The following is a 136,120-nucleotide window of genomic DNA, read 5'->3' on the forward strand; positions in this document are numbered from 1 at the left end:
TGCTCAGGACACACAAGAGTTTCGGTTTAAGTGCTGAGTGCACCTTAACCCAGGGCCAGAGTGTTTTTTGTTGATTTAGTTCACTCGCACCATGAATCTGCATGCTTGGGGAACACGGTGTGGCTCCTCAAAGGGTAAGTGCTCCCTAAAACATAGAGATTAATAAAAATCTGACAGGTTTAACACTTTTCCATTTCCTTGTGTGAGCATTAATCCTATCTGATTAATAGTTTTATTTCAGAAGAGAACCTTGCAGTTTTTAGAGCCTTGCCTGTGATGGTGGTAGAGTTAACTGTGATGGGGATAAAGAGGCTCCTGCTTACGCTTAAACTGGCTGAGCAGTTCCAAAGGAAATCAATGGCAGACAGGGAGTGCGGACGTGCCCCTGCCATGAGTGAGGAGACAGCCTTTGCGTCCCTGCCTCTGGTCCCTGTCTGAAAGGGGGGGACAAGACAAGCACAAGTCTAAGTGCAGCGGTGTTGGTGAGGTTTTCCCAGCACCACTGCTGTGATCTGCCTTTGTGTGTGTGTCTCTGAGCATCATTGGCCCCCTATACCACATGGGGCAAAGGAGGCTCCAAGTGTGAACGCCTGTTGCAATTCCTACAACCTGTGTGCAAAATCATTCTTAAGAATGGGGTTTGGGTACTTGTCTGTTCTTTGGTAATGTAAATGAGAAGTCTTGTGGGGATTAAGTCAAGCTTCTGTGTTAAAACAGTTTCTGTTGCATTTCTGTGGGGTTTTAGCTAATATTCTGGTCTGGAATTATAGCAGAGTTTTGCTATCATGTCACAGTTCAAAGAACAGTGACTGCTTAGAAAAGGTAAAGAAGAGTAAATGTGGTGCAGCCATTTTATAATGTGTATTGGACGACGAGACAGAACACTTCTTAGAACTTGTGTTTCTAGCTGCCTGTCTGAAGTTGTTACTGCAGATGATAACAAACTGCTGATATGAATATGGTGTGCACTGAGGATCCTTTTGGACTCTTGTTTCACATCAAGCTCTGGAGAATGGAGGACAATATGGAGTGGGGGACAATGGAAGGAAGTGGATACAAAGTAGGCTGGGTGGGCCTGGCCATAGAGAAGGGCTGTGGGGACTGGAAGGCTTTTAACTCTCCCATGCACTTTCATTATGAATTTGTTTCTTTCTCTGTTATTGCAAAATCTTCCCAAGTAGTAAAATCAAGCAATTGCCTAATAATCATTGTATGGAAACTTGGGTTCTACGTGTGTTTGCAGATTGATGGCTCAGTGGCATTATTCAAGTCCAGGCAGAGTGTCTCAGTAGTATTTTTTCAATTAGGTATGTTACTGAGTTAACTGGATTGCATGTCTTTAAATTACTTCTTTTCAACAGAGTTTAATTTCCACTGGTGGACTTGCTGTGAAAGTCACCTTCAACTGCATGTTGGGAAAAAAAGGAAGAAAGAAATTGTTTATCTTGTTCTTGCCACTGGGCTATGGTTGAATTTGTGGTTGTAAACAAAGCCTTCAGAGATAGGGGGGCAAAGTCAACTTTTTTCTAGCACAAACTGCAAGTCTTGCAGTGACTGCTTCTTTAGAAGGGTTCACAGACGTGGTTTTGGTGGCTAATTTAGGAGCCTAATCTTCTGGAAGCTCCTCATCCTTGAAGGGTAAGGAACTAATGCACTGAAGAGCAGTGTTTAGTATTAAGTAAGGTGGCTTTACCAGGTTATTTTTGCAGTGGATAGGGAATAATTCAGACCTAGGTCTCTGGTAGCATGTTTTAAAGGTCTGTGTTTCTGAGAACCTGTTCTTTCAACTGTTGTGCTGGTGAAAAGGTGGGAATTGGACCTGCTTCTCATTTGTGTTTAAAGCAGCTGTTTACACTTCCTCATGTGCAAACCGGTTGCCAATTAACCTGAGGCAAGTACCAGCTGAAGCTCATCCTGTTTCTTTATCCTCATTCCTTTAAGGAAGGATCAACACAGTGGGGATTGTACTCACATCTTTGCCATGACTGATGTTGCATATGTGCAGCTTTCCACTGCAAGCATCACATGATGCATTACAGTTCTGTGAATGTTGCCTGTATTTTTATGAAAACCAGGCTTCTTTAAAAACATCATACCTCAGGTAAACTGTTGGGAAAGGTTTGTATTGTTTATTGGTGCCCATTTTCTTTATGGCTGCCATCAAAGACCAACCATCTCAAGTTTTTGGATAGAGTTTATCTTTACTAAATCTCAAAGAAGAAAGTAACCGGTTCCATCAGCTCAGACACCCTCAGGCTGACTGACACGGAGTGATCTGGGGTAACTCCTATGGCCAGTGTTTGTGAGTCAGGTTAGTTGCCCAAACCAGCACACTACATTCAGACCAAAGTGTTTCTCCTCACACACCTTAGTCTAAACACTCTTAAGATGTCATTAGAGGTTGCTGTGTAGATGTTTTTTCATCAATGAGAGTAGAATGTGAACTGCGTTGCAGTCCTGGCATTGTCATCAATTTTCCTGACAGTTCTTGACTGGACATTGCAAACCATGTTTTCCAATTGCCATGACTGTAAAATGCAATGAAATCTGGGAGCTGCTTTAGCTTGAGTGAATGCTACAACCATATTGCCCATCTTTTATTTGTTGTTTGAAGTTAAACCAGCTCTTTCCAGTGAGGTGAAAGCCTGGTGGGATGGCAGCTGAAGGGATACGCTTATCTTGCATGTCCATATGGAGTTATGTGAGGTGGTAGTGTTGAATGACCCACCCTAACTTCCTCCTACACTGAGTTTATAAACACTTTTAATTGGTGTCCCTGGCCTCTGTCATGCTGTGAAGCTTAAGACTGTCAGTTCAGCTGTTTTTTGGGCACTTCATGCTATGAAAACTAAGGGGGACAAGATCCAGTTGGTTCATGTTGAGGTATGTTTAAGGAAAAAAATCCTTTTAAAAGAATATTAAGGAAACATGAAACTTGCAGGCAAAGCAGTCAGCTTCTAACAGACCCTTTGTTTCCTCAGTGCAGGTCTGTTCCTTAAGAGCGTTGCCTATTAGTTGTATGAATCACTCCTACTCAGAAGAGGGCTGCAGAATGAATTAGTCGTGTACTACTGTAAGTCAGTGCTTCTGTGCCATTTAGTGCCTCTGCATAAGGAGCATGAGGCTGCTGAGGTGAGCTTATTTCAGAGCTGGCTCATGTAACTTTGAGCAAGAGGAGTATGTTGTGAGTCGTTCAATGAGCTTGAGCCACTTGATGAGCGAGTTGGCAAAATCTAACCATAGTAATTTGAACTGGGCAGGTACAAACACTGCTCCAGAGCCTGCCAAAGCCCAGTCTGATTGCAGCTAATTTGTCATCCCCAGTGATGCATGGAGATACGTGATTGGTGACTATTGCTGATGAAACATGACAGATCAATTCTAATCTCTTACTGGTGAAGACAGTTATTCATGGGGACGTGCATCTGTCTCTTATGATTTTATTCACAGTAAGAGTGCTGTAAAGCAGCAGCAAGTCTGCTGTTTGAGAATGAATGCTGGTATAGCTAGATTTTTCAGGAGCCCTTTGCTAAACTCACTTAAAAAATACATCTAAAACCAAATGCTGTGCATGAGAAACAGGGCACAGGCTTGTCCCTTTATGAAAAATCTACTTAGTCAAGTTTGGTCTTTCCTGACTCGAGAGATTTATTTTCCCCTTGGATTTCTCACTTGCTTTGCAGGGGTGTAATCTTTCTGACAGCACTCTGCATAAGGCCAAGGGATGGAAGTCAATTTTTAATCACCAAGTTCTATTTCTTTGATGCTCCTCAGCAGTGTTTTAACCCTAAAATTCTCTATAGAAGATTGTATCATATTGTACAGTATCAAATGTTATGGACGAGTTCCAGACATAGGATTTGTGGGTTTTTTCTTGTGCCACAAGAACTACCTGTGAGAACAGGACGCTGAATATTAGAATAAGTCTTTTGTTTTCATGGCTGAATATTGTGCATAAATGTCCTTCAGCCCTTAGGCATGTAGGGGGGTTGTGAGCCTTTAATGCAGAAAAAGTAACATTAAGTGGAACAAAGCATAATAAAACGCCTGTGCAGATTTGCCCCTGATCCGCACAAGGAGTACTCAAAGCTGCACTATTGATGATGTATCATGTGGGTGTTGGACAAGCCCACATGTACCTTGATATGCAACTGCAGATAGTCCTTGCTATTCTGTAGCACCCTGGTAATATTTATTTGTAAACCCTAATGCTGAAGCCCGTAAAGTGTCATAAACACAGTGTTAATGCCTGTGAATTTGAGGGGGCTTGGTTAGTCAGATAAATACCATGCTCCAAATAAACAGAATAAACGTTAATGTGCACAAAGTATCACGGGATTTAAATTCCTGTTGGTGTATATTAGTCCTTTCCTTTGCAAAGAATAATTTCCCAATTTCAAAACCTTTTCTCTACAAAACTGGAAGAGAATAAATTATTCGTACAATGCAGTGACGAGCAAGGGGAGAGAGTAGTTTGTTTTAACTTTGGTTGTGTATAATGGTTTGTGTCTTAAAGTTGGCGAGGGGGAAATCAAGCAGTGAAGACCAGGGGATGACCCAGCAGAGCCTTTTACTCTGTCAAAAGGCACAATGACCAAGATGAGTTCTTAAAGCAGTGGTGTGGGAACGTGGCCGCTGCTTTGAAGTGCCACTAAAATGATGGAATGACTCTTTCTTGAGTAGAGCTGCGGTGATACGACTGAGACACGGGGCAGGGGACAACTGGTGTAAGTGACAGATGGTGTCATCTAAGATCATGTGTGTCTCTGATGCTGGAGATTGGACTCTACAGGCGCTTATGTTGCTTCACTGGCCTGTCAGCCCTGGTTGTGCCTCTCGTGGTGTAGTTTTTGTGGTGGTCATGTCTCAGTTGACAGCTTTGCCCCAAGTTTCTTTGCTATACTGAGCATACAGATGTGGAGATCATGATTCGCACTGGGGCTTGAATTCATCCCAAAGATGATCACCTCTGAAACACTGAACTCCATTGCCTGTAGTGCTTTCTAGCCAAGTGTTTTCTCTGGATTTTTCTGAAGGAGCTGCTGAATTCTTTACTCACTGCAGAGGTGAAGCATGAGCTTGGCTTTAACTGCAAGTGTTCAGGTGCTTAAAGCTGGTTTATACTAATTTGCAATTTAAAGACTTCAGCCTGATTGTTTAGTTCTTTGTGTCTCATTTTCCTTCTTGCTGCTAAACACCAGTTGCAGGAGGTAGGGGGGGTCTTTATCCCCTGTGGCTTTTTGGGGAAAGTGACAGTTCTGCAGCTCTCTCTGTTCTACATTCCTTTGCACCAGAAATGACCCTGCTGCTCTTTGTCACCAGTGCTTCCTTTTATCCCTCTCCTGGCAGCTGCTCTTGCTCCATTTTGATGTTGGAACAGCAAATGAACTCCCTCTGAAGTAAATGTCATGCCAGTAAAGACGTTGAAGCAGCAAGAAAATCATCTCTGTCTCTGAAGATTAAATTTGAGACCTTTGTGAATGAGATGTTCTTAAAATAGCTCCACAGCATGTTATCTTCTCTAGAAGGTGGAGCATTGAAAAGCCCACCACAAGCCACTTGGCTTTGTGTGAGAAGGATCCCTAATAATGTTTTTTTTGGAGTGGGGGGAGGAGCACATAACTTCCTCTGCCTCTAAATTAAAATAGGTACAATAATATCTGAGCACTTTGTTTCTGCTGTATCTTTCATTCAGTGCTGGGGGAGGGAGGAAGGAGGCTAAGACACCAGTACTTATGTTGCATCTTCTGGATTGTAGATTTAATTGGAATAGAAAATACTGTTGCTGTGGTGATATTTTTGGAAACAGCATCTTTCAGAGACCTGGCTTCCTGGTTGTCCCACTGTTGGCTTTTTGTTCTCATTGATTTCAGTGGCAACAAATTGAACACAACAGTTGAGTTGATCTGAATTGATTGTGTGCTTCTCTGATTGTATGCCCCTTGCTAAGAGTTTTGCTTGCAACATCATGGCTAATGGTCATGATGATTTCTTGTCCTGCATTCAATTACATTGAAACAAAGTGCTTGCAATGATTTGCTCTGTCAAGTTAGCTGTATCTGACTCAGTATTTTATAGGTATGACTCGGTGAAGTCCTGGGCAGGAGATTAAACCTTCAGGTTGTTGAGCTTTTACAGATGATGATATATCTGTACATACAAGTTAGTTTTGTTTGCTCTAGCTTTATGACAATAATACAAAGTCCACCCTGATTCAGATTCCCATTCCCCCTTTATTTGTATAGCTGCTCAGTGCCTTTTCATCTAATGACAGATTTTGTTGAGCATAATAGCTTATAAATCCTCTCCTGAGTGTTGTAATAGACCATGTGCATTTAGTATCAAAAAAAAACAATGTGCTGTGGAAACACTTAAACAACAATTTTTAAATCATGGTCTTCGCAGCAGCACATCTCTCCGTTACAGCATCCATGTTTTCCATGTTTTTCCTAATCCTGTTTTTTGACACAATAATATCCCTTCAAGGGCTTTCTTTGCCAGATCAATTCATTTCCTACTCAGAGAGCTAAAGCTTTTCAGCTGTCCATCCAAGTTATCCTTCTGGACTAAATTTCTCATCTCAAGATAACCAGCAGCAATGCTCCCCTCAGGAGGTTTGTATCAATTAGTTACACATCACTAATTCCTGTGGTGTTGGTGGACCAGTGAGTTGTGAGATGGCTGTTGTAAACAGTTGTGGCTCTTGGGGGTTTCTTTACCTCTTTTGGTGAGGATTGTTGTTTGGTTTGACAGCTTTTACATGGCAGCCATTGAAAGCCTGCGGGTTTACGCATGGGCATGAAGGATAGCTTCAGCTCCTTTTAGGATATTAATTGCCTGTGGATTCCACATTGTCCTAATGAGGGGCCATGTTATACACAGCTGAGAAAATTTATTTGGAAAATACTTCTGATGGAGAATGGCATCCAAGAGATACAGGGAGCTCAAAGCCCAACAGCCATTTGTAGCTGTTGTATGTGCGTGTGCTGCCACTGTGATGGCACACTCTTAATGTATCGGTCTGAATTCCAGGTGTCCTAAAGGCTGCTGGTAACTCTTCTTTTGCCCCATGGTCCTAATGATATTCAATGTAATTGACTGTAAAGGAAAGTGGGATGGAAATATTCTGTACATGAGACTCTGGGGTGGTGTACTAGCAGCCTGGCGTTAAAGAGAAGGGGGTGCAGTCTAAAGAGAAACTGTATCTGAGATCAGTCACAATTCAGAAGCTGCTGTTGCAGGTTTCTGTGCCAATGTACATGGTGAAGGATGGCTCTCCTATTCCAACATGCACTAAGCCTTATTTTTGCAGTGTGATGCTGTGCTGCTCAGCAGATCCTAGAAGATCCACACAGCATCGTAGGCTTCACATCTACCTCATGGAGGCTGTTCTGATAAGTAGCTGGACATTACTTAGGTTCCTGTTGTTTAGTAGAGGACTTGGATGTTATTAGTCAAGTGCTTGCAGTTGTGTTTTCTACTCTAGCCACAGCACTGGCACTACTCAATCCCTGGTGTGTCTCCAGCTCTTCAACATCACTGTCCAAGTTTAAGAAAGTGGAAAGAAACTGTGGTGCAGTATTGATAATGTGAGTGGCAGATGCAATCTAGCAGGAAAGTGGGCTACTCCCCAGCTGGAATGCAGATCAGGCTTCACTTGATCCCTCCCTTAGCCAGAGAAAGGTGGTTTTAATCTATTTATTATGCATTTGCTTGTTTTATCAGCACTGATATATCTGCAAATACCATAGCACTGTTATAGTCTTTTACTACCCGTTTGCTATAAGCAGATATATTGGGACATGAAGCTGTTTTCAGTCATGCAGGTCTAATCCCAAGTAGTGCCCCAGGCTCTCGTGAACTGTTTCGGGCTTACACAGAAGTAAAGGACACTGTGACATGTCGTTTTTAAGAACCTGCTACCAGCTGTCTTAGGATTGGTTTTTTTAGGCAGCTGAATTTCTTTTCACTGATATTTAAGACAAAGCTATTTTGATGTGGTTATTGGAGAAGGAAAATTGAAAGGACGGATTCACAGAGAAGCTCATTAAAATGGAAACATTGGAATACGAGGGTAATTGGGCATTGATTCTGGCCTCACCCCCTCACTCACTTTACAAGCAATTTTGTATTAAAAGTAACATGTCTGCACGATGATGCTCCAACATCTGTTATTGCTGAAACAAAATGATTTGCTTGGGTTTTTTTTCCTCTTTCCACATTCTTCTAACATCTGCATGTGTAGATCTGTCCTGTATGTTAATCACAGCTAACACTCCTCCTTTCCAGGGAAAAGGCATCCAAGGGTATGGGATCCTATCTTCAGCAGGAGGGGAAGGCTTCTGTGTGGACGTTGTGTTGCTATCAGCTTCTGTTAGACATTGGGGTGGCTGGCTGTGACATGGAGTAACATGGGTGAGGACTCTGAGGGCTGCCAGCAGGAAGCCCTGCACAGCTGCATGTGCTCTGTGAAACAAAGAAGTTCACAAGCTCTGGCCTGTCTGTCCTCCAAAACCTTAGTGTCACCTCATGTGCTTCAAACTATGCAAATTTTCCTTATTTCAACTGCAGAAAGATTCTTGGGAAGAAGAAAAGGCTGACCAGTAGGTTTGAAATAGTGTTTGGAAGTCTTTTCTGGTCTCCAGTTACCATAATGATAATTGTCTTTCAGTCTTCAAACTGCACTCTAGTTGGGAAGACACATGCTGAAATCCATTCCTACCCAGGGAAATGCTTGAGCTTACTTTTAACCATGTGCCTAAGTTATATTAGTTAAATGACTCATTAGTGTTTGCTTAAACCCTGTCCAGTGTTTGACTAAATATATTTGAGCTGCAGTGTAAATACTGCAGTAAATAAGGGTGTCAGTTTTGGAATGAACTTATCGCTGGTTTTGACTTTTACAGTCATTTTTGTGATACACAGTTGGAATCAGAAAAGAATGGAAATTCTGACTAATTTTTGTAATATGCTGAAATGTATTAAGTTACACAAAGAATCCATATTGCGGTAATCCTGCGCGTACACAGGCAGAGAGCACCGGCGTGCGTGGCAGATGGCTTCGGAGGAAATCCTCGAGAGCTGGGATTAAAAAGCAATTTTCAGCAAGTTGAAAATGGGTCTCCATATTTGGGTCACGGATGTTAACTCTTGTTGCTCACAAATGAGGGACCAGTCTTGTTGGATTATTATGGGAATGTTGCTCTCCATAAAAGCTGACCAGCGTGTGCTGTGAAAGAGAAATGAGAATGTCGGTTGGTTCTGATCCTTTTCTAACATCAGTAGGAAGCAGAGTTGTGATGTGCAAGCACTGGTGTGTTGGGAGTAAATGGGATTCGTCACTTGGCCAGCAAACATTGGCAACCCTTTAAAAATAATGTGTATATGGCTTCAGGTTTTGTCTGCCCACTGCAGCAAAGCACCAGGAAAACAAACTTTCTGACAAGTAATCTCTGCTGTGTTAGCAGATTGATACCTGCTTACATCTAGTACGGTATAGTTAATTGCTGTTTATTAAAGTGTCAAGACTTCACATATAGCATTTTTATGTTCCTTCTGGATACAGTGTGTCTGATACACAATAAATAAGATACTGAATGACAATACTTTTATTCAGTCCTAGGCAGGAATGAACATCATCTCCAAGTTCTGCTTGGAAGTGTGTCTGCTCTTGGCACTGCAAAGCAGACCTGTGTTTCCTCGAACATTTTTTTAGGGGCACACTAGAACTTGATTTTTTAAGTACTACGCAGACATTGTTCCAGGCTGCAGCTCTTTGGTGGTGGTTTTCCAACATCCAGGAATATTGCCATCAATACAATGCATACAAGTGATGGAGTGCAGATCAGCTTTGTATTCTAAGAGCAAGAGAAGGTACTGAGCTTTTAGGTGGTAAAAATAGCACAGTAAGTTGGAGATTATTTGTTTTAACTAACCTACACCAGCTAGTAAACATTTTAGGAATGTAACTCACATTTACATCCTTTATACACTGCCAGAAATGTACCAACCAGAAGTTTGACATGAACTAGCTTTTCTTTAAAGACTGTTCTACCTCCAAAGTAGAAATTCAAGTTAGACCTTAGGCAGTATTTATCACTAAACAATGATGTATAGCAGTGATACTGTTTTATTGTGTTCTCAAAACTCAGCTGGGTGTATTTTGAGTAGGTTTGGAAAGCTTTCTGAGCGAAGGTGCCTGATGCTTTGATAAGTGAATTACAGAAGTAATTGCTGGTTTGAATTTCAGCCTATGGAGAAGTTAATTGCATTGCTCTTTGGCTATTATACTGGCTACGTGTTAACAGCAAAGCACAAAGTACCTCTGAAAAGACATTGTAATGGCATAACTAACTGCAGGTACTTCTACTAAATGTTAATTAACAATGCTGAATAAGAGGTGTTTTCTGCAGGAGTGATCCAAGGCAGGTATTGGAGGTCCTATCTGCTATACAGAATATTCATATCATGGATGAAAATAATGTCATGCAGCTTCTGGTGTGCAGTTCTTGTACCAGTGCTTCAAAACTTCAGTAAATGCAGGACTGGCTTATAGTTAAAGTTGAATCTGCCCTTCTAGGTCCTTGTTTTACATCACCTCCTATGGGAAGTTCACCTGTGTTGCAGATGGCTATTCCTCCACTCACTGAGCATTTGAAAAAGCTGGAGTTTCTCATATGGAGTCAGTTATCTGGAGCATTTTGGGATGAGATTGCACCACTGTGGCAGTGGGAATGGAAAGCCAAGTAACCATCCAGGCCTGTGACTTCTGAATTCTACTGAGTTACTAGATGCCCTGATGTCCTGGGTTCAGCAGTAGCAGTCATGTCAATAAACACTTTTTCCAAAGCAGTATTCTGCTCTGACAGATACATAAATCTCTGAATTTGTCACTGCACAGAGCTCTGAACACTAGGAACTGTGGGTCTCCTTAAATGCTTCATTATCTTCAGAAACTCAGGACAGGAAACACTGAAGGCTCAGTTCCACTGAGTGCTTTGGAATATCTCTCTACTTGTATCTTCTTATAGTGTAGAGTTATTAATGTTTTTGCTGAGTAGATTACTAAAAGCAGTGACCTGTTCATATCAAGGCCATGAATTCAAGTTTAATATAACCAGCTAGACAAAAGTGCAAGTTTACAGACTGATAAATTGTGCTCTAGATGGGCTTCTCTGCACTTCTTTATTGATGGTACTTTAAGTAGTGAGTTGAGGAGAAACAGATAATGAAAATTGATTCTTCTCTGCAGGTCTCTTGCTTACTGTTGGACTTGGACAGACGTAATCTGTGAAGATAATTGAAGTTCCTTTGCTGCGAATGCTGTAAGTGATTTCTTGTTTGTTTTCATGATAATCATTAGGAGCCCATTTGCCTCACACAGGGAAAAAAGGTGAAATGCCCCCCCCCCATCCCAAACAAATGTTGTATGATGTCCATGTTTGCAGGAGAGATTTCTAGCCAGCACTTTGTATTCAGGAACACCCGTCTCTCTTCCAGCCATGCTGATAAATGCAGTAGCAGAAACCTAATTGCAAACTGCCAGTAAAGATACCAGAGGAAACAACATTTCCATACTTCTGTCAGGACAGCAGTTAGATTAGGAATCTTAGCATGATGGAGGGAATCTGCTCTTGCTGCGTGTATTGTATTTGGTTGAGAATAAACACCTGAAGTGTCAGTATAGTATCTTAACCAGGGTATCATGTAGAGGAGTTGGAGGGGCCATAGAACTTGGAAGGAAACATTTTCCCGTTGGTAATGACAAAGGGTGGTGGCCTTGGCTGTTGTTTAGCATAACAGTTGTTTGAATTTCAGGTGCCATGATAACATAGCAAGAGGCTTAGAATATGTCTTTAATGTTTGATAGATTTCTCACGGAGCAGACTTGCATGCTTTAAACCCTGTGAATATAGGAGCATGGATGCTGGAGCATCTGGAATTATACCCCCTGTGGATCGTGGAATCCAGCAATTGTATCTGGTAGGCTACTGCAGGGAGGCAGGAACAGAATGCCAGGCGTGTTACCTTGGTTCAGCATCCCTTTAGTATCCATAGGACACCATGCTCTGCTGAAGCTATGATTAATAGTTATGTGTATTGCTAACAACACATTTCTTATTTCTACGGGAGTGTCTTTAAAACAGTTGATATCCTTGCAGTAATGAAAACACACAAAGAGCTCTTCATACCTCCATTTTCCCCCCAAAGCTGTGGGAAGAGTTTTCTGGCTTGTAGAACAAAGAAGTTAGAGGAGATTACACAGCCAACATCTGCACCTGGCTCACTCACCAAGTGAGTCTTTGGCATAGCAGCTAAAGTACCTTCTGCCAAGAGAGCCTTGCCCATGCAGTTGTTCAGGGATGAAGATGTGATAATGTCTTTCCCTTTTTGGTTCACCAGAGCTATTTTGCTTGATTTGTCAAAGTCAAAATTTGGTTGGAAAGAAAAATATCTTTTTACTTTTAATTATCAGAGGTTGATTAATGTTTAATGAAACTTTTTCTAACCAGCCATGTTAAGATTATGATGGTGTATCACTTCGGTTCCAATGGCAGACACATCACATATGGGTTACCATTTTGATGGCTTTCAGTGGTAATCTGACCCATAAAAAACTGAGGCATAATATGCAAACTGATTTTTTTCTGGCCTGCCCAATTCTTGATGCCATCTGTGTGAGGATGGAAATGAGCCTGCTCAGAATGTGGTCTGCCAGCTTTAAGCAGAGTGGTAGTGCCAATCACAGATGGATTTGAAAGAATAGCCTCGTGAACAAGAAGAGGAGGAAGATTCTTCTGAGAGCAGGAAGTATCACTTGAAAGCATATGTGTGTTAAATCCTGTGGCCTATGGAACATTCATCAGACTTCTCTGTGGGTGCTTCACACAGATTAAGTAAACTAAACTTACTTTCTAAAAATCAAGAAAACACCCTCAACTTCCAAACATTGCTCTCCCTCCCACCACTGCCTTCCACTGCTGTCATCCATCATGGGATACAGTGCAGGAAGCTGACAATGTCTGATCCTGTGAAGTATCTGCAGAGTGGATCCATTCAGCAAAGCCAAGCACAGTAAATTGTTTCATAAGTTTTGTAGATCTGTGGGGTTTTATCTGCTGTATGAATCCTGTTGCACTCAGAGCCCTGGTCTGCCATTTCTGAGTTCCTGCCTCCCACAGTTAACAAAACCCCATGCTGTAGGTGAAGGTGAGTGCTATTTGCTGCTGCTCAGCTCATAATGAAGATACTTAAGCACCTCATTTTCACTGTAGTCAATGAGATCTCAGTTCTCTGCTACTCAATTTGAGAGTCTGCGCTCTGAAGTTAGAGATTGAATGACCTTGTCTTTTGTGTAACCACAAGTGTCTTGGTACTATTTATAATCCAAAGAAACACATTAAATGATTTTCACTGGTTAGGAATATGGTCTGCAGAAATAACTGGGTTTTTTTAATCTCTTTAAATCGATTGCATTGTTTGAACAACCATTTGCTTTGCAGTAAGGAGCATGTGAAAGAAAGGTACCCATCGATGAATTTCATGTTTGTGACACTTGAACATCTTTCTCAAGTCCTCTTCAAGCCTTTTATTTTCAGGCTAAATAAACACCAATTTCAGCAATGTCTCATCTACTCCCTTTAATTACTGCTGTTGAGAGAAAGTTTCTGCCAATGCAAATGTGCTATTTTGTCATGTCACATCAAATGGCATCAGCCTTATATTTAGGAACAAAAAGAGGGGGAGGCTGAGACAGGATGTGGCTACAAATGGAGCTAAAGGGTTTTCTTAAATATAGGCTGAAAATAGACAATTGAGGCAGTGATGCTTTTTCCAGCAAAAATCCATGAAAGGGAAAATCAAGTCTGTGACGACAGAAGTGAAAAGCAGAGCTGGGGTGTGAAAGAGGGAGCTCTGGATGGAGGCGTGGGCTGGTGGCAGGAAGCAGCTGATGAACTCCTCATTTACACAGGCACCCTTTGCATTGTCAGGCTGGTGTGAAGTGGTTTTAGAGACCACATGCATCTCCTCTTGTTCCTTTGGTGCTGGCTAAAATGTTACTAGCTGGGTTTTCCTCCAGCTTGTGGCAGGACGTGCTGCTGCCCTCTCCTTTGTGGTCATCTCCCCTTCAGGTGGATTGCTTCCTGAGTGGAATTACTTTGATCGAAGAAAGAATTAATGCCTAGTCTTTGTTAATTTGGATCTCAGCTTAGCCCAGTCACTTGCAGGAGTTGTCTGAAACCCCATATAGCTTTATTCAGCCATCCAGGTTGCTGGAAAACAAGTTTCTGTGGTGTAATAGAAATGTGCTGATTTACACAAGGCATGAATTTGGACTAGAGACTGGAACATTGCCTCAGTGGCATTGCCTGGAGCAACTTCCTCCAAATGGAGTCTCAGTACAGGTACAATACCAGTACTGCAGATCCTTATGTTGGACATAAATTCATCTATGGCAATATTTACCATTTCAGTTTATTTCTTTTAACTACTTCCAGCAATAACTGTCAGCTCCTAAACTAAAGCTAGTTTCTGATAAATATGCATAGAGAAAACTTGCAGTAGCTGTCCAAATAAATGTAGGAGACTTCAAACAATCCATCACACTAAATTAACTTCAAAATGTGTCTCTTCACAAATCATATTTTAAACAAGTTGTTCTTGAGGAAAGTCAGTTTGGTTCTTTAGGAAATGTTACCAGCTTCCCTATGGAAAACACTTTTTGCCCTCTCTGAACTGGGCAGAAAAAGATCTATTGAAATCAAATGCATAAATTATGCATGTAATATGGCCTGCTTTGAAATAATGAGTCTGATCAGAGCCTGATGGCAATTAAAACGAGTTCTGAAAGATCAGCTGCATTTGAGAGTCATCAGAACTCATGCGGATGTGAGCTGTGGGCATGGCAGCAGCACCTACTTAGCAAATTAGAGAAATACGGTTCATTTCTTACAGCTTTTCTCACAGCTACATGTCTCTGCTCACACGGCATGGGTGATGTTAGAAGTAATATTTTTATTCTTGTCACAAGGATGATGACAAATGCAGTGGAAGCTCAGAAGCTTGTGTATTTACAGCATTATGACAAATGTAAGTCAAGTAGCATCTCAGACTGAAGCTAGGCAGGCAAAGGCACCCAGCCCTTCAGGGCTAGATACTATCGGTCCTCCAGGACTGTAAAATGTTAAATATAGTGATGCTGTAATCTAACTCTTAAGTTTTGAATTGTTTACAACAGGAAAATAACAACCCGTGGTGCTAAATCCATGTACATGATGAAGCTTGATGGAAACAAGGTAATGGAAGATTTATTATAAATGGGAGTGTAAGAGTCTTGGTGTGCTTCCTCCAAGTGGAGGGAGGAGCTGCGAGTGTCCTGTAGCAACTCTGGTGATACTTAAGGCGTTAATTTACGTAGAATTTACTTTTCTTTTTCGGTTTAATCCACTTCCCAAGACTTGAGACAATCACAACTGATTCTTTCCTCCAGTGACTTTATTTAGTGCATGAGAATTAAAAATACCTCAGTAAAATGTGTGATTTCATAGCAAGGAGTTCATTTGTTACACCACTTCAAAGCAAATCACAGAAGTATTAAATGGGGAAGGAGAAAGATAGGTGTTTGTTTTTATAGATGGGATTTGTTTGTTTTGAACTGAATAAGTCTGAAAATACTGGATAAAAACTGCAGATCAAATGAAAAGCCTCCATAAGTGCTCTGCAGCTTGTTCATCAAAAACCCACCCAACTGACAACACCACAACAAGAAAATGTTCTTAATTAATGTCTTCAGTTAAAGGAGAAGCATTGTGGAGCTCTTAAATATATTATTAAATCTGTATTGTTTAGATAATAGGATGGGGAAAGACACTTATGCTGAGTGCTGTGTCAAATCCGTCAGGGCATGTTTTAATTCTAGTTCACTTGCTGGATTTCACAGCTATTTGTCTGGGTGTGGGGGTAATTTGGTGGGTTGAGTGAAGCCAGATGACTGTAATGAACTCATTCTGTGTCTTTGACTCAAGCTGGCAAAAAAAAGATGCTATTTAGGGGTATTTTGTATTGTTCAGACTTCTGTTCCTCCTGTCTCTCAAACTTTCTCTAGGCCGCTGTCTTTGCGCCATCACCAATAATTACATCAAATTAATTCAGCATAATTGAGTTAATTATTAGCACTGAGGTTAACAACATGCCTTCAACTGAACCAGAGCTTTTCATCCCCCCTTTCCTGAGGTTCACAAAATGTAAACAGATCTGAATCATGGGTGAAAGCTGAGGCAGCTCCACTTCCATCAAGTGCTTTTGCCAGTCAGAACTGTCGTGCCACATTCGCTCGCTCAGATGAGTGTTGATAAATGTGCTGTCTGCTGCGAAGGGAGAAGAATGCTGTGGCATTGTGTGCCAACACCCAAGTACTTGAGAAAGGAGGAAATGGAGCCACTCAGTCAAAACCAGAAAGCTAGAAGAACCATTAATAAGAATTCAGATGTATTGAGGATCTTGAGCCTGGTGTAGCTGACATACATCAAAAAGAATGAGGACATAAGTTCCAGAGATTCAGAGGATGGCTTTTTGAATTAGAAATGCTGTTGTGAATCACTGTGTAAGACATAATAGCATGATTGCTTGTCCAAGGTGGTGGTTTGAGAATCAGAAATGAGGTTTCTGTGCCCAGCTCTCATTGTATGACTTTGAGAAGCTGCTTAATTTTCTGGAGCAGTTTGTTTTCTTGGATATTTTCCGTCAGAGATCTATGAAGCAAGGGTTGTCTCTTCTTGTGCATCCATGGTCTAGGCACAGTGCAGTGGGATGCATGAATCCCTGGTGTCTCAATGTGTTGCAGTGAATCTCTGCAGTGGAACATAAAGAACTCTGCCTTTGTCCAGGGTAGAAGGAAGCGTTTACCTTCAGTGCCAAGGACTGGGGATTCCTTCTTTACAGTAAGCTTGTTGCTAGCCAGACTTTTCCTTTGTTTTCCTATGAAACAGATTCTCTTTGCACTAGGCCAGGCCATGGAGAGGAACAGTCAAGTGTTTGGGAAAATTGGAGATATGGCTTTAAGACCTCAGAAGCGTTCCCAAGACGTGGAGGGATCTGCCCACATGATTAGCTGTTGGTATGGTAACAATCCCTGATTAGGGAACTGCACCAGTGAAAATCCCCCTTAAGAGGCTAAAGACTCCTGGACTTAAATGTTCTCTAATACTGCTGCTTGCAAGCATTGCTCCCAGGAACAGGCATTTTGCTCAAGATGTGGTGGGCCAGACTCATCCATGGTATAATTCCACCACAGACAGGGCTGGTGCCAGGGAAGGTTTTGGCTCAGATGATTACTTGGATTGAGAGCAAAGGATTGGAAGATGCTGAATTTCAGCAGGTGTGGATTTGAAGTAATGAGACAGCTTCTTGATGCTGCTGGAAAGGATAATGTACATTGGGGACGATTACAGGGTGAGCTGGAGGCACCAGGGCACTGCACGAGTACCATCGTCCTTAGCCGAGGGATTATGTGTGTATAGTTAGAACTGGATGGATGTGCTGTGTGGACCAGTAATATGAGAGGTCATACTGGAAAGCTCTGCTATGCTGCAGGTTTTCTTCGCTTGTAGGCTGGGTATGATGTTTGCGCTAAAGGAATGTTGAGGTGTATGTTGGGCATTCTTGGTTTAAAAACAAAACAGCAGGGTTTTATTAATCCTTAGTAGTGTGGCTCACAGTGACTGCTTTGGCTTCTTTAAATTCTGACTCTTTGCCTTCTCCTGGCTTTGTTCTGCTGTTGAGCTTTTATACCTCTACTTTCCTAAGCAGAGCCCTTGCACTGAGAGCTGCTCATTTCAACTGTGGGCTTTTACCCTCTTTCTTTTTTTTTAAAAAACAAACATAAAGTTGGGCTTCATGAACAATATAAGCTTATCTTGCCATGAAGGTAAAACTAACAGTTTCAGTCTTTCCTCAATCATTAGGAACCATGACAAAACCTTACGTAAGACTTTACCGTTCTTCCCAAGCTTAGATGACCCATGGATCACAGAATTAATGTTGTCATTAATCAGACAGCATGTTTGCCCCCTTGAAAAGAACTTTCATACCTTCTGCTGCCAGCTGGGGATCAGTCCTTGAACAACATCTGTGGTAGCTTGTGTTGTGCCCCCTTGGAAGCTCTTCAAGAATGTGATGATTCAAACAGTATTAGAAGGTGATAGAAGCCCAGCCAGGAAGTTGTTATATGAACTGTCATGGGATTGCTAAATTGGAGCTGAGCACTGGAATACTTCAAATGCAGCAGTTACAAGGAAAGAAGGAGCAAACGGGCAGTTTTGTTTTAAAGCTGATAACACCAAGATATAGCTCAGTTCATATTCAGGCATGGTAGCAAAGATAAATACTTAGATGGTGCCGCTGAGAACAAAATTCATGTGGACAGCAGCTGAACTGGGAAGTTTACAGCTGGGAAGATGAAGCTCTTTTGAGTCTGTGCCTCTCTTTACTTTGTTCTCCTGACTGATTTCTCCTGGGTTACAGAGGTTTGATTTGCACCTAAACAGGGAGATTCCAATCCTCCCATTGCTGTCTGAGCTTGATGTTCAATGAATATGCTCCAAAGAATATTACTCTAATTAGCCCGAGCATGTTATTAATTATCCAGAGCAGGGTAATCTGGCCTTGGTGTGGGCAACAGGTTTCCTCACTGGTGTTAGATTGCAAAAGTCCCAGTGTTTTCTTTGCTGTTTGATGTATTGCATGTCTCTGCTTCATGATACTGAACAAGTGTAAGGTAAAACATGTGCCCTGTGGCTTTGGTTAATTTATATAAGTGGTTTTCATCATGACAAGAATTTGATGTCTTTTTGTGGCCAAACCCCAGAGGTTTTGTGCCATTTTATAACCCTGTTGGGTTATATCTATATTCAGTTTTCCGTTACCATACAGATCTTTTAAGCTTTTACTTGGACACTAAGAAAAACAGGTCTGATTTACTGTTTCCTTACAGTTGCTTTACACCCTATCAGCAGTAGAGGGATCATAAAGTGAGTGCAAATATGAAATATAATCTGTACTTTAGTTGTAAGAAAACTGCTTCTCAGAGCCTGAGGGTATAGATCTCTTATGTGCTGAGCATGCCGGGGTGCTCAAATCTTTGTTCAGCACCTTCCTGTATGTTCAGGGTTTGAGACCAGAAGGACAACTAGATTGTACAGGCTGACTCTGTGTAATGTGGTATTAAACCTGACCCAGGAACCTCTGCATTCAGTCAGGAAGCTCGTATTGGCCCAGCACATCTGTGCCTCACAGCTCCTGCACTGCATGAGGATCGCTGGGATGGTTCAAGTGTGTGGAGCTCTTTCCTTTTTGTCCTTTGCAGTGGACTCTCAGTTGCAGGTTGAGGCTGGATGAATTGCTGTGGTAGTGGCAGCCCATTTCTTCTTCTTTACTTTCTCTTTTATTTAATGTGGATAAATGAATGGCAAATGAATTGGAGCTCTGCTGCACTTTCACAGGTGAAGTTAAATCTTTCCTATTATTCATAGGTTCCTTGTTGATATGTTTAGAGATCCCTATGAGTTTTTTGCAGCTCACTGGGAGCTGATGTTCAGTTGCTTGTCCGGTATGACTGTCTAGTTCTTTCTGCAGAACTATTCCTTCTAGGTTATGGCCTCTGACTGTGGGGGGATAACCTGCACTTGAGTAGTTTGTGTAATGCTCTGGTGTATTAAAGCACAACTTTGGGCCCACCTTATCCAGATACATACCACTTTCTCTGTTATTCCCTGTTGCTCTGGCAATCTTTGTCATCCTCAAGTTCTGCCAATTACAACTTGCAGGGAGACGACTGCTGATAGTGCTGAATAACATCAGCCCTAATACTGATCCTATAGAGCTGCATGAAGGATGTCCAGCCAGTGGTAGATTCCTTGTCAACAACAGATCTGAGCGCTCTCATTTAGCCTGTTCTTAATCCCCCATATGCTCTAGTGATACCATGTAAGCTAACTCTACACTGCAGCGCTGTGCCCCTAGAATGTGCTGCTGCTGCACTGTCATTTGACACTGCAGCTCTGCTCACGCATCAAGCAAAGCATAAAGCAGAGCAGAAGAGAAATAGAAGTGAACGGAACAGGACTGGCTATCGTCATTCATGCAATAGGACTTTACAGCTCAGATTTAGAAAGGACAAAATCCACAACAATGACAGCTCGTCAGAAGCGATCACATCAAACCAGCAGATCTTGATAAAAGCCCAGCATGCTGGAGAGATGTGTGTGTTAGAAAGTGACTCCAGCATTGTACGTGCTCAGCCATACACGAGGAGGGGTGTATCTCAGGGCAGGCCATGGCCCAGGGCTGCAGGATGCTCTGTATCTCTGTCAGTGAATGTGACTTGGTAGAGATGCATGTTTGCTGGTTTGCCTAGGGCAGCAGAGCCTGTGGAGCTGGGCTGGACCCATCACACCAGTCACTCTTCTGTGACCTACTGGGGAATAAAGGGAAGACACTGCAGTGTAATAACCGGAGACGGCAGTTAGCTCACTGAAACCAGTACAGTCTGCCACTGCTGCAGTGAGCTGTAAGTGCATTTGAGAAGCTACAGCCTGGAGTCATGGGTCTTTCCCAGCTGGGAGCCTGTGAAACCTGGAAGGGAGAACCGAGTTAGCCAGATTCGAAGACAAAAGAGTAAGCATCCTTCTGAGGAGCAGCCATCTACTTGGGTGTCTTCCTGGACTGATGTCAAAACATGAACCAAGATGTTTTGTGATTAAAGAGGTTTCAAGAGGCTTCCAATTTCATTCTTATTTTGGCAGTTGGATTATTACTTTCCTGTGCATCTCATTTTGCACAAATAGCACTTTTGGAACCTGTATTCAGACCAATAAAAGCAGGTCCAGTTAAGGCATAACAGGGCAGGTTACAGAGCCTGAATATGAATTTTTAATAGTAAGTTCACTAATGATTTTTTTTCTTGCAGATTCTGTTATTGGACACTTTGAGGAGAACAAATAATTTTGCCACCTTAAATAACCGTATAAGATGTTCCAAGTTCAACACCAAATTCCCAAGGTAGCTAGAATCACACAAAGGTTTGAAGGAACAGTCCATTTCTCTGCTGTTTTATGAGTGCTTATACTGCTGGGAATATTCCAAAGCATCTTCCTAATTAAAACTAAACTTAATACCACTCACTAGTTGCTTTACCTCCATTTGTTGGAGGAATTTATCTTTGGACATGAAGTGTGATCAACCCGCATGGCAGACAGTCAGGAGCCTGGACCATCTGCAAACACTGGTACCAGATTTTGGATCCTTCATGTGCCTTTGGTTACACAGAGCAAACAGTAGGAATTAGTATCAAATGGTTCTATCTCTCCATTTCTTTCCCCTCCAAAGGAGGGAATGTCTGCTTTGTGTGCGTGGCTCTGTGTGGGATGGCAATGGCAGTGCCTTCCCCAGTGGAAAACCTGGTTGTGAACATGGGTTTGTCAGGAAAGATGGATAAGTAGTCAGAATGCTGAGGCAGGCTGTGGGAGCCCTGCTCCGTTCTGTTAAATACCGCTTGGTGGGTGGGATTCAGCACCTCAGGATCTTTGTTGTTCTGTGGAGGTGAGTGTGTCTCGCCTACAGTGAGCTGTGAGGCAGTGTTCCAGGCTATAGCTTTGTATCAGTTAAGTGGCCAAACTGAGTCAAATCCAGGCCTGCCTTGGTTCCCTGTTGTTAAAAATGGACTTAATAATGTTGTGCTACTCTGCTAGGATCCTGTAAAATCCATACTCGAAAGATCATGAGGTTTGACTGGGAGAGGGCGTCATAGCTTCCTGAGTCTAACTCCTAAAAATGTAGTGTTTTGAAGCAATAAGAAAGCACATCTGCAGTCTGTGCAGTGGGGGAAGAGAGGGATGGGGAAGCCAGCATCTAACCAGCAACAGCTCAGGTAACTCTTGCAGTGCTTTAATTAACACTCCCAGTCCCTGAGGCCCAGCTTTGGTGTCCATTTAACCAGTCTGGAGGGATTGAGACTCTAACTGAACTGTAGGGATTTGCTTGGAAAACAGTCCCAACAGCAGCACACCCCAGCAGAGCGCGGTGGCGGTGTCACAGCAGTGTCACCCGCGTTCAGCTGTACACTGGGTCAATTGACAAGCTTGCTAATGCAGAGTGCAAGATTCATGGGCTTTGGTCAGTCTTTGCTTCACTATCTGAATATCATTATCAGGAATGTAAATCATTATGCAATGCAGAGAAATGCCACAATAGTCTCAGTGTCTCCTTTTATACTTGTCTCTTTTTAAACAGGGCTTTATCTAAATGCAAATGTGATTTCAGCCTTCTGATGAGGACATTATACAGTCATCCATTCCAGAAAAGCACAATTAGCGGATTATTTGATTTCTGACTCAACAATTCTTGGTTTAGATAGTTTGTTTGTTGTGCTATGCCTGATATTTAAGTTATCAGGAGGGGATTTACATTATTAGTCAGGATTATAGCCAGATTGCGTGAGGTCGAGGGTTTTTTCTTGGCAGAAAAAAACAGTAACATTTGTGGGATGGGGGGGGATGTTTTTGGAACAAAAGGCAATAGTACAGATTCTTACTGTGCTTCATTGTCCTTTTGTGCTAAGTAAGGGACAAATTTCAGAAGTAACTATGCCAATTCTCTGATGTTCTGGGCTGTACAAGTGCAGGGTTCAGCCTTACCTGGTTGGGGATCTATTCACTGTTGAGTTGTACTCATACAGTATCTTACAACTGAATAATGGGTCAGGTCACAAGATTATTTCTCATTAAACATCCATTTTACCCAATAACCATCAAGTTTTCCATGTGCTGTGGTAGATTCACAGTCAAGTGTTCGCTGGAAATGACATTGCAAACACTGAAGTTACACATATAGTAAAATCCAGCTCTTTGGTAATAAACTTCCCTGTGCAGCTTACCCAGGTCACAGAAACCATTGCATGTTTGAGCTATGAATCGGTCAGAACTCAGGATGTGTGTATTTCTCTCTTGCAGTATGGGAGTCTCGTGGAGTGTGTGTTTGACAGCGAGACCTGGTGAAACCTTCACTCTTCGTCTGTTACAAAGTCCAGTGGTAGTGGGAAGGTAAAGGATCTATTTTTTTTCCCCTAAAATTCATCAGTGTAAATGCATTTGTCACACGATTTGACTTTGCTTCAACAGCTTCTCAATTCCCCGTGGAAAGGTACTGCAGTGGAAAATTCCCAATTATCTATAGCCAAACAACATTTACAATTCCATTGATCAGTTTAATCCTTCCATATTCATATGTTTACGTGAGTGGGTTCTTGCTGTCTCCCAGAGCTTAGCTGAAGTAAGCTGTCCTATCCATTCCCAGCACATGAGGGATCTCTGCTTTTGTGATAGGAAATCTATTGCTCCACTTAAGTTTAATTAGAGCACAATGACATATGATGAGTTTACACATCAAAGCCTAGAAACAACTCAACCAATTGGCTCTAGTCCCAAAGTATATTTTGGGATCTGTATTGAATTGGGATGTTTCACTGTATTTAGTGGGAATATGTGAAATACAGGGTCAGGTTCTTAGGGTCAGTGGAACTCTACCAGTTCTTACCAGCTAAGTCTCTAGTGCAAAAAACCTGTGTGTAAAGTTATATTTAGGTTCAGATCAACTTGAATCCAACTGCATATTCTGGATTTCTGTACTGGCTGATACCCAGAACCTGTGGCAATGTGTTTGTTAAGTAACAAGCCAAATCCTGTGCCATTCTATGATTATGTTTCTATTTTCAAAGTAGGACACAGACTTGGAATTTTCCTACTTAATTTAGGCTTGTAACTGCAGGATCTATATTACAGTTATTGGTTTGCTGCTCCTGTGTTCAGCAGAGACAAGGGCAGAGAATAATTAAGTCTACATTTTGTTTGAGTCACATTTTGGAGTTGCTTCTTTCTCCTGGTCGGAGGGGGAATGCGGGATCTCTACTGACTATCAAGAGTATCATCACCTCCTGTACTCAAATGCCAAAGTGACATGAATCCATACCAAAAAATGCATGGGGCTGGTGCCCAGCATAGGTTTCATTACAAAGAGAAAATGGTATTTTAGAGAAAAAAGATTGTAAGTAAACAAGAGATTAATATTTGGAAGCCTGGGGACATCCTGATCTGTATTTTAAATGGAGCTTCTTAGGTAAAGCCGTAATCGGCGCAAGTTGGGTGCTTAGAAATTGAGCCAGCAATGGGACTAGTCAGACTGAGGCTGTTTTGAAGTATCAGCTCTTGATCTATATTTCTGCATTTTTGGAACATCTTCCTGCCCTGCATATGTTGGTGTTTTTGACAATATCCAGTTCCTGTAGTGTGTGTGAGGCTGAATGGCTTTTATTAAACAAATATGAAAAACCAGAACTGGAATCAAACAAACAGAATGAAAAGATTGCAGCAGCAGTATAGAGCCAACTTACTGCCCTCATGATGGAAAGATGGGTTTCTAATTGCCCATGAAAGCTAATGGAAACCATATTTTGGCTGTGAATAATTCCCAGGAGGGATCATAGAGAAGTCTGACCTCATCTCTTGTAGTTTACTGATAGAACATACCGAGTATTCAGAAGTAGACACACCCCACAAGGCTCAAAGTGCAGAAACCAGTGGTCAGGTTTAGATTTAGAGGACCGTGTGAGCTTTAGTGGCACATCACTGGCCTGTTAGAGGCCAGTGCAGATCCACTTTCATTAGGGTGTATCAGCTGTGGGAGGAATGAATAACTGGCAGAGGGTAAAGGTTGTGATCACAAAATCCAGGAGCAAAGTAAGTGAGATTTTCATGCCCACAAAATGTCCTGATGCCACGCTCAGTCATGCTGATGGAAGGGGATGTTTGAAAACTTACTCTCGTCAACACCATCTACTTCTGAACTACCTGTAACTAAGAATTGGAAATGGCACTTACATTTTGTCCATGGAGTCTTTCCTAAATATTATACTCCTTCAGTCCCTAAGTTCTTTATTCCAAACTTTAGTAATAACCATGTAAAAGTTGTTATCTTAAATTTTAAATTTGATCTTTTTTTTTCCCCTTCTGAGATGTGTATTTAGTCCTTCTTGCACTGGATGGGGCACTACCAGCGTGGTACAAACCACCTGGATTCCAAATAGCCATATTGACGCTGGCATCACCCATTTATCCATCCTGGATATGTTGCTAAAATGATTCCAAGTAAAGTCACAAATGAACTGTGCAACACACACTTCAGATGTAAGGAAAGATGTCAGTATGACTGAGCAGGAAAGGGATCCTGACATGTTATTCCAAGATGTATACATATTAAGCCTATTGCATATCTTAGTAATTCACATCCTCAGTTAATGAGGTAGTAGCCCTGTCCCTGTTAAGTACTTCCTTAAGGGAGTCCTCTTGTTCCCCTGGAGGCTGGGAGAACTTTTCCTGCAGTGTCACCAGAGCCTTCCTGAGGGGCTTCCATCACACCCAGGCTGTGACTCACTGTTTCTGCAGGTCCTTCAAAACCCTCGCCTGCTGGATGGGGGGGTGTGCTATCCTGTGTGCTCCATTAGCCTCCTCAAAGCCAGGCTCATACTGCTGCCACCTCCTCCCCATCCCACCCCACCTGCTTGGCTCATCTGCCTCCTTCTGCCTCATCGTGTGACTTGACATTAGTCTGCCTTGTAAATTCTTTGTGGCAGAAACTTTTTCATTAGCTGTGTATATATAGAGCCTACCATGATGGAGCCTGAATCCCTGACTGAAGAGTATGGGCACTGCTCCAATACAGAGAATAATGCTAGTATTGCAAGGCTTTTTCTCACACATTGCCTGTGGAAAAGCAGCTCTGCCACAGGAACAGCTCCCTTGCTATTTACAGGATGTTACTTTTGACCAGAGATAGTTAGAATCAAACACCAAGATAGCATAGACTTCACTCCATCTTTCAGTAAAGGAACAGACAAAAACCAGTACTGCAAGGTGCTCAGGTGCGACTTTGTGCTCTGAGTAAAGCTTTGTAGAGGGCCATCCCTCAAGAATAAGACATATTTTTGTCATAGAATGTTGCCATTTTCTTCACATAAAAGAATCATGCTTTTTGTACCTAAGACATTAGCTATTTTCAGTGACCTCTGCTACTGTAAATCAGCATAGCTGTTGTTACAGCTCCAGAGCTGTGCTGTTTTAGATCTAGTTATAGTCTGAGGTGGAATTTTACTGAAAATACAGATTACAGTAGTACATGGCCTGTTATGGTGGGTATTTTATAGGTGCATAGAGATGAGATTTTCCCCACTGCAAGAAGAACCAGTCTGTGCATATAGACAACCCAGGCATGCAATAGCTGCAGTGCTCTATTCTGGAATAGATTTGGCCAAGGGACTTAAATTACTTGAGAAAAAGAAAAAAATAATTCCAAGTAATAAGTGTCATAATGGGTGCTAAAATAATGCCACACACCTACTTCATTATTCACTTTCTTATTTATTATCTTTATTCTTTAGAGTGCTGATGTAGAAGTGCTTTTTCTGAATGTTAATTTAGCTCTCTGCAGATGGCAACCATCTGTTAAATGACAAGTCACAGTATTTGATTAGCACTTTATATAGCTTGGATGGACTGAGTGATACAATATGGAAGTACAGCCATGGAGGTGAAACCTGTGGGATTTGTTCTTTTCCTGTTACCAAAAAAATGGAGAACTTCAAACCTATTGATGTTTTTGCCTGTCTTCTATATTTATACATGTTATTTCAAGCTAAAGCCTGACATTCCTAGGCCAGTTCACAAGATGTTCTGGAGAGAATGCCAACGCTAGGAAATATTATGGAATTCCATCACCACTTGTAGCATTTATGAGTGTTCTCACTGTACAGTGTCACCATGGGGATGGACCCCATGGATGCTCAGGGGAAGCACTGGGAGATTGCATGAATCAAGGAATCAGGGCTTATCAAGTAGAAAACCCCCTCAGGGCCACAATGCTGCTCTGTATACTGAGAGCAGCTTACACAGGGGTCTCGAAACTAGAGAAAAATAATATTGCAGCACGCCTGAATATTATCATGATAAAGTGATCTTGCATGAACTGCACTCTTTTGTATTTTAATACTGTGATGAATCACAGCTAACCTCCATCTGTCCATCAACTAAGCAAGTTCTGGTTCATTTCGTATTGTGAAGTTTCTTCAAGTTACTCTGCTGAACCTTAATTTGCTGGCCCCCGTCTTGCTGTAAAATTCCTTTACCCTTTTATTCCTGTGTTCTTAATAAAGTTCATGAGGTATTTTGATCTGTTTTGTTTTCAGCAGCTACAAGGCTTGAGGATGCCCCCGCTACCAAATGCTGAACTAGTTCAGAACTCTCGGCAGCTGTATCGCTACCTGCTCCGATGCTGTAAGCAGCTTCCTGAAGAGAGCATTCGGCAGCATTACAGACATGCAGTCAGGCAGGTGAGAAACAGACTGCTTTACTGGTGGTGGGAGTGAGCCCTGTGGGGTGTTCCGGTTTTCTCCTCCTACAGGTTGGACCAACTTTTGTAACTCCTGGCACTTAAGAAATGATTCTTCTCCAAGCCTGAGGCACAAGTGGATTTGGATGATTATACTGGGAGTATATGAAGGAGCATTTCTTCTTATTTGCTTTGAATATGAAATCTTGTGTTTTCCATGGTTCTCATCTCTAATCCTTGTTAGTCAATAGAGTGGACAATCATTCCTTACTCATTTAAACACATCTTGTATGGTGAAGCTTATTGGTTCCTTGTTGGTCATTTTCATATCTGTATTCACACACACACACACACACAGGTCTCCCAGATGGGTAAATCTCATCCAGTTGCTCCTATGGAAGTGATTTCATGCCTTTGGTCATACCTGTTGTCCTATGTCTTTCTAGTTTTAACATACCAGACAATTTCAGCTGTTGTTCTGAATTAAAGTTTGCTGGGGTTTTCTTTCTGCTGATGTATGAAAGGAGTAAAATACTTAATAGGAAATTACATTCAACCAGGCTTGCTATGGAAATAGCACAGCCAGGTCCTACAATGTGTATTTGCATCTTTTCAGATAACTGTTTGCTTCAAGTATTTTCTTTGTGATTTAAAAGGGATCCTTATTCTGACAAGTGTTATGTTGGCTACTCATTGTAACACTTTAATGTTGCAGAGTTTCAAGGTTCATGCTGATGAAGATGATCCTGAGCGAATCCAGCAGATTATTAAGAGAGCCATTGAAGATGCTGACTGGGTCATGAATAAAGTAAGTACATCAGAAAGGGGAAAGGACAATGTTTAGCAAGCCACAGTTTGTTGCTATTCATTGGGTACTTTCCTGGCAGGGACTGGTCCTCTCAGTGAGTTTTCATAAATCCCCAGAACCATTTGTTTTTCTCCTGGATCCTGCCTGTGGCTGTGCAGATCAGGGTTAGACAATGGGGGGGACAGATCTCTGGTAGCTGGTGTCCCTGTGCTACTTATCACCCAGCAGACAGCCCTCTTCACTGTCACAGCACTGAAAGATGGCACTTACACTGGTGTCCTAGATAAAAGAGTGGAGGCTGTTTACCACTAGATAGCTGGAGTCACCTGTACTTCCTTGGATCTAAATCTGGTTGGGAGCGTGATATCTTAACCATGCATTTCTCAGAGTATAAGGAGACAAGTCAAAAGTTCAGCTTGCTCTAAATATCTGTGATTTAATTTACTAAATGACTGTTAAGTCCTTTTCTCTGCCAGTCCATGAAATCCAAATGAGAATTGTTACAGGAGAAAGCACAGATTACTCATAGATTATAAAATTATAGCAGTAGCCAAATCCCAGCAGTTACAGCCTAGGAAATAACTGTCTGGGCCTGGATCTGATTTTATTCTCCCTATAATTAGGAAAAGCCTCATTCTGATTCTGCTACAGAGACTGTAGTCTGCTCCATTGGAAACTGGAATTGGAGCTGTGAGAGGAAGGTCAGGTCACTAGTGTCTGCCCGGCAGCATTATTGTTATAGTGTAGAGGGAAAGCCTATCAAATTTCAATCCAGCTTAAAGGAAACTGAGATCATTTTATGTAGATCATGAAGAGGGTTGTAAATCCATGTCAGGATGAACTGTGGCTTCTGGTTATATGCTCTTCCCACAAATAATTGTTTTCTTTTTTTTTTTTTTCTTTCTTTAGTATAAAAAACAGAAGTAGAAGAGGATGATGAAGACAAGAATGTCATTGGTAAAGAACCTTAGAGGACTTGCAGTCAAGCCCAGTACTGTATTATAGTTGCTGCCTGGAGTGTTCTCTTGGATAATACAAATATAGTAATTTATGTCTCACTGGGATATCATGAAGCTAAGTTAATATTTCTGAAGCTATTTGGGTTTGTAGATTAAAAGGCACACTCTAGGTTCAAAGTATTAGCTTGTATAACAGCAAGTTTAGCTTAAAGGCCAAACTTGTCTGAACTTTAAGTAATACAGAGCTCTCAGGAAAACTGACTGAGAATACAGATGTAATGGAGTACACATCATTAACAAGAAATAAACAGTGCCCTATGTGGTGTTCATATCTGAATTACAGCAGCTCATATGAAAGATCTTAACTTCAAGCCCATCTGAAACCTGAAGCGTAGTATTTCCCGCTTGCTGTCCATGCTATGGGTAGGTCTTCATTCTTCACTGTAGGTTGGCAGTTGAACTAGTGGTGGCCTTTTCTTATTAGGGATAGGTGCCTGTCACCCTGATCTCTAGAATTGCATGAAAACAGGCACCACTCAGAGGGGTTTTGTGCACTGAATGGTGTAATTACTGCAATGTGCAATGTTGTACAGAGGCCTTCACAACAAATAAATGTCCTTTAAAAGTGGGAGTCCATGTCCTTCTTAAAAAGACCATCTTTGCACTGCCCTAACAGATTTGGATCAGGGAAAACTCAGTAGAAATACCAGTAATATAAATAAAATTCATTTAGGGGTAAGAGTTCTCTTGAAACATAACCTTTGCTTTTAGCTGCACTTGGAACCTTGTGCCTCCAGGTGGCAGTGCCTGCTGCGATGTCTGCCCGAGTCCTCAGGTTTGTTTCTCTGTGTCCGAATTGCGAAGCTTCCTCACCTGCCAGAGCAGAGCTTCAGTGCTGAAGCTCATCCTTTTTTAGGCTGTTAGATTCTTATTTGGTTTTCATTCAGCCATGAAAGAAGCAAAAAGAAAATCCTCGCTCAAAGCACCAAGGATTTGACAAATGCTATAAAAGAAATGGAGGCCATTAGTGACCATTTATAGCATAAAGTACTGTATCAAAAAATTCCTTTGTCTCTGCTAACCCTAAGCCCCCTCTTCAAGAGCCCCTCTCCTTTGTTTTTTTTCTCTGCCATCGCCACTATTGTTCCTCTCTCTACTCCCACATCTTTCACATCACCTTTAACACCCTCAGCTTTACTCCTGTTCTATATATTCCTTAACTATCTTCTCTCTCATCTTGTCCTTCTACCCCACTTCTTTTTCCTTGAATCCTTTCCTGACAGGTCTATCAGGAGATACTCTGACATTATGCTGGGGCATCCCTCTGCTGAATTTCAGATAAAGCAGGAAGGTAATAGCATTTCTCCACAATGTGTAAGGTGTAAGTTTTTCTCCTTCATGTGAGAAAAGCCACTTGTCTTTCTCTTAAATACATTTTTTGGAAAGTGCAACCATTCTGGTTTAAGCTTTCAAAATAATTTGATGCAGAGCACAGAAAACTTTAGCCTTGGCAGCTGACAAGGAATATTCAATGTAAAAGTAAACAGTGTAATGCTAAAAGATTTGAGAGTAGATACCGGAATATGTTACTTCTAATTAAGGACAGCAGATGGATGACCCATGCTGTACTCCAGTTACATTATGTGTATTTGGTCTGTAGCATGGAGATGCAGTGAACTTTGTATCAGTGCAACAGTGAAACCTCTCAGACTCAGCAGGATTAACAGTGTATGGAACCATCCTAGTTTCCTGAACTGTGAATGTAGCGTGCTCAGCATCCCTCTATTGCTTTAATTGTCTTACTTGTTGTAGTATGAGACATAGTATTTTGTTCAGTTACTAAATAGAATGACTTGGACAAATGCAATTATCCTTATATGCCTGTTATTTAATTTATGGATAGTTCAAGAGGGAAAGCACCAAGGAGCTGGAAGGTGCAGCCGTGGCATATCTGCAGCTCCCAAATGGCTGAGGTGCCAGCTGAGCATGGGAACACCACACCAAAGGTATGATAGATGTAACTGATATGGTAGAACCAGGATCTGTGAGTTTTAGACTTTGGGAACTGGTAAAGAGTGCAAATTTTAGCTGGGTGCAGAGGGGGAACGTGGTTTGCTGAGGCAGGAGACATCCTGACTAAATATTGTGACAGCAGTGATTCAGGTGTAGGGTAAGATGAGGTGTCTGAGGGGTTTTGTTTGGTTCTTTTTCATATAAGCATAATCTGGTTTTCAACATAACAAAGCTTTTCAGAGAAAGAAATCTAACGTGAAGGTAACACTGACTCTGTTATGAATAATTTTCTTGGCGGAGGGGAGGGATGATGTAAACCACTATTTACTTCCTTTTAATAGTGAAAGTAACCCCAGTGTCTGATAGTCATTCTTCTGTAATGACTGTGCTGAAGAGTCATTCAGCTGCATAACTGAGGTTTCTGTTTTCATGAGGTTTCTGTTTTCAAGACATATAAATTCTGTTCTTCAACAGCATAATTTGAGATCAAGGATCTTCTATTAGCCTCGTTGCCCTAAGTTACCACTCACTGATCTGTTTGACCTGAGAGTTTATATGGTGAATTGAGTTCTCTTCAGTAGTACCCAGGGTCACCTTTGTTTGAGCCACCCAGCCTTGCTGAGACTGAAGAGCTGTTCTCTGTCCCACCAGTGTCCCCTTTGGTGTCAGTGCCAGTGTGCTCCTGATTAGTTGCCAGTGGCTCTCACAGGGCCCACTGCAGGAACCACTTGCACAGTCATGGGGATAACTTTGTTCCTGCTGCTCACAGGGGACGCTTTCCTGATCAGTCTTCTCCATGGTTCTCTGGCAGTTGTAAAGAAAATACCACCACCAAATAGATTGGTGCATCTGTGTTTCCATATCCAGAATCTCTGAAAATAAAGATGTTGGGGGCAAATTAAGTAATAGGGGATGAAAGAGACTGTGTTGTATACTGTGATTACTATTGCAGAGTTTGAAAGACAGAAGCTCACAGTGCTCATTAGGCAATGATGAATCATAGCAGTAAAAAGGGACAAGACTATTCATTGGTTTCATTTCTTCTTCCTTGAAATGGAACCCATTTCTGTACTTGTGTATCATGCCAGTTTTGATAAATAACATACTGTTGGCAAGAATATACAGTAATGATTAAGGGCCCATCAGAAAGTCATGTCAAAGGCCTGTTTTTCTGTTGGGCCCACTCCTACAGGAAGTATTCAGTTATCAGCATCACTTTCGGTGTGGCATAGTATCACCTGGCCATACATTAGCCTGAGGGTTTCAGGGTGTTTACACAAATGTAATAATTACGTTCTGGAAACAACAGTTTTACAGCTGGTTACTGTAAGCCCTTGAGTCAATAACTTCTAATTACTAGTCTACACCTAGAGGAGGTGAGTGGAATGAAGTGTCCAAAGGTTATGTACAGGCAACAATCAGTTAAGCTAGATGGAGGTTCACAGGAGACTTGTGTAAGACAAACATTAAAACAAGGAAAAGACAGTTGGGAGACTTCTGTTTGATAGCTATGGATCATGCTTTTAATTCTTGAGGCATGGAGAAACAGATTTAGATCATGATATAGCTGAGGAAAATGAGGAAAAGGTTCTTAGCTGGTAGCTCCAGGTTATAGACTTACCAATGTTCTAAGGACAGAACCAGATTTGGTGCTACTGCATTCTTACATATATATATATATACACATATATGCACATGTACAAAAACATTGGGAACGTAAAGCTGAAATTGTTTGGAAATAATCTATACATGACAAATATGGCAGTAATGTGTCTAGAAAAGCTGGAACAACAGCAGTAGGATAGTCAGTGTGTTTTGTTTAGTATATAGGATCTTGCTCTTAATCCCACATGGAAATGTTCAGGAGTCTGCTTTTGATTTTTTCAGCCTCAGAGCCTCATGTAGAATCTTTCTGTGTAGTGAAAATCTTCCCTTTTTTTGTTTTTTATTTTGTTCATATCAGGTTTTGGTATGGAAAAGACTAAATTTGTGGTTTATCTAAAATACAGGATTGCATTCTGCACTTGCCATGGGGAAAGATATGTTTCTGATCACATTGTTATGTCAGGTGTTTACTGATTTCAATTCACTCTTGCCACGGAAAGCCATTTGAGCCCTGTGGGTATTGAATAGAATACTTCCATCCCAAGCCAGGTTTTGCTTAGCACCATTTGTCAATAACTGAATATTCTTTAAATCATTCTTTAGCTTTAGCACTTTGTAAACTCTTTTTCACTTGGTTCGTTATGTCACAGGCATTGCTTTTTGTTCAGAGACATGTGAGCTGAAGAATTTGATGCTAAACAAAACCATCTCTTCCATGGCGCTTGGCTCGTTTTCAGATGTCGTAAGGAAGTGATCTTTACTGTGATACTGTAAAGAACAAGTATGCTCACTATTTTGGAGCAGCAAATAACATTCACTGTGATCTTTAGGGAGAACAGTTTCTTTTTTGTGAATAGCTTTTAACTTGGCATTAGAAATTGTGCCTTCATCTAAAGCTCTGATAAGATGCAAACGGAAGGGGCAGCACAGTGGCTGTGAGTCTTAGACATTTAGCATCACAATATTTATTATGAGAGTCCTTGACCTCAAAGGTTAAGAATGAGTCTTTAGCTTTACGCACCGCAATGTAGTGCCCATCATCAAAGCCAGCATATGTTTATATGAAATGTGTGAGTAGTCTCCTTGTCAAGAGCTGTGTTCTAAAGTGAGTCAGTAACACCTGAGAACGGCTCGACACTGTGCTGCCCGCTCGCTCCATTGCTTTGCTGCATTCTTTCTGTCTGCTCAGAGGTGCTGTGAGGTGCTGTGGTTGTTCTTGAGCAGGAGCCAGCTGGCACATCTTTCAACTTTTATATTATGTGATTAATTTATCTTATACTTCTGTCAAGCCAGGTTTTATGAACTAGTGTTAACTGAAGCATACACCAGTCATCAAGTACTGCTTTCAGCTCATGATTAATCAGGGCAGGCACATTAGCTTTTCAAAAAACCCCTGTGCTTTGAAGAGTATTTTTTGTTTTCCTCATAATTTTGTTTGATATTTAAAATAAGTTTTTAAAGTTTAGAAGCAAACAGAGGCATCTGCCACTTGCAGCAAAGAGCTTACCAGGGTTAGTGTTATCCCTGATCCGAGAGGTCCCTGACATTGCACTTATTCCTGTAATCCTGCCCACTTAGGTGGTGATTATGCAGAGGACAATTCTGAAGCTGCTGTTTATTGTCCTTAGTTATAGCTGAGAGGGTGAAGGAGTTACCTACCCTGTTCTCTAACTATCAACCTGGGTGTCTTTTCCCCCAGAAGAATCTGCCTTCATAGTCTACGTTTTGAAAAGGATTAACTTGATCTTTTCTTTTGAATCAGTAACTTCTGTTCAGCTTTGTCTGGGTGCTTCCCTGTCTCATACAAAACATTTTCTTTCAGCTGCAGCTCCACAGCATTAGGTTGAACTGCCTCATCACCTGTATGCTTCCTTCTGCTCGGGTCCAGCTTCATCTGTTTAAAAACCAGTGTGCTTTGGCCTTTTTTTGTTACAGCTGATTTTTTGCACAGTCCTTGTTATCCTTCTTAAAGTATAAAAATGCTGATGTTCCGATGAATATTCCCTGCCATTCTTACAGACTGGATTTCAAAAGATACAAAAGTAGCAGTAAGTTCTTGCAGCTGACGAGATTGACTCATGGGCTGTGTTAGGTATCAGCTTGCAGGACTGGGGTTTTCTCGGTCTTACTCTGGTTTTCTCAGCAGTCAGTTCATCTACAGAAAGTCAGCTGTACCTCAGATGGTATGAAACAAGGAACAAGGAAAACTGTTTCAAAACAAGCATCAAGCAAATTGGTAGACTGGAAAATATTATATCATGGTGGTGGACACAGGCAGAGGCTGTATTTGCTGAGGACACCTCCCTGATAACTCACCAGTATGAGGACTGATTTTTTTATGCCTAAAAATAGAGTGTTTGGTTTTCCACCATTGTGTAACTGCAAGGGCTGCTTTCTCTTTTATTTTCTGCTTTTCCCTCCTCTTCTAGCGGTCACAAAATGCTGTGTTTAACCACAGCTTACATACAGAATCAGACACCTGTTGAGTCTTGGAGGCTTCCATCCCTAAAGAGCTCTGTAGAGTTTGTCCTCCCTTAGCTGAAGATACCTCCCAGAGCAGGTTGCAGCTTTATGGCCAAGATTTTCAAAAGCAATTCTTGGAGTCCATGGAGGGGTCTCCAGTTCACTGTCTGCACAGTGATGAACACCTGCAACTGCAGTTAACAGTTAGGTTGTCATGGGCAGGACAAGAGTAAACAGCTTAGAGTGGATCTCAGTATTGGGGGTTTTGTAAGAACCAGTGGGCACTCTTAACCTACCTGATTCTCCCACAATACTCATTTGTGTTGTGTTCGCCATCATGTCTGATGATTTCAATGAACAGAGCACCTCTCTGACTGGTTGGGACTCCAGTGGCAAGTAGCAGGAAGATGGTTATTCCCCTGTTAGCATGGCTCGGAATTAGGAAGCTGCTAAAATGGTAACAATCACAATTGTTTCAGAAGCACAGCTTTAAAATGTAGAGCTCTTCCAACTGCCATAACAGCCTGCAGCAGTTCACAGCTACACTGTACCAGGTCTGGTCATTTCTGATTGACTGACTGCAGTGAGAAGGCAGCTAGCATGTATTGTTAAGCTTAAGAGATGAAGAACCTATCCCTGCCCTCTAACTTGCTCATTAACCTCAAAGTTAATTCATAGCAAAGGGGCAGTTTTTATAGCTGGTGTAATAATACAAAGCATGGACATCATATGAGTGGTATGTAGCATGAAGAGTAACTTGATGAAATCCTGTCTGGTTGAGAGAGGAACAGGACCATAAACTCTTTCATCTAACGAAGGCACTTTGAAAGAATCAGACTGTATTCCATACTGAACCTGGGATGAGCTGCCTTTATTGTGCCATAGGGGTGTGCGGGGTGTTATTCACTCTATAGAAAGGGGTTCCAACTGTGTGAGTATCTCAGAGAAACCACAAATCATAATTATGTGACTTTGCTCTGTACAACTCTAGGAACCTCTGGAGTTCTTAGGGGCTGGTTGTTAAAAGCTGAGAGACACAAATCTATCCTTGCGCTCTCAGATTCTGTCTGGGTCTATAGAGAAAAGGCATTCTAGATAATTGCTCATCAGGACATTTACTTTTCAGGCTATTTATGGGTTCTTAGCCAAAACCAATTAAATCAAAGGGGAAAAGACTCCTGTGTACTTCAGTGAGCTTTCACCATCTCACACCATTTCTCAGTCCCCTGAATGCTGAGAAAAACATACCCTGGTTAGTAGTGTTTACCAGAATTAAAAGTGAAACAGTTTCATTTGTTTGCTTTTACAAAGCCCAGTCTGGGTTAGTCAGATGAGCAAAGCTCAAGAGGCCAGCCTGGAGGCTGGGGGCAAAGGCGCTGCTCCTAGTTAGGAGGTAAACTAAGTAAAGGGAAGGCATAAAAAGGCTTCTGAGGTTCTTTGACCACTAATTACTTGCTTTCATTTCCCTTCCATTTCCCGTGCTCATGCTCCTTTGGAAATGTGTTCATTAAAAGTCATGCTGCTGTCTTCTGTGCTGAAGAACTGCATTCACTTTTCCTCATTTTCAACTTTATCAATATTAAAACTTGCAGTCTACAAACTAGTTGATGGATCACTGATCATTAGTTTATACTGTGTGTATCTCATCTGTGTCTATCATCACTGACCTGGAATGCCTCTCTGATGGAAATGATCACTCATTCCCCATAGTACATTCACTTTTATTTCATTAGGGATGGGGTGCTGTGGTTTCTGCAAGATGATCATCTAATGGGGTAGGAACTGATCTCACATGAGCTTGTGACAGAACCCTACCATCAGCTATCATTTCTTAGTTCCTTATCCGTAACACTGAGACACTGCGTGGGCATAGACTGTGGGTATATCATCATGTATTTGAGCAGTCATCTCTCCTGATATGGTCATTCTACCACATCAAGCCACTGTTAACTGCAAAGATTTCTCTCTTGTCACTGGCAGGCCATTTCAGGATGCCAGTCATCTGTCTTTCATACATGCAGCTTTGCTCTTCCATTGAAAAGAAATGGGATTTCAAAAGCAAAACCATGGGAGGAAATGAGGATTAAAGATGATGTGTTCCACTTCATGGGAATACAGGAAGTATTGATCCCAAAAAGCCCTTAAAGGAAGATGAATAACGTGGGCTTTTTGAGAATTCTCAGACTGTGATTTAATCATAGAAGCTGGTATATGAGAAGAGAGAAGGAAATAACATAGTGGTATTCAGCTTATGGTGGTCAGAGAGCTCTCTTGAGCAGCTTTAACCTTAGGGACAATGTTGTAGTCACAGAAAATTCCCCTTTATATTTCCTTCTGCCTGGTTTCAGGTGACTAACCCAGAGCTAATAATCATGAATACAAGGTGAGACAAGAACATGCTTTTAACCAAAAATCTCACTATTTCTGGCACTTACCAGTGCAGTACGTGGTCTACATGAGCTCCTTTTGCTTTGATGGGTGTGCTCAAAATACCCCTTTATGCAGTAGTTAGCCAAAGCATTTACACTGATGAAGTGATAATTTTGCATCTTATCCTTTTGGGAATAGAGGCAAAAATAGTTAGGGGCAATAACAGCACCTGCTAATGAATGCATAACAATCCTTTGATGTTTTTAGTAAGGCTGCTTATTGAGATTAAACCCTGTGACTTTACCCACTTCATAAAGCCATCCATTGCTTTCTAGAATCTGACCTTGCTGTATCCACATCTCTATTGTTTATTTTTAATAAGTGACACTTCAAACTCCCAAGGGATTTTTCCCACTTCCAACCTGCACTCTCCTATAATCCTATGCATGATGTAAGTTTCTTTAGTGACTTTATTTCAATTATGGGAGTTAGGTTGGAGGAATATTCCATAAATCCCAGCACTATTCAGTGTACCATTTCAGCAACCACCTCAAGTTCACCTGCGTGTTGGTTTTACTTGCTAGGCAGCTCTGAATGAAGAACCAGTTGTTTTATTCAATGGTGGAGAATCTGTCAGAATATGTGTGACCATATCCTGAACCCGTAGCCTTTGTATGAGGCAGGAAGGCTTCACTAATTCTGGTTAGGAGAAAAAGATTGATTCTGCATGGACCGAAAAATTTTCATTTAGAAGCTGTACAAACCACCCCCATCCCTTTCTCCAAAGCCAACCATCAGATTGTTCACACTGTCCCTTAGGAGTAGTCAATATTGGTAAGTATATCTGGACCCAGAGAAGCAGAGAAAATCTTCCATTCCAAAAAGTGGTAGAATGGATGGGTCCAGCTAACATATCTGAGATGCTTGTGTGGCGAATTCCTCTCTGCCAAGCTTTGTGTGGAGGTTGTGTCATGGTTCGTGGAAGACTGGCACAAAAAGTAAGAAATTTTTATAAGACTTCTGCTAAATATAAGTCTGTCAAACCAGGTTGACCCAAGAAATCCCCATGGCTGCAGAAAGGAGTGCTCTGCATTACACATCTGCAAGGCTGGGTTGCTTGACTGCTGGAAGAGGAGGCTGTGCAGAGCTGCTCTCAGACATCCATTTCCAGACCTGTTGTTCCATTGGAGAAGGGCTTAGCAATAGTGCAAAACCACAGCCAGGGCAGGTACAAAAGGCTGATCAGTAATGACTGAGATTGAGCATTTCTAGATGTGGGAAATGTCCTTGTGGCTGTTTCCTTCTTGATCTCCCTGTGCATTTAATCCCTTTTCTTATCAAGCAGATAAACAGCTGGGACAATGTCCACACTGAAATACTGGGCAGTTCTTGAGAAAAGTTCCCTGCTGGTGGCTGTAAGAAATCAATTAGGGAGAGAAAAGCAGAGATTTGGGTAAAGGTCTGAATTGATAGAAAGACGAGGTATGTATGCAGGCCAGGTGGCTTGGAATAGGTTCTTTTTATTTGATGTGGACTGTTTTGGAGCAGATGCCCAATGGTCCTTTCCCAGTGTTCAGCAGATGAGCTGCTCCTGCAGAGAGCTCAGCAGGAGGGAGGTACCCTCTCTTTATAATGACTTACTAATGTCCTGTGAATTCGTGTCAGGGTTCTGCAGCCCAGCAACATCGAAAGCTTTTTATGGAAGGAAAATGTCTCACAATTGCTTTGTGAAGAAACCCCTTGGTTTAATGGCACAGATAAGGAAGCTTTGAGAAGGCAACATGATTTATGAGTATGCTTTTATTTCCTCCTGATTGTGTCCCTTTCAAGCTCAGCTTCATGGTTGTCTCTCAAGGAGGAAACACAGAGCTGGGTGATCCATTCTTCTCTGGGTATCACAATTGGTCTGTGTTCTTCAAAGCCAGAACTTTCAGGCTGGGATGCAGTGAATGCAAACACTGGGTTTGGGAATGAAATTCAACCAATGTCTGAATTTGTGCCTAAGACCAATTTCTGTTGGCCCAAGTCACAGAGATAGTGATCAGTGTCTTTTGAAAGTGTGCCCAGCAGCGCACAGTATTAACGTGCTGTCAGGAAGGCACTCCAGTGTGGAGATGAGTAGGGGGAGAGATATCAAGCAGAATGAGAAACACAGCCTCTGGGTCCAGTACAGGAGGACACGGCAAATTTCAGCTATACACATCCAAGGGTTTGGGAGAGGCTGCCAGGAGGATTAGTGAGGCTTTAGCAGAGGAAGCATCTTTCCAGGCAGTCAGAGCCCCAGAGGTGAAGTCCTCAGCACAGTCCCTAAAGGAAAGAGAAAGAAATAGCTGTGGACATTGTCATTGCCTACACTTACAGTGACTCTGCAGTAACCAAGAGAATTACAGTGAAGCAATTGTGTTGTGAGGAGAAAAAGGGAGTTGAGAGCATGTTTTCTGATCGTTTTCTGATAATTTCCTGAGACAGCTAAAATCATTAATAATGTTATAATGACTTAACTTCCTACTTCCTTAATCCAGGATGGAGCACTGGTGCTTCTGTTTGTACCTAAGGTTATCCTGAGTGTGTTATGCATTTTAGTAGTAAGCAAAAATGTGAGTTTCGGTATTTTATTCTGCCTATGTGCTCCTGAACCAGAATAAAGGCAGAAATAGACTGCAGTACGTGCAAACCTCAGGCTCGAGGGATTTCCGTGGACTTCCCAATAGGCTTAAAAATGTTTTTCAGAGATCATCGAACTCTGAAGAAAGAGCCTCTGTTCTTATCTCATGCAAGACATGGACCGTGTTTTGTAATTACACTGAGTCTAACGTGAAATCAGTCATTTAGGAGAAAGTTACATAAAAGGTATGAAACAAACGCCCCACGTTGCAGAAATTGGTGTTGGAATTTTGGGTTAAGTGTCTTTATCATTGCCCAGACTGACTTTAAACATTTGTTTGGTGTGACTTGCAGGTAAGTTTTCAAGTCCTGTTAAGCTGAAGAACATGATCCACTCTCTGTGGTGACAGAGACTTAGAACCCTACTCAGGGTTTTTACAGAGTGACTAAATCACCCTCCAGAACTTCAGCTTTCTCTGTTCAGCTTCACGGGGTTTGGAGCAGTTTCTATGGACACGCGTTGTGATGATATATCTAGCACATCCCTGTGAGAAATAATGTGACAGCTGGCTGTGTGTTCCTTCACACCGTGGTTAGGGACTGTTTCCACTGACATCAACCACTGCCCTGTTACTTAAACTGGAATTTCTTCCTTAGACTGTGCTTTTACTGCATGGGAATACGTTTGAAATTCTGTAGTTCACTGCTGTTTCTCAAGCAAAACATCTCTGTGCATGTGGCAATCTGCAGGTCATCTTTACATTCTGCTGCCACAAGCTGAATGCTGTGAATCGCAGGACTACAGATCAGTGCTCTGTACATTGTCCCTATCCGCACACCAGCTTTTCCTTATGCTCTGGACAGTGACATCTTCAATAGGTTATGTTAAATGTGCTGACATTCTGTCCAGGAGCGTGGGGCACACAGCCACATGCAGGATGCTGGGTTTATGCCCAGTCAAGTGCCAAGGTTAGTCTGCTGGTAACAAGCCTTTGCTGCTGTGGCTGAGGTTGAGGAGCCCAGGGCTGAGTCAGAACATTGCAGAAGTCGCTTCTGCCTGAGAGAACGTGCATCCAGGCACAGAGAATGCGGTTATTGGGTGTCTCATTGCTCCATCCCTCCTTCACGTTGTCATCCATGTCTGTAAAATGCAATGGGAATTCTGAAGAGGGTGCTTGAAGAGGGGATTCTGTTATTACTGCATTTCTGGGCTCGGCCTGGCTTGCAGCAAGCAGACAGGAAGGGACGAGTTTACTGGCACAGCACTCTGAACCTGACCTTAGCTTTCGTTTTCACCCACAGATGTTCAGTTCCTGAAATTTTCCACTCTGCCCAGTCGTCACTTGACATGCGATCTTACACTGCTGAGCTCCGGAGGTGGCAAACGAAACACTGCTTTCAGCCCTAGGCTGCTGCTTTTCTTATCTTAAATCTGCAGGAGCTAAGAAGGAGTCCAGACAGTAGCTTTGCAATCCCACTTCTTAAGTGCCTAGACCTGAATCTTTAGTTTTGCTTTTGACAGAAAGTTGTTATCCCCACTTTTGATAAAGAACATTTCAAAATGAAGGAGCCAGTGAAGAAGATGCTGCAGTTAATGAAATACATGACAGTCCTTAGAAGTACAGTGAGCAGTACTATTTCTGGTACATTTGGTATTTAATGTAGAAATTTGGGAACTAGAAATACGTTCTTTTGCAGATAACATTTTTGGATGAGCGGTGCAAGGTCACCAGCAAACTGAGAGGTGTTGATACTGCCCCAGGTCTAGCACCACCCTGACACAAACCCTCACCATTGTCATCATTTATGCATTTATTTACCTTGTATTTGAAACAGTGCAGAGAGGTTTCCTGTGGCTCAGTGCCCCATTGGACCAGGCACTGGATACAGCACAGAGAGACAAAACTTGTCTTAAAATAACTTTTGAAGGATGTAGTAGATGCTGAAGTGTTGCTGGGAAATGATGCCTGTCCTGCAGTTAAGTGATAGCAAGCTGGAAAATGTGACTGAAGTCTGAGAAAAGCAGCACTGCAGCCCAGAAAGGGATAGAAAGTGAACGAATGTTCCTGATGGACCAAATCAGTGAAGTCATTTGTACCACATAGTGGCTACGTGAAAGAAGTAGCGAGCACTTTACTGAGAAGCATGAGTTCATTTCTGTGCTGTAAATAGTCTTTGTGACCTGGCTCCATTTTGACTGGTGCTCTTACTCTTTGGTGTCTCATCCCAGGTTACTGGGCAGCTCCTGCCCCTCCTACTGAGTTGGAATTGTTTTCTGGTAGCTCAAAAATATCTTCCTTCCAGCTGACCTTGCTGATGGGCAGGGTGCTGGAGCGAGTGCTCTGTGTGGTCCTTCTCAATCCTTTTATAATGATTCTGTGTTACTGGTACTTTAAGGACCAAATTTCCTGTTCAGCCAGGGAAGTTAATCAAATGGGCTAAAGCAGGAAGCAGAGTAGGTTTCCACAGGAAAAGGAAATGCTCAAGGAGCAGAGACATCAGTTTGCAAATGCAGAGTGCTTCATCCCTATCACCCGAGGACCATGGGGCGTCTTCACCAATCTTAGAAGCTGCCAAGTGCTTTTAGGTGCCTGCAAGGTTCTGTTTTGAATTTGTGATGACATACATGATGTCTCTGAAAGATCATCTTGGAGGTTCCTCACATAGAAAATAGTTGGATTGGATAGGAAAAGGGAGCTAGAAAAAAATCACTTGTCATTTATGAGATGTGGGACAATTGAGCATCCTCTCTTTAGGGTTCCATCAAGTCAGGAAAATCAGCCCTTGTTATCATCAGCTTTGCCTCAGTGTAATAGTTCTTTGAAGGCTCAAGGTGTCCTGATCTTAGGGAGCAACCCTACAAACAGTTGTTTTTTAAATGTTTTTAAGGATAGAACTTCTTGAGCTGATGCAGAATATTGCAGTCAGACAAAGAATATGACTTGCTTATCATTGAGGCTACAGACCATCACATTCTCAGAAGCAAAACACAATTTAAGTCAAAATGACAGCGTGGTCAGAATGCTGTTGAATAGGTCAGACATTCTGCTCCAAAAGGGCACCTCTTTCATCAAAGTTAATGCAAGAAAAGCAGCTAGTTCTTGCATTTTGCTATGGCAGAGGCAGAAGCGGCTGTGCAAAAATAGGAAATAGGTGTGGGATTGGGGTTCTGTGGGAAGAACTTTCCAAGCAGTGTGGTGTATTTGTAGAAGGAGTGGACAGTCGGTGTTTAGGTAATCTCTGGCTCCACCTGAAGAATTAATTGTGCTCTCTTGGTGGTGTTATACAGAGGGAGTTTTCCTATTGATTTTGGTGAGTAAAAAGCAGGTCCTGCTTGAAAAACTGGAGTGATGAAGCTGTTCTCTGAATGCCTGTACCTCAGCCAATCCTTTGAGCAATTCCTATGTGGAAAGAAGATGTTTCTCCTCTGGTCATTCCAAATGTGATTTTTCATATGCTGTCCCTACAGAGCCTTTGCTTGATTTCAGCAGTCTCCAAGCACAGGGAAATAAAGAGGCTAAATAATAAAAGCTTAGAAACCATTGGATATAATAATATAATATAATATAATATAATATAACATAATTCACTTAAATTTCTAAGATACATTATTTTTTAAAGTACTAGATGTTAAGATTCCTCCTGTTCTGTAGAAATGAGAGTTCAGATCTAGTAAGAAAGGGAAAGATGCAAATAGAATCTTTATAACCTGACAAAACAGCAAATACAAAGAAGAGTGTAACTTTGTTCTTTGAACTCTGAATTTTGCTTTCAGCTCAAGCACTTTCAATTTGACCCTTGAGATACATGGGGTTGTACCCACAATCAAGCAATTACAACTGCCTGTATGATTTGGGAAGAGCTGTCATGGGTCAGAAGCAAGGTAAAAGTTTGTAGCATGGCATTGGGTCACGCACAGCTCACACATTATTCCTGCCCACTGATTAGATGTCTGGAGTATTTTAAACAAGGGATGTCAAGTGATAATTCCAGTGCAAGGAAGGGCATCATGTGAAGATAAAACCGATCGGAGTGAGAACGTTCATGAGCATGGGCTGATACAAGCAGGTGAATGCTCAAACTACAGAAAACTCTGGTCTATTTTTCAAGAGATTCATCTCAAGCAACCCTGGGTGGGATGTGCACAGTGTATTCACACCTGAACACGTGTACCCATAACCTGGTTTTACCTCTAGGAGGGCTTTATACAAGCACTGACTTTTTAAATAGACAGACTAGACACAGAAAGAAGAAAATGCCTTGCCCAAGCTTGTCCACTGAAAATATGACAAATGAATATTTCGTGTGCATTTCCTTGTTTCTCTTGAAGCTTTATAGCTTATTTCTATAGATCTTTGATCAGCACCTGTAAACCTTTTTCTAGTCATTGTGAGGATTTTGACCTTGTATTAGTCAGCGGACTTAAGAATTGTCTGTAACGTGATAATGTTATGTATGATAGCTCATACATAACATCCATGAGCAATATCAGGTATCCTTGGGGGTGTCCTGCCACACCACAGCACTCCGGAGTCCACAGTTGCCTGGCAGCACTCTGTGCCAGCCCTGGCTCCAGGGCTGCTTGTGGCTTTCAGGCTTCAGGGAGAAACCTGGTTTTGTAATGCGTGAGTGTCCACGTGCTGTCTGAAGTTGTCAGTCAGTTACACAACGCTGTCTCCATCATCTAGCTGTCCTTCTGGCATTCACACATGCAGCATGGTTTGAATAGTTTAGACTTCAAGGAGTTGCAGTTTCCTTCAAGTTTTTCCAGTACGTTGGAAAAGCACAAAGGGACAAGCCTCAGGCAGCAACAGATAGAACAGGGAGTTTTGGAGAGGAAAATATTGAGAAAGATGCATGATCGAAAATAAGGGATGTTATGTAAAATTTAAAATACCTGTCCTTAGTCCTAATCAATCATCAATTCTAATAGAATCAATTATAATGTATAAATATAATGTTTAAGTGCTTTACTGGCCCATATCCTAAAGCTCTATGGTTCTGTAAAGTTTCTCTTGAGGTTGCTCGCTCTCTTTCTACAGCTGTGAGTTTGATGTGCAGGAGAACAGCCATCCAGTGATGAAATCTGTAACAGTGCTTCAAGGATTCCTTTGTTTTTCCCTATTTTAACACTGCCTGTCAGGATGCAAAAGCTGCTCAGTGTGATACGGTGTCCTTGTCACAGAGCACACAGAGGTAAAGGTTACAGCATGCTGAGCCTGAAGGAGGAGATGCTCCCAACACCAAACACCGGTGGCTGCTCTCCCTCCTCCCGTCATGCATGTTTTGTAATAGAGCAGCAGCCGCACGCCCCTTGGGCTCTGAAGGAAATGCAGGACACTTTGGGATTCCCCTTCTGTCCACTACCCGTGTGTAGCCTCACTCTGCTGTTTTGCATACATGGTCCTCACGTATAAAATGCATTTGCCTCACAGGAGAGATACAGAGCCCCGGAGATTAAAGGAAAGGAACTTTGACAGCAAAGACGATCTCCTGACAGGGCTGGGGAAGTTCTTCGCAAAGCACGGTAGGACAGCTCTGAGTCCCTGTGCTGGGTTTGCCACTGTGTGCTGCAGCTCACAGGTGGAGTAATTATGTGGCAAATTGTCTTGTTTTGTTTACTTTTCTGTATTAGGAGTGAAGTGTTGGAATCAGTTTCCTGCTCTATTTCCAGCTGTTTTGCTGCTCTGGAAACTTTATCTCCCTTTCTGCTGATTTGAAGGTTTGTGCATGTAACAGGTAATGCTGTAAATATTATTTAAAGGACTATGTTGTGGAGAACACGAAGAACAAGTTCTTACTCTGAATGCTCAGAAATGCATGGAAAATGGGAGTCTTCATCTTTGCTTTTCTTTTTTTTCTGTTTATTTTGTTATGATTTTTATTTTTCCTCTTATTACTTTTACTTTTAATCTTTCTTATTATTCTTTCTGATTTTTCTTTCATTCAGTCTTTACTTTTTTCTTTCTCTCTCTCTCTCCCTGTTTTTTCCTTCTCTCTTTCCCTGTGTTTTACAGAAATGTATAGGCACACTGCAGCATTTTATTGCAGAATAGGAATTTAGATTTGTTCCTATTTTGTTACCGTAGAGAAATGCTCATTGCACACTGTTTCTTTTACTTGGAGCAGACAATGTATATTTGTATATACATGGCAATGTATATTTTCTTTCTTTAACTATTTGGAAACATCAGATTTTGATTTGTGCTATGAACCTGCTGGGGCTGATTCTGCTTTACCTTGCCTGAACTAGTCTGCTCCTTTTCTTCTGTCCCACCTTCCCTAGTTCAATAATCCATTGTAGGATGAGAAACTATCAGAAAATGTATGTTAAAATGAATAACATTAACCTTCTTATATTCTTAGGTAAATGCTTTCTATTATTTAAATACATGTGTACATCTTACAAAATACAGAATCTCAGAGCTCCATTAGTTGCTGGCAGATCAATACATTGCAAAACCTTTTGATTGAATTACAGACCTATGAGAATAGCAGCAACAATTTTCATCCCTTTTCCCAGCTATCGTATAGTGATGTGAATTTACAGAAGGTTTAATGACCCTTAGGGAGCTTCTGAAAAACACAACTTACAAAAGAAAGTGTCAAGTGTCAGAGGGTGTTTTTCATACAAGCAAAGCACATGTGTGGTTTTCTCAGACACTGGTGTTTGCTGGTTTATCACCTGTGGGACAGCTGAAATTCTCTTGCAGTATTTCAGAAGGAGGTGTGGCTGCAGCATTACAAAGAGAACTGGCAGTTTCAGCATCAGTCCTCTGAGTCAAGCAGGTTTCGTTTTAAAAACAGGATATTAACTACATGAGGTCTGTTAGGTGGTGAGTTTGAGCAGTTTTAAAGAGTTGCCTTCTTAGATAAAAGCTGACCTTGTTGGGTTTTTTCCCTCCTCAGAAGTGTTTCCACATCACACAAAACAAGATTTCAGCACTGAACTAAAACCATAAACAAAGCATACACAATGCTGTGCCCATGGCAGTTTGCATTCAGACCTCGTGCTGCTAAGAGCCAGTCTTCTGCAGAGAAGGACATCAATAATAACGTGGATAGGAAGAGCCACAGGTAAGATCTCTTACCGTCTTTTAACCGTTTCAGTTTCTCTTCCATTTGGCAAAGGAAAATGTTAAGTGTCATGGGTTCTGCAGCCCTGTACTGTGTTTCCAATGCAATAATATTAACCAAAGAACAGTTGTCCCTGGGAGCCGTTGGGTGGTGATGACTTGGTCAGGTACTTTAAGCTTTTGTGTCTAGGTTATGCAGTCATTGAGGAAATAAATCATCTTCCTTTCTCTTTCACAGCTCTAGATTTATTTGGTGTATTAGGAAGGTTTCACGTATGCTAGGACTTAGGAGGCATGTGTCTGCTGTAAAAGTTAGCAGAGTGGTTATTAATGCTTTAATTCAGTTGGTGTTTATACTGTTTTTACAAGACACTGAATAAAATAAGTGACACATTCATGTTGAATCTCTCAGTTCTCAGGCTGTTACTTATTTCAGTTTTCTATTGCATTTTGTTTCTTTCTCTGCCCATTCCCCTACCCAAATTGAAAAGCAGGAGTTCAGAAAGTAAGGCTTAATGCAGAAACAAAAGGAAATTAATATCAAACTATGTTATTTGCTTAATGGGCTGGAGATTGGACCTAGCTGCTCTTTTCACACATTTCCCAAAGATTTCAACCTTTTTGTTTAATTCCTCTGAGTATTTTTTGGCCACATCATAATTGTACAGATGTCCTTTGTTTAGCTTACAGCAAGGATACTCAACCTTTACCATTCCAGGCCATATCTGTTGTTTTTCTTTCCACATAGTGATCTGAATAGGGTTATCATACCTTTACTACTGACTTCTAGTCCTCTCCACCCCTCATGCTGCTTGGTTGGCTGATGGACTCAGTGCATCTTTCAGCTGCAGCTCTGAGCATCCTCTACTGATGCTGGAGGTAAAACTAACAAAAACTGGTACATTGCATTATACTGAATTGTCTTTCTCTCTTTTAAAGCTTAGAAAATGGCGATGCCAAATTGTATGATCTGAGCAAGAAGTGGATAGAGATGCCACCTGTAACTTCAGCAAAGGCCACTGATGGCAGAGAGGTCTGTTTCTATCATCATAGTTTGATAATAACAGTTCAGACGGGTTGTGCTTGCTGCTCAAAGCTTCTCACAGTTCTCCTGTGAGGACTGACTGTAGTTACATGAGGTTAGGACTGCTGTGAGATATTTGGATGCAAGATCTTGTCTGCACATAAAGGAGCTTTGGTAAGACTTAAGGGAGGGAGGTGACCCGGTGGGGCCTGAAGTGCCTGGCTCCTTTATTCACCTTTGAAAACCCAGCCTTTCTCTAAAATAGTCTGGTTCACTGTTTTTGTGAGACTGTGACTATTAAGAGTCCTTACTGAAATTATAAAGGTGTTTGCAGTGGCAGATTTAAAGTGAATTTAAAATGGCAAATTTAAAATGAAGCTGTAAGATATTCAGTAGGTCTGAAGATAGGAAGTGTTTTTATCTTTTCTCTGTCCAGAACCCCTCCCAAAATGGTATCAAAGCTTCAAACCAAGTATCAAGATGTCCAAGACATGTAAAAGTAAGAAACTTGGAAAATGGCTCCAGCTTTCTTGACACACTGCACCTGACAGCGAAGGAGGTAAGATCTGGAGACCTGAACAGTGGCTTTTCATAAACTTGACAAGATACAGAGTGCAGCCTTGGGTTTTGACGTTTTCTTGGTTTTCAGGTTATCAACTGCCGGACCAAAGCCTGCCAAGGGGCACTCATGACCCCAAAGGGCCTGGTGAGAGGTACTCGAGATGAGCCGGTTCCACCAGCAGAGCTCTTACCTCAGGCAATAGACTTCATCAAGCAGTACTACAATTCATTTAAAGAGTAAGGCAGCTTTACCTTCAGTTTTCATTTAAACTCCTCTCCCTACCCACCAGTCTGTGAGACTGTAGGAGTGCTTGGGTTTCCTCATGGCTATGGGTGACCGTCCTGTTCCATAGCATGCATTCAAAAAATAGATAAGGACTATTAGGAAAGTGAAAGAAAACTATTACTGCACTTCATATGTTCTATCTGCCAATCCGCAGCCTTGGGAGTACAGGAATGAACTCTGCACAGTGCATTCCTCAGCCCTCTCCCTTCTCAGGGTGTTACATTATGTAATCATTTGTAATAATCAGCTTGGTCAGGACTCTTACAGAATGTCACTTTCTGTTTCCTTAACAGTGGATGTTGTTGGGATTAGCTCCTACTCAGATCAGACCTAGATGTGAAATATGTGCATAATGTTTTTCCTTTGTGCTGTTCCAAGTATCTTTGTGTTCTTTTGTTCTGTTTGACTCTCAAGGCTTTAGCCAAAGATTGGAAGGCCAGTCTCTTGCTTCTCAACCTTGCTCTGTGCTATCATCAGCATAAGCTTGCTGAGCATGCTGAGAGGTGCGCTGTAGCTTCAGAAGAGGCTTGTTCTGGCGAAAATGGGCATGGTGCAGAGACATCTTGTTGCAGGAAGAGCTGGAACATCAGGTTGAGGTCCAAGAGTTTGCAGTGCCATTTCACATGATAAGCTTTCAATTGACAATTCAGTGTTTGCTCATCCTATTATAAAACATTATCAAACTTTCAAAGGGGCTCAGCCACATAATAGCTGCTTCTTTAGACACTTTGAACTCCTTCTACAAAGCTTTCTTCCATGTGGATCTTTCTGAAAGTCCCTGTCTTACACACAGGCTGTACTCACTCGCCAGCGTATTACATTTGCACATTGCTGTGTTTCTGCTCATGGCTATTTGATCACACTGATTTACACTATCTTACATGCTTGCCCTTGATCTTTCATCTTGTTGCAAATGTGAAACTCTCAGACAGTGCAGGCTGTTTTCATTGTGTCTGTGAGCCAACAAAACGATTTTTGTCTGTGCTGTGATAAATATTTCCTAATATTTTGACTTCATTCTCTGTTATCAACTAAAGAATTTTAGAGTTGGTTTCACTGACAAAGGAATTAATCAGCACTTCCCTTTAGGAATGAAAATCCTACTTGCCTTGCTCAGAAGGCCTGTGTCCCTGTGAAAATAATAGAACTTTGAGAGGACAGTCACTCTAATCCCACTTTTGGCTGGAGCCAGCCTGTTCTCTGCTGTTCATTTGCTTGTCATTTGACAATTTTTTTCCAAACTAATCTAGAAAACCCAATTTAAACTGAAAACTTACACAGAAAGTCTTCTGATCAATCCATGTATGTGCTGGGGGGGTGAAAGGGGGGTGAGGCTGCTTAAATACTGTGTTAAGTTACCTCATTAGACTAGTGAGCTCTGTTGTTTGCCCTCAATAAGGGCAGTTCCTAAATTCTGAAGCCAGGAACAGTTCTTAGCAGTCCTCAGTCAGTCCTATGCACTCAACTCATCCCTTTAGCTAGAAAATCCCTGCTTTTTGATAACAATCATATCTCAACCTACGTCAGTGCCAGTCCCCTCCCCAGAAGTTTACTCTACCTGCATTCTGGCAGAGAAAATCAGTGATGTCAGTAGAAGTCATCTCATGCAAAAGGATACTCAAAAACTTTATGGCTTCAACAATGCCTGTGCTTCTCTTGACCCAGAACTCAACAAGAACATTTGCAATTTAGATCAGATCGAAGCAATGAAGTCCTCATTGTGTCTTTGTGTGTCTGTTTCCTATTCAGAAAGCCAAAAATAGATGAGCACCTGGCCCGACTGGAAACAGTGACCAGGGAGATAGAAACAACAGGAGCCTACCATCTGACTAAGGAGGAACTGATCTTTGCTGCCAAGCAGGCCTGGAGGAATGCACCCAGGTGCATTGGGAGGATCCAGTGGTCCAATCTACAGGTAACCAAGGAGTCTGGACATCATGGATTTAATAGTGATGTGCTGTAGGCCTGTGCACGTATTGGTAAAATATGGCAGTTGCTTCAACTGAGGACACTGCTCCCTCCTGTACGTACCATGAGATACCTGTGGAGCTGCAATTAAACTGAGAAACACTGACATTTTTCACTTTACTTCTTTCCTTAATCTTTCCTTAAATGCATAAGGAAAATACTAAGCTTACATTACTGTTTCCAAATCACTTTTTTTTCCTCTATGTTTCTTTTGGAAACTTGCAGGTGTTTGATGCACGGGATTGTAAAACAGGAAAGGAAATGTTTGAACATCTCTGTCGTCATATTCAGTACGCCACCAACAATGGAAATATAAGGTAAATCTCTTCAATTTCATTTTAAACAACAGAGTTCACATCCAGTTCTGGATTCAGAACTCCACCTAAAACCTGCAATGGTCTATCTGAATATTTGACAACTTGTTTCTGCTGTTCTCCTCCTGGTACTGCATGTTCCTCTCTAGTACCATCAACCAGCTTGAAAATCTGTAACTTTCATGGCTCATGTTGCAAAGCCTTTTGTAATTCCTGAAGGATAGGGATGATTTGAAGACTGAGAGCAGTGGGGAGAGAGGAGGAATGATTCTATTGCTACTGATGTTTCAGAAATATAAAGTAAATGCTGTTGGCAACACTTTCTGCCTCAGTAAGTAGAATGCGTTTGGTGTGCTGCTGTGCTGTAAGGGGGTTTGATTGTTTCTCTGGACAGATCAGCCATCACTGTCTTCCCCCAGAGGACTGATGGGAAACACGATTTCCGTGTTTGGAACAGCCAGCTCATCCGATACGCTGGGTATCAGATGCCAGATGGGTCTGTCATCGGAGACCCTGCCAGCGTGGAGTTCACACAGGTACATACAGAGCCCCAGCTGCTTTCCCTCTGTCTGACCCATCTGTCTTTTATGCTTTTTCCTTGCATGTTTATGCAGAGGGGAGGGAAATGTGGTGGTGAGGAGTCAGTGGCATGTTCTGCCCCACAGGTTTTAGGTGCAGGCTGAAGCAATAATTTCCTGCAATCCTGATACAAGAATACTCCCCTTCACCTCAGAACAGGGTGAGCTAATGCCTCCCTTAAGTCAGGGACACAGTTAGTACTTGAACAACATGCCTCAACATTGTTTGAATGAGAAAGATAACCTTTACCACTTAGAATTTACCCCAGCAGCTTTTAGAGCTACCTTTTAAAGGTTAACATCCTTTTGTCTTCGAATTTGGGGGGGGGGCAACCAACCTAAACCCCCCCAAAATGTACTTTCTTTATTTACAGCTCTGCATTGAGCTTGGGTGGAAGCCGAAATACGGCCGCTTTGATGTAGTTCCCCTTGTTCTGCAAGCAAACGGCCAAGACCCAGAAATATTTGAGATCCCGCCAGAAATTGTCCTCGAAGTTCCAATGGAGCATCCAAAGTAAGCAGCAAGATTTAGATAATTGCGTTTCTGCCTCTGCCTCACCTTGGCAGGTTATCAGTCATTTTATGAGTTCTTTGTTAGGGTGAGACGATGGTAAATAGTCCTGAGAGACCCAGTTACCGCACTGTAAAGGGAAACTGCTCTGAGCTTTTGCAGACTGTGCTTCACAGGTCATTTCTCCTAGAGCTAGTACTCTTTATCTACCTGGACTTTTCTGGGTATTGCCTAAAGGGGGAAAAGACACATAAAGTGATCAAAATGCTTGTTTAACAGGTATGAATGGTTTAAGGAGCTAGATCTGAAGTGGTATGCGCTGCCTGCTGTCGCCAACATGCTGCTTGAGGTGGGAGGCGTGGAGTTCACTGGGTGTCCTTTCAATGGCTGGTACATGGGCTCAGAGATTGGAGTGCGGGACTTCTGCGACGTGCAGCGGTACAACATCCTGAAGGTAACCTTCTGAAGGGGGGTGTGCTGGTTTGTGATCACACTTGGTGGGTGGTGGCTTCTGAGAAGAGACGCCGTCAGTCTGTGCTGGGTCGGGTGCTGTGTTTACATCACACACTTCAGCACTAATCTAACACAACACCCCGGTTATTGTGGGACATGTTGGACTTCTGCCCAGATCACCATGCCAGATTGTGTGGCTGGTTTACAGTGTCCTGACAGTGTCTGTTCCAAACAGCTGGATAGAATGGTGAACCTGCAGCTGTAAAAAATACAGAATATGGTGTCCAAAGGGAATTCTTCCCTGATTTGACCCCGAGTCCTGCTGATTCAGGACTTCTGGTCTCTGACGTTTCTCAGAGGTGCATTTCTGTCAGTTCCAGTCTGCTGTTGACATGGCATTCCTGGTGGATAACTGCAGGTCTTGGGCACTTCACCAATGCGAATTAAAAATGATGGCTTATAACCAGAAACTGCCACTTTTAACCTGTTTAGTCCAGGAGAAAATCACTCTCTGCTTTACCAAACTCATAATTCAAGTTACCTCTTCCCCCTTCTGCAGTACATTTTCCTGCATATTAGTGTGTTGAGGTGGAGAAATCATGAGGTCTAAGTCCCACATAATAAATTTGCTGTTCTCTTTTCTGTCTGTTTTTCACATATAGGAGGTGGGGAGGAGAATGGGACTGGAAACAAACAAACTTTCATCACTGTGGAAAGACCGAGCTGTTGTAGAGATAAATGTGGCTGTGCTTTACAGCTTCCAAGTAAGTCAACAAGTGTGGTATCTGGAGAGACACTGACTATTGGGTGCCTATTTTTCCTCTCACTTATAACAGCTTTATACAAATACAGTGCCAGTGGACAATGCTCAAGGGAGGTTATCAAATGATTCCAAAAGAGTTATTCTTGATTTACACCTGGGAAAGCAGAGGAATCTGTATTTCCTGTTGTTGACAGAAAACAATCTCAGGTGAAGGCAGAAAAGAGAGAAAAAAGGAAGTGAAGGGCAAAATTGCTCATCCTTTTAATACAAGTCTCAGAATCTATGTAAAGCTATTGGATGAATATCTTTTATTTGCCATTACAGCTTATTTAACATATCATAACAATATGAAAGATGGGTAAAAAAGAATCCAAGGCTTTTCAGGATGTGCTCCAGTGCTGGAGAGGTAAAATGCTGATGTGATAAAAAAAGGGAGGGGCTAAGAGTCCTGAGTCAAAGGTCCACCTCTATCTGTATCTGTATCGTAGTTGCTGATAGTAATTATTTCCCAGCACTGAATATAGTCCTTTAAATAGTAACCAAAGCAAAAGGAGTACATCAGGAAGAGGAGCAGAATGGGATTTTTAATGTATGTCTGTCTTTTTGCAATTCTAGAAACAGAATGTGACCATCATGGATCACCACTCAGCTGCTGAGTCCTTCATGAAGTACATGCAGAATGAGTACCGTGCGCGAGGAGGCTGCCCAGCTGATTGGGTGTGGATCGTACCTCCCATATCAGGGAGCATAACTCCTGTCTTCCATCAGGAGATGCTGAACTATGTCCTCACTCCCTTCTATTACTACCAGGTACACATTAGCCAAAAACGATGATCCTAGTGGCCAACTTCAGCAGTGCAGATACAATAATATTTCATTCAGAAATCCAAATGAAAAGCCCTGGTTAATGAAAGCTCACCAGAGAGATTCATAAATACACATTGTGTTTTTATTGTTCCACATTTCTTACCTCAAGCTTAACTTTTTCCTGTTTTTAAAGGTGGATGCATGGAAAACACATGTCTGGCATGATGAGACCCGGAGGCCAAAGAAAAAGGAAATCAAGTTTAGCATCTTGGCCAAGTAAGTTGTTCAAATAAGAATCCTCATTTTGTCCAACTCTTCAGTTCTTGTGATGTTTCTGTTTCACCTTGGTTGTTTTTTTAATACTAATAATTACAGTGGGGACCACTTGAATTGTTGAATCATAGGCTTACCTGCCATGGTTAGGTAATATTAATATCTAAGATTCTTACTCAGGGCTATCCCTAGTGCTTCTGAACAATCTTCCAAGGAAAAACCATGTTCAAGTTCAGTATTTCCTAGCTTGGTTGTGAGTCAATTTGAGTTACTGTTTATATAAAGAATTGTGTGTGATTATTTTTCCCCAGGGCTGTCCTCTTTGCATCTTCACTCATGCAACGAACAATGGCAGCCAGGACCAAGGTCACTGTAATCTATGCAACAGAGACTGGGAAATCTGAAACACTCGCCAACAATCTGTGCAGCTTGTTCAACTGTGCCTTCAGCACCAAGGTAAGAAAGCCTTAATCATCCACGCTAAATGGAGGAAGATGTTTGGCTGGTGTCATCAGCTTCTGCAAGCCTTTTCATTCCCTAAACCTATGTTTTGAACATTCAGTAAATACAAGTTGGATTGGGACTTTGATTTTGTATTCATTTAACGTTGCACCTTGTAAACGTGGTCAGTGGTCATCTGACAACCAGGGATATCTAATGCTGGTTCTTATGTCTGCCAGCAGTTTCTCATGAGCTTTATACCTTCCAGATTCTGTGCATGGATGAGTACAACATTCGTGACCTGGAAAAAGAAACACTTCTGTTAGTGGTTACCAGCACTTTTGGCAATGGAGGTTCTCCAAATAATGGAAAGGTAATATTCACCTCAGAAGTGTGTATGGGGCTCAACTCAAACACTTAAGACCAAAGACAACCCTTTCTTTTACCCCATGTACTTAAGAAAGATATAGATCAGGGTCTCAGTTCTATTTTTAATCAGAGCATTTTTCTAACCTGAAGTATTTTATGGATTTTCATACAGACTTTGAAGAACTCCTTGCTCACCCTGAAATCACTGAGAAAAAAGATCAGGTAGAACACTTTGTTGTTTGATTTGCATGTGATTGAGTCCTTTTGCATTTCATTTAGCATAACACAGTGGTCTTTCTTGTATCTCCTCCTGCAGATACGCTGTGTTTGGTTTGGGCTCCAGCATGTATCCGGAGTTCTGTGCCTTTGCTCATACCATTGACCAAAAACTGGCCCAACTTGGGGCTTCTCAGCTCACTCCAATAGGTGAAGGAGATGAACTTGGTGGGCAAGAAGAAGCCTTTCGCTCATGGGCAGTCACTGCATTCAAGGTGACCACATAAATAGCTCGTATTTTACTTTGTTCATTCATTCCTTTTATTTCAGTATTCACTGGCCTCCATAAAAATGGGGGGGAATGAAGGAAAACAAACAACTGGATTTATATTCGAGTTTTGAACTCCCCTTTTTATACTGCTTGCCCAAGTTGAAGAGGGAACTGGGCCCCTTTTCTCTTTATTTTTTGATATTCACATAAAGCTCCTTTGCGATAGTGGAATGTTCAGGATGAACATTCAGCATCAAACATCAGGAGTTTTGGAAGTAGATTGGGTTTTAGCTATACTGGTCTAGAAGTGGAACCTTTCTGAATCCCTGTCACGTCACTAAACTCAATAGAATCAATAAAATTAGCACCGAGTTCTCCTCAATGCAGCACTAAGATTTTTTTCTATTATCCTTATGAATAGCATTCTTTTTCTTTGTTCTAGACTGCCTGTGACATTTACAACATCCAGGGCAAAGCCAGTATTCAGTTGCCTGAGATTTATACCTCTGATGAAAGCTGGGATCCTAAGAATTACAGGATAGTGCATGACTCTCAAACCATGGTCTTGGCTAAAGGTATTACCTCCCACGTCTCGCCTTCTCTGTCCATTTTGCTTCAGATAGGTCTGAACTGGAAAGGTTTATATAGTGACATTGGTCCTGCTAGGTGGTAGAATGCAGGTAATGAAGTGCAGTGGTCAGAGAAAAAAAAGACATTGGTTTCCATTGCATTAATCATTATCTTTTCCATCAGAACACCAGAACTAGGATACATTTGACAGACCCAGAAGAACAAAAGCTGAGATGAAGTACTTTTAGTCAGGGAAGGCATCATGCACACAGGACACATAGGTGACTAATTCTAGGGGAGCATGGTTCAGGTCTTTTCTGCACGTTGTTTGATGACCTTTTAAACAAACCTTATCACAAAATTCCCATGAGTCATGTCCATGTCCTCTTTTCTCAACAGCACTTGGAAGCATTCACAGCAAGGATATCATTCCCATGAAGCTGAAGTTCAGGCAGAATCTTCAAAGTTTAAAATCCAGGTGTGGTACCTCAGTCTTTTGAATATTGCCATACTACATTATACTGCAGTCTTAAACATCTGAAATGTCTGGTTATAGACATCTTCTCCTGCAGTTATTGAGAAATACATACAAGTTTCAAATGATCATTAGAAGTAAATCATTATCATAAGTCCACAGTCATACATACAATCTTAATTCTGGCTTAAGAAAGAGGTGGCTTCGCATTAGGGTCTATGAATGTAGGGGAATAAAAAACTTTGTGATCCAGCCCTTTGATCTCTGCTGAGCTGCTCTGCTGGTTTGGTGCTGAACACAAGTAAGCTCTTGCCAGCTGCCAGCTCAGATTTATTCCTGTTCGGTGCAACTCAAGGGAAATCCTGTCGACGTAACCGAGATGTGTCTGATCTCTTTTCTCTCTATCCAGTCGTGTTACCATTCTAGTCAAGCTTTCCTGTGAGACTGATCGGGAAGTGCACTACCTGCCTGGAGAACACATCGGGATTTTCCCAGGCAACCAGCCAGAATTAGTCCATGGCCTCATTGCACACGTCAAGGATGCGCCTCCAGCTGACCAGACTGTCAGACTTGAAACCTGCACCAAGGGTAAGTTGGTTCTCTTCAGATCAAATAGCAGAGGATGTTTGACAGATTTCTCTGCAGTTCCTGAGAAGTTTTATAGACTGAATTTTCTATATCATCCTTTTCTTAAGTTTCAATAGGATTTTGTGGAAGCTTTTAGTTACTCTTACAACTCTCAATTCTGACTTTGCACACTCTGGCAGCCCATGGTAACTGCACCAGCGTTTGCAGAGTTATCCTGGGTTGACAATGTAACTCAGTCGCTGAATTGGCCACTGACTGCAATTAAACAGAGTTTGCTATGTATGAGTCCTAAAATAGATTTGCATGTTGTGACCATCTTTCCATCTTAGTAGGAGCCATCTGCCAAATCATAGCATTCTGCCACCCAGAAAGATGATGTGTTCAGATGGAAAACTTCATTTTGAAGTGGTGTTTTGCTATCATGCAGTTCTCTGCACCAGAGCCTCCACTTACAAAAGTCTGAAGCCTCACACTAACGTCTCTTCAGAAGGGCCCTGTGGTCCAGACCTGCTGCAGCCTCATCTGAAGTGAAGGACACCGAGTTTTGTAAAGCTCTGCAGATGTCAAATGCTGTGGGAACTGAGAAGTGTTCTTTTGTTTCCCTGGTTTCCAGGTGGCTGCTGGACAAGGGACAAGAGGCTTCCAGCCTGCACACTGCCCGAGGCACTGACGTACCTGCTTGACATCACCACTCCACCCTCCCAGCAGCTGCTGAAGAAGCTCTCCCAGCTGGTAACAGCGGAGGGAGACAAACAGAGGCTGGAAGTTTTGTGTCAGGTAAGTGTTAGGGCTACGTTTACATTAGGAGACAGTGCACTGGGCCATGTGATGCCCTTTCATTTTGCAGCAGAAGCTAAGGAGTTTTGTAGTGATGGTGCCTGATTTTATGCCTCTGTTACATGTTCTGTGTGCCCGTAAAGCCAACCACAGAGAGAAGGGCTGGTCTTGTGGCTCACTTGGGCGTGGGAATCGAGATGTCTTCAGATCTGGCATTTCCTGTGGGGCTCTGGGTGGGTTGTTTTGCCTGCCCATGTCTCGTGCTTCCTCATGGTGGTTCCTGGTGATGTGCCACTAGAACAGCTCACAGCTGGCAGGTGGAGGGGCTGCAGGGGAGAGGGTAGGTATTTTTGCCAGAGGATTTGGTACCATGCACTAAGAGGGACTTACACACCAGTAACCAGCCTGGTAACCACTGGTGTGTAAGGGCTTGCTTCTCCTGCTGGGCTCAGTGAGGCCCAGGAGGTATCAGGGCCTGGGCCCATAGTGTTGTGGATGGCCCCTAGCAGGGGGCTCAGAAACAGGCTCAGTCTCTACATCCACACTGAGTGAGCTGGTATCTGAGAAGGTCATAGCAGGTATCCTGTACCTCTGTGTTCAAAAATGAAATGGCTACTTAGGGAACCCCAGTGTCACTTTAGGCAAAGTTTTGAGAGCTCTCTGGTGATTTGCCTGCACATTTCGTTGAACATAAGGCAGAAAGCTTATATATAAATGACATTGCAGATCTCCCTGCTCTGCTGATCTCAGTGTGAATGACCTGCTAACGTTGTCATGGTGGATTTTGGCTTTTAGAGCACAGAAGAATACAATAAGTGGAAGTTTTACAACAGCCCGAACATCCTGGAGGTGCTGGAGGAGTTTCCCTCTGCTGAGGTCTCAACAGCTTTCCTCCTGACTCAGCTGCCGCTCCTGAAACCCAGGTACTATTCTGTGAGCTCCTCCTGTGACCTGACAGCCAGAGAGATTCATCTGACAGTTGCAGTTGTAAACTACAGGACAAGAGGTGAGGACATTTGGTTTCACTTCTCTCTGAATTAAATGATGTTTAGGCTGCATTGAGGTGCAGGAATTAACTGTCTCTGCCATATGGCATGAAGCATACCTACAGCAACAAGTTTGTATTGTGATACATACAGAGCAGTGTACTGCAGTGCAGATGCTCATACTGTGTCAGGGTGGGCATCATCATCAGCGTATCCTTGTTCTATGAATCATTACTAGACATTACCTATTCCTTATATTACTTATTTAAAACCCATAATTTTAGGTGTAAAATGTGTCTTTTTAGACGAGAGAGCTTTAGAACTGACAGATGTTTTCCCTTGCTCTGAGCAGATGGACAAGGGCCTTTGCACCATGGAGTTTGCAGCACGTGGCTGAACACAATAGCTCTCAATGAAATGGTTCCGTGCTTTGTACGCAGGTGAGTGTCTGACAGAGAAACAGGGAAAGAAACAGAAGGCAATGGTTCTGAGGTCAGCTTCTTCAGTGGGTTTTTCACTGGGTGCATTTGGTTTTCAAGGGAGTGGTGAGTGCAGGTTGGAATATCTGAGTGTGAGGAGAGGGAATTCCCCATCCTCCAGAGATGGGATCCTGTACCTTGCCTTACATTGAGTAAGATCAGACTGGTGACTTCGGTTGTGCTGCTGACAGTCAGTCAGGACACAGGCACTGAGCTCTCACATCAACTAATGGCATCATTAACGTCGTTCTGCATTTTAGTGCCAACGAATTCCATCTCCCAAAGGAGCCAAGCAGGCCGTGCCTCCTGATCGGCTCAGGAACCGGAATTGCTCCCTACCGGAGCTTCTGGCTGCAGCGTCTCCACGACTTGGAAAAGAGAGGTACTGATGGGGATTGCCACAAGGGGGAGGCCAGAACCTGCCTGGCAGCAGGAGACGTCCCTCGCCCTCCGAATGAAACCTCTGCAGAGGGAGACACCCAGAGACACTGCCCAAGAGCCCTGCCTGAACCCTGCCCTGAAACAGCTCCTCTGTCCCGTTGAGACCATTCTGGTGATCTCGAGGTGTTTGGTCACTTGGAGGAGCAGCCCCTGTGTCCTTGTAACTGCTCTGTGTTCAGTGACTGCCCCAGACACTCAAAACGTGGAGGGGAAACACCTTGGCCTGCCCAATCAGCCCATCTGTGGAACCTGCTCCAGCAGGTGATTCCATGTAGGTCCCCAAGGGCTCGGGCAGGTTCCATCCTCCTGCAAGACCCTAAAACCTGAGCAGAACACAGCGTTCCAGGTGTGGAACAGAACAGCTCTACACAGCCAGTGGCTGTGGCAGCGGGGCCCGCTATGGGGATAGTCATAAGGGATAATGTGCCTTTACCAGGAAAGACAAGCAACTTGCCAATGTTGGTTTCAGGGATCAGAGGGGGTGACATGACGCTGCTGTTTGGCTGCCGGCAGCCAGACATGGATCACCTCTACAAAGCAGAAACTGAGGAAATGAAGAGGAAGGGAGTCCTGAAAGAAGTCTACACAGCCTACTCCAGACAGCCTGGCCAACCTAAAGTAAGGCTGCTTCCTCTGCTCTGTGGCTGTGGCAGTTGTAACTGGTTCTGAGGAAGAAGAGTCTCAGTCTGCTGTCGTTAAATCAGGCCTAGCCTCCAAATCTGGGGCCTGTAAAGACAGCATGAAGCTGTTTTCTTCTCCTGTGCTGTGGTGCAGCACGCAGCGGGGCCAGGGTGGTTAAACCCTCACTGTGTCAGCCCCCATTGAAAACCTTTTCTGGCCCTTTTTCTGTTTCCAAGGTCTATGTTCAAGACGTTCTTCAAAGCAAGCTGGGGACCAAAGTGTGCAACCTCTTGCACAAGGAGGAAGGGCACCTCTATGTCTGTGGAGACGTGCGCATGGCCAAGGACGTTGCTCAGGCTCTGAAAAGGATGCTCACGAAAGCCCTGAAGCTCAGCGAGCAGCAGGCAGAGGAGTATTTCTTCCAGCTAAAGGTACGCTGTGACACACGAGGTGGCCTTCCCAGTCACACAGTGCTCCGGGGTGGGACGTGGAAGTCTTCAGTCACCCTCCAGACCTTGAGGGCTGCCATGAGCATGCACGAGGAGAAAAGCTTTACGTGATGAGCTTATTCCCTGCCCCGTGCTGTAAAACACAGTTTCTGTTTGGTTAGGGTGTGAGAGTGACGCCTGATGCCCTTCTCTTACATCTGCCATTTGTTTCTCTTTGGGTCCTGGACATCAGCTTTGGGCTGGGTCCAGAGCAGCAAGAGTTTGTGTTGTACCAGTGGAGCAAAGTGAGTTTAGGCAGTCACTGAAAGCAGAGTGCTTGGGGCTTTTTAGGACCCTTTTGCTACCAGAACTTGTCCTGCAGCACACGAGTGCCTGGGAGTCAGACAGGTTCTTTTACCGACAGAAACAAAAGCCACTGGCACAGAATGCACAAGACCTTTTGGTTACTGAGCTCCTGCACAGGGAGCAGCGCTGAATTCATCTCTTGGCTTTCCTTTCATTTCTGCAGAGCCAAAAGCGATACCACGAAGATATATTTGGGGCTGTGTTCCCACCGGAAGTCAAGAGAGGGGTGGGAGCTTTGCAACCCAGCAGCCCAAGAGCAAATCACCTCCTGTTTTAGCCGGTCCTTGCACATTTGTTGTTGTTTTCAAAACGCAAGGGCTCAAATCCTCTTTCTCATGCATGTTCCTGTATGTGTGGCACGCATGTACATGTATAGAACATGTCTGTGATGGTAGGATTTGAGCTTTAAACCTCAGCCTTAAGAAAAACATGAAGTCTAACGTTTTGTTGCTATTTATTCTGAGACTTCATTGATTTTCTCAATCGTGAAGATTCAAACTATTTTTGTAATGCTGTCTGCAGTCTGTGTTTGCTGTTTTCTGTAAATATGAGGAAATTCCAAGGTTTTTTTATGGTGTGAGCTGCAAGTGGAATATTTCTTGAACCGCACTGTATCTGTGTGAGGGGTTTGTACCAGATTCTCTCCCTGTGCACGTTTATCCTTTATACTTTAAAGCAAGTAACTGGACGGTTGTGCTGCTTGGGAATGTTCAGTCCCACGCCTGGGTGCATCTGCAGCAATATTTGCAAATGAGATAATAAAGTGATGGTTCCCAAGTGGCAATACCTGCTCCAGGTGTGGGTGCATGAGGAGGCAGTGGCTGCAGTTCTGCTTCGTGTGTTTCAGGTACTTGAACCTGAATTGTTGTTGTTACACAGCCCATGGCAGGAAGGTTCGGAAGTCAAAAGCACTTGGTACATTTGAATTCTATGCTCTGATTTACTTGATTTGTGTGTAATAAAAGATGCCTTTATATTGAGACAAACGTTGCTGTGGATGGAACTGCTGTTGGCTCTTGCGATTGGCTTCATTACAGCCCCCAGTCAGGATGGGGTTTAAGCTGTGCATCAGGTTGAGCACTTGAGTGGTGCTGCTGGAGGCAGAGGGATGTTCTGGGCTCCCAGGTTATGAGCTCCTCGCTGGTTTGGGGACTCCACCGGGCTGAGAGTGGCAGAGGAGCCCTTTCTGAAGCACCGAGTGGTTGTTTGCTTTCACTTGAGCCCTGCTTACACAGCTGAGGTGGAACCCAGCACTCAGGACAGGCTGGATGCTGAGGCTCCGGGCCGGGGTGCAGGCTCTGAGGGGCCAGCAGCTGATCCTGATCAACTGCTCCATGCAGGGCAATGAGGGGCAGCTGAGCCCCGCGGGGCACAGCCCCACACACAGAGGCTGCAGTGCTGCTGTGAGGTTGGTCCTGCCGGGCAGGGAGGGCAGCAGGAGCCCGGGTAGGTCAGAGGCTTTCTTTCCTTTGTGTTGAAATGGTGATTTCTGTTGTTGCTGTGCAAAGGGTTCTGAGTGATGGGGAGGGGGGGGGCACGTCCCTGCCCCAGTCTGTGGGGCTGGAGCCGCTGCTGTGTGCGGGCAGGAGCAGGCTGAGCTCTGGGGTAGGAGGCGGGGATGTGTCGGGATGAGGCTGTGATTTGTTGGGATAACTGATGCGGTGCGTCCGGCTTTCCCGGAGCTTGCCTCAGTCAGGTGCGCTGTAGCCTGGTCTGTGCCGTGGGCTGTTCTGTGGTGCCTTCTGCGAATGACCCTGCCCTCTGTGCCCGCGCTGGGATGTTCTGTGGGATGGCAGAGTGCTGAACGGCCAGCGAGGTGCGGCTGGGCTGGGGAAGGGATGGTCCCCTCCGGGCTTCAGGTTCGGAACGCAATGGAGCGTTCCACGGCGGCGGGCTGGGGCCAGGAACGGTCTCTGCTTGTGCCGGAATTTGTCTCTGCTGAGGGGTGAGCGCCGGCTGCTCCCGGAGGAGGGAGGCGGAGCTTTGGGGGTGTGGGAGAAATGAAGCGCTTGGGCTGTGCACCAGGGACCGCGTTGAGTCCCGAGCGAAGGGGTTTGAATCCGCGGGGATGCTCCGGCCAGGAGGAGGCGCTGCCGCGCACACAGCGCCCGTTAACGCGGCTCGGGGCGCTCAGCAGGGGCTGCGCTGTGTCTGTGGGGCTCTGGGGTAGGGAAAGGGTGGGAAACCTCCTGCGGCTGCTTCACTGGGCCGAGGGAAGGGCGGAGGTTGGGGGCTCCCGGGGGAGATGGGCTACAAGTACACGGGGCAGGGGAGGGGAGGTGAAGCCACGGTTCGGCACCGCTCGCGTTACCCGCAGCAAAGGTTTATTCACCGAGGGGTTCCCACGCGTCCAGGGGCCGCTGCCTGCCTCTGCCGGCTGCAGGAGGTATCGCGGGCCCCGCTGTCGGCGCCACCGGGGTTTCGTTCATTTCCGAGCCATTCTGAAGGCGCTCGGCAGCGAACACAAACCCCGGTGTTCTGCGCAAAGCTTCCAACGCAGCTGGAAGAGCAGGAGGTGCCGCAGCCCCGGAGCCGGGCTGCCCCCGCGGGCTCCACCGGCACCGGGCTCCTGCAGCAGCAGCAGCAGCAACACAACCGGAGCACCACGAGTGCCTCCCCTCTGATAGAAGGGGGCAGGAGGCCGGGTCTGGCTTTCAGGAGCAGTTTATGGGTGTTAAATGCAAACCCAAGGTCGGGTTGAGTTCGAATCCCAGATCTTGTGGCTCAGGCCCGTGCTGCTTTGCCAGCACAAGGGGATGTTGGCGCTCAGGGAATGAGGAAACTGCCTGGTGCAGGGGCAGCGCATCCTCGCGGACAGGGCCTCAGTTAGACCCGAGGACAGGCCAGGAAGGACAAACAGTGATGGGGCTTGTTCGGGCTTTAATTACTCTTTTTTAATGGGGCTCTGGAGCAGCGCTGCCCATCCTGCTCCTCACCAGGCACAGCCTCAGGAGCAAACCAAGGCTCTGTTGCTCCCCCAGAGAGGCTCCTGCACGCAGGTGCAGCAGCTGATGAGGGACGAGCTCCAGTGTCCATGGGCCAGTTGTTGACTGTTTCCTGCTGGGAAGTTCCAGGTGTTCCTGCTCCCCAGGGCAGGGGTGAGGAGCACAGGGGGCTGCTGCCCCCCAGGACGTGCTCAGAGCTGAGGCTGCAGCCCCAGCACCTGCAGCAGCCGCTGCAGCAGGAGCAGGGTGAAGCCCGGAGGTTTCCTGGCTTAGCTTTGGGGGTGCTGCTGTGATTTACGCAGTGCCCACAGGGCAAACAACAGCTTAAAACCGCTGACGCAGCACTACTGTGGGAACAAACAGGAGCAAGTCTGGAGGAGAGCAAGGTGGTGAAGGCTGAACACACGGGGGTGCAGGGGGGTGTTTGTAACAATAGGGAGAGGAGGGAGGGCAGAAGCAGTGCCTGCTACCACCAAACCCATGTTTTGTGTGGGACATGGAACAAAATCACTGCCAGAGCACTCGTGGGAGTGCTCCCGGCTTGCCCGAGGCAGGGGAGCTCTGGCCAGCACAACCCAGGGCTTTCTTTGCCACTGAATTTTCTACAAGTCACCCTCCTGCCCCCGAGTGCCTTCCGCCTTCCCTGCATCATGGGGGCTAGAGCTGCCCCCGTGCCCCTCACAGCCCCCCATGGTGACAGGTGTGTGTATGGGGGTGCAGTGTGCCAGTGCTGCTGGAGAAATGGAATCTGCGGGCTTCCAGGGACCCCTCATGACCCGTCCTCACTCATAACCTCCACCTCGTGCACTGGAGAGGGTATGGGGGGGGGTGTGTGTCTTCAAATCACTCTGACGCAGTCTGAGCAGGGCTGGGTCAGGTCCTCGGGAGCCAGGCGTGACCCTTCCTGCCCGCAGGAGTTCTGTGAAGTTTCACTGGGGCTCAGCCTGGGCAAACCCCACTGCAAGAGCTTGAGTTTTACCATAATGAAAGGCAAGGGCAGGCCTGGCCTCCAGCCCTGCTGCTGGAGCCAGCCCTCTCCCCTGCTCCCCTGCTCCTGGGGACAACAAGGGCTCCGAAGGCAGAAGGTCGCTGCCGTTCGCCGCAGACCCCAGAAGGAACCCGAAGCGGTTCTGGTTTGGGTGCTGCTGGGGCGCGGCCGCGGTTCAACCGGATTCACTGCTTTATTGTGCTTAAAAAAATAGAGTTCACACAAAGATCCATGTAAACATTCCTTACACAACCGCTGGTGCTCGGGCAGGGCCGGGCCGCCGGGGCCGAGTGCGGACACGGGTGGGAGCAGCGGGGCCGGGGCCAACGACCGCTACAGCTTCTGGTGACTCGGTTCCAGGATTCCCAACCCAAACCTCTCAAAGCGCAGCACAACTTTGCTACTGTTAATGCTGGAGAGAGCGGGGAGGGGAGAAGGGAGGGAAAGTCACTTACTTTGGTCTCCTCACCAAGCTACAGCCCTATAAAAGGAACTACGATGGGTTAGGTTCTGATCCCATATGACTCCAGATTGGCCACAAAAGAGGCTTAAGTAATTAAGCAGCAAACCCTTGCCCTTGTTTGTCCTCTCTGGTTCCTGGCACGCTCTCCTCAGCCCTATCCTCTGCCCTCCAGGACAAGGTGGTTTTCAAACTCATGAATTGGTAGAGAATGGAAGCAGACCTTCTCTACAGAGGCTGCTGTGTTACCTGCACCTCTGCACAGCCCCAGGCGTTAGGGCAGGGGGTCTGCTGCAGAGGGATGTGAACAGAAGCAAACCTAAGATCCAGAGCACTGATCTGCAAGGGGAGGAGGAGAACCCGAAGGGTGCTCTCGCTTTCCTCCTCTTTCACACAGCAGTGCAGCTGAGCCCAGCTGACCCATGCACCCCACCAGTGCGCCTCTGCCCCATGAGACTCGCACAAGTGACCCCAGGCTCAGGACCCCCACCCTGCTGGGCAGCACCGGCTCAGTCCCACGCGCTCGTGAGCCCCTGCCCAGGGCCGGTGGCCGCCCGCTGGGGCTCCCAGGAGCGCGGTGCCGCGGTGTTAGGCAGTGGCCTCTTGCAGGCAGGAGCTGTTATTGAAGCGAGCAGCCCACACCCAGCGGGAAAGGCAGAAAAGGAGGAGCTCAGATCAGTGTGGGTTATGTCCGGGTTAATTTCGTGGGTTGGTTTTGCAATGGAAGGTGATTGTCCGAGTTGCCGGTTAGGATACAACACATGGAAACATGCAAGTTGGAGCCCGTTATTGCACCAGTAGCTACAACCTACAGAGAAATACAGGAGGGAAGGGAAAAGACACCATGAGAGTTAGTTTCCAGTTATTTAAAGCAAGTCCTTGAGAGCTATTGTAAAGGTTACACTGGAGCTCAGCGCGGGGTTAGTGCCATGTTTGTCAGAGGGGAGGTGAAGGCATCTTCAGTGGGTCTGGAACCTAAGCCTCCTCCCAGGTGTGACCCCAGGGTAAGGCAGCTGAACAGCAGTGGAGCTGCTACACTCTCATTTCATTGAGCAGTAACTAATGCTGATAACCGATACTGACACCTCAAGTGCTTCTCCATGTTAAGGGCTTTGAGCAGAGAAAGAGCAGGAATGTGTATGAATTGCCATGAACCACTTGTGGGGTGGGGAGGCTCAGTTTGTCACCCAGGCAAAAATAACTTCAAAGGGAAATAGTGGCATGTCCTCTGGTGCTTCCCTTCCTCAGCATCACAGCACAGGGGAAATTCTAATGACCCTGGGGGCAGTGTGGGCCCTTTGCAATGCTCTTGGTAGATCCTCTCCAAACCAAACATAAAGCAGGATAAATAATCTATTGAAGGAGGGAGGGGAACACGTTGAAGTAGGAAATGAACTGCCTGAAGCATGCCAGCTCAGTGTCATAACCTCCTGGTACCTCAAAAGCAGAACAGCATGCTGCTACCCGCCCATCAGAGGTTTGACAGCCCCCAGGAAGGCAAAGGAGAGCCCAGAAATCGCAGGTAGCAAACTGAGCAGCAGGGATGTGCTCGCAGCAGCCAATACTCACTCAGCAGACTTCCAGAAGTGCCCCGGGTGGGAGAGCCGACGGTTCAGTTTTGGCAGTTTTTCAAGCATATCCATGAGGACCGTGAAGCTCGGCCTCTCGCAGGGGTCGAAGGACCAGCACGCCGAGAGGATCTCCTGCAAAGGGTATTTGTGCCTCATCATCTCCACTCGGGTCAAGGCCCCCTCTGCAGAGCAAGCAGCTGACAGCACTGCCTGGCTCCAGCCCAGCCACAGACGCTATAGAGGTCTTGGGCATCCTTATAACCCAGCAGTAACCTGGTGGATGCCCACTTCTGTGTGGCAGTCAGGGGCAGAGGCTTGTACCTAACCTGGTGTCCATTATAATCTATATCTCCCCTGCCTTTTATCTTTAGACTTACAAGTGAGTCTCTTTAAGTAGCCCCTCTTTCCTGATCAATAGCTCTGGGGCAGGATTCCTGCAACCAAGGTACTCACATTGACTTCTTTCCCCAAGCTGACAGTTGCAAGGACTTGCTTCACCCCTTCGCCACTCCCAATCTGCCAGATGAGCGCCTCGGCAGGCTGGGTCTTGAAAGGCCACTCTCTTGCTTGGAGCTCATACCACACAGTCCTGCAACACCAATGGCAAATCAAGCCTTTGCCTGCTTGTGACAGAAAGATGCAAACCCTGTCACTGCTCCCATTCCTTCAGCCAGGCTCTGGAAGGTGTCTGAGGCTGAGCAGCAAATCCCACCCACCCCACGCACCTCCTGCTTGTGGCTTTTGTAGTAGGTGAGGACATTGCATCCTCACTGGAATCCCGCATGTGAGCAGAGGACGGCTGACCCAGAGGGCTCAGCCTGGAACAGATCTCACTTGGGAAGTTCCCATGGCATTCCCGGGTGTCCCTTTCTTACCCAAAGGCGTAGATATCTGCTGCTTTGGAGAAAGGCAGCTTGTCCTCATCTTTCCCAGGGGCCATCTCACGAACAATCTCGGGGGCCAGGTAACATAACCAGTCATGAGGCAGCTTCAATTCATTCTCCCTCCTGAGGTCCAAAAAGAAGTGGCACTGAAACACTGCTACATTAGCCAGGAACAGACCAGATCTGTGCCTCACCTAATGCCTAGGCTTTAGTCACTCAAATGTGTTTGCTGACATTTCATTTCTCATTTTAATGCCATATTAAAACCCATGCATGCGTTAGCCTGGCTCTCCAGCTCATTCTGGGGCTTAAGGTTAGGTTTGCTTGTCAGTGTTCTGAGTCCTAACCCACACAGAACTCCCCAGCCCTGAGCTACTGGAACTGTAGCAGGAACTCTGCTTAGAAAAAGAAAACAAAGGGTATTCCAGAACTGTGTGTATGTCCCAAAGCAATTGACATTCCTCACTTATAACTCGGTTTCCCTATTTGACCACTATTTATCATTCCAGAAGCAGACCCAGCACTGAAACCTCCACTTACCTTCCTTCCTGAACCACACCCGAAATTCCAAATAATCCAAAGTCAGTGATCACAACTTTCCCATTGTCATAGAAAACATTCTTGGATTTCAGATCCTTGTGCACAATGCCCTTTGCATGAAGATAGCCCATGCCCTGGCAAACACATGCAGAGAGAGACACTTTTAATTGTACTATTACTATTTACTGCCCATGCTTTGCTTTGTAGCGCACACACTGACCCTCCCTACTCCAGCATAAATGATGAATTGTAAGTGGGGACACAGCAGCAAAGGTGCAAGGGAGCAGATCCCTGTAGTGCTTGGAGTTGCAAGGCTGCAGGAGGGGTACCCTGAATCGGAGCATTAAGTGGCTGTGGACCTCACGCTCTGAAGTCTGTGTGTGTCAGATGACAGAGTTTGCTCTCTGAATTCACACCATGTTTCTGCCAGAAAAGAAACCGGCAGCTTTAGAAATGCTTCTTCAGTTGAGCAATATTGAAAGCCCAGAACAGACTCTGCAGCTCTGGCAGGAATCCCCATCTGCTCCTGAGCGCATCAGCTCAGCTGCGGCTACTGACAGGAGGGACCGGGAGGAACCCTGCCCCACACACCTTCCTTCACTGCTCCCCTCCGCTCTGCGCCAAAGCATCACATCTCTTACCTTAATGATCTCCTGTGCTATCTGCCGGGTTTTGTTAATGTCCAGGGATATCTTGGGGTCCCTCACAAACGAGTGAAGTGTCCTTCCTTTGCAGAAGCTACAGGAAAGAGGAACAACAATCCCAAAAAAGGTCTTTAAGATACTGGAGGGAAATAAAAGGGTAATACTGGTGTTTGGGTTTCTTATCCTGGTGACAGAATCCCAGTGCTCTTCAGAATCACCTTTTGGACTAGGAGAGTGGCATGCCCTCGGCCTTACATAAATTCAACCTGCACAGGAACACTCCAAAAAGCATTTAGGAGCTAAATGATCCTCATCTCAACTAAATACTGAAAACAAAGGAGGGGACAAAACCAGTGCCATTGCTGCCAAGTGTCCCTCAGAGGAACAGAAAAGGTAATTAACTGATGCATTACCAGCCTCACACACTGCTTTGCTGGCACTTTGCTGCACTGGAAGCATTTGGAAGGAGATGGCAGAGGAACAGCCTGTTCCAAATTTTTTTCCTCCTACATTTTGGATTTTATTATTTAAGAATTCAAAAAGAAAACGAAAATTGGCAAAAAATACTGTATGTTCCCTGAAAGGAGACAACGCTTGTATCCAAAACTGAGCAACACAGCCTGTGTGTCTGCCACCTCCTGACAGTGAGAGGGTTCTTTTTATAGATAAAGAATAAATATTAACTTATATGATACATATATATTAAAATACTACTGTGCTGCTCTATCCTTACCTGGTAATGATTGCTAGATGAGGGGGGTTCATGCATGCTCCCATGAAGAGTACCACGTTCTCATGCCGGGTCTGCCTGTAGTTCATCACCTCCTTCTTAAAGAGCTTCAGATGATCCTGGTTGTTCCCATCTATCTCCAGCAGCCGGATGGCCACTTGCCCATGCCACTTCCCCTTGTAGACCTTCCCCCACCGCCCTTGGCCAATGGGATCCCCCAATTCAATCTGTTCAAAGGGGATGTCCCACTCCTGCAGGTACACACTGGTCTGGCTGGGCTTGCGGTAAATCATCCCTTGCAAGCGGGGCCGTCTGTTTGGCAGATCCTCCACCTCATCCTCGTCATCTTCAGGGTCTGATTTATTAGCCTCTGGTTCCTCCACCTGCTCACAAACGCAGAAGGGAAACACATGCTGAGAGCCCCCTCTGAGGGGCAGTAGCAGCCCAGCAGCACAGGCTGCCCTGAGAGAACCTCAGGGGTTGGATGTAGGCACCTGGACATCTGTATGTCTGTGTGCAGGTGCAGACAAGAAAGGCTTCATCCCGCATAGAGATGAATTTGTAGAAAAGTGAGGGGCAAACCAGAAAAAAACCTACCTCTGCTTCACATTCAACTCCGTGTGTGCCTGGCTGTTGATCAGCACTGATAAAAGAAGAGAGGATTACAGTGAAAACAATGTTTGCATATCCACCCGAGTCAGAAAAGTGGGCTGCTACATGTGCTGTTAGTGGAGTGAAGGAAGCAAATGGAGAACAGATCTTGACAGCATCAGAGGAGCGCAGAGAAAACCACAATTACTGCTCCATTTAACAGATAAGGACTTTCTAAGGTTACTTTAGCAAATGAGGGACAGAGACTTTGAAGGGATTTTCAGTTATTAAGTGGTAGGAATTGATCTGGCAAGGGCATGGCTACATTACTACAATGTGTTCTGGTAATGGATATTCCCATTCATGCTACTGAGGCACCTGGATCAGAGAAGTGATTGTAAGCACTGGCAATGTGGGCTAAAATCTTTTGTATGCCATAGAATTCAGATCCTTGAAAAGATGTTTGCTGGCAGCCAAGTGTGCCATCCTTTTTTAATTAAATACCCTGGGAGCTCTCCCATAAGTTGTTTTGGACATAACACAGAGCTGTCAGACACATCTGAAGATCATCAGGCAACTGCTGTGCAAAGAGAAGAATTTAGAGCTGTACTTACTTAGTGTCTGTGGCTGTTTCTGAAGGCTGTGCTGTCTGGGCAGGACTGGGAATTTCTGGGGAAGTAGAAACATTTATGATATATATTTTACCCTTTAGTCTCCTATAGATCAAAGTTTTAACATTGCAGTTGTGATTACTTGCTGCTTATTCAGGACTTATAAAGTAAACTCAGACACAGACAATATGATTTCATCCTTCTATTCAGTTAAAACTGTGCTCACCTTTCCTAGTACCTCTGTGCCTGTATATTGATCAAGCTCCTTCACCTACTGATCTGTAATGTCTTTCAAGTCCTTGTCTGTGAACTGCTCAAAGGCCTTCAATCAGAAATACTTAAGTCCTCACAGAACTAGGCTGCGTGAATGCATCTGTACTGCAGGTCCTGTATTCCAAATGCACCCAGTCTGCTCAGGGTCCTTTTATATTAGACACAAACCCCTAAAAGTGAGCCTTTTAAAAGAAAGAACACTGCTGTGTATAGAACCCCCCAGCAGAAAGCTGTTTTCCAACTGACTATTCAGTTTCACCTGAGTGCATAAATCACATCAGTACCTCCTGTTAGGAGAGAGGGCCCTGAATTCCATCCTGAGATAAGAGAAAGTCTGAACTGGTTTACATACTCTTTTTAAAAGCAGAATTACTGTTCTCGGGCAGCATGCAAAGTTCACAACCAAGTTACTTTTAGGCAGTAGGAGCTGGTTAGTAGAATTAACCCCATCAACTCACCTGGGAAGATGAATTGTTGTCTGTGCTGAATGTAGTAGGCAGCTTTTGGATTAATTGTTCAAAAAAAAAAAAAAAAAACAGCAAATAAAAAATACCAGGAGAAAAAAACAACACAAACAAGTTAGAGGATCATCAGAGAGTGCTCCAAATGCATTCCACGAATTAGTCCCAGCTCAGGGCTGGGAAACAGATTAGTAGATTATCAGCCTGCTTGAGGGGGTGAATTCCAGCACATGCATTTTGGGAAGACTACAACAGATGACGCTTGTCAAATGAGAGCTAATAAGCAAACAGTCTGGTGGGGAAACAACACATTCAGACTTCAAGTGGCAGAGGCAAGTTGAGGGACCCAGGGATGCTAAAGGCTGGTGCTTTGATGCCCTCTCCTGTCTTCAGCTTTTCAGAGGTGCACCCAGAGCAGCTGAAGCTCTTGAGCCATCTGCAAACAGCTCTCTGCATTTCAGTGAATTAGAGCAGAATGTCCCAATAGAAAGTAGTTGCAGTAGGATCCTTGTACTAAACTGGCTCCGCTTTTGCTCCTTCTGACTAAGCAAAAATAGCATCTTCCACTCACACATCAAAAGCCTGACACAAGATACAGCAGTGCTGAAGGCTAGACGGAGCAGTTACAAAGTCACATGCTGCTCAATTTCCAGATCAAAGGGATTAAATTTATTCTCATGATGTAAATCTTTGCCATTGTCAAGAGATTCTGGCCTCTATCGACTGTTAAAGACTGCACATTGGGTTCCTCATCTGTAAAGCAGGTAGGGTCAATTCTTCTCCACCATATGTGTATGTCAGTGGTTTAAAATTGAGTGCTTGTTGCTGGTTATCTTTTGGAAGGGACTGGTAAAGTAATTCACTCAGGTTCTCATCTGTATGTTTTGCTCTAGCAATCAATTTAGGATTTAAAGCCTCTGGTGATCAGCACAGCAGGCAGCATGCATTTCACAGCATAGTGAGAGAAGAGAGGAGAAAGAATACAATAGGGTTTTTTTAGTCCTTTTCAAAAAAGGAGGAAATCAAATAATATAAGAAAGCTGCAAACATTCCTCAATAACCTATCTCCTGCAAAGGTATCTTGTTGGTACCACTTACAAACTTGTAAGAATAGACATTTTCTTTTATCAGGTAACAAAATACACCTTCACACCTTGCTTAAGACACTACCATGTATTCAGAAACCTGCCACTGCCTATGAAGTCTTATCAATCTCTGCTTATATAGAGACCCTTCTAATCTTGGTAGGGGTCTCCTGAAAAGATATGTTTACCTGGGAAGTTAAAGCGTCCATCCCTGTGGCCCATAGGAGAGGGGTTTGGGGGAGGTGTTGCGCTGGGAGGGTTGGAAGACTGGAATGGGGCTGGAGAAGAGGGTGTGGATGAGGTTGTAGAAGAAGGATTACTGCTGGAGTCCAGATGGTTTATTGCTGGTGGATGCTCCTGTAAAGTAAAGGAAGTCACTCATGAGGAGACATTAAAAAGAAAGAAAGAAAGACAGAATTGCCCTCAGTGTCTACTGAACATCAGGGAAAGGAAAGCTGTCCCAGCCTCAGGCACAGCAGTTTTATTACAGACACCAGACACACTGCAGTCACCATGTACCTTCTTAGTTAGTGCTTTGGGAAGAGTTCCAAATTGTGGTTCTGTTGGCCTGTCTACTGGATTATTGATATCAGAAGGGACAGACTCTGTTCTTCTTATTTTTGCTACTGAAAAACAGGTGGGAGAAGGAAGGAAAAAAGCTTTAATCAGACTTTTTAATTCTTGTGATACCATCAATTACATTGAAATGCTAAGAACTTGCAGAAAAATACTTACTGGGAAGGAAGGAGATTCTACAAGCAGGTGCCTCTTTAGTACATTTGTTGTGACATTTTAATCTGAAAGAGACACATTACATGTTAAATAGCAACTTGTTCTTTCCCCAGAAGAGGAAGCCTACCCTTAATTTCTAATTCTTATGCTAATCTCAGAGGGAGTTCTGGAATGCTCCGGGCCCCAGAGGAGCATGCATTTATATGAGGAATCCTATAATGTGTGTCATTAGGGTAATGAAAGCCATATACATATCTTAGCATCTGATTTATTTTTAATGCAGTTACCTTCACTGACAGTCATCCAGCTACAGTCAAGCACTAAATCTCAGTGCTCTGGACTAACATCCCAGAGAGAGAACTAAAATCCTCACTGTTATTTAGATATCCAGCTCCCAGTGCAAGATTTGCTCATGATCAGGTAGGAAGCCTGTGGCAAGGAACTGCATTTAGTTCATCCATGTGTCAGGCTTCCAGCCCAAAGTGTAAGTTGTGCCAGAGCCTCCCTTTGCCAGTTAAGAAGCTCACAGAAAAAACAATGCCACTGTTAAGGGTGCAGCACATCAAGGGACATGTGTTACTGGCAAATTTTAATGAATCACATGCAAAGTTCTTCTGAAGATGATTGCTGTGTGCTCACCTGCAGTACTTACACTTCACCCCGAACATCATGCTCTTCTGACAGACTTGGCAAATCTGAGATAACCAAGACTTTGTAGAGAACCTAAATAGAGACAAGAGGGGAAAAATGATGTTAACTCATGCTGAAAGGAAAATTAACCTTTGTAGGTAGTAAAAGACAGGCTGGACTGCTTTAGAAATGAAGCTGAAGTGCATACTTAAGGCTGAAGTTGACAAATGAGGCAACTTCAAACTTCTCCCTCTCCTGCAGCCTGTTGCTTACCTGTGTGTTACAGCTAAGCCAAAGTCTCTTCGTACCGTTTGAGGGGATCCTTGGGAGAGCTCTGGTGGAGAACAAAAGGATGGTTAGGGAAGCATCACTCACAAGTGTGCTTACCAGTCTAGACAGAAACAAAGCGATCGCTGTCATAGATAAGGACCTGTAGCCACAACACAGCACAGCTGAGATCGCTTTGCCTTCTGCTGCAAAGCTACTACCAGATTCTACTCTGGTATTTGGCAATGTAAGATCAGATTTGGTTGTGGAATCATAATTATTCTTTCTTTTTTTTTTTTGGTTAAATCATTATGTTTTACATGTAGGGATTACAGAGTCCATCTGATTAGATCTAGCCCATTCTTAAAGTGGAAAGTCAGGTTTTATTCCCCATTGGTTTACCACAGATACCATCACCCAGCTCTCATGCAGTGTCAGTACACTTCACAATATTCTTTTACACTCCATTTTATAGACAGGGCCAGTGTGACCCAGAAGAATAAGCAGATTTCTGTGAGATCACTCTGGCAGCTAGAAGTGCAGACCTTGGAATGCCAGCTCAGCACTGCAGCAGTTACACCATGTCACTTCCTAAACACCCCCCCCCCCCCAATATTTAGATTCTGGCATCTTTTCTGAATTGGATCTACAGCCGTGTTGCAAATCTGGAGGAAACTCAAGTCTGCAAGCATCAACACAGCTTCAAGGCTGGACACTGTCAATGCTTACAAAAAGCCAGTCTCTTTATTTGACCCTAGATGGCACTAGATTCTTTCTTATCGTTATTCCAGTAAACTTTTAAAGGCATCTGTGGCCTTCAGCATCCTAGAATAGGCTGGAAGTTGCTTTTCTAAGGAATATCTAGTGTGGCCATCCAACTGCAGAGTCATCTGAATTAATTATAATACACCAGTTAAGATGGCTAAATCCAAGAGGTGCATATCTCTCTACATTAGCTTCCAAGGTTACAGGTTGTGCCTGAGATGGACACACATGGTCAAATCAGGTTAGCTAAAGCACTAAATGGCATTTATATGTCACTGGATAAAACCACAAAACCACTAAACTATTAAACACATGAACAGACTCATCAGCATCAGGGGAGCATCCCACATTTAAGCACATGCTGAAGTGTTTCTCAGAAGGTTGCACATAACTGTCTAATTTCATTACAGAGATACTTGGCAATGAATATACAGAGATACCAAATAGTTTGGTCTGAAGTTATTTCTAGTACCAAGAGGCATCGATAACAGCTGTCCCAAGTCACAGACAGGCATCTACACCCAAACCCCTTGCTTTAGCCCTTTAAACATCAGTATTCCTTTTTCTTGCTCTTGTAATCCAAAGAGATACCAAGTACAGAAAAGACCATGTGAATATCCTGCAGATCTCCAGTAGGCCAAGCTCCTGCTAGAGTTAATAGCAGCTCTGGGACAAAAGGCCCTGTTGAGGACCTTCAGCAGCTGCACGGTGATGATCACAGAGAGCTGACAGGACAGGGTCTTCTCTCTCACAATGAAATGAAGACAGCCCTGTAAAAATCTCTTACCAAACCTAGAGAGAAAAAATACAGATTTATTAGACATTGACACTGATGTGACAGGATACACACTTTGCTGGAGCAGAAACTCTTTCCTGCAGCTTTTAATGTTGGGTTTACAAAGATCTGTGATTTTGGCTCCTGAAGTTGCTGCATAGCCAGTGTTTTCCTGCCTACAAGGGGCAGTGTTTGCTGGGCAGAGCTCCAGCCTGTGAGGGCAGTGTAAAGAGCACACCTGAATTGTGTCTTGCAGATGAGAATGTAATTTGGGCAAAAGGGGCCTGAGTGGAACAGGCTCTGTGAACTCTTTCAGGTGGTCAAAGAGTTAGTGTAAATTGTAACACTCCAGTGCCTGCTGCAGAATTTGGATGCTGACCTAAGTCTCTGATGTTTTGGGGTGGGCAGAGTCTCTGGAAGGTACGTAGCTTTCCCTGCTTCAACCAGTTGTTATATGTTAGATTAATACACTCCATCCTACCTACACAAAAAAAGTGTATCTTAAAGCCTGGCTCAGTCCATAAAATGGTGCTGCCTTAGACCATTTGCCTTGCTATGGAGCTATAACAATGTCATAAATGTGTTTGAAAGCTCACACTAGCAGCTAAGATACACCTTAAGATAAAAACATAAAAGGATACCAGCCACTGATACCTGAACTGTGAGGAACATTTAAAGACGGAAGAGAATTCTAGTACCTGGAATTGGCTATTAGATGCTTCAGGAAAACTGGTTAGGGCCCTTAAATAGCAGCAGCCACCCCAACCTCCCCAGCAGGTGCAATTTCAAATGAATTCAAATAAACACCATGAACAAGCAGGTTTCGTGGTTATCTTAGAATATCCCACTGATACAGGTTCCCAGACTACAGTGAAACCATGACAAGGCAACTCTTTCAGAGAGTCAGAACTGGAGCCCTGAATGCCCTTTGGTATAACACACCCACCAGTGCCTGTGGGGAAGGAGGAAGTATCATGCTTACTTTATTGGAGGAACTTCATCTATCCTGTTCCCCAACTGGGATTCGTGGGACTTGCTCCTTGTGAGGGTTGGGAAGTTAGGTAGCAGCTGAAAAACCTTCCTGCACGGGAGAGGAGGAGTCCGTGGGGGCTTCAACTTGTGCCGCCGCTTGGTTTGAGGAGTGGTTGGAGGGGTGATGGTGATGCTGTGAGGAGTCCTTGGCGTTAACCTTCCACTGTGTGTGGGGAATGCAAAAGGGTCCAGGAGGTTTTCTGCATAGATAGAAGGTCCATGACTGGAGGCAAGAGAGTCTGAAGCTGGGATTGTAGAGACTGACACAGAGCGTGGCTGCTGGCTGTTGCCCTTGGGAGGGTGCAGTGCAGAGGGGGTCCATGTGGGCGCAGCGGGGCCGGGGGACTCGGTGGTGCTGGTGGAGCTGTTCTCTCGGCGCGCCTCAGAGAGGTTCATCAGCACATCATCCCTGAGCTCCCCGCCTGCTCACCAACCACAGCAGTGTTAGTGACTGCTTAGAAAGAAAAGCCAACCTATACACACATACCATGTCTTGCTGCTTTGGGCTATAAGGTGGTTTTTTCCCTCCACTGTGTTGTACCCAGCCAAGGTGGCAGCTTAATTTCTCCTTTCCTGACACCCATCAGGTCCATTAGCCTTTAAAACAGGAACAGCAGCCACTACGCTTCTTTCCAATCTGTAGTTGTGTATCTCAAAGGCTAAAATCAGGTTCTGTGTTCTAAGATGGGGTGAGTTTTAACAGACTGGGCCTATTGAAGCATTTGGGATATACATACCTTCATGAAACAGGCACCCACATCCCACTGCAAACCTGTGTGGATTTGGTACTAATCTGTGTAGACAATTGAGTACCCTTTCTGCTTTTAGACTGGTCTTTGGTAAAGAGAGGACACTATTTTCTATTAGCTGACAGAAGTGTTAAATACCACTTAAACTGAGAAAGACCATTAGATTGGAAATAAGGAGCATGTAGGAGCTCCTCATACTCATTGAGCCACTTCTCTCTCCCTTTGCCATGGCCCATACTGCCTCCTGCACTGCCTAGCACTGTAGTTCTGAACACCCCAGCACAACTTGTAGATCAATTGTGAGAATAAATGAGGAAAAAAAGGCTTGCAGGCAGCAAAGTGGGAATGCACAGACTATTGGGATAATTTCAGAGGCTTAACATCAGGATAACTCTCTATCCCTAATGACTTAAACCAAGGTGAAAAAGCTTCAGGGCCTGATGTCCTGTTGTCCAGTCAGTGGCTGTAAAGAGATCAGATACCTGGAACTGAAAAACTACCTCTTCTTTATGAGGAGTAAATGCCATGACCTCTGAGCACAGCTGGTTTTGCCACAGTATGGATGGGAAAGATTTAACAAGCCAGGACAGAAAAGATTAGAAAAAAGGAAATCTGAAACTGGGCTGTTTGCTGACTTTTCCATTAACTAATCTTTCTGATTTGCAAATGGGATGAACTGTCATAATACCAACAGGAAACACCAGCTTGCAGTGACAGACTGGTAATCGCTATGGAGAAAGACGTGATGCACATTAGTACCAGTGAGCTGTGAGAAACTCGCTGTACAAACAGATTTTACAATGCCTTTGAACATAGCCTGGGGAAGGTGACAGGGAAGATGGTGATGCAGCACCCTGGGAATCTTGAGCCTGACTGATCTTAAATAAGTTTGTCAGATCCACTTGCCTGCTGAACATGTGCATTTCTGATTACACAGTACCCTGCTTCCCATAATTTCAAGGTAAATCAGGATTCTCTCTAGCTCTTGAATCTGCAATTGGAATTTGGCTAACAATTCTATCAATTCTAGCAGCCAAAGAACAATAGCAGGAGGCAAGGGGATTTAAAGAGAAGTGAATCAACTTGCACACTATACACTACACAGTAACAAAGGGTTGTCGGAGCAATGTTGTTCTCTTCCAGAGCATTGAGCTGAACAGTACTCAGGCTTCTTAGCAAAGTAATATCAAACAGAATTACACCTTCCCTCTGAGCTGGCCATATCTGGGGAGGGAATTACCTACAAGAAATCTGGTTGTATTTGTTAGGTCAAGGATATGAATGATGGAGGATTAACTGGAGCATTAGACACAACTCTGAACAGAGAGGGGATAAGGATATAGTCTGTGGAGTAGGAGAGGGTATTTCTACATAGTTATTTTCATTTAGTTATTTATTTGACATGCTGTCAAAATCAAATCAAATCCACAGCTCTAGATGAGTTTGATCACTGCAACTTCATGTACATCCAAGAGCCTGGTTACAGTATATGCCCAGAGACATTTTCTAGAGGACTTTGCAGATTGTCTCATACCAAAGGAAGCAGGAGGGGGCCGGGTTGCTGAAGAGCTAATGCCACAGCACAAGGCAGGCTGTACCTGATTCAGTCGCCTTCCGTAAGCAGCTCAGTGCCCCATTGAGCCGGGAGCATTCCTCATCTCTGGCACCACATCTCTTCATTGTTTCTTTCACCTTTGACTCATTCATTTCTAGTAAGGCATCTAAGGTCAGCTCCTCTGGTATCCTCTGCAGAAAACAAGATGATGCATTTATATATATATTTTTAATACACATATATAAGGCTGTCACATGTTGTTCTGATATACTTTAAATAGTGCCACTGTCTCACTGCCTGGTCTGACTCATGGTTTACTCATTTTGGTAGTGTATCTCTTGAGGATCACTGGGTCGGTGAGATCTCAGCAGTGCTCAGCTCCCTCTCCCCTCTGCATCACAAGAGACCAAGAGTTTGCTGAAGCCTCCTTTGTACCACTAGGGTGTTGTGGTCATTCTCTGGTGTTTCAGTTAGGATTGGGGCGATGGAAATGTTCTTCTCCCCTTGTGGAAAGTCTTCCGTCAGTATTTGTGAAAGCGTAACTTTTAAATTGAAAGTAGTAGTCAGAAACAAAACAGGCCTAAAACCTGAAAAAAAATGTCAGATAAAGATGTTTGGCTTTTCCGTGGGGAAGTGACAAGTAAAAGCAGTGAGGAAAATGACTTCTTTTGTTCAACAAAATGAAATGTTTTGACAAAGAGATAGTGACCTCCTCCTCAAGCAATGTTTCCTTCATTAGAGAACCAGCCTTACCCGTATCTTGCTCGGAAAGATATTTGTGCAGAACTCCCTGTACATCTTAATACACCAAAGCCCCCACAGTGATAAGGTGTAGATCAGGCAGACACAAAAGACACAAGAGACTGGAAAGCATGAAATGATGTGGTATTTCCTGACACAGAACCGAGCTGTGTCACCTCCCTCCTCCCCCATTCAAAGGTTTCCAGTGTAAGGCTGCAGCAATTGTGGTTAATAAACAAAACCAGGATATTTAACCCAGATACCCAGGAATTTCCCTGAAAGTTTTGCCTAAACAAACCTCCCTGCTCCCAGTGAGATCACAAATTTCACAAGATTTGGCCTCTTTCCTAAAGTTTCAACTCCTGGAATCAAACCCTATTTAAAAGGGTTTTAACGTTCATTTGAAGGGGAAGCTCAAAAGTGTGTCTCACTGTCTGGAGAAACAAAAAGCTTGAAATCCTCCAGATTCTCAAACCCCGCTTCCGACAGCAAATCAAGTCTGAATGTTGTTGACTGTCCTTTAACAATTGCATCTTTCTTAATCCAGGCTCATGCCTTTGAGGTCTGACGCATGACTTTTGACTTTAACTATGACAGTGCTAGAACAGCCCCAACCTTGGGAGCTTTGTAGGTGGTAACACAAAGAGGAATCACACAGTTTCCATTTTTAGTAACTGTTGCATGGAGCAGAGAAAAAAGAGTAACTTAAGAAAGGGCAGAAGCCTGAGAAACGCATCCTGCATCTTCTGTCACATGCCTGAACCAGATGAAACACAACACAGCTGACGTGAGGAGAAGCCAGGAATTTCAATGAGCCATAAGCACAAAGCACGGCCACAGCAGGGCTGGAGTTCAGTGAAGTTTGGGTATATTTGCTTGTTCTATAATTAGTATTAGCAGAATAAAAGCACAGATACCCCAGCTGATGCTGGATATCATTATTTCAGTTCTCTGTACGCCCTCACCACCAAGATGCAGCAGTAAAACTTGCCCCCAAAAGCTTCTTCCTGAATGACTTCCACTTGGATAAAATGCAGGAAGCACAGAGACTCCAGTGAAAACACAGTGCAAAATCTGCCCTCCTGGGATCCCTAACCTGATATTACACTCCAAAGGACAAAAACCCCCAGGGGTTCAGATCATCTGACTTGAAACTGGAATGGGTTTCCATGACTCAAATATTCCAGCACCAAGCCAGTACCGGTTTGCTCACACAGAGCCCCAGCCAAGCTGGGCTGATAACAGCAGAGTTAATGCAATCCTTGCAGTTAGCTGCTTCCCCAGCTCCCCCTGAATTCCTCTCCCCAGCTGACAGAGGCATCTTTGTTCTGTGGTATCACAAGGGCGGTTCAATGCAGGGCATCCCCAGCAGCTGTAAAAGGGACAGTGACGGGGGGCAAACATGAAGCAAGATTTTGTTTAATACAGTAAGAAAGTTTTGTACAGGACCATGGGTGCCCTGTGCTCTGGAGCAGGGGAGTAAATTTTTCCCTAGGAAGCACCAGGGAAAGCCAATGTCTCTTACAAAAACATTTATCCCATTTTATGCTTTTACACGGTCCTGGAGTAAGTGGGATTACAGCAATGTCCTTGAATTATCCCAAAACACTTCCTCACCCCCGCTAAGGAAACAGCCCAGATGATGTAGGCACTGTGTTCATACCATCATTGCAGATCTCAGTGCAAGCTACCCAGTCACGTTACCCTGCATCACCTCCCCTCCCCATCCCTCGCATGACACACGTGTAACCAGTAACTTATTAGAACTATTAGTAAGTCATTCAGTGAAGTGGAGGAGGCAAAGCTTTCCCACCACAGGCAGGTCTATTGCTCAACAGTTTAATTTTAGCAAGACAGAACAGCAAGTTGTAGGAAAGTATAAGTACAGAAAAGGAGATTATATTTAAACAATCCCAGTGACCTTGAGCTGGGCAAGCTCAGACTTTGTGAACCTGCTGCCAGCCCCCCCATGACACGCGACAAAAGAAATAAGCCTTTGAAGAGGGGGGAGGGAGGGGAAGTAAGAGGCTTTCTTTAAACAGCCACTCATGTGCTGCACATATGTGGTGGCTTAATATAAAACTGGTCAACCTGATCCCTGCAAGATTGGCCTGATATGCTCTAGCTCTGTGTTAGCCCCTCGGCCAACGTGATAATGTGATGATCACTAGTTCAAGGCGGCTCCTCAAAAAGGTTCTGCCGATGCTGATGCTCCAGCTCAGCTGTTGAGGGGATGAATGTCCCCTTCAAAGCACCACAACAGGGTCCATCTTGGAGGAGCATGTGGTTGGCTCCAAGCCCCCAGTGCAAATTGAATTCTGGGCCCTTGCAGAGGGGGGCTACTCCCCATCTTCAGCACTGAGGATGAGAAATGTGGGTCCAACAGATTCCTCTCTACCTGCTTCTTCATGGGTGCTTTGGCTTACAAAAAATGCAGCTTAAAGGCCTGCATTAGGGCCAAGACAAGCACCACCTCCCTAGGCATGCCTCACCTTGACTGCAGAGTGACAGGTGAAGCTGCAAGATACTCAGATACTACTCTAATAATTAGGTCAGACTAAAAAAGGAACAAAGAAAAAGCAGGAGGGACAGAACCTGCTTTCAGTCCTTCAGCACCTCGAAACTGCCAGCAAAAGCTAAAGCCTTACTCACCACACATTGCTCAGCAGAGGTGATGCTAGAAAGCTCAAGCCAGGAAATTACTCCTCTTTGTAACAGGTAAGAGGACTTTTCTACAAAGCCCTCCTGCTTATCAGACATACAGACAGTGCACGTCATGTTACACGTGTTTGAAAGAGACAAAAGTAAATCACAGGGTATGCAAGAAGCCATCCAAAGGTTAGCCTCAATTAGTCAGGGTGAGGAGTTCACATGAGTCTTTAATCTTGTCTGGTGTCCAACTTAAATCCCTGAAACATGGCAAAAATGCTGGTATCTACCTCAGTGGATGGGTTATTTTTGCTAAAGATTCCACCCTGCAGATAAGCCCCCAGATCTAATACTGCTGCTCACAGCCTGCAGCATCAACCTGACCTGCTCCTTGGCCTGGCAGACACAGCTCTTCCTCTGAAGCTGGGTAGTTGTCAAGGCCCCAAATGCCTCCTCTTAAATCAATACACTCCCTCCCAGTCATCCCCCTGTAAGGCAGCAGATGCTAGAAGAGAAAGCCCATTACATAAAGTGCTTAAATTCCCACTGATAGCTCTAAGCAAAGCATGTAAGGATGCTCTTAAGAACATCTTGTGCCTGCTAGTTGTTATTTTGCTCTAGTTTTCTGGTGGTGTAGAGAAAGTACTGAAACGTTGTTGTGCTATTTCTGGAGATCTAGTGGGCACTCTGGAAAGTCTCTCTCATGGAATTTCTAGCTTGCATTAAGCTGTGAGCATCCACAGGCTATGGTTTCACGCAATCTCTCCCTTCTCACTGTTCCACCTCTCACCCAATGGGTGGTGGAGAGGAGGTGACAGTTGCAGGGCATTCCTGTCTGGTTTGTTCTTTGTGGCCAGGAGAGCTGCTGTCACTACTGCTCTGTAGGAAGGCAGATGTAGAGGTTGCAGTATTTCAATGCAGATCCTGAGGGGTACCATGAGCCTCATACTGACCTCAAGCCATGAGTAATTCACAGTGACAAGGCTTTGAGGGGCAGTTGGACCCCTTGGCAAGGAAGGGAACCCTGGCAGTGGAGAGAATATTTTCCAAGAGCTGTTTATGCTGGGGAGGGGCCTTCAGCTGGAACATAGTGATGGAGTTTTGGATCCAGGAAGCCTGCAGGACACAGTTAATTTGCATACACACAATTAGCACATTCAGGGTCCCTCCTATCTGGCAGTCCAGCCAGAGCCTCTGCTGCCATGCCCATGGAAATCCCCCCAAACAGCCAAAGTCCTCATGGTCTGTTCACGCAGATATGCTGACAGAGAAAGATGAGAGGATACAGCTGTGGAAACCTGATAGGCTCAGGCAGATCTGCCTCTCCTACTCCCCCCACCAAAGTAAGGATGCACACACATAAAGCCCATGCTCTTCCTCCATCAATTATCAACTAGATCATAGTCCGTGCAAGTTCAGCCATCTGCCATGGTCTCTCAGTGTCAACCCATGCCTGTGTCTTTGGCATAAACACTAAATGGGGAACAAGACAAGTCTCCCAAGCAAACAGGAGGTATTACAAATAAACATATACATGAGGAGCCAAATATATTCCCCAAGTGGAAAAGCCATAACCCAGTGCTGTTCCATCTGCCCCAGCAGTCTCCCTGGTGGCACAGTTCTGCTTAGAGCCAGCAAGCCCTGGGGCAGGATCTGCCCCTCCCCGTGCATGGCAGTTATCTACTCTAAAAACAGCTTTCCAAACTTGATTGACTGGAACCCCTGCTACACAGGGAGTAGGGCTGGTTCAGGCATGTTTCAGAAGATGATAAGGAGATGATTATGCTCTCATGCTATTTTTTAAGACGGTGACAAGTTGTATGTGGGAACAAATAGAATAGTTAAGTTTCTGGGAAGAACAACAGTAAAGGCAGTGAGGACTTTTTTCTGTGCTGAACAAAGTAAGCCAATAGAGATTTTTAATCTCTCTGTTTTGGTAGCCATGCCCCAAGCCCAGAACCAAGTACCTCTGCAAGAGGCTTCTTCCATCAGCCTAAGAGTAGGGATAGCACTCTGTTCACATCCTCTTTCCCTCCCTTCCCATCTCGGTTCCTGACTCCAGCTCTTAATGGGAGCAGGACAATCCAGATCAGTATATTATTCTAGGTCCCTTTTCAGAGCAACTTCCACTAACTGGAGACAACTACATAGCTTAAATGTATCTTCTGTCTATGGTTCTTCTGTTCCTTGCCATCTTTTCTAGTTCTTAGTTCAAGTATCTCTTTTCCCAGTTTCAGTCCACTGTATTTAATCATTTATGCATCATTCTCAGTAGTAAAGCACATGCGCACAGCACTAATCAATCTCTAGGACTCCCAGTCAAAACCAAGAGCATTTCCTAGAAAAATACTTAGGAAGACAGCTCCAGAACAGCCTTAGCCAAGCTCCACAGCAGAGCCTGCTCCACACCAGCCACCATTTCTATGATAAATATCTGTCTGGCAACTGATGAGAGGAACAATAACAAAGAAACAGAAATAGCACAGGTTGGGGTGGGGGTTCGACGTTTCCTCACCCCTCAGAGCTGTGTGTTCCCAGAGAGCAAACAGCATCACCTGAAGGAGCTTTAATAGGTTAGATTGAAGCTTGTATTCACCACCTACCTCCAAGTCTGCTAGGTCCACACAGAGCAGCCCTTTCACCCTGCGCAGCATGACTGGCTCGCTGTTATCCACCTTCACCGGAGCTTTAGCTGTTGCCCAACGCCACAAACAGTGCATTGTTATTACTCTAATCTCTCGCAGAACTAAAGGATTTTACAAGCAGTCATTATTCTTGTTTTAAATATAGGTTTTCAGAGAAAGAAAGGAGCCCGACAAGACGACAGCAATTATAACAGCAAGAGCTTTCAAGCTTCACAATGTCTAGAGCGAATCACTGAGCAAAAATAGTCCTCACTCTGGACTAGAGGAGTCAGCAGATATTCTAAATTAGAGCTGGTTCTCTATTTCTGACAGGAGAGCCTGGGAGCTTCTGTGCTTCCCTGCGTGGCAGCTTTATTTGGGAGAGGACTGGGGGGAGAGAGGGGAGGGGGAGAAAGAGAGAAAAAGAGCATTGTTTCTCTAGCTGAGCTAAAAGGCTGCTTGCAATTAGGCTGGTTTTCAAAGGTGTTATGTCACAGATTAGCACAATCTTGAAATACTCTCTCCAGCAACACTTGAAAAGTAAAGGGATTCAGAGCCATTTAAAAAGGCAAAACCCCATGAACTCAGGCCTTTCTCCCCACTGCCCCTGACAGGCAGTGGGCCCAGGAGAGCACCTCCTGCATCCTACCTGCTTTTCTATTCAGATCTCAGAGGTGGCCAGGCAAGGGCTCTGCTGTAGCTGGGCTCTGAGACCCTACAGGTACCAGGCAACTTCTCCAACTAGTTTCAGAGCCTAAAAGTCTCAAAAAGAGAGGGCTGTGTGCCTAATATTTTTATATTAGGCACATTACAACAATACCTTAGAGATGAAAAGTCATTCCCTGTTCACCAGCTACAGAACCAGGTATGGAACGTAGGTGTCCCTGTTCTTTATTGTCTGACCTGCCCAGCCATCTCTTTAAGGGCTCCCTATCCCCCTCTCTCCCCAGTCATGTCACAGGCAGTGTGCATAAAGCTAAGGGAAACCATTACATGTTTCTTAATAACTAACCTATTAAAGCTCCTTCTGTCAGTGGTTTCCATCAAAAGCATTCGGCTGAAGTGCAGTTCACGCTGTGTGAAATCTGAGCAACAGCAGGAATGATCCCACGATACCTGTAACAGTTCTGAAAGACAACTCCTCCCAGGCAAACCTCTCCCCTGCACTGTGCTGTCCCTGCCACAAACGCCAACACTGGCTGGACTGTTTTCTAAGCACTGAAATAACAGGATAAAAAAAATCACTGCAAGAGCAAAGCTATTAGTTTATAGCCCAGCTATTTCCCCAGTTACAGCCCGTTCCAACATGTCTACTCAAAAACCATGGAATGACCCAAGGGTGTTGCAGGTCTCCTGTCTACCTCATACACAGGCTACAGGAGCTCTCTGCAGCTGCATGAAATAGGTGCAGAACCATACATTTGGAGTAACAGATGAATTTAACGGCTTTGTTACACCTCTGATGTTTCTGTCCCAGAGAGCAGAAGGAACACCGTTCATTACACTGGTCATTGCCTGGGAGGGGGTAGCAAGTGAGCATGAATAAAAATAATAAACAGCTGGAAAATATTCTCTTCCTGCACAGATCAAAAGTCAATTTGTCACCCTTTTTAATGTCACACACAGGGAAGGGCAGACTCAACCCCCTTTGCTCCGTGAATTAACAGGATGTGGCAGATTTGAACTGTCCACCTCTCCCCCTCCTCCCTCCCCCCTTTCTCTTCACCTCTTCCCTTCCCCCCTGTGCTCTGCAGCATCACAAAGGATTTAAGAAAGAGCTACAAAGACATTCTTTTAGGCTCAGGCAATTGCAGTAACCTTAGAAACCCACAATAGTTGGGAGCCTGGCAGCTTGGCCACAGCAACGGGCAGCTTTGCTGTTCCCTCACTGCCAGTGCCAGCTGCACCTTTCGTGCTACCCAAAACCTGCCTGGGCTGGAGTGTAACATCCAGCAGCACATGCAGAATGAACAGTACTAAAAGGAACAGCTTGGTCCTGAACTCATCCTGTTTCACCATAGTCGGCTTAGTTACACCAGGTCCAAACTGGAATAACTTCCATGAAAAGCTGTGGAATTTTTCACTCAGGCAGATCACTGCTGAAGTCAAAGAAAAATTTTGCTTGTGTAAGGATCAAAGGAAAGGGAGTGGGAACACTGTGGTCTGGCCTGCAGGGCCAAAACTGGGGAAAGAATGGAAAAAGCCTCTTCTGCTTGGTTTAGCCATCAGTGGGCTTAGCTCTACTTATATTGCCATTAATGTTACACTGAAATGATGTGTCCCCAGGGCAGCCATGCCCAGTCCAGGTCCAAGGGATCAATCCGATGTCAGAGCCCTGCAGTCCTGGAGTTCCCAGTAATCCTCTAAACACCACTGGGATTCCAGGCTCCCTTCCAGAAAACCCAGAAGTGTCAGAGACAGGAGCTGGGGCTCAGGCTGATCTCATCATTCCCAATTCCAGCATAAGTGTCAGATTATTCTGTGCCGTAAAGAGGCTTTCAGTGATTTGCATGTTAAGAATTGAATTGTAAAGATCAGAAGGAGCCATGGTCTGTGAGCATGAACAGCTGATGCTGGCCACCACGGGAGGGTTATTCATTCCATTCTTTTACACTGATGCAATGCTCTTTGGTAGAAACTTTACTTGTGTGTGTGTATAAAATTAAAAGACCTCATTTGTTTCTGAGCACAGACTCCCACCCAGCCAAAACCCAGATCAAAATCCCCCTGACCATTACTAGGTTGCAGTAATATTGTAGTCTAAGTGTTGTGTGAGGCTATACAGTTTAAAACCATCATTCTGCAACAAACTTGTAAACTCTAATGCCCTTTGCTGGTCTGTTTTTAGAGGTTTATTTTGGGATCTTTCTAATTTATAATCATGGCATGTATACTTTTAGAAATAAATAGGCTGTAACAACTCATCATTTTTGCCCATTTGTTGGACATGTCAGTGCACAAACTTCTAAGTCTTGGTCCTTTTTTGGCTAATACTCAATGCAGAGTATAGTATGGTACAGGATTATTATTATTTAAGAGGCAGCAAGTGATGAAGTTATGGCATCATCCTCAGACCAGCAGGCAACAGGAGGGAGGGTCCTGGTGAGGACCTTTGGCTCATACTGAGCAATACAGCTGAGGTGTTGCTTCAGTGATATGAGAAGATCCCTCCTAACTCTGGGAGGAGGGCAAAGGGAAGGGAATGTTACAGCATTCCCGCTGGGTGACCAGGAGAGAGGAAGCTTCCTTTCCCTCACATTCCCACCTTGCCTGGAAGTAAGTTCAGGAAACTACCGTAAACCCAGCATGCAGCTGGAATGTCTTGAAAGGGCGGGAAGGGTCTGTGCGGAGCGTTCTTTTCCCCTTACCTGAACAACTTCTTTCCTCACGTTAACAATGTCTAACCAGTCGTGGAATCTGGGGTAGCTGTTGAGCTCTGCTGTCCTGTCATTGAGGGGCACACTCAGCTTACACTGCCGCTGTCTGTGGATGTAGTCAATCAGCTTCACCTGTTGGGATGCAGAGAGGATGCAGTTAGAATGTGCTGTGTCCTCCTGGTGATGTGTGTATGGTACCTAGCAGGAGGGGATGCTGGTTTGGGAGTTTGTCTCTGCCCGCTTGTGAATTCAGACAGTGCCTGTTTGTAGTTTGTAGTTTCAGATTTATTAACAAATGGGTACATACAAAAGTGATTCAAACTCTTCATGCCATGAATACAGAAATGCAAATGCCACGTCCTAGAAGGCTCAGCCATCCCTTTGCACTTACACTCTGACCACCCAGCTGAAACCAGAGGAACCTTTTAACTGTAACTTCCTAACATGGCTTTGGAGCTTAAGACCTAAAAGAAATTACCTTGGAAACCCCACTTGATGGTTCTCAGCCCTAGTACCTGTTTTTGTAAAAAGGGGATGACAGCACTTCCTTTCTCTGCCCTGGCAGGAGAAGTGAGGGGAGCACATTTCTCTTCCTCCTAAAGAATAGGGGATCTTGGCAACCCCTGGGATGGAAGTGAGGTTAACCAGGAATACAGATTGGGAATAGAAGCAACAGGAGTAATGAAGAACTGGTATAAATAGAGGGGGAAGGTCCCCTCTCAAGAGGCAGAAGGAAGAGGTTGCAGGAAGTTTGAGGACTACTCAATAGCCCCCAGTATGCCAGAAGTCAGCTTCCCAGCTGTGCAACAGATATGTCATGGAAAGAAGGAAGACAGAAATCACCTAAGCCTCCTCTTCTTCTGGAGGTCATTCAGTGATATGCACTTTGATATACAAACTGCAACCACAGAATCCAGCCAAAGGCAAACAAGTCAGCTGCACGTTTGTCAGCCGCGGTATGCAGGATTCCCAGGGCACTGTGGTATGTTACTGCCTCTTTCCCTGGGTCACCTCATCCCCATTCCTGAGCATACCTCACGGCTGCTAAGCACTTTGGGAAAGAAGCACGATTGCAGAGTGGTTCTGAAACTGGTACAGCCAGCAAAGGCCCTGACAGGTCTGTGTGTAAAAGTCATGGCTCAGCTCCTCAGTCTGATTGTGATCTGTTACTTCAGTGTAGGGCCTCCCATCAGGCAAGAGCCATATTCCTGAATGAAGGATGAAATATCAGGATACTCTCTAATGCTAGAGCTCCATGCTTAGTTATATGTAACTCTAATTTTATGCCAATGCCTTAAAAGTAGCACATGACCCAGTACAAAGCAGGGAACTGAAAGCACTGACAGTGGCAAGAAGAGGTGTGGGAATCTGTTCCAAAACCCACAGTGGAAAGCAAGAAGCACTTAGCAGCTATTTATAAGTGGAAAATCACAAATTAAGTAAAAGAGATTATACAAAACTGTATGCCCCACATACACACATGCAGTATCATAAGGACAGCATGCTGCTTTGAGGAAGGATATTCCTGAGGTACAGCCACGATTCTTGCATTCCCCACTAAAGTTCTCCTCACCCATTCAAATGTAACCCCAGAGCATCACATTTAATGGGTAAGAGAACGGGCCTGGGCTGCAGGGAGCTGGACTTCACTCCCAGCTCTGCCACTGACCTGCTGGCTGACCATGAGCACAGTAACTAACGTGCCTCCTCCTCCCCACCCTGCCCATGGCTCTCCGGCTCCTACTGCACCAGCTCCCTGGAGCACGTGTCATCCTGAACTCCTTTTGTGCTGCTCAAGAAAACATGGTCAAGTATTTTCACTTGACAAGTCCTATCCGTAGCATAATCTCCTAGAAGGATACTGCTGGAAGGCTCTCTGTGCAGCACAGATTTCAGTGTCAAACTTCTCATCATTGTTGGGACATAACAGAAGGGGAAAGCAGGCTGACAACACAAGCCTGAGGATCTCGGATCACCAAGTCCCGTTTTCCCATGGTAACTCCTTCACATTTACTCTTCAAGTCCAAATTTGTTGTCTATAAATAGTGTATGTGAATTCTCTCCCACCCTCCTCGCACCACGCTTCTCCCCTAGGATGAGTTTAATTTTGTTATTTCCTGCCCAGACTTTAACTAAACTACAGGGTTCAGCTTTAATGGCTGAGCTCTTGCAAAACCCTTTTCTGAGAATATAATAAAAATTCTGGGTTCAGTGACGCACATAAAAAGCCACAAACAACATGCAGGTCTCCAACCACAACCTAGACAGAGCGATAAAGCCAATAGTAAGCTACTCACTGCCTGCCTGCCAAACGGCACATCCTACTCATCACAAATGGCAAACCCCACAACAGAAGCGGCAATACTCCAGCTGCCTCAAACCCACAGAGATGGGAAAGAGCAAGAGCAGAGACAGGATATGGAGCAGCTGGAGTACGTGGCTGCTCGCAGGGTGTGCTCCAGCAGAGCCCTCCTCCTCTCACTCTGCTGTAGCTGATGGCCAGGACACCCCGTTCATGTTTGCTCCAAGAACTGCACATGCTGCGAGGTCTGCTCCTGGGTGCACGCTGATCTCCTCCTACTCCACTCCTAAAATGAATGTCCCTTCACAGCCTGTGTGAGAATCAGGCCCAAGATGTTTAGGAAAAAGCTGCCAAGCTTGTACTTTTTTATTTATTTATACAAACTAAACAGCAGATCTCTTGAGATACAAGTGTGCCCATTTCCAGGACCTTAAGCCAATGGTTGGGAGTTTAAATGGTGATGAACAAAAGCCAAATACACACAAGTTCTTCAGTTCACTTCTGCAGGCATGGCACAAGAAAGCAATGGCATCTGTGAAACCACTGGCACTGGGGTGCAGAATTCAAGAGCCCTTGCCAAGCAAGGAGATACGAGCTGGAAGAATTCAGTATTCCAGCTGGAGCCCAAAAATTACTGACCTCTGGTTCATTGATCAAAATCACATCCTGACTCTGTCAGGGAATGTTAACAGTGGTGGTCCCTAACCAGAGAAACTGTTTCACACGTTTGGGGGTCAAGCTTCTTGTCAATTGTGGTTTATTCGTGTTTAGAAAAGTGGCATCTTATTCCAGCAGGCACTGAAGGGGAAGCACATTAAACCTGCTGCAGCTTTTGCACTTGGCCCAAACCCAATCGGTCTGAATTCAATGCAACTCATCCAAATAATCTGGGAGGAAGAAACAGAGGATAGAAGAGCGCATTTTTCTGAAGTCTTGACTAGCTTTTCACATGCTTTCAATCCACATATCTTGGAATACCCTATAAATGCAGAAAGAAGAATTCTTTTCAGTTCACAAAAAAAGGAAACCGAGGCACAGAATGGGAATTATACATTAGGCATCTTGTGGGCAGCCAGAGGGTTTCTCCCTTACCAATGTGCAAGCCCAGATTTCTTCGGAACATCAAGAGTTTGAGCCCAACTTTGTTTCAGTCACACATTTCACAACCAAATGCCATGTTTTCACACTTTCACAAATGGTTCTGCTCGCTGGTGCCTACAGCTTTTCTCGATGACTTGAAACATATGCAATGTTTAGAAGAGGGGGTTTCACAATACCTAAACCAAACAATTGTCATTTAATCAACGAATCAAGCACTTGTTCAAAAGCAGATCATATTTCTCCTGTCCCAGGAGATGAAATCTCATGGAGTCTGAAAGCACTTGAAAAGACAATAAATATGAGCTCACACCAGTGCTCCCGATCCTACAGCCACTCACTGCCCTGCAATTTAACAAGCTGGCAGCTGAAGCTTTAAAAGGATCAGATCAATGCATGACCCAGCTCTTACATGTGGCCAAGAAAAATGCAAATCATCTATCTTCCTCCAGACAGGAATTAATCAGGAAGGAACTCCTCTATTAACCTCCTGCCAGGAACAGGCCCAGAGGGCAAGGGTGCACTCCCCGAAGCACCAGCAGTAGCTGCTGTGGGTGCAGGACACTGCATCAGGAGGTTCTGCCCTTCTGCATCCTGAACCAGAGACAAAACTTCTGAACTCAGAGCATGTCTGCATGGGACACTGGGGAAAGGAAGATGAGTCACTGTAAGGCATCCAGTGAAAGTGGATTCACTTCACACCTTTAGCTGACTCTTATCTATTTTCCCCAGTGCTGTTATATAGAGAAACCCTAAGCCAGGCAAGAAAAAAACCTTGAGCAACCTGAGCACTGAAGAGAACATAAAAAGGTCAGAATCTGACTTGCCAAATTTGTCTCTGAAATCATGCTCAGCAACCATGTGAGAATATGATAAAGATCTCAGCAGCATCAGGAGCCTGGCAGCGGTGCGGGTGTGCTTCAGGACACCTTTGTCCAAGTCAGCGGAGTTAAAAAGGCAGAGAGGTGCAGCTGAATTGATCCATGCAAAGGGAAGAACCACTGTTTCATTTCAGACCTTCTTCCTTGGGTTTGGAAAAGATGATCATAACAGAGCTAATAAGTCATCTGGATACCACAGCAACAGGGTGGGAATACCCAATCTATGGAAAGTAGCAAACACCAAAGCAGCAGAAGTGCTGGTCAGGATGCTGCATTTAGGGCCGAAGCGCAGTGATACCAGGTGTGTCCAAACTCAAACGTGTCTGCAGCTCCTGCACCACACAACCCAACACTGAACTGCTCCTTTTGTGAACTTAAGCTTCTAGCAGCTGATTCATGTGAATGCCTCCTGGCTATCTGAGCTGTTATCATCTGATCACAGCATCACCAAGTGGCAACCCAAGACTCAGAAAGTCTCATTTCCCCTCTGTGTTCAGAGAGCTAAGTTATTCTGTGTGTAGGTATAAAAATACCTTACAACAGCATGAACTGTTCCCTTTCCAATATAAGGCGAACTAAACTAATGCCTGATTTTGAGTGGTTTAAAACCAAGTCTGCCTGGTGAGACATGGAGAGTGGGTCTGTACCCTTTTAACATGGCATATGCTTGTTTAGCAGTGCAAACTCATCCAAACCTGTTCATAGAACATTTCGTTCAACACAGAAACCCATCGTTCCATCTGTCCTTTCATTAGGAACACTCAGATGATGCAGGATTCAGCTGGAGAGCCTCATAATCCCACAAACTTTAAAGCTACATTGAATTCAGCATGGAATTCAAACAGCTCTGCTCAAGGCAAGCACAAAAGCTGTACAGGAGGAATATGCACAACTCAGAAAAATAAGAAAAGATAGAAAAAAAAGACATTTCAAGGAATTATTTGTAGCCTAAAAGAGTGAGGCCACTCAATGTCTCATCCATGTGGCTTTGCCCTCAAAACCAGGAGAACTGAATCCACTAAAGGATAGTACTTTAACATCTATCTTCATCGGCCCTATATGAGTAAGGCCATGCCAGCAGATAAAACATTACAAAGAACTATCAGGTAGCAGATTCACTTTTTATTTGGGATGATACCCAAGAAGAGGAGCTCACATTGTCAGACACTGACTTGCAGTTTGTGGAATTCATGTTCTCTTCCTTGGACCCATCTGATTCCTTCAGCAGGACTCCAAAGTGTGAAGCTTGGCTTCCAGCTCTGCTCTGCTGAAACAGTGGCCAGAGCACTCGCTTCCTTGGCTCTGTTTCCTGTCCCCACTGATGAGACAGGGCAATCAAAGGCACCAGGTATGTAGGTTACCGCTCTACTGGACCACTGGCACAGCTCCCTTAGAAGCAGACAGTTGGTAGAGCATAGCCACTGCTTTGAATGCCCAAACCAACCTATGACCATTAACATATTCACAAGACCTCATGTGGCAGCACCTTATTAAAAGTAAGAAAGAGGAAGAAGGATTAAAAATAATTTGCACAAAGTGAAGGAGCAGCTCTAAAAACAGGTCACAAAAGAGCGAACTCTCAGTGCTCTGATCTAACCACCAGATCACGGCAGCATCGACTGCACCAGAGCTGCTGAAGCACAGAGGAAATCAGCACAATGAAAGGCCGGGAACAGGCACTCCGAGTGGCACCAGAACTCCCTGGTCCCATCTGCAGGCTGCTAGGGCAGGGAGCATCACATCACTGGGTCACTCACATCACCGAGAGGCTAGCTCAGGGAGTTCCAGTGCCACCAGTCTCACTTGCAGCAGCTTCTGCACAGGAATGGCCGAGTGCCTGTGCAGAACCTACATGCCTGGGCTGGACTGAGGACTTTCAGTTTTGCTTACAGAAGAAAAGGAAATACTTTCTCAATTGCTAAACAAACGCTGCAAAACAGCACTCAGCACAAGCAGAAAAGTACACAGAGAAAGTCTGCAGAAGGAGGGGGGAAAGCCTTAAGAGAAATTAGTATATAAAAGCACGGAGAGGTAGATGGATAGGGAGAGCTGGAATACCAGATGGATGGATTTTCCTTTGAACCTTCAGTCATGCCTGAGGCTGACACAATAGCCACTGCCCAAACACTACAGTATGTTATTTCTGCTTTGTCAGATGATGCAGACGACATCATTTCTGGGTCACTTGGAGGCCACATACCACTGCTTTTCTTTCCCCTTCTTTCCTTTTCACAATCCCAGCAACTGAGAGCTGTAAACACTCAGCTGAGGCCTCCCAGCGAAGAGCATGAGTGGGAGGATGAAACTGCACAAGCAAGTGGTTCCCTGTGCCTGAAAACGATTTTCTTCAAGGATTTCATCCTAGAGAGGCACCCAAGCCTAATGCAGCTACAGGAACAGTCCTTTGCTTAAATATCAAAGATTTCACACCCACTGAACACTAAAAAAGGAAAGCCCTCCCCCTTCCTTTTTAACCTCAGGACATGCAACTGCAACAAAATGATTGAGAGGCCCTGCAGGACTGAGAACTTACCATTTGCTGAGCACAACCCTGCTGCTGCCACATCAGATCTGCAGCTCAACCTCCTCTCAGCTCAGACATCTCTCCAGCACCCATCTAGCTTCCTTAGCTCAGCCATGCTTCATTAGGCTTAACTGCATTTCCGTATGGAGCACAGGAAGACTAATTCTTTCTCTTGCACAAAGCATATATACTGAAGGATATCATTACTCCAAGCTGGCCTACAGAACTGTTAAGGTTTCCCATCCACTCATTACATTAGTGCCTGTGCCATTTAACAGGCTTACGGGTTTACCCTGCTATGAAGAACTCTTCTGTTCAGGCACAGCACACCTCCTGTTCTCACTATTCAATCCCTTCTACAGGGTCCCCAGATCTTGTGTTTATTCACACGCAGCCAGATCAAAAAGAGCTCAGGCAAACCCAGTGACCATCTGGAAGAGAATCACCATCAGTCCGGAACCTAGTCCTCAGCAGCTGAGGCTTCACAAAGCCTAGTTCAACACAGTCTTGGCCCTCAACCAAGGTCTTTAACAATAAGTTAACAAGCATCTGTCAGAAATGCACTAGGCATAGTGGCTCATGCCTTTGGCAAGACAGCAAAAAGGATCTCCTGAGATCCCTTCCAGAGATTCTCTGTTGGCTGAGACACTGACCCACATTGTAACAGCACTGAAAAAATCCAGAGGCTCAGGAGCTCAAAACCTTCTATCTCCATGCAGCAAGCAAAGATCAGCCCTGGACAGTTGGGGAAACCTCAGCTCAGATCCTTCCTCTTCTTCCCGTGCCTTGCACGTTCCCAAGCAAACCACTGCAGAGCCCCTGCAGACTTCAATAGTGAGTTAGGAGCTTACATGCTTTGATGGTTCTACATCTTACAGTCTTCAAGGCTCAGTTCCTAGTTCATTAGAGCATACACAGTGCTCTAACCCTGCTTCACCCAGCTGGGGAAGAGGGAGGAGTTTAGACCATGCTCAGATGCTAATGCAACCCAGGCTTCTCAAAGGATCATGGCAGGTGAACAAGTACTTGTCCAATTCAGCTGTGCTAGTCCATAAAGCTGTAGAGAGGTGAATGCAGCCCAGAGATAACACTAATACTATGCTTCTCCCTAGAACTATAGTTATTTAATGTCTTGGCAAATTCATTGTATCTCTCCTCACATAAAGAAAACTACCCCACATTCCGTTCCCACCTACAGTGACTGCAGCCAGAGAGCAGCAAGTGATAGGGAGAAAGATTATGAAAGGTTCATAATCTGGGGAGGAAGCAGCAGGTCATGTTTTGGGCATCGGGGCTGTGTTACAACTCACAGATATATTTGTAAGATTTAAAACTTAAAGTGCCTTTAGAAAGCATATACTCCATCATTTTTATGACTGCACTGATCGTTCTCACACATCTGTAAAACAACTCTCAAATACATTTGGTTGTCTGGAGGGGGAGGCAAAGAACCCAACAGCCTGTGCATGTGTGAACTTACAGCACAAATACAGAATCAAGAGTTTACAGCAAAAAATGTAAAGCCAGACATTTCCTTCTGCAAGGTCAGGAAGGGAATGACTAATGCTGGGTCCCCGGCACATTCTTGCACTTCCCTTTCCTTCCCGTTGCAAGCCTCATCCTGCAAGGTACTGAGCACCAGCAGAGACAGCGAGTAACCACGGGGCAGGACATCGCATGTGTAGCAGTACTCTGAAGGAACTGAGCTCCTTTAATGAAGCAGTTTACTGCCCAGATGCTGTCCCTAATCCCAAAAGGGTTTTTCTTTTCTCTTCCCCTGCCCTCCCAGCCATCTCCCTTCAGTCTTCCACGTTTCTATTTGTGTAGCCTCAATAAAACACATTACCATTCCCTCAGGAACTGGCTGGGGAATGAGGTGGATTAGCAGCTTGTTCTCGACAGGACTCGGACTTATTATTAGGCCAAGGGAAAAAAACAAAACACAATCCAATCCTCTGCTTCTTTGACTCGATTACCTGAGCACTTCAAGAGTTCCAGCTTCCCCTCCTCACTCTGACACACACTTCCCCAACCTGCTGCTTTGGGGAAGAGAAAGTCACACAGAAAGAGAATCTTAGGCAGAAAAGTTTAAGCCTGTGCAGGAGCAGGTTGCAGGTCTCAGAGCTGAAGATGTTACGTCTCTGCACCCTGGGAAATCTCAACTAAGAAACCTTATTCTCTGAAATGATCCAAATTATTAGCTTTCCACTAGAAAGAATGGAGCTATTTTGGCAAGGGCTGGGGTCACATTTCTCCTTTCACAGACACTGCCTGAGAAAGCTGCCATGGCTCACTGCTCACATTCTGTCCTCCCAGAAATCTGTCTTGCTGGTTACCATTTGCCCAGAGCAGCCACATGGGGTTTCAGTCATTAGTTCAAGCATAGAAATGGTATTTAGAGTGGAGACACCTGAACTCAGATTCCCACCCAGAAAAGAACAGTTTCAGTTTGTGACTCTGAGACTTTCATCCAGACATTGCTGTGCCCATTTAGAAAGTGAAGGAAAATACAGCTGCTGACCTGGTAACAGTTGTATGGGGAAGAATACACAGGAGACTGATAAGCAACAATTGGCCATACAACAGACAGCCTTGCAACAGCTATTTGGCATCATAGAGCAGCCAGGAAAGATTTTAATCAACACTTGAAAAATGATCACACACATGCACAAAGACAAGCTCCAAGCTGAGGATCCTTAAGCCAGATACAATATCCATTATTTCTGGGACTTTCCACAGAAGCTCCACACAGCACATTTGTCCCTGAGCCTCGTCAGAGCAGGAGCTGGGCTCTGGGATGGTTTTTCTTTGGTTTTGTTTAAGAGAAGTGTATTGTCACAGTCACTCAGTGAAAACCAAGGCTTCTCCATGGAAGTGGGTTAGGTAGGTTGCTCATTTTCAAAGGGTTCTATGGAAACAGATCAAAGTTCTCAAACTGTATTTTTCCAATAGAAGCCTGCATTAAATGTATAATAAAAGGAAACGTGCCAGCGCAGGATCAGAATTGAAGCATTTTGTGTATGTGTGTTGTGAAACCTGAGCCTGAGTTTTCTCCTCAGCTGGGGATTGGGAAGAAATCTTTGGACCAGGGAAGTTCATTTGCCACCCCTTCCACCCAGATCACTCCAACAGTCAGAAAACAACCCCAGAGCATCAACCTGTAGAATCATTTCTAAAGTGATCTATAGACTTGCTCACCATCCCCTTTCTCTGCTGAGCTTTGCAGTGTTTTACATCTTTCACTTTTTGTGCTGTAGAGTCTCCTTCGGAAACACTCTTCAAAACACTTCATCACCCCTTTTGCATTCCATGTGCTTAGTTAGATCCTTTTTGTCTTAAAGTATCTCTGATCATCACTTGGTGAGTAAATCCAGCAGCCTTTGGGCTTCAGGATTTCTGCTCTGAGGAGGGGCTGCTGAGGGACAGCAACCAGACATGAGAAAAAACCATGACTGCTTAAGGGAAAATAAAAAGCCATTGTAAGAAGCCTGTGTGCTATTCTGTACTGGAAATCCTCCCCTCCTCAGGAGCAGGGGAAAGACAAAGGGATTCTATGTTGTATCTTTCTGCCTGTGAACTGACAGTTTTGAGTGCTGGATACAAATTCATTCCTTAAGCTTTGAGACTTTTCACTGCAGCAAACCAGCTCTTGGTCGTTACACAAAGATCACTCATGGGGTTTTTAGACTCATTTGCAGTGTTTAATCTTGACCTTTCCAAAAGGGACATGAATAAGTTGGGCATTACTGAAAATGCTAACTTCCTTAGGATGCTTTGAAAACTGAAGCACCACACCTGTACAGTGGAAGACTCTAAACACCACTGGTACCCTACTGCACCTCCTGCTAGGTGGGATATAAAACCCTGCTGGGAGTAAATCTTACAACACTCCTCCAGTGTAACAAGGCCAGAAATAGAAGAAGGCCTGCAGAGAATTCTCACTTCACGTGTTTAAGTACAGGGACGGGGGTTCTGTGTTGTGGTTCAGTTTTGCTGGGTGTGCTTTTGTTGTTGTTTTCCTCCTTGCAGTCAAATGGAGGAGGGAGATGGCTGAGAAAACCACGTGGGGTGTTTTTAAATATGTCAACTGTAGGAAATTGCTTAACTGGAATGTGGCAACTTGCCACGATCTCTGAAAGTGTCTTAAAACAGCAAAGCAGCTTTATTTTAACAAGCTGCAATGAGACTGCACTTTCTGATTGTCAGAAAGAACAAAATGCGCTAAACCTGCTCTGTTCAAAATGCTTGGAACCTACAAAGCAAACTTCCTTATTTCAGCTTTTAAGAGGAAAAGGGAAAATCTTTGGTATGTTCTGCCATGGAGCAGGGATCAGAGGGTTTCAGTTTGCTCATCAGTTCTGCAGAACACTTCCAGAGTGCTATGGACAATGTGCTGAGGCACGAAATACAGGAATGAAAAATCTGTGCAAGCATATCCGGGATTCAGCTGCCAACCAGAAAGCAGCTCCCCCACAGCTCGGCTCTGGAGAAGGCTCCTAAAGCAATGAAAAATAAAATGGAGTCAATGGATTATATGAGTTTTCTTTATCTTTCCTCTAGGTCTGGCCTGTCAGTAGTAAGGGGGATTCATACTGAGTTTGCTTCCTTAGTCAGCTCGCTCTCAGAAAACAAACACATAAACCCACACAACTTGTCATTCTGATTCCCTCTCTTTCTGTGTCCTCAGGTTTGCCTCCCTGTTCTCTCAAGATCAGGATCATCAGTCTCAGGAGATCTTCTGTGAGGTGTAGTTGAAGACAACGTAGGGAAGGAGCACCAAGCCTTAGGACATGCCTCTCATCAGTCAAGCATCCCCAGGCCTCCACTCACGCAACACAGTGAGTAAGCACATCTCCCAGTTAGGTTACAACACAATGAACACAAATTCCAGTGATGCCTGAGGCAGCCTCAGCTGAAGAATCACTTCTCCAAAGCACTCCTGGTTTCCTAGTGTGGAAGTGTATTCCCTTCACTGTGCTGGCTGCAGAAGGCTGATGATTCATGAGATATACCACACTTTGAGAAATTTACTTCCATGCAATCAGGAACAAGAGAGAACAGAATTCTGGATAGCTAAGCACCCCAAAACACAGCAGGGACAGGAGGGACTTCCCTGCAGGGGACTACAGGTAGAAAAGCCCTCTCTGAAACTCCAGCACCGCCCCCTGAAGCAGTCAGTGTTATTGTAATGAGAATGAAGGACTAGGTGAAGAAGTTTGGGTTTAATGTGAGATGGAGGGGAATGCTCTGAAGCAGAAGAGTGGTGTTGCAGGATGGATGTATTGATTGGCCTTTTCCTGATTTGGTTTGGCAGTTTCTGGGGTGAGCTGTGTGCATAAGCTTTACTGGTTTGCTCTGTTTTAAAACTCCTGTTTAGTTGCTGGGTTTCTTTGACTGTGTTGAATGAAGTTTTGTGCTGGACCCGTTCTCCTTCCTTCCTACTCCCCCTGCTATTCTGCAGGGACACGGACAGAAAGAGCGAGGCAACAGGAAGAGTAGGAGTTGCCTCTACAGAGACAAAGCAGGATATGACCTCTGTTCCCTAAATAGGGAACATGACATCCAAGCTGGTGTCTCCCCAAAGGAAAGACTATAGCAAAGTGAAGCTGTTAATGTTGGGTTAGAAACTGTTGATTTAATGACATCAGTGGTGCTTTGTAGGAGGAACTTAAGTATTAACTGCACAGAACTTAAATTAGTGACTGTTCTGATGGACTCTTGCTAAACAAAGCTCAAACACTCTAGTGGTACTTGATGGAGCCTTGACTTTGCTAAACTTTGATCTTACCAAGTACTGGTGCTGCTCCTACCTGAGAGCATCCAGCTCCCGCAGTCTTGGTGCTCTGCTCAGCTGGGACAGTGTCTGGAAACCAGTGGGACCTGTTTGTCCAGCTCAGAGGCTCCCCTTCCCCACTGTGGCTGCCCTATTAAACTTTGCCTTTGAATTTAACAGCCTATGACACTGGTTTGTTCCCATGAGCTGCCTGACCTCTGTTTCCCAGGGCAGCACACAGATTACTAGCTGGGACAAGGCAATGACACTGAATTACCCTAAGGTAGTCTCATCTCCAGGTACAGACACTGAGCTGTACTAAGCGTCATTTCTGCCTCAAATCTGCATTAGCATGCAGCAAAGTACAGCTGAAGGAGGCTTTACTGCTAGTAGCCAAGCATCTTTACTAACTCAGTGCTCCCGTGCTGCCTGTAGTTAGTCAGATCACTGATGCTGGGACTGTACAGACACCCACGATAGAACCCCAATACTAGAAGTTCATATTCTGAGGGTAATGATTCACCTAGTTCAGCTTCTTTAATCCCCAGTCTAGGAGAGCAAGCCAACAACTTCTGAATATGCCTTCCTTCAAAGCTAGGGCCTTGGGTGATCTTGTCTGTGAAGGATTCCTAGTAGTGTCCTAGATAATAAGCAAACAAAAGAGCATTGCAGTCAAGATGACTAGCCTGGTTAGTGTAGGTAGGATGCCTGAACTCCAGAGCAGCAACACCCACACACATACCACCACAGGGGTGTGACTGCAGGTGTAATTGCTCACGCCATTAGTCTCCAATAGCCACATCTACTGGGGCCACTGACATCTGGTCCCAACCCAGCCAAGTAATCCTGATGTGTTCTATTCAGCCATAGCCCAGTTCAAACATGGACTGAGACAAAGCTAAGAACTGTCCTCAGTATATCTCTAGAGACTAAAAAGGTAAACTTCCACTGGTGTTTTAGAGCTTAGTCCTCCATGTACATCTTTTCTACTGGAAGGGACTTTACTCAGTTTAGCATGGACGTCTGAAGCGCTTCAACTCCATCTTACTATTCCTGTTTAGCTGTAACACTTGTGTATGAAGTTAAGTAAAACTGACCTAGAGTTTGTTTATGCTTTCAAATGGTGTATGTTCTATGCCGGAAATGAGCACCTCTAACCAGACTGACTCTGTACTACGATAATAACTGGAAATGAACTCTGGACCATTGGTTCCCAGCCACTCTGTGCTAGATCATGTTGCATAAATAATAGCCAAGTCTGGGGGGAGGGAACACTCAGTGACAGGGAGCAACCTGCCTTCTGCAGCCTTCTTCTAGCAGCTGCAGAGTGCTTCAGACCAGTGATGACATACGTGAAACCAGCAAGCACAGCAGTGGGAGAAAAGGAGAGAAAAAACCTTTTGGGTTACACAGCAGCTGAAAGGGATGAGGCTATAAAGCCAACCCTCTATAGTTTCACTTTAGCTTGAACCTTGAGACTAGCAGATAACCTGTCAGGAGTGTGCGCCAGATATCTAACCCAGATAAGCAATGCTAAGGCTCCATTTGTCTCATAACCGTGCCATCCGTAACAGCCATTCCAATACAAGTGCAGTTAAGTCCCCTTTTATCCCAACTTCCACATTGTTTTGTCCTTCAAATACGAAATAACTGAGTACCAGCCATTCTCTGAAAGGCACCTGCCCAGCTACTTGCCAAGAGAGGTTAGAAAACCTGTGGTTAACTGAAATGCTCTCACAAACAGGCAGGCTGCTTTCAGTTCCCTCCAGCTGAGACTATGGTGTCCTCAGCTTTCACTACAAACACCAAAACTTCCCTTCTTGTTGGTCATTCTGGAGAATGAGGAAGGATAAAAGAGCACAAGTTAAGTGTAACCAGTCCTCCCTCTTATTGCATGGGGAGAATTGTAGAGTACACAACTTCTCACTCCAATTGTTCATTCTGAGGAGCCTTTCAAAACATGCATCCAGTGTGCCTACGCAATAAGAGTGTAAATTTCTTTTCCTTCACAAAAAGCTTATAACAAATGATAATGACAATACACCATGGTCTGCTAAATTGTCCCTTGGTCCCTTATGGGACCTCTCTGAACATCACTTCCTAAATTCAAACATCTGCACTTATCCACTGAAAGGATACATGGCTTGTGTCATAGGAGAGTCACTTTCCTACATGCTATTCTTGATTCCTAACTATATTGATAAGTTCATTATCAGCCTCAGGGAAAGGTTCAAGCTCTTAAAAATGCAGAGAAAGACCTTCAGAGGAACTGGACTTTAAAGCATTCCTGTCATCATTTCAGTGGCAGAGATTTTAAAGCCAGGTATGAGCAAAGGAAATATTTATACAAACAGTGAATATCATTTAGGTCATGAGTAGCAGTAGTTGCATGTTTATGGGGGCATGGATGAGAGCATCATGTAAGAGATTTCTTGCCACTTACATATCTCAAAAGGGAGGAACACAAATACGAGCTGATTCTGGATGCTGTGAAGGGGCTGAATGAGCTGGAGCAGCAAAGCTGGTACACAGAGATAGGAACTAGGAAGAAGACAATAAGGGAGGGTCAAGAGCAAGACACAGGCTTCGAAAGGTAAAACACCTCTGATAGCATACTGTCATTGTCAAGGCGTTATGTCAATTTACTGTGGTATTGGTCCTGTATGTAAGTTAGTAGCCCTTGTCACATGGTCTTGTAATCTTGGTAACAGTTATTTGTCCTTATGCAGTGGTGTGGACATGTAGCAAGTTGCAACTTTTGGTCTCAAAGCATCCTCCTTTTGAGGGCAGGGCACTTTCTGTGTGAATGATTCAGGTTTTTATAGGATGGAGTCCTGCAGTGACAGAATAGCTGGAAACAGGATTCTGACAAACACTGTATTCCCTTTAAGCCCAGTTTTAAATACTGCGCAAGATCACTACATCAGATTTTGTACTTGGCTGTGCAACTACAAAGTCTGCACAATTTCTGCATCAACTTTTATAGATCAGATGTAGAGGGTAAGCCAAGCCAGGATTTACTGCCTTAACATGCATATGGCAGAAATAAAATCACAGTGAAGTCATAGGGCTAATGTCAGATATGGCCTTCATAGTGTATTAAATAGCCTTTCTCCAAACACCCAGTTGAGATTTGTGCTTCAAAATGACTATTACTGTCCTCTGTCTAGTTCAGATCACAAAGGTTCAGCTGAGCTGTATTTCTGTATCTCAGCACTATGAACCCATCAAGTGAAGTAAGACACCACCAAGAACCTGCAAAACTATTCTTTTAAATACTACACTGGAAGGAATTTGACAGAAACAAGAGACAAACTCTTCTTCAAAAGGACTTAGTAATTTTCCAGTCATGAATGGAACCTGAGCTGCACCCACAGACTGCACACTAAGTGTTAAAACCACACCCAAGCTCATGCTCATTGTAAATACCAAATAAGCATAACAAATACCTGGAATGAGGTTTCCATAGGTGACAGATCTGTAAGACTGATTATATACCTTCAAACTGCACCTCACTTCAGAGCCTATATGTAAGCAGGAATAGCAGATGGTCATTTCTGTGAACCCAGGCTGGGATCCTCCAGTGCTGGAGCTCTTACAAAGAGTGGGAGCTGAACTGGGGAAAAGTAATGTTGCTGAAACAAACATCCAACAGCATGGAAGGAGATGAGATATCCTATACCTGTAAAATTATCACCACTTAAGGGACAGGTGAAATGAGGCAGAGAAAGACTCCTTCTGTATTCTAAAAATACCCACATTCTCAATTTATTATCCACTGCTATTTGAGTGTTGTTTTTTACTACCTTGCCCATTCAAAAACCACTTACTTTACATCAGACCAAGCCTGAAGACAGCACAACAGCACTTCTGTTTAAATAGCTGGAGCTTCAAGTGAGGGTCAAGGCCACGCTGTTTAAGGTATTCAACCTTGAAAGGCACTTAGAAAAGAACTGAGCCAGCAGAGACTAGAGCTAAATTCAGCTCTTACCCTAGTTTTGAACTGCTTCAACAACTTTGTTTTCAGCACAGTCACACTCAGTTTCTACTATTGTAAAGGAAAGTGTGCTCACATAACCCCAAGGAACACAAGCAGGGTCCTAAGTTAAAGCCAACTGTACTCTTTGCTACAGATATGTCACTGAAGTGATCCCTTTAGCAGACCAAGTGTTCCATCAAGTGATACGGCTGTAAATAATTTACCAGCAACCCCATAATAGTTGATTAAAACCTACTGAAAGAAGATCTAATTAAATTGTCCCTGAAAGAACAGATCCTGAAATGACGACTGTGTAAGAGGCAGATGGCAAGCAGAAGCTCATCAGAACATGAGAGAATAATTTAGCAGAAGGTACCTTTATTTGTACTGAGCTGTGGTGATCCCCACCTGTCTGATGCTGGCTGTCCTGGAGGTCATTCCTTCTTTCTGCCTTAGGGCATCTGAAGTGACAGCAAGAGTACTGGCTGTCCTCAGGAGTGGCATTTGGGTACCTGTAGAGTTAAGTACCTAATCTCTTAGGCAACCAGGTTAGAAAGTGCTTACTGCATGTGTTAGTGATGAGCAGCAGACAGCAGGTCAAGTTGGAAACTGCAGGAGGCACAGAACAAGCAGTCTTTTTATAGAGGAGGTAGAGAGGACTGTTGGTAGCAGTGAAGCCATGAAGGAGTACAGGACTTGGTAGCCAGCACTGTAAGTGCTGCAGGAGGTGGTACCAGCCTTCTTAGATGAAAAGATCTCAAAATATTTTTTCTCAGAGAAATGAACCTTTCTTACTGATAAATTCAAAATCCCTCATCCATTCAGGATGGCTTCCAGATTTTCCCATGTTCTCTGCCCCAAAACTTGAGGCCAGACCAACCTCAGAGCCACAGCTACTTGTATTAGGGGCTGAAGGCTTCCAGATTTTCCCATGTTCTCTGCCCCAAAACTTGAGGCCAGACCAATCTCAGAGCCACAGCTACTTGTATTAGGGACTGAAGGCTCAGCATTTAGAACTCTAAAGAATTCCAGCAATGTGGAGACTTGCAGTGCCTGCTGGCACTGTTCCCACAGCACTGAGGCTTTGTCAGGAAAGCTGACACAGACCATGCTGCTAACCCACCCTGCAAAACACTGTTTGAGTGTGAGGACTTTATCCTGCGCAGCATAAAGGCGCCATGCCTGGATTGAAGAGACCTCACACCAGGCTCTTCTTGTCAGGAATACAGGAAGATGGAAAAGGCTGAGCCAGCCTATTTACATATAAGATCTATGAGGAGTGAAAGGGAGAGGCAGGGATCAGACCACGCATTTCCTCGTGTGTTTCCCCTTCCCCCCTGCACCTTGGTTTTACAGCTGCAGGAAAGATCAAGCCAGAACTGTGGAAAATTGCTGAGTCAGGCTATGGCTGTGGGGCCTCAGGGAGTCTGTCCACAAGGCTTTGGCCAGAGGAACAAGCTGAGTGGCTGGGAAAGCACTGCTGGGTAGAGACACTTGAGCTGTATGGGGCACCCACTGCAGGCACAAACAGGATTCATTGGGCTGAAGGTACATAGTGGAGCTCTGCCTAGGAAAGATTAAGAACTGGAAACATTTTGCATTAACAGAACTGGAAAAAGAATGCAGGTTAAGCCTAGTAGAAGGATTTAGGTAGTCCTGGCTAAGTTAGTGCAATGAAGGTAGACAGAAATGAGCATGGATGCTTCTCTGAGCTCCCAAGCAGCCCGCTCTTTCCAAAGCCCTGCACATCAGCAGTGTGTTAACCCTGAGCTCTCTGGGCAAGAGCACCCACAACCCTGCATGGTCAGCATGTTTTCCAGCTCTTACTGTCCAATTCCTACAGGACCTGGCATGCTGTCACAAACGCCAGCATGGGTTGATGCTTCCTCTCCTCAGTCTTCCTCAACCCCCCCCCCCCATTCCAAATAGCTCCCAGTTGCTCCACTGCATCAAAGTTGACTACCACAGCAACAAGATTTCTGTACATAGCTTTAAGAAGGAATATCTTGTAGTTGTCAGCTCTGCGTCTTCTGCCAGTGCTGCCACAAAAAACCTGGGTACCTCGAAGACAGTTGTTAAACCTCTCCCAACTCACCCTTCTTGGCACAACAGTTCAAAAGGACACTGAAAAATCTGTTAGTAAAATGCTACAGGCAGGATCTGTTCCTTCATTAAGAACACAGTAAAGGCAGTTTGAGTGGACCCCAGAGAGGAGCTGTAAGGAGCACTAGCACTACCACAGGCTTCAGCTAAGAGCTGCATCACCACTGCACTGCTGCTGCCAAGCTACTCATTTCTCACTCAGTGAAGGGACAGACGCCACCACCTTCAATTTGAAAGCCAGTGTTGGAGGTGTCCATTAACGTCAAAGCTCTTCACCTCAGACCACAAACTAGTTATTCTTGGCAACTGGGGCAATTTGAACAACACAGTAGAAAAAATGAGGGAAAGAACACATCAGTGGAACTGGAGCATGCCTTGGCAGCAGAGTAGTGTTGTAGATTCAGTTTCCATAAGAATAAAAAGCTAAATATTAGTGTCACCCTAGTAGAGATACTCAGCTAGCTTCTTGCTGCTAGCTACGCCTTCAGTTAGAGATTGGCAGATGATAACTGATAAGGCCCATTTAGTTAGATGCAAATGGGTAATTACTGCTACAGTGGTGCCTTCAGCATCATTATAGAAAACATCTTCCCTTAAAGTAGGATTGTATTTCCTACAGATATGGTCTCAGCACAAGTTCAGCCAGTGCTTCAGTGCAACAACCTGGACTTAGAGCAGCTCTCCTTCCTCCTGCCAAACCTCAGTTTCCAGACTCCAATCAAGTCACTGGCCATGACTGCAAATGGCCCAGGAATTTAGAGTGCACACAGAGGTGTCCCACAGAAACTCTGCCTCGTTAATAGCCATGCAAAATGCCACCAATACAACAGTGCTTACATGGGGCCTGTAGCCATCAGCCAGTGGTTCTTCAAATATTACACTTGACCCACAAAGCAAGACCAAACCAGTTTTAACACACATAATATCCTGGTTTGACACAAATGAGGCTGACAAGCCCTTTGATAACTACTTCGTTTTTTTTCCCAGCTTAGTTGTGTGAGCAAGTGCTAAGAGACTTTGGTGCTTGTGCTCACCTTGGTTTACTTCAACACTATGACCTCCTTCCTCTTCCAGAGAGCTTCCAGACACCCTGTGCTTCAAGGGAGAAAGAAGGGGGGAGAAGAAACCTTTCTTTTTCCAAAGGGAGCAGGCTGAAACCTATGCAAACCTCTCCAGCCAGATCAATCTCCTGATAACAATACCTGTGTATTTTAGTCAGTTGTTTCCTTAAAACAAGGGGGTAAAGGGCATAGCTTCCAGAATTGATTAAAATGAGGCAGGGGGGAAAGTACTGTCATTGCTCTACAGTCGGAGAGTTTGATACTACTAGCTGGTGCTGGCCTGAGGCACATGAACGGTCTCTAGAAACTGTGGGAGAGTTAAAGTCAGAAGCCTTCATAAGAAACGTTTTACTCTGTGGAAAGTTTCAGGTTTGGTCAGCAAGACAAAAGGCCCATAAACTGAAATGTTTTGCTTGGCAGATGAAGAACAGTTTATATGAGGGAGACATCTAAAAAAGTCAGGAAGCTTTAACAACAAAATCTTACTACTTCTGCTTATTTCAGTGGAGCTATGCAAGTGTATCCTAAAGCAGAACATGGTCCGCTAGCTTACTGGAAAGGTAAAAAGAAGAAAACACTGCTCTGGAAGATGAAAACTAGAAAAATTGCTAGAATATTCTCCATGCTTTAAGCCTGGGCAGGGAAACAGGTAGAAAGGTTCTGTTACGGCAGCCTGAGAGGCACTGACACACAGCTTCCAGTACTGTATTGACAGGTCCATGTACCTCCCCTACCCAGTATCTTTTAGCAGTAATGCTTAGCTGAAGTTCACACTCTGTAAACCAGAATAATTATTACTTCTTTCCACTTTATTCAGCATCATTAATAACTAAAAATAAAACCTCACACTGGAATCTCCAAGCCTTAACAATAGCCCACACACAGCAGCAGTGAGAAGCTTAAGACTTCCTTTCTAAATTTAGATTGCTTCAAACAGAAGTGAAAGTTATTTGAGAAATCAACAAACCATGTTTCAGAAGCACATCGGGAGAGCAGAACTGGGCAGGAAAATGCTTGTCTGCCTGTTAAACTCACTTGCAAAAGGCTTCTGAAAGTTTTCAGGGACAGGCTCCTGCTGCATTCTGAACACTGTGCTCAATTACCTGTCTTGGCAGTGTCAGATCAGATCCTGGATCTGCTCCATCCCAGCAAGAGTCCTCGGTGTCATGTTAATGACTGCTCTAAAGTGGATCGTGCAGCTTCTGCTATTAGAGGTCTTCCATTTGGGATAACTAATAATCATGAGAGGCAGTCCATAGCCCCTGATCAAAGCATGATTCCTTATGCTACTGATTAAGTGTCCTGTGATTCCTCTCTGCTTCTCCAAGGTGCACACAGTACAAATTAGATGATCTCTAGGCAGAAAGGCAACGACAGAGACCTGGCCCCTGTTCACTTTGGAATACATTCCGAGAGAAAAGACAGCTATGCTTTAACTTTAAAGCCAAATTTAAAAGTACCAAAAGCCAGCTGGCGGCAGTGGATCCAATTCTGCCTGCAGACCCTGAAAGCAGACAGGGAATGGCTAATGGGCATGAAGCAGCTTCACTGCAACTCCTCTCTGAGTTAGACCAGCAAATATCCAGGCAGGTTCTACAGAGGGTATTTGTAATTCCATTTACACTGACATTAAATGAATAACTACTCTTTAGCTACCTCTTGGACAGTCACTGCCCTACCTTGAGGCATGCTAGCGTTTCCCTGTAGACACATGCCCCAGTGGCAAGTCTGCAGACTTGGAATTAGTCCTTTAAAACATAGAGCATCAAGATAGATTCTCCCTACTGAAATTTAAAAGTAGGACATGCTGGAGAGTGGCTTGTTTAGCACTGTGATGGGCCAGGGCAGCTTTGTCTCTGCGGGGAGGGTTCAGAAGATGATGATGATACAGTCACAGAAAAAAGTTCAAGGCAATGACAAAGAGTCACTGATCTTATTCTTACACAGAGGATACCATGGGCCTGCAGTGGGGTTCAGTCCCGGCCCTTACTACTGACCCCCCAAGGATAGCCAAAAGAAACCCCTGAAACTCCTTGTTTTCTCCTTTTAGGAAAATCACTGCTAGAAAACCCCACAACAGGAAGCTGTCTCGTTTTTTCCTCTCATTCATTAAAGCATGGAAAGTGTACTTGAGTCACAGCCACCTAAGTCCACACTCTGCAGGCACCACCTGTGACACCCCTTCCCCACATCATGTTTGCTTGACCAGAAGTGTTGCCAGTCAAGCTACAAAAGTCACAGCCTGTATTTAGATGGGGAGAGTTCTATTGTAAAGCTGCTGCTTTTACCTGCCATTGTGGCTTTACTTCGTAGGAAGCAAGTAATTTTAGGTATTTTGAACAATATCCTGAGTAACATCTGAAAATGCTCAAATAGAGCCAAAGCAAGTAAATGTTCTGGCTTTGAGTTCTGTTTCAGTCTTTTCCACACTAATGTCTTCCTGCTATCATGTGCTTTAGAAGCAAAGCCACTAACCAGCTCCTCATCTCCTGTGCACCTGCATAACCACCTTGATTTCAGCAGCAATTTAAAGCATCACCATACAGGTTGTGTTGCTAGTTGAACAGTCTGGAGCTGAGGTGCATAAATCCAATGCGATTTGCACCTTCCATCTTCCTACAGCCCCAACAGCCCCGACTTAAGATACATGTGCTGCACTTGGAGAAAGATGAACAAAAGACTCTACTGTCAGACTGGGCTGTGATATTCACATGCCCAGAGAGATTAGGGCCTAAGCTAAGGTTTGAGTTTTCACTTCAGGAATGCTCCAGTTAAACAGTTAAACAGCTTGTGCGAAAGCAGGTTTAGAACACAGACAGTGAGCTCAGCCACAGAACCAGTGCCTGTCAACTAGCACAGGTTCCAGTGAGCACTACAGCACCACCAATTAATTACTTCATGTTCCTTGGACTGAGTACAGCAGGAGTACAGCTGGGCTGGGACATGCCTCCAGGATCTGTAGGTGGCACAGTTCTGTGCTGCTCTGGCTTGAGGCAAGACAGTATCTGACCACCTCTGTACGTTGGTGGTTCTCAGTTGTCCTCCCACTGTAGCAGCAATATAGAGTTTCTCTAGTTTAACTTGGTACTGCTCTTGTCCTAGATTCTGGGGGCTATGCCAGTAAGAAATAGCTGCAGTCAAAGGCAAGCGAGATTGCCAAGCTGTTTCTTAAGCATGTTGAGCTAGTTCTTGACTAGGTTCAGACTCCTAACAAGAAGCAGGAGTGCCCAGGACGCTTCTCTGCACAATTGCTCTCGAGTTACGTCTTGGAAGAACTGCCCACTTCTTTTGGAAGAGGTGTGTTCCCAAAGAGTCTCTGTTCCCCCCATTTGCTAGCTGTGGCAACACTGCTGCTGGTAGCATTGACTGTGTGGGATTACTCCATGGGAGCGAGAAATGAGGAGGGAGGGAAGTCTCTAAGAGATGTCTGAGTCAGTATCTCTGGGTGGTGTCATCTATATTTCATTCTGTGCCTTTCACCACAGCAGTAATCTAGCCAATACGTTCTCAACCCCCAAAAGGGTGAGAGATAGCCAGGTTTGCTTTCATTACATTTTCCTTTGAGAAGAATATTCCCTATGGGCTGAAAACAAGGATAAGAAGTCTTAGCCTTAAAGGAAAGGTGAGGGGTTTCCCTCAAGCATCGGAAAGATTACATGCTCTATGCTGGAAATATCATTTTAAGCATAACTACTCCCTAAATAATTTGGTGTGCCACATGGTTCCTTTTGTTAAGTGTTCCTATTTATGAACAGAACCAGGTGATACATCTGTGTGCCACCATGCTGACTCAGAGCTGTAAATGTGTCACTAGTGTGCAGCTGTAACACTAACCGGGGCTTTCCTGATGTAAGGTGCAGTGAAGAGCTCGCATTTGAACTTGAGTAGCAGACTCCGCTCAGGTGGTATCTGTGCAAGCATGAGTTCAGCAAGATAGAGCTGAGGTTCAAGTCAGACAACTTCACTGATTAGATCAATTCTGACCACGCAATAAACACCAGAAATGGTACATGGAGCCTGAGGTTTGCCTGGCATGACAGACTGGGGTTCCTGTCAGTGTGTGCAGGCACGTACGTACAGAGGTCTCAACTCCAGGCTCTGCCTAACCTCTTTATTGGAGTTCAGTTGCTGAAAAGGGTCTCTGAGCTGACTCTCCATGAAGATGAGCAGGAGTAATTTTATTTTAACATAATACAGTGAGCAAACAAGCAGCCTTCGAAAGACAAAGGCAGAACAAAGGCTTACTCTGATGCTTTCTTTCTTGCTTCTCAATCAGTGCATCTTAGAATCCAACCCAAGGCAAGAAGTACATTGACAGAAAAGTGAAGAGTCTCTTGTCATATCTTCATCTTGATGACAACCTACTCATCAGAGCTTGTCCAGAAACCCCATGTAAGTTACAACACTGCTGCTGACTTTTTGTGTCAACATTAATGCAAAAATCAATGGTAGGAGACGAGATAAATTCCTTTATGACATGCAAATTCTGATCGTATACTGAGATACACTATCACAAAGAAAAGGTGATGTCTACAGACTTGATGACAATAGATGATTCTCCCTCAACCAGAATCTCTGCTGAACCCTATCTTATACAAACAAGCACAAGTCTAAGAAAAAAGAAAAAGTCCTAAAAAAAAAAAAAAAAGACACCTTTAAGAAAACCAAATATCCTGCATATATGCAAAAAGTAAGATGAAGTAAGAGACTCTCTTCTTCTCTTACGTAAGGTCTGCTGGAAAAGGAAGTCTTTTCCGCTGAACAGGACTTATAAACATGTGGCTACAGGTTGCAGTTTGGCCTGAAATATTCACTACTCCCACTACTTCCAATTTACAAACACGCAGTCTTCCTTTCCTTAGGCATAACACATGCCCAACTTCCAGTCTGCAAGTTTGGATGATTACAATTCCTCTTCCTCTCCTTGCTTGCCTTCCCCCATTTTCTGAGCATTTGTTTCTGCTTAGGGACTGCTTGGTAAGAGATAAGCCTTTTCTAGCCAACTTGCCAAATGAATCGAGATAATGCCAGAGCAAGTTCAAACATATTTAACCCACAGTTATCAATCAGCCGATATGAAAGACTGATTTGTGGAGTAGTAACTTACTTATTTGTGACAAAGCACAGCTGGAGTTCGGCTTTCTGAGCTGGTGTGATATTTTCTGGAGGTGCTGACCAGAAGACATTCCTGAGGAAGAGGTCAAAGGGATCTTTGCATATGAGCCAAGAGTGTCTCTATCACAGATATAATCCAGCCAAAGAGCAATGAGAATAGGTTTTCTTAAAGAGCAGGCAGATCTTAGCAATGTGTGCCACCACCCCACCCTTACCAATGTAAGTCATGCAAGGCATTAGCATAGGGACAGAGTAAAGACCAAGTTGTTTCTTTCCAAGGATGCTTGAAGCAACATTGGATGCTCACTGCGTAGCAAGATGTTTTTCTCTTGTATGTATTGGTTAAAATTACCATTATTTTCCATTTCAGTTCTGTAGTCAACTTGAGAAGTGAGTAAACCTGCTGGGACAGAACTGAAAGCAAACCCTACACCAAAGCGCTAGGCAAAAACACTCAAGCACTTACTTGGCAGAACGTATAAAACTTTTTAAGATACACAGGACCTTGTGGCACCGGAGAACCTGTCTGCTAATAACCAAACTAACACAGTCTACTTTCCACTACAGTGAAACTCCCTGCCCTTCTAAGAAATGGCCTTCCTACAAGTGAAACAGTCAGCTCATGTAACACATGTACACTCAACGCATCATTTGCAAGCAATTCCCACAGCCCTTTCTTCCTGTATTACTGCACTCATTTGAGCTATCACAAGTGCTTATCTTTACCTGTCAAGGTCCCGTTTTGAAATCCTTATCTACCATGTGCTTTATTTTGAGAAGAGCTTATACACAAGAGGAATGTGGAAGGACTTAAAGCATTTGAGTAAATTGGGAGGGACATAAGCATGCATTCAGATACCTTTAGTTAGGTTGATGTGCTTGACTTTGAAACATGCACACATTATGAATCATGTGGTGTACATGACAGCTCTCTAAACTGTGAACAGGCACAGAGGGAAGCGGTGCCAAAAGGACCAAACTAGTATGTCTGGTGTAAAAACTAAAATACCACAAGCACTTAGATGAATGGCACTGGTGGTTTAGGCTATCAATCCCATTCACATTACAACTACTTTACATCAGGGCTACGCTAACCGTGGGATTAGAAATAGCAATAAGCATACAGTGCTGTCTGACCTGAGCTGGTATAGAGCTGAAACAGCCACATCCACCAGAAAGCATTCACCCCTGGTCATGGGTTCACTAACAGAGAAGATTGTGGTCAAGAAAACATCCCTTCACCTGTTAAGTTCACGGGTTTGACACCAAAACTAAACATTACAGAAGTTTCAGAGGTGTATGAGCTAGATATGGATCGTATTATGGAAGCTTCCCTGCCTTTCTGTCCCTTCCAATAGAAATTGAAATCAATAAACTTATTTTTGACTTAGTACACTCGGCTGTCTTCAAATCACACACATCCAGCCTCACATTTGGCCTCAGGAGCTACTTCTTCAACTTCCAAAGTCCCCTCCCTTCCCAAACTAGTACTTCCTGCTTCCAGTTTTCTGCTTTTATCTCTCTCACGCTTTATCATTTCCTTGAGGCTTTGCTACACAGCTTACCAGTTATATTGATGCAGCTATATTTTCATCATTCTTTTCCCATTAAAAATTTCTGCTCAAGAACAGAAGATGCCTAGATTCAAATCCAAAGTACAGATGAGGCCCAGCAGCCACTAGCAGCCATTCTTCAGGATCCACTGGACTCCTCAGCAACTCGTCGTGGCCACTCTGGGAAAACCACAGCAGGCTTTGGACATCTCCAGGCCTCCAACTTCTGGGTGAACTACTGACTCATGAGGAGTTACCTACAGTGTGCACAGAGCTGTGCCGCAGTCAACCCATCAGTAACACTGGCTCTCTGTGAGACTGGAGCACCCATCTGCCCATGCAAATGCCCCTGACCACGTTAACTAGGGCACAGTAATTACACCCTGTAGTGCCACAGCCGTCTGTACTGTGTACTGAGACCACACTGCAGCCCACCACCCTCTGGTACACCAGAGGAAACCACAGACCTATCTCCAGCTTGGTTCTTCACTCTGCCCCTGTGGACAGACCCACTGCAGACTGGAACAGAGAGTTAAGCAGAAGAGTCAGGCTGTACTTGACAACACATATTCTGGTACAGGCAACTAACAGAGCAAAGGCTGCCGGCCCATATCCATACCCACAGCTTTACGTGATGGCGGAGACCAAGTACTTGGTTGAATTCCTAGAGAAATCACATACTGGACTGTGCCGTAAAAAGAATTCTTTCAGGTAAGATTTTTTCTGATAGTAGATTGTATGAGCATCATACAGTGATGATCATGGCACCCATTTGTTTAAACAGATAAATGCTGAAGAGGAATGCATGCACACACTTGACAACTGCAACTAGAAACACCTTTTGTTGCTTTCAGATGAATCCAAAGATGACAGCGGCCTTTACCCTTTGTGAATAAAGGTTTCCTTTCAGAAGAGGTCCCCAGCAAAATACTGATGATCGTTTCCCGAAATGTTGCTGATTGACATTGTTTGAGCATTAAAAAGGCCCTCAGTAGGGTTGCCAAAAGCCTGCACAAATATTGTTTTATAAAGAATAGCCTTTTGAACATGATTTGGAGGTGGCAGGAGGAAAAGGAGCGCTACAAATTTGAAAACACAAAACACGGCACAAAACAAACCAACCAAACAAAAAAGGCACACGAAAGGCAGAGGAAGAAAAAAGGAAGAACAATACATTTCCAAGAGGTTGTGCCAGAAGCCATCTACCACCTATTGTTTCACGATTTTTTCCCCAACCTTCATTTCTCATGTGATGGACCTTGCAGTATGCGTGTTTGTTACAGTTACACTCTTGTAATGATCCTGTTCCCTAAAGGCCAGATGCTGTAGCTCCACAGCCTCCAGTGTCAGGCTAGAGAAAAGGACCATTTGCCTTCACATGAAGCTTCTATCCCGGAGGGGGTGTCATTTACTCTGCTTAGAGCAACACTACCTGCACACAGGTAAAATGAAATGTTACTACACAAAAAAGAAATCTACATTCTGTTTCAAATACTCGTTCAGACTCGCGTACAGACAGCACCTCTTTGAAAGCATCACAGCAGCACGTTTCACGTTTGAAGAGTTTCATGCAATCTTTCTAAACAGCAAACATCTCTCCAGCCCCGGCCGTGATGCCGTTTGTCAGCCGCACCAATGGAGTGAAAACGAGGATCAGATTAGATCAGTGAAACTGAGCCAGGGATAGAAAGACAGGCTTGGAGTACAGGGTGGGAACCACCAGAAGCGAGCACCAGAGACCTGAGGCAAAGCGTGACTTGCACCAGCCTCCCAGGACAGGCGATGTGGGGACCCGCCTCTGCTCCGGAGCTCAGGTCACCTCTGGTCCCCACCTCACCGCATCTACCTTCACAGCGACATCCGAGCACAGCCACAGGCCCCATGGCCGCGGAGCATGGCCACACGCACCAACGGCGACCCCTCTGACAGCCCGGGCACTCCGTGCCCGCCCGGGACGCGGCGGCAGGGATGGCCAGCGCTGCCCCGCACCTGTCCTCAGCCTCCTCCTCCCGGCCGCCCTCGCCTCCCCTTCAGCACCAGCCCCGAGGGACGCGGTTCGAGCGGCGGGGAGCCGGTGAGGGGCGGGGGCTGCCTCACGGCCCTGACAGCCGCGAGGGCGGGCGGCCCCGGTGAGGGACGGGCTCCCCCGGGGCGGTGGCGGGTCTCCCCTCGGCGGCTGCCGAGCCCCGTACCTCCAGGGTGCGGATCTCCTGCTGGGTGAGGTCGTTGGACGCGGCGCACTTGGTGCGGAGCCCGCGCAGGTTGGACAGCGAGATGTCGATGAGGTCCTGCAGCAGCCCGCACTGCTGCAGCGTGCTCCGCACGGCCGGCAAGCCCCGCGCTGCCGCGCCCGCCCGGGGCCCCGCGCCGCCGCCGGCCGCCGGCTCGCCACCGCTCCGCTCCCTCCTCTCCAGCATGCCGGCGGCTCGCAGGGCAGCCGCTCTATCCATTCCTCGGCATCAGGGAGGCCGGGGAGGAGAGGCGGCGGCGGCGCGGGGGGAGAGCAGCGGGGCGGGAGCGAGGGAGGGCGGGCAGCCGGGGGATGGCTCCGCCCCACCTCGCCTCTCCGGGCAATTACCGAGCATTAACATGCGCGACGGCGAGGCACCGCGGCCGCGGGCGGTTCCTGCTCCGCCGCGCCCGCCTCAGCGCCCGCCTCAGCGCCCGCCTCAGCGCCCGCCTCAGCGCCCGCCTCAGCGCCCGCCTCAGCGCCCGCCTCAGCGCCCGCCTCAGCGCCCGCCTCAGCGCCCGCCTCAGCGCCCGCCTCAGCGCCCGCCTCAGCGCCCGCCTCAGCGCCCGCCTCAGCGCCCGCCTCAGCGCCCGCCTCAGCGCCCGCCTCAGCGCCCGCCTCAGCGCCCGCCTCAGCGCCCGCCTCAGCGCCCGCCTCAGCGCCCGCCTCAGCGCCCGCCTCAGCGCCCGCCTCAGCAGCCCGCCTTTTCTCCTTAGCGTCCGCCTCAGCCTCTCTCCGCCCGCCTCAGCCTCTCTCCGCCCGCCTCAGCCTCTCTCCGCCCGCCTCAGCCTCTCTCCGCCCGCCTCAGCCTCTCTCCGCCCGCCTCAGCCTCTCTCCGCCCGCCTCAGCCTCTCTCCGCCCGCCTCAGCCTCTCTCCGCCCGCCTCAGCCTCTCTCCGCCCGCCTCAGCCTCTCTCCGCCCGCCTCAGCCTCTCTCCGCCCGCCTCAGCCTCTCTCCGCCCGCCTCAGCCTCTCTCCGCCCGCCTCAGCCTTCCGGCAGGTATGTCAGGACTTGCATTCGGTCTGGAGGAGCCTCGCCGCTGGTTCAGCTGAAGGAAGAAGGGCCGGGGCAGTGCTGGGCCTGGCCTGTCCGCCCTGGGCTGTGCAGCCCCGCGCTGTGGGCGACGGGCCCAGCCGAGCCCCTCACGCCTCTTGGCGCGGGAGCACAAGGTGAGCCTGCAGGCACAAAACACTGTGAGGATTTGGAGGTCCAGAGGTTAAAACCAGCATCAAAATGGCGTTGTGTGTGTCCACAGATGCCCCCTGTGCCTTCCTGGATGGGGTGGTCTGGGGCAGGCAGTGGAGCTGCAGCCTGCGGTGTGGCATGACCTGTTACCGAGTTCACGGACACTGGTGACCCCATTACACAAACCCAGTGCCAGCTAGAAACAAGTCACCTACTAAGGCCATGGAGAGTCTTCCTAAAATAGCTTTTCCCAACTGCTGAATAAATCGATCAGGTACATGTTTTGTTTGACACAAGTGTTTACTTGGTAAAGAGTAAGTGCAGGTCTAGTACATGAAGTGGGCATTATTATAAACAACTTTTAGTGACTGTAAACACTTCAGTGCAACAGTCATCTGGGCTCATTCGTATCACGAGTTGGAGGAACTTTATTAAGGCCTTGGGAACCACTGTGGTTTCAGCTTTCACAGTGGAAACACAAGAAAAAGGGTGCAGGTAACTGCTTTACTGGAGCATTGCTTGCATATCCTGTCTGATGGACTCACAGAAGTGAGGTGTTGGTGCAGGAACCACACATCTCCCGCTTGTTAGAAGAATCAGGACTGCTCATCTGATGTAAAGGATCTGGAAAGGCCTTTTCCTTGCTCTTTGCTGACAGAAGGATAGCCTCCTTAGTTTAGACTAGATAGACACCAGGTTTTAAAAGCTAAAACGACACCTGAGCTGCATGTGGTAGTACAAAGGAGATTTTTATATTAAAAACAAAAAAGGGGAGAGAGAAACTGAATCTAGGACATGAGGCAGTGAAGCAGGGCAGATTGTCTGACCCTGAGCTGTTTTTCTCATGGTCAGATGGTTACTGGTATCCACATTAGGTGGTGTGTGCTTGCATCAAGTAGTGTGGCATATGCTGTTTAGTAATTTTCTCAAGAATGTGGGTCAGGTTAAGTATTTGATTTCATTGTCATTATTCACATGCTATAAATGTCATACGCACTAAGGGCTTTGCTGGATTAGGGTTTAATTAGTTTGCCATCTGATGAGTCCTGTGGTTTGGGGAAAGTAACTCACTTTGCTTATTACCTCCATATTTCTGACCTTGTGAAAAAGACTTTTACCAGCCCCCTCTTCTTTTAGCAGCACTGGAAGTTTAGCACGGGAAATTTTAGTTTGTAGAACTCCAACAGTCCGAATTCCTCAAGTACAGGTGGCCATGGAACCAAGAAATAGTGGTAACAGGGGTATTATTCTTGTAGACATTCTCTATATACCCACCTGAGAACATCCATTTGCTAACAGACAAGAAACCAAGTGTATTGCGTAAGAAAGCAGACTAGGAAAATTGTGGGCTGTGCATCACAGGATACTTGGCATTCTCTGCAAGTGTTTGCTCGGCGTTGGGAGTGCCGGCCTCATTAACTGGCTACCATAAGTGGGCAGCATTCCAGTCCCAGCTACAAGACTGCCCTGCGGGCTCGCATGGAAAAATGTGCTGACTAAACACTCTGCACACGCCATCCACTCCCGGCCTGCTCAGCACTGCTGAGCGAACACGAACTTTGTGTTCATGCAGCTGTTGTGTTCACAGGAGAAGTGGGGAATCCTTGAGTGCTCCTCTATGGAAGCAGATTCCATGCAGGTGAGCTGCTCACATGCTAGGGAGAGGCTGGCACTCTGGTAGCACAGCTGAAAGAAGGGACAGAGGTGAGAACTGAACCATCGCCTCACGCTGAGGTGGATCCAGAGCTGGGCTAACATGGGGCTGCACCCTTGGGTGTCCCACAGAGTTACAGCCTGCATCACCCAAGGTGACCTCTGGACAGATGTGATGCTGAGGTACGTGTCTCCTGCCCACACAAGTTCTCTGGGACACAAAATTTCCCTTGCTGACTGCCACAATAAAGCCCTGCCCTTGCTAATCACCTCTACAAAATCCTGCCCTACAGACCATATCAAGGCTCTTCAAGCTCACTGGGGAAAAACAGAGACCTTTTTCCTTTTTTCCCCAAAGAAAGAAAAGCACTGATGCATTTCACATGCTGCTTTTCAGAAAAGCTGCTATTACCTTTTTAGCTAGCTTGCCCCAATTTCATTTAGCTATCACAACACTGAATTTAGATGATGAGACTGAATTACTCTATTTGATGTGTCTAACACATAATAGAAACCTGGGATTTGAAGAGCTGAAATGTTCAGTGGTTCAGATAAAAGAGGCCTTTATTACCGATGACTCCCCTCAAAGGCTTCCTCCTACACAGACAGTAAGAGTATTCCTTTCCTTTCCTTCTCATTGCAGTGCAGCACAATAACACACAGTAGTTCTGGCATGCTTGTCTGCTGTGAAGTTGAGAAACTTAAGTCCTATTTTTAGACCTGCTGCTGGATAATCTTTTTAGGATATACAGAGAGTAAAGATGGTGAGATGGTGATCATGGGGCAAATCCTCATCGTTTTCTGTAGTTTAAATGGCTCCATTGCCTGCAGCTGAGACAGACCAGTTCATAGCAGTTTAACATTTGGCCTGCACCTTCCAGAACTTTTTTTTGTGTACGTCTACGGAGTTGTTCCTGCTCAGCTGCGCATTTGAGCTCATGCACAAATTACAGGAGAAGCCACCTTGGGCAGGCGAAACACCCACTCCTTTCTGTCTGCGTATTTTTAACTTCTCTGTCACCTGTCATTAGAGAACCCAGGGATTTAATAGGAGTCTTCTGCCAGTTAAAATGGCAAGGTCAAAATTAAGGGATGGAACAACAAATCCACAGTAGAATGTGTCAGTGAGATAGGGATAGATACAGGAAACAGGACTGTATGCTGAGAAGTATGCAAATTAAACATCACGGTTGTTCTTAAAAATCATTTTCATGGGTGGGGAAAACCCATTGTGCTTGGGCAATGTAAGAGAAACAATTCCTGCTCCACAGAGGGAGGACATAAGTAATTAGCTGTGTAGCTACACTCAATGTTTTCTGTAGACAGGTGAACAGAAAGGACCTTTGAACTGAGACTGAAAGGAGGATCACTGGAGCGATGCATTCATCTTACAAGACCTCACCTCCTGGAGTCACGTGAGTAAGAACTGCAGCTGCTACAGCAACCAAACACTTTCTACCTTTAAGAAAGCTTGAACACATTTTAATAGTCTATAAAACAAGCAAAAAACTTACTTATTTTTAGAAAAATCTCATGGGGTTTGCAGCCTTGCTTTAAGATTAGCTGTGTCGCAATAATGCTGCCTCTTTGTCTGCTATTTGTCACCAGTCTCCTCTGTTTAGACTATAAACTGTTTGGGGCAGGAAGTGTCTTTTACCCTTTGCTTGCACAGCAACGCCTGGATCTCAGCTAGAGGCCTCTAGGCTCTGCTCTAATGTAAATACTAAATAATGGCAGTCCCAGAGGATGTAGCCCCCACCCCACTTGGAGGCCCGCCAGGCTGCAGGGCTTGTTCTAGCAGCAGACATGCCAGCAGGGAAAAGTGACAAATTCTGTTGGGGAAAGATATTCATAGGTCTACCAGGGATAAGAAACACCCGCCTCTAGAAACAGAGGCTTATGTCTCCCTGAGGATAAACACACCCAAGATTGACTCATGCTGGCATAATCCCCTTGTGCAATCTGTATAGTGGCGTTAGATGTGTGTGAGGCAAAAAGACAAATATTTGGTTAATAAAACAACACAGGGATAATAAAAAATAATTAGGCAGTTTTACCTTTGAAAACACTGCAGCAGGTGGGGTTTTGCTCATCCCTTCAGACAGGCACACCCCTCCCTGTGAGCAGAGCTTCCTTGTGCTTGGTTTGTCTGCAGCAAGACAACCAGTTCATTCGGTTAAATGTTATAAGGGTAAAAATAATAAATAAATAAATGAATAAATAAGTAAGTAAACAAAGTCCTGGAGCCCTCAGTCTGGCAAGGGAGGGGGTATACACTGTGGTGGAAAAAGCAGGCTCATGTTCCACAAGAGAGCTTTGTCAAGTGTATTGCATAAGGAGATTACAGCCCTGAGACTGAAATGCAGCTGAAGGTTTGAGTTGCTGCTACCTCTGTCATTAGCACTCTGCTGAGCTGCATCACAACAGCCCTTCTTTCACCTCTGTGAACAAGGCTCGAGGTCCATCATTACGTTTTCCAGCACTGTTACTGCACATGGCTATTAGCTTCATTCCCCAAGCTCTTTCTTGTTGTTGTTTTAAATAAAGGGAAAGGAGTTGGACAGGTTAATCATCTGTTCACATTATACCCTGTGCTTCTGGATTTCTTTGATGTGACAGGCCTGTGGAGAGGACATGAGTCCAGATTCTGCTGTACACGCCCTGTGTAAGGCTCATCCTGTGCTCGAGGTTTTGGTAATGTAGTTATGTTGAGTAGCAAAATGAGAAAGTACTCCTCACAGCCCAGTGTGCCATACTTCTGTCAGCAAAACCCTGACTCAGTGCCAGTTCTTCTGTCAAAAAGGAAAAAGATACAAACTTCTGATGCAGCCTCTTCTGTGTGGAAAGAGATTTTACCGCCAGTTCTCATATTGTTCTGTGGGAGGCCTCATTTCCAGTTCTGCAACCCTTCTTCCACATATTTATATGCAATGCCTCAGAAGTGGGCTGACCATGTACATTTCTCAAGCAATTTACAATGTCTCTCATCACACACTTAGCAAGAAGGCTGTTCTAGGCTCAGCAGGGCCTGCTGGATAATCCACATCGCTTTCCATGGGAGGAGCAGGACCACGAAGACCACTAGATCCAATATCTGCATTCTTCCCAAGATTCCTTCGCGCATCTGATGTAGCTGTGTCCCTCCACTGCATTAGTGCAGCATCAACCCAAATGCATCTGATTGGCATCGCCGGTTGAGTTCCTTCATAAGAGGTGGAATTCTGCAAGTAACTGCTTGGGAGTCCTGGTATTCTTCCTTGGCTCACAGCCTGCTCTTGCTCTACTGAGACCAGGTCTATGGAAAGCCTGCAGGTAGTCTAAAAGGAAACTTGCAACATTATTGTGAATATTTAGAAACTCAAACCTCTCCTCTGCAAAAAAAACAGCTCAGCTGTAGTTCACGGCAGTGATGGTAGTAGAAAGGACACTTTATTCACCTATCAATCATTCTAGCTCTTGATGACTTGAGAATTAATCTGCAGGAGGAAAAGCAAACACAGATCTTTTGTTCCTTCCGATTCTAAGTCCTTTGAAATCAGTGTCTTCCCAGTCAGTAAGTTTTGGATTAGGTCCTTGTTCCGCCTTCCTTTCCTCTGTCCCTACAGTACCATGAAAATTCAGGCTGTTTCTCTTGACTTCCTTCCTCTTCATAAAATGTCTAATAATCAGCCATCTGGTGTCCAAGATGCCTTGAGTATTAGGGCATTTCCTTTATCCAGGGGAGGCTTATGAGAAGAAAGATAAATGTGCTTGTGACCCATCCCTGCTGTGTGCTGATTAGGGTCTGGCATTTTTCCTTTGTTCCCAATGAGTTCTGTAGTGCTACGTTGTTTGGTAGAGAAACATATTGAAAAGAAGAATCTTAGTTTCTTAGCAGATTTCATGACATTACTTAAGTATTAATTAGATTCTGTAAAACAGTATCATAGTTGTAATATATATCAAAGACAGAGTGAGATTTTTGAAGGGAAGATATATAGAAAATAGTGTGTATCCTAAAGAAGTGCAGTCTGGATTCATTCTCATTTTAATTCTGTCTTACAGTGACACCCTATTTTTCAGAACTAGCTAAAAATCTTAACCCTTTCCTTTCATTCAGTGTTGCAGAATGCAGCAGAGACACGGCTGCAATACAAGCTGTGTGCGGGGCTCTGCTCAAGTTAGTGCAGTCCCTGGGGAACAAGGGTTCTGTGTACCATGCTGTGGAAAACTTGGTCAGGTCTCAAGGTAGCCAGTGGATTGAGATTCAAGTTTCAGAGGACAGCATTGAAGGGCAAGAGAAACTGTGGCAGAGCATCCACTGGACCACTGCATTTTATTTGAAACAAAGCCTGGGGGGAGAGGGCAGATTTCAGATTGAAATGAAAACAAAAGCAGCAGGAAGATTCTGTGGCTCATAAATAGAAGACAAAGAAAAGTACCACCCCTTTTATTCTTTGATAACTTGTAGGCCAAATTCTTGACATAAAGGAGGTTTGTGTCTTGGTTTGTGAGCCCTTGCAAGTTCCAAGTTTTTGTTGCCTTGACTGCGGTAGCACAAGAGATGCCAATAAGGGACTGTTTGTATTCACACGGTGAGACTCCCTTCCCATCAGGGTGTAGACAGTCACTAAACCTTTGTACCAGGAGTCTTCACTTGATGGTGTGTTTATAAATAGTGAATGTTGGTCAAACAGGAGTTTGTCAGGTGGAAGAGAAGTAAGAATAGATGTCCTTAAACTACTCCGAGGTTATTTCTGTATACCTGAGTTCCCAGCAAACAAATATTTCTTTTTTTTTTTTCTTTTCAAAATCACCTTTAAGTGCATGTGCTATCCAAATTCCTGCTGGAACTCTGCATACAGCTCAGACTGTGGATCATGGTACTCATACCATACTTAAGCTATTCAGTGCATCCATGAATTAACGAGCTAATAACCAGCATGAGTGCAAGAAGTAATAAGATAAACTAAACTTTCTGTGCAAGACTAAGCAAATCTTCCTTCAAATGCAAACATTTGTGTCAGTCACTGTAAAGAGCCAGAGTTTCATGCATGTACTTAACTTCTCACACAGCATATAGTCACTGCCCAAACTACCCACCAAGCCCAAATGTACATGCAAATGAATGTTTTCCCAAAGATGCTACAGAAAATAGCCACATACTCTGCAAGTCCACCCCAACACAGTAAAAGTTGTTACAAAATCCAATGGGCATCATTTTTACATTAACATTTGACTTAAGTTCCTTATTTTGAAGCATACCATGGTACAAATGCTCTCCATTTTGGTCCTGTGGTTATAATGTATGGTATTCCTAAACATGCAGTCATAATAGTCAGAATGAAGTCTTGAAGAATTGACCATTTCAGACAAATAGAGGCAATATAAAACCATACACGCAGAAGGCTGAGTTCTGATCCATTTGTTGTCAAAAAGCTTTTGAGCTGCTTGTGCTGACACTTTTACTAACCTTTGCCTACAACAGGCACTAGCAGACACTGTTAGTTATATTTATGGTTGATCATTTTTAGCACTTCGTGGTCCTGCTTCAGTGCACTGGAACATTCTGGGGAGGCAGGATGGGTAAGGTCTAAACAATCTGAAGCGCTGGGGTGTAAAACTGAGCTGCACAGTGTTACCTTATAGCTCCTGATGCTGGCCCTGACTCAGCCAAGATTTTTAAACACAAGCTGTTGTGCTAGTGTCAGGCTTGGAGATACATCTCTGGGACTTGCTGAATCAGGGCACATACATAACAAGGTGATTTAGGAATCCAGCTCTGAACTGATTCTCATTTTGCAGTGGTCAAGCTTTTATTCCTGAGCTGTGTAGGCACCCTGCAGTCCCACTGCAAACTTGGTGCTGCAGTCCTGCTCTTCTGCCTGCTTCCTAGAGCATAGCCTGCTGCTGGGGCTCCTCCAGGTACCTGGGGTGGGTGGCATTGCTCTGATTTTAGAAAATCTCCTTAGACAGAAAGTGCTGGAAAGCACAGCCTGGCTCACTACCCTATTTCTGTCAGGAGCTGCTAGGCTGGTAGGGCTCAGCTGCCCCAGTTCTGCACAAAGACACATCTAATTCTGCTGATAATGGTCATGGCCAGTTCTGGTCAGCATTTGACTTCAGTTTCTTGGTTTTCTTCTTGGTTTTCTCTTCTTCCTTAGTTTCCACCACAATCACTGACTTTCTCAATAACACCATCTCTGGAAATGGGTTGCACCGGAAGCAAGATAAGCAGAACATGAATGCTGGCAGGAGCTGAGCCAAAGGCTGAAAATTCTGGCTCTCACCCACAGCACCAAATAGGAAGCCCTTTGCATTCATGGCAGACAAATGTACAGGAAAGGATAAAATAAACCCTTACCACTTTCCCTCATATTTGAGCTTTTTCCTGATCCAGCAGCTCACATGTTTCTTTACCTCTGCTCTCACTGCAAAACTGAAGAACTGAGGCAGCTGAGCAGCAGTCAGCTTGCCCTAGCTCCTGCCTGCTCCTGCAGTTCACAAGGAAGAAGTCCCCATTGTTTTCTGGCGGGCAGAATTGCCTGACAAGACCTGAACACTTGATCACAATAAGGACAGAGGTCTCAGTGCAGGAAAGTGGTTTTATTCAGGACATTGCATAAGCATAGACTTAATTTTAAGTCCATGCTTAAGTGCTCCAGCAGTCAATATGACAGACACATTTACACTGAAGTCAAATTAGTATCTGATTTGAATTGCTGCTCTTCGGGCTTTGCCTATGCACTGCCTTGGAAGGCAGCACAAACCAGCACAAGCATCATTATTTGGCTAACTCAGAGCTTCTTGTAGTACATTTTCTCACTCTGGATGATCTCACTCTGCTCATGGAAGAAAGGAAGAAGAAACCCAGCTTTTGCTACTGGAATGATCTCTGTGCACCCCAAACTGCAGGTTATTTTCATTAGAAGAAGAGATGAAAAAGCTAACACAAAAGACTTTGTACTTCCACAGGGCACTGGTTTTTCAGTCTGTAAGTAGCTGTGTAGGTCCAGTTCAGAACCAGGGGAGAAACTCCCTTGACTTCAGTTAGCTCATGGTCAGGTTGTGAGCAGAAGCCGCAAGGCTGAATGACCTGCTTATCACTAGAAGAAGATGATTCACAGCCTCTGACTGAGAAGTCAGGAATTTGAACTGCAGGTCCTGAAATTGGTGCCACTCTATTTTCTGAGCATACTGGCAGGGGAGAGAAAAATCTCTTTCAAAGCAAACACCTGTAAAAAAAAACAGAAAGGAATTGCCTTAAGAAAAAAAAACCTTTTTCTTGTCTCCCATGTGGTGTGTTCTATGGGAGCTTGGACACTCATCTGGAGGAGGGGAGAGGGAACTTTTAGTCTTAGCTTGATACCATGAAGAGGCAGTTGGAAAGTTGGATCTGCCTGTGCTTGGGGATGACAACCAGTTTACACAGACCTCTGCCTCTCTGGAATGCTCTCTCTCGACACACACACTGATAACAACCCCCCAGTGTCAGGAAGTAATACCAGCACATCCTCTTTGCAAAGCTATCTAAAAACACAGGGAGGAATTTGTTTCTGGCTGGAGTGACACCAGTCCTACAAAAGCCATCTGCATGCCTCTCCTGCTTCCTTCCTTGTTTTTATTCTCTACTCTTTTTATAGCCAATACCTTTCCAAGCACAACACAGGAGATTCTGAGTTGCCAACTCTCATGGTTTCTGGTCATTTGCATTACACTAATGTGACATATTTGCAGCAGCCCTCCTCCTATAGAATTTACCAATACCACTGGAGTAACCCAAAGCATAAGCACTAAGCCATGAGGGGAAGGTGGCAGCCTACAAGGGATCAAATAGAGCAGCATGGTGGGTCAGTTCACTAGCGTGGTGTCTCTCACATTGCAGGTGCTCATGTTTCCACCATTTGATGCAGTTTTCTGTTTGTTTTTTGCTCAATTTAATCCCCCTTTTCCCTATGAATAAAGTCACAGTTAAAGGGAAAGGAGATGCTGGCACAAAGCAGTGTGTTGTGTTTCTTTCCCATGGGAAAGTCCTGTTAAATAAAAATTGAGAAAGGCTTTCAAAACCGACAGATTCATCCTGGTAAATCTGTCTCCTCTTTGTGTCAGAATATGCTTTTATGTGTGAAGAACTAAGGGAAAACTTTATTTAGTCACTGAAAGGAAAGCCCGTGACTGTAGCTTGGGGGTTATTGAGAGTACGTCTTTCCATTACTTCAGCTTCCAGTCAGTATAATCAGGATTTCAGAAGGGAATGATGGGCCTGTGATTGAGATACTGAGACTGGACCAGTCTGCTTCAGTTCCTGGCTCTTTCAGAAAGCATAGCTGCAGGCAGAGCATCTAATCTGCCTACCTCCTCCCTGAAGTAGAGATGATCATGTTTCCTCTATCTATTTAAACAGTATATAGAGCAACTAGGATTTAAAATTCTAAGGATGAAAAGAGTAGAGGTGATCCACATCTGTGCTTCCCAGGATCCTTTTCAGAAGGTCAGATTTTGCCCATTATAGTGAGCAGCATGAAAAATAATCCCATTGGTTTAGTGGAGTTACTCCACATGTTCAGTGAGCTAAATGAAGTCAGAGCTTAGACCAGGTATTGTAAGTGCTTCATGTTGTTTTTTTCTTTGATGGGCTTGTGGTCATGGCTGATTAAACAGAATGTCTCCAGCTCCCATCCATCTGTGAACCTCTTTCCAGTTTTAGCTTGTTAACACTGTAGTTCTGCATCATCTCTGAGGTTTGCAAACTTCTCCAAATTCAGCAACATTGCTTGGTTGTATTGTCTGTCTTACCAAAACATGAAACAAAGAAAGCTCCCCTCAAACAATAACCACCAGAATTTACCCAGAATTATTCACATTTAAAATGGGAACTCTGAAATATCAGAACTACAAGCATTCAAGTGTTTCCATGGAAGATAATCAGGATGTTGGACTTGCTAATAATTTTGTAGGTGTTCAAGCTATGAAAGGACCCATATGGTCCTTTGCAGTTCTTACTTCTGTTACAAAGTGATGTCTGTCTAATTTCAGCAGTGTTGGCTGTCCTAGATGCCTTCAGAATAGCATGTGCTGTTCCCTATGCTGTGAGTCTTGGGATTGTAGCCCAGCCAGTGCTCCCTGTACTTTCCCTACACCCCGAGCCCTCTGTATCCTTCAAACTGGGAAAGTTTCACATCAGAAAGGTCGTTAGAGAAATTTGCCCAGCTCTGCTTATCAGCCTTTGTCCCTCTGGACCACAGGAGCTGCAGATGTGTTTCTGCTCGTGTCTTCCCACTCTGCCATGTCCCAGAGCTACATGACGGGGGAGCTGTTCAGGGTGTCGTGGTGCAGTTTTGCCTCCAGCTCTGTGCTGAGCAGATCCAGCCATCTGCAAAGAATCTACAGTTCAAGACACGCTGGTTCCAGCATATGTGAAATCACAGGCAGTCAGGAGGAGTGGATGCAGTCTGCATTGCCACATGCCTGGGTGCACTCATAGAATTGCATAATGCAATGTTGTGAGCCCTCTCTTCTCAGACAATGTGTTTTAGATATTGACTGCACAGAAGGTCAGCTCGTGCTAGAAAAACAAACAGGCTGCTTTGCTTAGCACAGCAGCACAGGGAGGGCTGGGAATAGGCTATAGCAGGAGATATTTTGCCTTGTTAATCATTGTTCCTGTGATGTGGTCAGAGTATTTCAACCAAGCTTTTAGCAGGCCAGACTTGATGTGCTTTTTTTTTTTCATAGGGTGATGTGTAGAGGCATTAATCCAGATTGGCTTCTGATGACATCAGTCATTACATAGGCACTTCTCAGGCCAAACCACTGTCTAAGGGCATGAGACGTACGGGTAAGAGGTGGATTGTGCATGAGGACACAGTGCAGCATGCAGGAACCTCTGTTCCACGTGGCTTCCTGCCTGTCCTTGTGAGAATCCTGGGTGCATCAAGGCAGCTCATATGACTCCCTGATAAAGTGTTAATTGATTTCAAGCAAATCTCATAGAAAGGAGAAGATATTAGAGAGAATTAAATCCCTACCTGCCTGGGGAAGATAAACTTATGATGAAAGTTTCAAGCTGTAGCATGAACTCATTACTGATCAGACACCAAAGAGAAGTTCTCATCAATGTCCCACCCATGAGAAGGGCTTTGTTTGGAGCACACAGTTAACCACAAAATCCAAATTGCTCTTTGCTCACAGAATTACTTGACACATCGGAAAGGTTCCACAGGCAGCCCAGCCAATTGTGTTAGGCCACATGCCCATTCGGAGATAAAGTGGAAATGAATGGCTGTTCCCTCAGTCATCCAGGCTCTTGCAGTCAGCACAAGAGGACATCCCCAAGCAGAGAATCTTTGCCCCCAGAGAAGCAGTCAAGAAATACAGAGAGGTATTAAAAGTGCAGTTATGCATTAGCAGCTGAACTGAGAAAAGCACGCAGGGTTTGTCTGCACCTGGAGCAAGGGAAAAATATCCATGAGGACTGCAATGTGTCAGGTGTGTAGGGACTTGTTTGCCTTACAGAGTATTGCCAAGGGTCTTAGGCTCTAAATATACAGGGTATTTTGCTAAATGGATGCAGGTAGTTTGACACAGCCTTCCCTCACTGGGGACACAAGAAAAGCAGAAAGAAAGGGCTTAATTAAGGCATAATTTATTTTTCTCTTCTGCAGAGTCTATTGCTATTCTGTGAGACACATAAAGCAAGACACAGAGAGGCACAGAAACCGTGCTGCCAGGGAAACCTGACTTCTGTTCTTGTTTCCTTGCTTCCTTTAATCCCACATACAGCATCCCTGCTGAGAGCAGGCTGGTGGAAGCTGGTGAATAATGGAGAGGCAGAACACTTAGCCAAGTCATCCCAACGGGCATCTGCTGCACAGAGAGTATTGTTATTTAACCCTTTATTTTTAACAGGTGATTCAAAGATACATACATGAGGCAATTATATGCAGAGAAATCAAAAAGGTACCACAACAGCAAGAAATAAAAATACCAGGAGATGCAGAATAGTTACTGTGGGGTTTTCCCTAGAGTAGTATTTTCTAAGATGAAGTGACAGTTGTAAGCATGTGAAGACAGCCTTTTTTTTTTCCTAGACAGATGAGCAATGCTATTTAACTTGTGTGAATTAGGGAGAACACTGCTGAGCAGTGCCTCGCATCAACCTCCTGTACCAGCACCCTGCTGGAAGAGACATTTTCTTCCCAGGAAACACAGATGTCCTGGTGAATTAAGTGAAAATAGTGCAGGCAATCAAAGATATAAAAATATGGGGTGTTTCCTTGATGGGAGGTGTGAAGGAGGTGAAGCAGTGTGGAGAAAGCACATGCTTCCAACATGTTTTAAAGAGAATCTGTATTGTAGAAAGTGAATTAAAGAGAGAATTCTGCCAAGAGAGTGAGGTGCTGCTGCAGGCTGGGTCTGGAGTCAATGCACTCCCTGGGGATCGCGACATGGCACTGGGAGAGGAATGCAGTCCTGGCTTCCCTTCTGGTTGTGCGAGATCTGTAGCTTTGGGCATATCTCACAGGTGATCTTGTGATCTCCTTGTAAGCTGGGGCTGATAAAACCTGCCTGGCTCTTTCCCCAGGTTTCTGGAAGGGTTCATTATTTCATTAGCAGTATTTTTTCCTGATGACTCCTATTTAGAGGAACTTTGAGAGGTCCAGGCTGGGCCCTGCGCTGGCTTTAGGGACAAGTGCTCCTCAAAGCCTTGCAGGACCCAGGACAGACAGGAAGGAAAGAAGGACAGCTGGTGTCTACCTTCAGCTGTGGGTTACTGGCAGAGCTGCCAGTGGGTGCAGCTCTTTCATCTGTAGCCTGTGAAATGCTCTGCAAGTGTGAAATGATAGAAGAAACTGTTGACCCTGAGCATCAGGAAAGAGACTGGACCAGCTCATCCCCACATGACTGGGCACTCCCTTCTGGCTGTTACCTGGGATCATGATAGCAAAGAACAGGAGGAGCGTAGTCAGGGAATTGCAGGAGAAGGCTCTGACCTGAGCTGTCCAGGAGATGTGTGCTGGATGACCAGGACAGCTCCCTTCTGTTCCCAAGAGCTGGGAAAACTTCAGTGGAAAGCAGTGGAGCTTACCCGCAGTCACTGAGGTTCTCTCAGGGATGGGCAGCAAGTAGGACTGTTAGTGCCATCCCCTGAGCCTTGAGGTGACCAACAGTGAGCAGCTACCCGACGGTATTGCACAACTCTGTCTTTTCTCCCAGTCCGGGAAACCACTTGAGTAAGAAATCGAGCTGGTTGAGCCATTGTGTTTATTGCTGCTGGTTGTGGCTTGCAGCCACCACCCGGGCAACAGAGCCCCTCAGGCTGTAAATCCCTCCCCACCCTCCCTTGTGCTGTGGCTGCCGGGGGGTGCCGGGGCAGGAGCGGGGTTCGCAGCAGGGCCCCCTCACCCGCACGGGTACAGCTGGCGGCTCAGCAGGGACGGGACCTCGCCGGGTCCTCCCCGATGCTCTGGTGCCCTCTGCAGCCGGGCGGAACTCGGGGTTGCTCCGCGGGCGAACGCAGGGCAGGCAGAAACGGGACGGTGCCGGGACACAGCTCTTACCATGGGGTGAACTCAACACGCCGGTGTGCCGGGGCTGAGAAGGGAGAGTGCAGCCACGGAGAGTGCCCGTGCGTGTGTGCGTGCACGGGGCTGGGGGGTGACGGTAGCTGCGCTTCTTTCCTCCCCTTTATTCTGTGTTTTCTCCACCCCCGTCCATGAATTCTGAAACATACAACGCAGAGAGCCTCCCCCCCCGTGCTGTAACTGAGCCACATGCAGGACAGATAAAGGACCTGCTTTCTTTAAACGTGCATAAATCAAGAGCAGCCCCCCTTGCAGCCACTGGAATAACAATGTTGAGGTAGGTGATGCTCAGATGCATGGTTAGTGAGGCCACAGTAGCTATTGTCCATGCAAAGTAAGTGAGAGGTAAGGGTATCAAGGCACAGAGGTGCTCAGTTGGCCCTGACCTGACTTGCAGTGCATGTCATGCACGTCACCCCATGTCCCCTCCCTCTGTAAATACCACTCATGCATTTTCCCAAGCATTCTCCCATGCTGTTGCTATTTTTAGCCTCCACACTCCACTGAAGAGGCTCTCTGGCACCCTCAGGTATTTCATGTGACTGTGTGAACTCCAGCAGCGCGCACTTCGCTATCTTCATCTTTATAACAGAAACAAGTCCTCAAAGACTCGCTCTTAAACTTCCGGTTCAGGCTTCTTCCTAAAAATAGTGCTTAGATTGCATGTGGGCTGGAGACATGATTTCATACCTGCTATTCCTGGAGCATTTTCCTGACAATGAGCACCGCCGGTTATAACCCTCCTAAACACACTTCCTTGAGGAGACTTGGAAAAGATAAATGAGGGGTGTGATGTTGCAAGCCTGAGGTTGCTTTGTCAACAGGGAAGAGGCTCTTTGTCCCATCCCATGCTGTGATAACCACTGAGGAAAAGTGTTATTGATACAGGTATTCCAAGAGACCAGGCGTTCCCACCACGCCTGTTCTACATGTGTCTCCTCACACTGAGGGTGGTTTCTATTACTCCTTTCTTACCAGAGCATACATAATAGCTTACATAGTAGCTTCAAGTCTGTCAGCTGCATAACTCAGCCCCTCATACTCATCTGCCTGGTCCCATTACTTATGCTTAGTGTTACAGTGTTTTCACTTAAAAGCCCCATTTCCATGTAGGAGTTGTGTGGTTTCATGTGGTTTCATGGGGTTTTCACCTCAGCTTTCACTTTAATAACAAGAAAATAAGCAAATTCTTCATGACTGCAGAAAAGAAAAAAAAGAAGCTTGCAGGTCTGGTGCTGGATCCCAGGAGAAGGCGGCAAAGAACGCATTTTTATGGAAGACTTTTAAAGGTAGCTTCCTATTACTTTTCAGGTGTTTGAATGCATGTGTTTAACAGGTCATACACATAGTAATAGGTTAGGAACTGAGGCACCAAGCTTCATGAAACTGGAAGATGATTGCAGAGATGGAAATGGAGTCAAGTTACCTTGAGTCTTAAATCCAGCTTTCCCATAGCTGCCCAGCTGGAAAGGGAACTGTTACTTTATGGCAGTGAAAGATGTTATTTGCAAGACTTGCTTGGCCTTGATGAGCAAAGCAGAACATTGGGACGTTAAATTGCAACAAAACCTCAATTCTGTAACAAAATGTCATCTCTGTGTGGCAGAGAAACAAAGTTGTTACAGAGCTGGAAGCCTCTGAAGTGGTGACTGATGGCTTCATTGTGTTGGGGCAATTTCAGAGCACAATTCCTCAATACTTGCTGGAAGAACAGTGTTTCTACTCTTCCCTAGGCCAGGAGCCAGGCTGGTCTTTCCCAGAAGTGATGAAAATGAGCAGCGTTAGCTGGAACGCTCCTGACACTTTCCAGCAAAAGGACTCTTCCAGTACAGCCCCACCAAACAAAAGCGCATTGTTCACAGGCCCATACAAATCCTGCTGCAGATGTCAAGTGAGCAGCTTCAAAAGGAGGAACCATGTTCTGATAGATGCCAGTCTCTCGTCACCATCTGGCTGCCATCACGCTCTGAGGCTTCACAAGCAAAGTGTATCAAGACAGGCCTAGAAAGCTGTTCATAATGTGTCATTTCCTTCCTCTTCCTCTCCCAGGGCAGCAGTTCACATGTGGCCCAACTGACCTTTGCTCTCTGAAGGGGTCAGAGATAAAGGCTGACAGAGGTGTTTACTTAGGGAAAGAAAGCACTCAAGACTTACATTTGTTTGTTTTTCTGGGGCTGGTGGTGTTTTGTGAGTTGATCCTTTCCGCATTAAAGTGGGGAAACAAAAGATGTGAGAGGTTTGTCTCCCAGCCTTGCCGAGCTCTTTCACACTCACTGCTGCTGCTGACAGTGCATGCGAGCAGATCTCCACTCACAAGAAGCCAGGGCACTAATGGGACAGAAAATCCCACCCCACTCAGTTCCCTCTGTAGAGCTGACACATGCTGTGTGCAGCAGGGTGCTGTCATGGTGCAGGGTGGAGGTGCTGCAGGAGTCTTGCCTCCAAACCCAGGCCAAGCAAATCCCTCTGCAAACACACCCTTGTGGGTTTATGACCTGCTAAAGAGCCACTTTCTCCACTGTGAC

At 44.8% G+C, this 136,120-nt stretch overlaps 3 protein-coding genes across 10 annotated transcripts; 2 read left to right on the plus strand and 1 right to left on the minus strand.

Annotated features, from left to right (window-relative positions):
• Positions 1–2,836: 2,836 nt before the first annotated feature.
• On the plus strand, positions 2,837–29,827 carry LYRM9 (LYR motif containing 9). 5 transcript variants are annotated; one of them, XM_061469927.1, is made up of 6 exons: positions 2,837–2,877; positions 11,252–11,324; positions 23,007–23,096; positions 27,293–27,433; positions 28,148–28,240; positions 29,150–29,827. In XM_061469927.1, exons 4-6 carry the CDS (start codon positions 27,308–27,310, stop codon positions 29,165–29,167), a joined length of 237 nt encoding a protein of 78 aa, XP_061325911.1. In that variant the 5' UTR covers positions 2,837–2,877; positions 11,252–11,324; positions 23,007–23,096; positions 27,293–27,307; the 3' UTR covers positions 29,168–29,827. The 5 variants fall into 5 exon arrangements, with proteins under 5 accessions (XP_061325911.1, XP_061325908.1, XP_061325909.1 ...); XM_061469924.1 differs by having other exon boundaries at positions 2,855–2,877; positions 27,290–27,433; XM_061469925.1 differs by lacking the exon at positions 2,837–2,877 and adding an exon at positions 15,239–15,296 and having other exon boundaries at positions 27,290–27,433.
• A 1,242-nt stretch (positions 29,828–31,069) lies between these two features.
• On the plus strand, positions 31,070–101,226 carry NOS2 (nitric oxide synthase 2). Of its 4 annotated transcripts, none has more exons than XM_061469902.1 (29): positions 31,070–31,205; positions 45,690–45,781; positions 45,890–45,976; positions 47,164–47,331; positions 48,270–48,363; positions 48,791–48,913; positions 49,004–49,152; positions 50,951–51,116; positions 51,395–51,486; positions 51,878–52,019; positions 52,436–52,575; positions 52,852–53,026; positions 53,688–53,789; positions 54,404–54,598; positions 54,789–54,871; positions 55,180–55,324; positions 55,578–55,682; positions 55,851–55,900; positions 55,995–56,169; positions 56,608–56,740; positions 57,135–57,213; positions 57,620–57,798; positions 58,412–58,575; positions 59,371–59,581; positions 59,914–60,001; positions 60,301–60,422; positions 60,951–61,099; positions 61,339–61,533; positions 62,060–62,425. In XM_061469902.1, the coding sequence occupies exons 4-29, from the start codon at positions 47,231–47,233 to the stop codon at positions 62,171–62,173; spliced, it is 3,471 nt and encodes a 1,156-aa protein (XP_061325886.1). In that variant the 5' UTR covers positions 31,070–31,205; positions 45,690–45,781; positions 45,890–45,976; positions 47,164–47,230; the 3' UTR covers positions 62,174–62,425. The 4 variants fall into 4 exon arrangements, with proteins under 4 accessions (XP_061325886.1, XP_061325887.1, XP_061325888.1 ...); XM_061469903.1 differs by lacking the exon at positions 31,070–31,205 and adding an exon at positions 44,050–44,137; XM_061469904.1 differs by lacking the exons at positions 31,070–31,205; positions 62,060–62,425 and adding an exon at positions 101,068–101,226 and having other exon boundaries at positions 44,120–45,976.
• KSR1 (kinase suppressor of ras 1) lies at positions 66,004–118,576 on the minus strand. Its single transcript, XM_061469930.1, has 20 exons — positions 118,157–118,576; positions 89,567–89,707; positions 80,228–80,375; positions 77,831–78,302; positions 76,861–76,865; positions 75,315–75,375; positions 75,051–75,134; positions 74,415–74,476; positions 74,199–74,305; positions 73,868–74,036; positions 72,592–72,633; positions 71,864–71,918; positions 71,256–71,301; positions 70,662–71,041; positions 69,926–70,022; positions 69,285–69,418; positions 68,736–68,867; positions 68,314–68,449; positions 67,859–67,992; positions 66,004–66,241 (listed from the first exon to the last, which is right to left on the minus strand). Exons 1-20 carry the CDS (start codon positions 118,412–118,414, stop codon positions 66,163–66,165), a joined length of 2,742 nt encoding a protein of 913 aa, XP_061325914.1. The 5' UTR covers positions 118,415–118,576; the 3' UTR covers positions 66,004–66,162.
• Between the last annotated feature and the right edge of the window lie 17,544 nt (positions 118,577–136,120).

This window comes from Pezoporus flaviventris, unplaced genomic scaffold, assembly GCF_033815535.1.
Source record: "Pezoporus flaviventris isolate CSIRO_AGI_PZ_B2104156 unplaced genomic scaffold, CSIRO_AGI_Pfla_v1 ptg000063l, whole genome shotgun sequence".
In the NCBI taxonomy this organism is placed as follows: Eukaryota; Metazoa; Chordata; class Aves; order Psittaciformes; family Psittacidae; genus Pezoporus; species Pezoporus flaviventris.

Excerpts from the sequence above, each read along its gene's own strand:
- LYRM9 (XM_061469927.1), top strand. The coding sequence starts at position 27,308 with ATGCCCCCGCTACCAAATGCTGAACTAGTTCAGAACTCTCGGCAGCTG. Across the intron at positions 27,434-28,147 it reads ACAGACATGCAGTCAGGCAG|AGTTTCAAGGTTCATGCTGA; the intron begins GTGAGAAACAGA and ends TTAATGTTGCAG.
- NOS2 (XM_061469902.1), top strand. The coding sequence starts at position 47,231 with ATGCTGTGCCCATGGCAGTTTGCATTCAGACCTCGTGCTGCTAAGAGC. Across the intron at positions 55,325-55,577 it reads ACTGTGCCTTCAGCACCAAG|ATTCTGTGCATGGATGAGTA; the intron begins GTAAGAAAGCCT and ends TATACCTTCCAG. Across the intron at positions 57,799-58,411 it reads ACTTGAAACCTGCACCAAGG|GTGGCTGCTGGACAAGGGAC; the intron begins GTAAGTTGGTTC and ends CCTGGTTTCCAG.
- KSR1 (XM_061469930.1), bottom strand. The coding sequence starts at position 118,414 with ATGGATAGAGCGGCTGCCCTGCGAGCCGCCGGCATGCTGGAGAGGAGG. Across the intron at positions 75,135-75,314 it reads GGCTTAGCTGTAACACACAG|GTTCTCTACAAAGTCTTGGT; the intron begins GTAAGCAACAGG and ends GTCTCTATTTAG. Across the intron at positions 74,477-75,050 it reads GTGAAGTGTAAGTACTGCAG|ATTAAAATGTCACAACAAAT; the intron begins GTGAGCACACAG and ends TGTCTCTTTCAG.